Source organism: Triturus cristatus, chromosome 5_2 (assembly GCF_964204655.1).
Source record: "Triturus cristatus chromosome 5_2, aTriCri1.1, whole genome shotgun sequence".
In the NCBI taxonomy this organism is placed as follows: domain Eukaryota; kingdom Metazoa; phylum Chordata; class Amphibia; order Caudata; family Salamandridae; genus Triturus; species Triturus cristatus.
In genome coordinates this window covers 404,859,629-405,003,807 of record NC_140588.1, presented here as the reverse complement: position 1 = coordinate 405,003,807, position 144,179 = coordinate 404,859,629, and positions in this window count along the sequence as shown.

Here is a 144,179-nt window from a genome sequence, read left to right as displayed (position 1 = left end):
TTGTCCAGGAGCAATACAAATTGTAGGGGTTTCAGCACAGATATTTATACCCTAAAAGTCTTTGTTCTCAGAAGCTACAAGTCACTGAACCCAGCCAGAACCAGTTCTGCCCAGCCCTGGAGCACTTTGTTTACCAGGCTGCATCCTTCCTTTCAGAAAGAGGGGCTTTGCCATCAGACGCACAGTGGGAGGTGGAGCCAGTATTCACCTTGCCAGGCACAGCCCTATTCAGGTCCAGGGGCTACCCCTCCCCATTCTCCAATGCAGATCTCTCTATTCAACCCAGGTCTGAGTCTTCCTGCCCTGTCCCTCTAAAACCAGACAGCCAATACACATAACAGCAGAGCACACTGGAAGGCTTAGGCAAGAAAATACCTACTTTCTAAAAGTGGTATTTTCAAACACAGAATATAAAAATAAACTTCACTAAAAGATGTATTTTAATATTCTGAGCTCAGGCATACTAAATTTGTTTTTCTACCATGTTCTGTGGGTCAGTTAGGACTATAGAATGTAATAGCCAAACCTCCCATTCTGACCTATGGAGAACAGATAGCCTTACAGTAGTGAAAAACGAAATTGGGTGTAATTCACTACCAGTACATGCTACACACATCAGAGCATGTCCTACCTTACACATACAATGCACCCTACCATAGGGGTGGCTTACATGATGCCAAGGAAAGGTTCAGGGGCTGGGAAGTGGGTGCACTTCACAGCCAAGATGGCAGTTCTAGACTGCACGCAGACACTGCAGTGGCAGGTCTGAGACACACTTTACAAGCTGCTTCTGTGGGTGGCGCAAACCAGCGCTGCAGGCCCACCAGCAGCATTTGGTTTACCAGCCCTGGGCACACACAGGCCACGCTACTAGGAACTAACAGGCAAACCAAATAAGCCAATCATGGATATACCAATTCACATGTCATCTTTACACAGGGAGCATTCGCGCTGTGGCACTGAATGGCAGTGGCACAGCGCCCAGAGCATCTATCACCCGCAAAAACAGTGGAGACAACAGCGAAAAATGGAAGGGAGACCCACGCCAATGGTGCCAGGTCTAACAAAGTGTAACAGTGTAACAGTGAAAGTAGTGGAAATAAGCTGGACTGCACTTGAGCACCTTTGGGGAGAAGGAGGGGGGAGGAGCAGGAGTGAGTGCCTTAGACGCCATCCATTTTGTCTAAAATTGAATTTTGCTTGAGAATGTGGCATAACTAAAGCACATTAGCAAACATGTTTCTACAACTCATATGAAATGTGTTTCAATTGCAATTATGTCAATTCATTATATATAATATGTATAAAATATATCACCCAGTGGCAGTCGCCACTGGGTGGTTATAGTTAGGACTGTGTTTCCATAAGAAATGCATTTTTTTGTGTTGATAATAACTTTGGCCCCGTTTGACAAATATCCACAGAACTTTCCACAAATGTGCTACTTTCTGACTAGTTTGCACATGAAAAGTTTCGGGTTGATCCATAAAGCAGGGGTCAAAGAAAATAGGGGGTCCCAAAATGCATTTTTCCCATTAATTTTTCCATAGGAACTTTAGACAATACTACAGTTCAAACTGCTGAACAGATTTACACCAAATTTGACAGAAACCTAGATATTGGTCCAGAAAGAGTGCTTTTTGTGTTTTGGTGTAAATCTGTTCATTACTTTTGGAGAAATTAAGGTTAGAATTGTTTTTATATCAGAAGCCACGGAGGATCCTCAGAGCAGACAGATGTCAAAGTGAGATCTGATTGGCTGCCACCACTTCAACCAGGAAGTGATGTAAGCCATCTGAGAACAAGGGACTTGGTCCTAGTCCTATAAAAATAAACACCAAAAAAAGACATAAGGAGACAGGGTAATGATACCTGCCTGGGATAAAAACATTTTTTTCTTTTTTTAATTTGACGCGAATTCGCTGAAAATCTGCGGCCACCTAAAACATTTCTAAACCCCCTGTGGTGGGCAGGGCCCAGGGAGATGATTTTTATTTTTTGGGGGAGGGGGCGCACGCAGTAAAATAGGCAGGTGAAAAATGGGCAATAAAATGAGCGATTACAATGGGAATTGGGTGGCACTGATTTGCCCACGGAAACGCCACATTTCTCAAGTAACACCTCATAATTTTGGAACCTCAGATTTATCAATTCCTTTAGTATTAGTAATGCTGGGTACAGGTATATCCCAGTGTACATCTCCTACTCTTAGAATGAAAGCAGGAAATATTTCACTGCGCAATGTAAATTTGCCCCTTTATTGAATTTAATATGCATTTTGAGATTTTTTCATATGTTCCTGGTAGTTGATAATTTCCATCAGAAAGTTGGAATATCCTAATCAATAGCATAAAGCTTATCCCATGTGATTGTAATTTGTTGATGTAGGCTGGATCCATAAATTAAAAATGTTAATGTATAAAATGTTTAAATATAAATGTAAATTGACAGAGCTCTCTCTCTGGAACCCATACATAAATGCCAACATTTTAAGCTTGTAATGTTGGAGGTTTTAAAAAAGAAATCGGAGCAATGTAGTTTCCCCATTGACTTCTTTGGAGGCAGAGGCAATTTTAGGCGAAGATAGCTAAAATGAAGTAATTTTTTGCTTAAAAACTCAGGAATGTCCCGCCCGAATCGTATTATTTGGCTTGTTTGCCCATTTAGACCGAGAACTTGAAAGACGATACTAGGGGCCTCATGTAGGTAGCCAAATACCGGTCGGTAACGGCCGATTTTCGGTAATTATACCGTTACCGACCGGTATTTTGGCTATTGTTATGTAGGGGGACGAATTTTGGTTTCGGAATTTACCGAATCGGTAAAATTACCGAATCGGAAATAATACCGAATCGGTAATGTTACCGAATCGGTAACTTTTCCGAATCGGTAATTTTACCGATTCGGTAAATTCCGAAACCAAAATCGAGATGTAGGGGGAGTGTGTGTGTGTGTTTAAGAGTCGGTATTTACCACCAACTTATAGTTGGTGGTAAATAATTAATGTATGTGTTAATGCATTTTTACGCGCGTAGCAGTGTGCAATGTGGCATACATACATGCCCTTAGGGCATGTATGTGTGCCACATGTGCACACATGGCCGAATCAGGGGTGCAACAGGGTGTCACTGTGACACCCTGCCACCCTTGTATGTGTTCCCCCCATTACCGAATCGGTATTTACCGATTCGGTAATGAGGCATACCTTCCCATCAATGGGAAGGTATGCCTCATTACCGAATCGGTAAATACCGATTCGGTAATTACCGAATAGCAACGAATCGGTAAAAAATACCGACTCATTACCTACATACGAGTTACCACTTCTAAAATACCGATTCGGTATCGTTCGGTATTTTAGAAGTGGTAACTGGTATGCTACCTACATGAGGCCCTAGGTCTTGATTCTCTTGTGCTCAAATGCTCAGCAAGTGAAAGAAGCCCTGGGAGAAAAAAAATTACAGAAAAACTCAGGGCATGTGAAGTATATGCGATTGTAAATGCAGCAGGCGTGCAAGACTGGTTTCCTGCCCTCGCATGCAAACATTTTCTAACCACAAGAAGATAAGACGATATTTAAGGAGATTTGGGAGACGTGCAAAAAATGAACACCGATCCTACTGCGGATTCCATTTTTTTCTCCCACTAATTGAAACACTCCGTGCTTTAGCGCTTATCACAACTCACACCTGCAGCGTCGCCGAAAGCCGTGTTCACACCCCACCCCTGCTCCACCACTTCCTGTTTTAAAAGGGCCTGAGCGGGAAATGAGCGAGGCAATGGAACATGCCACCGCGTCTGTGCGGTAAAATTCGAGATGAAAGGATGTTTGCAGCATGTCGCTCTTTTCTTTATGTCCTTTGCTTCACCCACGTTTCGCCTGCTTCGCCCGAGGAACACTTTTCTGGGCCTGTGAGCCCCCTGCTTTTCATCGTTTGTTTCTGCAGTATGATTGTCACTCGGTGCTTTGCTTCTCAAGCCACCGCTTTGCAAGGCGCCACATCACATTGTCCAAATTGAAGCAAAACGTTTCAGTGAGTAAGCCTGGGAGTTTTTATTTGCAGTTTCCTGACTACTGAAGTGTTTCTTTCGTTAATCTTTCTTTTTCTAAAATGCACCAATAATTTCAATCTTCACACCCTGTGATATATATGCATATCCGTATTTACTTTTCAATCCATTCAGTCTATTTACCAGAGAGGGGGAAGGAGACAGCTGAATGAACGCAGGGAGGCGTGTATTCCATTTAGACTGCGATTAGAATGGCGCAGTTATTATAAGTGAGATGAAACAAGGGATGGCTGCTGATTTGAATGCGATCCCAAAGAAATGTGAATTATCGCCCAGCAAAACAAAACCTTGCGGCTTTAAACTGGGGCCGCCGTTGCAGATAGATTAGTGCTTGCTTTTATGAAGGCACTGCGGATTAAAATGTAAAACAATGTTTTTATTTATTCGTGAGCCTTCTACCACAAGAGCATCATACCATTTTGAGTGAAATTCATGCTGAGTGCATGAATTATCTTTGTGGCAAGGACTTTAATTATATCGCACCGAGGGGTAGACATTACCACCAGTGGTAGGTCTCGCTACAAACAGTTTTAGCTGTCTAGGAGATCTAATGTTGCCAATACTTTAAAACAATCACTGGCAAAACCAACACAACTAGCTTGCACTGATTGAAGTACTACCCAGGACAGCTGATTTCAGATCAACGCATCTGGACAAATGCAGGTCCGAGTCTCTAGTAAAAGGTCCCTGCCAGGACTGGAGGAACTGCTTCTTCTGCTGAGAAATCTGTGCTAGCTGCGTGTGCAGTAAGGAATTCGTTTGCCACATCAAGCATCATGTAAAGTCAGTTGTACACTGTAACCATCAGTTAAATACCATGGTCCTGTATTGATCATGGAAGCTTCCATCGTACCATTACTACTCCAATTGCATTTTGTTGCTGGAAACTCAAAAAGTATTCCTACACACCTCTGTTCCTTCTCAATCTTTGTCTGGTGTCTGTCGTTGCTTCCCCTTTTTTTGCTTTCTCCAATGCCTTCCTCAAACCCTGGGCTCTCACTTTATCTCTCCTGCTTTCCTTTGCTAACTGACTTTTTTTTGTTGCTTTAGATCGCTGTCCTTGCTCCACTAACAGCCCCTCTACTGCACCACTGGTCATTGCTCCGAGGAGTGCACACTCACTTGTTTTCACTTTCGCCCATCTTCACTCCACTTGGGTAATTTCCATCGATCCAAGTGGATCCCTCTCATTTCCCACCTCCTCCCTTGGTCATCACTCATGGTGTCTTCCTTTTCTTTCACTTTCTCCGTTCTATTCCGTACTTTTCTCACTCTAGTACCCTGTTGGTTCTTCTGCCACTCTTCCCCGCATCTTTCCTACCCAGTGCTTAATTTGAGCAGGTGGTTGCCAGTGCAGGGTGCTGGCACTTATTTTTGGGGACTGGCACTTATTTCCCGCATCAGATTTTTACCAAGTGCAAGAGAGAGAAAAACAGAAAGATCAGAAAGACGGTTGTAGAAAAAGAGGTCAAAACCTTCACAAATAGAGAACATAGGAACCTGCAAGAATGAAAAAAAAGGGAGACAAAGTGTTTGTTGTGAACTAAAGACTATCAGCCTTGGGATTCGGTGTGCCAACATTTAATTGCACAGGTTGTCGGCTTCTGAGCAGAGCTTCAGGCACCAGCACTCTTTCTTACACAAATTAAGCACTGCTCCTACCTGCCTCATCCCACAGTCATCCTTTCACTTTTACTTACTCTCTACTGATCCCCTTATTTCTTGACAAATTCGTAAGTCATTGGTAACAAAGTTGACAATAACTGCACAAGCTATTCCATTGACCTTTTATCTGTTAAGATAAAAGGTCACGTTAGTCAAATACATTACAGTAATTCACGTTACATTTACTACACCTGTCTTAATCCGAATCCTCCTCTCCCTTGTCACCATTCGGTTCCTGGGTTAACGAGAAAAAGGACAAAGAGGTTAGTGGAACCTCCAGGGTCTCCCCTAGGTAGGGGCAGGGGGACCACTTTGGGTCCGCAGGTGTCGTCGTCATCTTCGTTGCCTGAGCCTTCCAGGCCACCCCTCCTGTGGAAGGGTACCCCTTTGGGTGCTCAGGTTTCATCATCACTGTCCTCGTCTGATCCGTTCAGTAAAGCATAGCCCCGCAGGAGGCAGTGGACCATTTTCGGCAGGCAAATGTCAATGTCTCCTTCCTCCCTCCTACCAGGCTGTTTCTGGAAAACAGAAGAACATTTTAAAGCAGCACAGGAGCCTCCAGCAGTCCTTGAGCTCCCCAAGTGCATTTGTCCCTAGGAACAGACTGTACATCACTGAGTCTGCAGTGATGCATGATGTTAGTATCCAGGCCCTAAGCTCCATGCCTAGGGCCTTCAGCAGTTCCTGCACATATGTGCACTCCCAGGAGAGTTGAAAGGTTATCTCGACGGTGGTGCACTCCCTCGTGTAAGACTTGGTTCTGTTGAGTCCTCTTGCATGCATGAAGGCTTTCACAGGCAGTCCTGCTTGGATGGCCATAGTATTAAAAATAATGGGGCGACCCGGTGTCCCTCAGAACCTGGGTATCAAAGTTAAGTAAAACAGTTGGTTCTGTCGGGATGTTTACAATTGCTTAGGATACTGTTTTTTAGTGCAGAAAGCAAACACCTATTTATAATGCACATAACAATAGTTCATGAAAGAAAAGGAAAACACACACCAAAATAAGATTCAATAGTATATTCAAAATAAGTATCAAATACTAATGGCTGTCACAAATACAAATACAATTGCAACAAAAACAAGTGACTGTGATGTAAGAGTAACATGTAGTGATTAGTGATATAGACAGTACACTATATACATGACGAATACACTTGAGATAGAAAGGGGGGGGACTTTTTTAAGTTCTTGTCCTGTCTATTTTTGCACATGTGCTGCAAGATCCATTGATGAATTAAATCGTGATCATGAGGACTGTGTGGACATATAGAGCATGTCGACGTTTTGACCCTGTAAGCAGCGCAAAAATCAAGTGCATCAGAGCGGGTCTTCCTCAGGACTATGGAAGGATGGGTGGACAGCCAAAGCCCAAAAGCCTCAGTGGATGGGATCAGAATGGGGTGGTTCGACTGCACCGATGAGTAATACTTATAGGAAAATCAGGAATTGCAAAGAGGTCTCCACCAGCCGGTTTGAGTCTCATCTATAGCTTCACTCGACTTCCACCAGCCGGTTGGAGTCTTGTGAAATGCGCTAAATAATCCATTCGTGTCAGGTTGCTTAATGTGAAGAAGGTGCATCCGTCCGGCAGCTACTCAGACCAGTTCCAGGCAATGTCCTGGCGCTGGTAGGTCAGGCGCTTGGAGGCGACGTTCTCCCACACATGATCAGCTTTGGCAGTGGGAAGGGTGCGGATCGGTTTGCTGAAGTCCATCGCACGTATCTGGCGTTGGACAATCTTTGGAGTCCACATGGCTTGGGCGGCAGCCTCCTGACCAAACTCCTTTACAAACTTTTCCACTTCCTTGTAGAACAATGGGGTGTCCCAGTTGTAGGTTACGGTGCTCATCCATTCTGCCCATCCAAGGTGCCTCCACTTGGCAACATGAAGAAGCATGCCATCAGAAAGCCGCCATGGCTCTCATCTTCGGTTCTCATCATGATCCTCACAAACTGGCAGACAAAGATTCCCCTCAGGATGGTGGCGATGTCTGGCACTCCCTTGTCGTGTCTTGAACATCACCTTCCTCCTCACTCTGTCCAACTTGGAGCTCTAGATGAAGTATAAGATCATTCTTGTGATGGATGGTCTTGGCCGTTCCAGGCTGCACTGGCCACTCTTGAGTGACATACTTGAGCACTGACAGGGTCTCGTTCGGCAGGACCAAAGACATCCCTTCAGTCGTCAGCTTACGGAGGCTTCAGAGTTCCAGCTTGTGCTTTGTCTTTGCCAGTCTCTCTTCCCATGTATTTTTCGCCAAACCAGACTCCAAGGATCTTCAGGAAATCCTGCTTGATGGGGGATGGCAGTGGGTCTCGGGTGTGGGTCCAGTGGCCGAAGAGCAGGGTTTCTGGCTTGGCGCTGTTGATCTTCGCTCCTGACACCTATCCAAACTCGATACAAGTTCCTTTCAGCTCTTTTACCGACTGTCCGTCTGCTCAGAAACCAAGACATCATCCATGTGGAGGGAGCACTTGACTTTTCCCTTTCCCTTGCTTCCGGACACTGTCACTCGTCTGATGTTCTTGTTCTGTCTGATGAGTACAGCGAGGAGCTCTATCACGCAGATGAACAGAAGAGGGGAGAGCGGACAGCCCTGCCTGACACCTGACAGGATGGAGAAGGGGGTCGGTTTTCCATCTATTAACCAACGCCGTGCTAGAGATAGCTCATGTGGTCACCAGATCGCAGAAGAAGTCTCCAAGTCCTCTGAGTGTCCGATCCATAAACTCATGGGAAATGTAGTTGAACTCCTTTTCCTGATCTAGGCTGATCAAGGCCATCGGAACCTTGTGGCCTTGACGTACTTGATCATGTCCTGTACCAGGGCCAGACAGTCTGCGATTTGCAGACCCGATATCCCACAAACTGGTCAGGGTGAACTATCTTCGTTATCACTTTCTTTAGGCAGTTGGCCATTATCTTCGCTAGGATTTTGTAGTCCACATTGAAGAACAAGATGGGCCTCCAGTTCTTGAGGTCTTCTCTCTCTCCCTTCTGCTTATACAAAAGCATTACCATGCCTTCACGCAAGGATTTGTGGCACACTGCCCTTTCCCACCATTTCCCCTAGAGGTCCAGCAAGTCCGGTCCGATCGAGTTCCACAGTTTGACATAAAGTTCCACTGGGAGACCATCATTTCCAGGCGTCTTACCCCTCTTGGAGGTCGTAGCAGCCAAGTGCAGCTCTTCCAGGGTGAAGAGTTTGTTCAGGCCCGCTCTCTCTTCCGGACCCACTGTTTTTGAGATGCCCTCCAGTAAACTGTCTGCCTGGGATCTCTTTGACTACTGCAGTGAGTAAAGGTTCCCATAAAAGTCAGTTATGACTCTCATGAAGTGCCCTTTCTCATTTTAGAGGTTGTCCTCCGAATCCCGAAGCTCTACCAGTGGTGTGTGGGCCGAGTGACATTTCTAGAAGAAGAACGAGTTGTATTTCTCATCCTTCTTAAGGTTTTCCGTTCTGGTCCGGAAGATGATTTTCTTTGATTCTTTCCTAAAGTGACCTGTGAGCCCTTTTTGAGTTTCCTCTAGTTCGTCATCCATGTCCCATCCCCTGAGTTGCTGCAGCTTGCCCTGCAGCCTCCTGAATGCACCCTTATTTTCCCGTACAACAGCTCTGCTTGGTTCCTGGAAGAAGCTCTGGAACCTGTCCTTCACTCATTCCCACCACTCGCTAGCTAAGTGAAATTTGTCCCTAATTTTCTCCACTCTACATACGCGACTCAGAGGTTTGCCACTAACTCCTCATTTTCCAGCAACGACCAGTTCAGTTTCCACAATCCTGGGTCAACAGAGACCTTCCCTGTAAGTTCCCCCTCCAAACAGACTGCTCTGTGGTCAGAGAAGGGGATGGTGACCATGGAGCTTTGCCCAGGTTTTACAGTTGGGGAGGTGAATAGGAAGCCGATCCGTGAATGCAGAGATCCGTCCGGTCTACTCTAGGAGAAATACCTGGCGTTCGGCCCCATCCTTCTGATGACATTCTGCAGGGACGCCTCACCTATCATCTCCACCAACAGCCTGGATGTCATCCATCCCCACAGAGTCTGACCCAGTTTGCCCATCCATCTCTACTGTGCAATTGAAATTTCCACCTATCAGGATGGTCCTGGAGGTCACTAGTTGAATCCTGAGCACACTGAACATCTCAAGCCGCTCATTTTTCTCTAGGGGGCATAGATGTTGATGAGCCTAACAGGTTCACCGGCCTACAAGACTTCCATGTCCAGCACTCTACCGTTGACCTGATCAGTGATCTTGTCGTGGTGAAATGCCTCCCCTTGATCAGAATGGCGACTCCAGACGATTTGCAGTTGTTTCCTCCAGACCAAAACGATGGCCCCTGCGTCCAGTGCCATTCAAGCTGGCTGTACAACTAGGCACACGGAATCCCGTATTCTTGCAGAAAGCAGCTATCTCGGTTCTGGGCAGCCAGGAAGCTCAATATACCAACCCACCGGACCTGACTCTTCACACTCCTGACGTTTAGGGTGAACAATGATACAGCCATTGTCTCAGCTCCTACTGCCAGTGTCTGGTTTTACAACCGCTATGAGGGGAGGGCTACCGTACAGCTGGGTGTGGAACTGCCTGCAGGCCTCCTGTAGCTGCTTCTGAGATCTCGATGGAGTTCACTGCTGCGATGTCAGGGACGTCTACCCACTCAATGGGTTCCTTGTCCTCTTCCTCATCTGCTCCAGTTTCCAGCACTTCATTGACCTTCCGATGAAGCCTCTTCAGGTCCTCCAGGACAGCTTCCATGGGGCCTCTATGGTGACATACCCGTTCTTTGTTTTTTCCTCATGGGCCTTGTTTATCTTCTTCCTTGTGTAGCAGTCTTCCTTCTTCGCCTCGTCCTCTTCCTGTAGACCGGGAGGAGGGTCTGGTCGCCCTTCTGCTCCTCCTTGCTGGTCCTGGGGTCGGCTCCGGTGTCAGTTGGTGTCTGTGAGGCTCCTCCAGACCTGGTGTGCCTCCTCCTCTCTTCTATCTCCTCCCTCTCCTTCTTGCAATTGGCACGCAGCATCTGAGATCTCATCTGGCTCAATTTTGCTGGCAGTTATGCATCACTGCTGCAGCTTTCTCCTTTTTTCCTTTCTTCCCTTTCTTCTTCTGGGATCACTGACAGAATATCGACGACCACAATATCGAGGTCCCAAATATCGACACCTAAATATCGAAGTCAAGAATATCGACATCCTATCTACATCATGGTAAGTACAGAAATGTCTGACAAAATATGTAGTCATAAAAAATATAATTGTTAAAAATATCGTTTTTTTAAAAAGTGTAAAAAATAATATAAAATAAAGTAAATAATGCATATAATTTAAAAAAGATAGTTATAATTATTATAAAATGTTTAAAATTAGAAATAATAAATATAATGTTAATAAAAATTAAACATACCTATATAAAATGTAATATATATTTACTTAGTAATATTAATACAAATTATTATTTTACACTATAAAATGATAGAAACATATTTAAAATTATACATACATATACATATCCATATACCAGTAAAATGATAATAACAATAATATATATATATATATATATATAATAAACTAAAATATAAAAATATTTTTATTCTTTTACAATTACATTTTACACTACATTAACAGCAATAGTAAGGAAAATAATGGATAGTGTAGGGGATAACATTACTATTGCCACACCAGAGAGTGCAACAGTAGGGAAAGTGTTGGACAGCGGAGAGGTAAAAATTACTATTCCCACTCCAGCGAGTGCAACAGTAGGGAAAGGTTTGGATAGTGGAGGGGAATAATCTACTATTCCCACTCCAGCAAGTACAACAGTAGAGAAAGTTTATCATAGCGGAGGGGAATAATTTACTATTCACACTCCAGCAAATACAACCGTAGGGAAAGTGTTGGATATCGAGGAGTTGGCCTAACGGCTAAGGCGGTCGACCTCGAATCTGGGGAACTGGGTTCGAGTCTCGGCAATGACGCTGAACATTCTGTGATTCTGGGCAAATCACTTAATCTCCCTGTGCCTTACAAAAATGAATGTGTCCTCATGTAATGCAACTGGTGCTATGTAAAGCGCTCTGATACCCGATTTGGGTCAAGTTTGCGCTATAGAAAACTCTGAAAAATGAAAATAAAAACATAGCGGAGGGGTAACAATTACTATTCCCACTCCACAAAGTACAACAGTAGGGAAAGTGTTGGATATCGGAGGGGAATAATTTACTATTCCCACTCCAGTGAGTGCAACAGTAGGGAAAGTGTTGGATAGCGTAGGGGTAAAAATTACTATTCCCACTCCAGCGAGTGCAACAGTAGGGAAAGTGTTGGTTAGCGTAGGGGGATAATTTACTGTTCCCACTCCACTGAGTGCAACAGAAGGGAAAGCATAGGGGTAACATTTGCTATTACAACTCCAGCGAGTGCAACAGTAGAGAAAGTGTTTGCTAGCGGAGGGGTAACAATTACTATTCCCACTCCAACGAGTGCAACAGTAGGGAAAGTGTTGAATAGCGGAGGGAAATAATTTACTATTCCCACTCCAGTGAGTGCAACAGTAGGGAAAGGGTTGGATAGCAGAGGGGTAACAATTACTAGTCCCACTCCAGCAAGTGCAACAGTAGGGAAAGTGTTGGGTAGCAGACAGGAATAATTTACTATTCATACTCCAGGGAGAACAACAGTAGAGAAAGTGTTGGATAGCGGAGGGGTAACAATTACTATTCCAACTCCAGCCTTATATGCTGGTGTCCCAAGCTAATTACTAAATAAACTGCAAGTGGTGCAGAACGCGGCTGCCAGGCTTCTCTTCAACATCCCTGCCAGGCGTAGTGTTAAACAACACCCACGCGCCTTACACTGGCTGCCTGTGGCAGAGAGGGTCAGATTCAAGATCAATGGGGCTGATTACTATGGCGGGCGGACAAAGTCCGCCCGCCATCGCAGCTGCAAAAGGGACTGCCCGCCATAGGTGCGGCGGTCCTGCCATATGAATTGTGATGCACCCGCCACACTGGCGGGCGCAGCCCGTATATTTTACATTGCAGCGGGCGGTGCTGCAAGCATCACCCGCCGCACTGTAAAATATACATGTCGTGCTCTTACATGCACAACGTGACAGGCACCACGTGGTGCCTGCCACATTGTACATGCAAATGCAGGGGGGTACCATAGGTACCCCCATGTGCACCCCCTAACACTCAACACCCTGGGGGCCTGCAACGGGCCCCCAACAGCAGGAACCGCCAGCCTTTCCATGGCGGCAATGCAACCATGGAAAGGCTGCTCTCAGACTGCATCGTAATATGGATGGCGGTGTCTTCCAGACACCGCCTCCATATGAAACACGTCTTTCCGTCCGCCGCGGACCCCCCTGTCATCATAATATGGTGAGGTGGCTTTGCTGTCTGGATGGCGGGCGGATCGCCCCCGCCGTGCCGGTGGCCCACCATCGTAATCGGCCCCTTAGTTATCGTCCACTGTGCTCTGTATGCCACAGGGCCAGGTTATCTTCAGAAACGGTTTTCCTTCTTCACCCCCAAGATACCTGTGTTCCTCCACTCAACTCCTGGCTCAATTTCCGCATTTCTGCTTGCAAAGGACGGGCGGCAGCTCTCTGGCTGTGAAGGCCACTTTGGCCTGGAACGATCTGCCCCTCACGCTTTGATGCACTCAGGACCCGAGTCTTTTCAAAAAGAAGCTGAAAACTCAGTTATTTCCCTAAACGTGGCTCCTCTACAGTCTCTCAAGGTTCGCACCGGGACACTCTTGTAGTATCTGTGCACGTTAGAAATGAAAATAACATAACATAACATAATATAACATAACATAAACCCACAACCCTCTACGGAAATAAAATGCAAAATTAATAACTTCTAAAAATGTAATACATATATTGAAAAATACAAACAATACTTAATACAAATATAGAACACATACATTCAAAATACATACTAAAATACATAACACTTATATAAACATCGATATTATTACCAACGATATTTTTACAAATTATATCACTGTCTTCGATATTCAAAAAAACAATATTTCTGTTGATATTCTGGTCCACGATATTCTTGTTGTCGATATTCTTGTACCTCGATATTTACAACTCAATATTCTTGTACTTCGAAATAAAAAACTCAATATTTTGTCTATTCACCCTTCTTCTGGTGTTGTCCTGCCTTCACTAGCACTCCTGTGCAATTGGTCCTTTTTCCTCAGCCTTGTTTGATGATGCCTGGGTCTGCCCTGTTTGGGTTTCCGTGGGTGGTGGTGGTCCTTGGGGCGCTCCACTCCCTTCGACTTCCTCTGGGCAGGGTGTCTCTACTGTGACTTGTTACTTTGGTGGGCCTGGTGGGCCTGTTGGTCCTGGGGGCATGTCTCGGCTTGCCTCTGGTTCCTTCACAGTCTTCTCTGGGCTGGTAGGTGCTGGTACGGCCTTCGGGCTTGGTCTTGTTGGTGGAGCCTTCTTTCCTGGTGGTGGCTTCTTCTCCACCTCCTCTCTTGAAGCCCACAGGAGGGTATCCACCCTAGCTGTGGCTGCTAGGTCCAGCTGAGGTCTGGTGGTCCTTGGGGCTTGACCTCCCGCTGCTGCTGTTGCGGCCGCATGTGCCTGTGGTCTGTCTGACTTGGGACATTGGTAGTAGGAATGTCACATTCTTCCACAGAAGTTGCACATTTTCTCATCGGTGCATCCGCTCACCTTGTGTCCAGTTCTCTTGCAGATCCTGCAGAACTTCTCCGGACAGTCCTTTCCCTTGTGTCCCACCGCATTTCCTCAAGGTGAAGGGCTGTCCTGGGTACCTGATCGTGCCCTCATCTGCTCCAAGGTAGAAGCTTGCTAGTGGATGCCTCAGTCTGTCCCTTCCTGCTGGGTCTTTGTGGAGTTTGATGGTTGCTTGCCAGGTTGTGTTCCAGATTCCTCTCTTGTACTGGATTTTGGTGGGTCTTTCTGTGATGGTGCCGTATCTCTGGAGGTTAGTGGGTAAAGATGCCTACAAGGGATTTCTTTCTCTACTCAGTCTGATATCTGTAAGCAAACATTGTTGGTAAGCTCTAACCAGTAGATTACATCGGGTTAGTTCAGAAGTTAAATTGACTTATTTCAACTTGAATAAATCCGCCAAAGATTCACACGGGTGTAAACCTTTTGGAACATAAATTTATAATAAAGAACTTCTTAGAGGGTACACAAGACTGTTACATATATAATCAGACATCAACACATAGTGACTGAGATTTACAAATCATTTGTTGTTATAATTATCTCATGGTCACTGATGTGGACACCTATTTCAAACAATATATACAAAAGGAAATTGTGACTGATTAAACAGAAAACAAATCCTTTAGTGAAACAATTCACAAAGAAAATAGGTGTAATTGTCAACGTTTCGGTCTAGGTAGTGAAGCCATCTGTTAGACCATCTTCAGGATGGTAGATTCATATGTTGAATGAACCTTAGAAAACTACATAGTTGACTTGAAAATTGTAAATGTTATCAAATTTGTTAAAATTGAGTGCTCGATGTCAAAGAAATAGCTAATGAATAGTTAGCGGTAGGATCACATTTTGTATGTCTTTGTTGTGTAACTAGCATGGTGATTCTGAACGCCATGACCTAAGGCATTCTGAATGACATGGGGTAAAGTATTGGAATGTATGGGTGGCATATTTATGACACTTGAAAAAACTACTTTTATTCTACTTCTTGACTTCGTGAAATTACTTGAACCACGTTACTACAATGGTGATGAGTGATGGTTCATGTGTCTGCCCACTGTCAAGATCATCAGGAAAACCAGGAGTCCTGTCTTGTGAGGAATTTATATACCATTGATGAAATATTTGGAATGACTAGGAAATTGTAGTTCTCAAATGTACCTGGCACATTCTGTGCATATTTGAAACCCATATGAGCACACTTCCTTAATGTAAGCAGCGGGTTTTTTTTCTAAGCACAGCGTATCAGTGATGACACACTTCTCTCTGTTTTGAAGCACATTGCTCTGCTCTGTGATCTTTGATGTGCACACACATTTACAATTAACTGTCGGCAGTGCGTGCAGCGTCAGTGGCACACACACTTCTGATTAATTGAAAGTTGCCAGGTGTTACTCAAGGTGACATGCACACCCTGTTTACATTTCTGACTTTCTTGGCCACACATCTGCCTTCTCTCCAACACTAGCATCAGCATCAGAATCAGCATCAAGCTCAGCAGTTGTTGAATTTTGTGCAAACGCCTTATGAGGTCAGTGATGCACACACTGTAAGATTGGTTTATTTACATAATCATTTAAAAAAACTTTTTCTCCTCATTATATTTTACTATTTTTATTGCATATAATCCATTGTTGTTTACATGTTGTCATGGCTAATCCACAAATGTTAAATCAGCCCTTCATATTCTTTCAAGTGCCTGGAAAACCCCAATTGATGTGGAAAAAGCAGTTTAAAGCCTTTGAAAACTATGTTGTTGCTATTGATGGCAAAGGATTTCCACTTGAAAGAAGTATTTTAGGTGCTGCAGCAATGTAAATCTTTGAAAATGTACAACCTATTCCGGCTCCTGGGGGTGAAAGAGTGCCTTGGAATGTGTTTTTACAGGCAGTTGCAAGATTTGAGAAACAATTTGTTTATGAGCCTAATGTCATGATAGAGAGACATGGTTTCCTTAAAAGGAAACATTTTGTAGGGGAGTCAGTGGAGGAGAATGTAGTGAATTAAGGGTGCTTGAAGCAAATTGTGAATTTGGCCCTAATATAGATTCTTGCGTTAGAGATCAGTTTGTATTTAACTATGAATCTAAGAAAATTCAAGAGAAACATTTGGCATGTTGCAATCCTAAGATTTCTGAAGTTCTTCATATTGCTTAAAAGCATCGAAAGGTCTATTTTATCTTCAAGAGTGCTTACGGTGGAAGAGGTAAATGTGAGTTCTGCAGTATGTGCACTTCAGATCAAGAGGAAGATTACCACAGCTGATAGTACCAAGTCGTGCACTATCTGCTACAGATGTGACGCAAGATAGCATCTTGGTATTTTTCCAGGCTGCCCAGCAATTAAAAAGAAATGTAATAAATGCAACAAGGTTGGACATTTTCAGGGCGTATGTAGAAGTGTGAGAATAGGAAAAGGGGTACGCATGACTGCAGTGGACGATACTGGTGATGCTGTACAGAACATGATTTTAGTAGTACACAATGAACAGTATGATGTCAATGTAAATGCCATTGAACCACGTTTTAAAGCACCATTGGCTGAAGTTCATATTGGCGAGGGACCTTTAGATGTCATGGCTGATTCGGGTACTCCTATCACTGTATTGTCGGGAGAAAGTTTAAAAAATAAGTGGAGCAATGTAGAGTTGATGAAGTCAGATGTGAATCCCAAAGCATTTGGCAATTTTGAAATTGAAGACAATCTTGAATTTCAAAGATGTGAGATTTTAACAAAAATATATGTCGCAGTCAATGGGAAGGACATTGATGGGTGGTATGATCTAGGGAGATTGGGGATGATGTTATGCCCAGGTACGGATTGTCCAATAGCACTAAGGGACATTTGTTTAAAACATATTGGCGTAAAGTGTGCCAATGTTGAAGAAATACTTGCCAAGTATGGGGATGGTTTTGTAAATAAGGCTGGATAAGTTAAATGGTTTACTCATTGTATTAAGCTCATAATGGGGGCTGTTCCAGTGCAGCACAAAGTATGCATGGTGCCATTGGAAGTGCATGCTCAACTCAAGCAACACCTGAACAATTTATGTGCTGAGGGCATCATTGAACCCACTGATAGTTCAGAATGGATTTCGGCTAATGTGATAGCTATAAAGAAAAATGGGGATTTACGCTTATGTGTTGACTTGAAATCAGTTAATAAAAATATTGTGCAAGACAGTCACCTGCTGCCTAGAATTCAAGAGTTGCTTGCAGCAGTTAATGGGGCTAAATACTTTTTTATGATTGATATCACCAAATAACTTTGGAGGAAGAATCCAAGGATCTTACAACATTTGCAACTCCCTTGGGAGTTTTCAGATTTTTAAGGTTGTCGTTTGGCTTGGCCACAGCTACCACTGTGATACCAAAGATTAATTGACACATTGTTTCAGGATGCGAGAGGGGTACAAGCATTCCAGGACAATATCCATATTTTTGCGGAAACTAATAAAGAACATAATAGGTTGTTGGACTGTGTGCTTGGAGCTTTAAAAGGTAGAGACATGACTCTGAGTAAGGACAAGTGTAGGCTCTTAGTCAAGGACATTGATTAATTAGGACACAAGTTTACCAGTAAAGGCATTTTTCCAAAGGCAGATTTATTTTGTGCTATTAGTAATTCATTAGACCATGCGGCAAAGATTATTTGAGATCCTTTTTAGGACTAGGGGAGTACTATGCAAAGTTTGTACAGGGGTACGCCATTTTTGTGGAACTGTTAAGAGCACTTTTAAAAAAAGGTGTACCATTTCTATGGACAATCGAACACAATGAAGCTTTTGGAAAAGTCATAAGGTTAATTGCTCAAGCTCCAGCTCTTTCTACCTTTGATCCCAATGGAGAGTTTTATGTCATAGTTGATGCCAGTTCTATTGGCGTGGGAGCGGTGTTTGGTCAGGTGGTTAATTGCAAGAAGAGAGTAGTTTATTTTATCTCTAGAGCATTGAGAGGTGCAGAGATACAGTATAGTACTATTGAGAAAGAAGTGAAGGCCTGTGAATGGGCTGTATAGAAACTCAAGAACTTTATATGGGGTTATCCGTTAGTATTGGTCACAGACCATAAATATCGAGATTGGTTAAGATTAATTGCAAAATTACAGGAGTTCAACTTTGAGATACGGCATATCCCAGGTGGAAAAACATTCCTGCAGTCTGTTTGTCAATATTGCCCCAAGAAGCGGAAGTGGATGAACCTATTTTGGATCAACATGAATGTCTGGTTGCTGTGGTGGATGTGTTGGACAAATGTGAGGGCATTATTATTTCAGAATCTGAGTGGGAAAGAATGTTGGAGGAAGGTGAGCAGTTGAAGAGAGTAAAGCAGTATGTGAGGACAGGTTGGGTCCAGGATTACAAAGTCTTGCTCAGGTTTCTAATGAATTAAGTCTGGAGAATAACATATTGTTAAGACATTATGTATTTGTACCACCTGTGGGGATTAGACGTAAGCTGATAATGGAAATCCCGGTGTTCCTGGAACCAGGAAAGTGCTAAAATAGCATTATTGGTGGGCAGGCATTGATGTAGTAATAGAGAAGTTCATTGATGCTTGTCAGGATTGTGTGAATTCTGACAAACATTGCAAAGTGTCATATGAGCCTGTAACACTTCTCAGCATTCCACAGAATCCATGGGAAAAGGTTTCTATTGATTTTTCAGTCCTGTTCAACCTGTTGGGTCAAGAAAGAGGTTTTTAATTGTACTTATTGATCATTTTTCATAATGGATTTACCTTTCCTTTGTTACCAAATTGAAGGATTGCCCAAAATTTTAATGACAGATGATGTAGTGCAATTTATTTGATACAAAATGGTGCAATCCCTTGGAAAACGTGGTATTAGGGCAGAACGGCCACCTCTATATGGCCCTAAAGCCAATGGTCAAGTGGAAAGGGCAAACACATTTTTAAGTGAAGGTATACAGGCAGCAGTGGCTAATAATGAGGATATTGCTGCATTTTTTCACGAAAAGCTGTGGAGCTACCATAATGCCCCTCATTCAGCCACTGGTGTTCCTCCTTATCATCTTATGAGGGGAAGGGAAGGGCATGCCTTTTTGACTCCCAGTGGTTACAAGGGTGCTAGTGCCAGAAATGACTTTGGTGTAGTCATATAAAAAGTCAGAGAAAGATTAAGTGATGTGCAAATTCAAAGTAAGGTGTATCATGACAAGGTTCACCGTGTGGAACCCAAACTTGTTCAGAGGGTGATTGGGTATATATTACTAAACCGGATGTGGGTCGTAAAGGTATTTCAAAGTTTTCTCATCCTGTGAGAGTGGAAAAGGTATCTGGTAGCACAGTATGTTGCATAACAAAGGGTGGTGGAATAATAGTCCTGTGGTTGTTCTGAAACCAGAACAAGGATTTTTCTATAGAGAAACAATAGACAGTACGGATAGTACACATTTATGAGTGATGGTTCTCAGCAAAACATGTTTGGAGTTAATGAATGATATCTTGGTGACTTCAGAAATGGAGTCCTGGGAAGGGTTGAACAAATGTGTGGAGCTAAATAGTAGTTCCATTCACAAATCAGCCACCTTGGAGGTAGGCATTCCCGGAAGCTTCTGGATCATCAAACAAAAAGGGTTGTAAAGTTGCTAAGAAATTTGAGGATTACATTTCAAAGTAAAAAATAGTGGTAGTGTACATGTACTGCTTGACTTTTTTTTATCCTGAGAAAATTCAAGTGTGTGCTTTATGTTTTTATTGCACATCTTTTTTGGGTTCAGTTTTAACAGTACATATAAATATGCACATATATATAAAAAAGAGACATGATGTGTAACTAGCATGGTACGTTCAGAATGCCATGAGCTAAGGTATTCTGAATGACATGGGTTAAAGGGTTGGAATGTACAGGCAGAAGGTTCGGAGAGGAGCGTTTAGTGAGCAATGGTGTTTCTCTGCTCTCCACCATTATGACACTTGAATAAAAATGTTTTATTCTACTTCTTGACTTTGTGAAATCACTTGAACCACGTTGCTACAGTCTTTCTTTAGTAGTGATTTGTCCGACTTGCCTTTGAGTGCAATTTCTAAACAAGTTACAGCTGCTTGTTTTCAATCAATTACTATATGACCCATGATCAAATCTGTAGTATTGTCACTTCATGTGAATTAATGGAATGACAAAATGGGGTGGTACATTTTTCATCATTTCTGACTGGCCCGAGTAGATTCAAAACATTTTGACCTTTATGAATTCGACCAAAATGTTCTGCTTTCACTTGACTACACGAGGCATGGTGAAATTATAATATCCTAAATTCCACAGATCCATTTCCGGCACCAGGATTTCCCATGGGTAGGACATCTTGTAACAGGAAATTGTGGAAAGAAGCTGTACCCTCCCGTAATCACCAGAGAGATATGTCGAGTATGGTGACAAAAGGGGATAGAGCAAGAGGCAGGCTGATACAGGATGTGGGTGGTGAGACAGCCCAACTGGCAAAATACCAGATCTGATGAGGTGTGTGGCACAGGAGAACTAGTCCAATGGTCAAGCAATAAAGCAATGCATACAGTAGATAGTTGTCAAGTGGCACTCGTCAGCACATTACTCAGACTGGTCCCTCACAGCACAGAGCACCATATTCCACTGCCACAAGGTGCCCAACACTGCCTCTCTTTCTTTAAAAAATCTTCAAGATCTTCATGTATTTTGCAAAGCTTCTAAAGTTTATATACTATTTTTATGGTTGGAAATCAACATTGTCCCACATTCCTATTATCATATGTACATGATAGCTCTTTTGTTATGTTTTAATTCTTAATTAAGAACAAAACCATGTTGCAGACGTACAATACGGAATAGAATACACATTGCAATGGATAGTGAAGGGAAGGGGTGGGGTAGGAATAAGATTGCATGATGCAAGTAGTGTTGATAACAATGTGAATTGTATATCTACCGTCATCAGGTGTTAGTGGTCCAACATCCCCAGTGGGGAAGAGAACATAGTCATCTGTCAACGAGGGTAGAAAGGGTGCCCTGAATATCAAGTTGGGGGAGCGAGGGGGTAAGAAGAGATGGTGGAAGCAAAGAGCGAGGTGTGTCCCATGTCACCAGCCTGTAGTGCCCCACAGTGCACTAGGGAGATGACACCCATGTCTACACGTATGAAAAAAATGGGGCGGGAGGCGGCAGAGGCCCGTGTCATGAGAAGGGGTTGAAGCATGTCTGAGGGAGAGAGCAGAGGCAGGAGAGGAAGAGGGTGGCACAGGTGTGGTAAAGAGAGAGAGAGAGAGATAAGTGATTTAGAGATAGTGGCGGAGGCTAGGAGACATGGGGGGCTGTGAGAAGGGAGGAAGGGGGAGAAGGGAGGAAAGAGGTGTGGAGTGGGTAAGGGGTGACATAATGAGAATGTGCAGCTAAGAACTCCCAGCAGGTCTTCGAGAGGGATCTTTGTGGTCTATAGGCATACAGACACTGTCGTTTAGGGTTTTAGGGGTGCGTAGATGACGCATTTAGGGATCATACCGCAGGAAAGGAGCTCACATCTGCTTGAACACCTCTGATTGGTCTTGCAGGTTGTAGATTACTCAGTTGTGCATCGCTGTCTATATCATCGCCACTGTCCAGTCTTCCTTTGATGGTGGCGTGGGAGACTGCCATTGGCGAAGGATCCAGATTTTGGCTGTTGCCAGCACTGCGTGGGGAAGACGACACCACGGTCAGGAGAGTTCTGACAGGTTCCCTACATCGTGGATGAGAATCGGGGTGAGTGAGTGGGAGTCGCAGTGGCATGGATGCCCCCAGTGTAGCCCCGATGGCCGTCCAAAAGGGTTGGATTGAGGGGCATTCGCTGAGGGTGTGGGTAAGATCACAGCTGGTGGCCAGACATCTCCAACAATTCCCATGAGGTGGCAGCCCCACTCTGTTCCGTATTGCTGGGGTCCAGTGCCATTCGTGCATCACCTTGAAGAGACTGAACATCTAAATGTACCTCCACGAGCGCCCTTATCCAGGGCTTCCAGGATGTCAGCCCAATAGTCCTCCTTGAGTGCTATCTGTAGGCGGGTCTGCCATTTGACGCAGAGACTATTAAGGAGGGGCTGTGAGAAAAGGTGGCACGTACGTGTGCTGTAGAGTCCCGACATCACTCTCTTATGGCTGCCTCAGGTAGTGAGGTAGGACACCACAGGCGACTTCTGTAGAGACCCGGGACCTGGTCCCAGGCAGCATCTCAAACAGTATTTCAGCTGCAGATGACACCAGCCTGTTGAAGCTGGAGGCCGAATTCTTCCCTCCTGCGCCCAAATGATTTGAGTTCACTGTTATCCAGAACCCGGTCCAGGCTGTGTATTCCTGCCTCTTTCCACTGGTCCCATTGGAGGGTCCTGCTATTGATGTGTAGTCCGTCATTTCCTCATAGTGGCGCCTTGTCATGCATGTAGGGGGTCCACACCGAAGAGGTGGTGCGTTTGTTGCCAGACCCTTTGTGTGGTTTGCAGCACGGGGGGTTGGGGTGAGACTGGAGGGGGTATCTTCTGTATAGAGTGCAGAGGCCCGGACTACTAGATGGTAATAGTCGTTCTATTTGGATCCATTGTGGCGGGTTCGTTGTGTCAGGAGCAGGTAGACAAGTTGCGAGAGGTGTAGGTCCAAAGCATAGTGTTCCACTGAAAGGAGGCCCAGGCCCCTGCAGGTGCACTATGCCATGAGTTTTGCAGCCGTCAGTTGGTATCACGAGGAGCCCCATATAAAGGGAGTCTATAGGGCGCAAAGCGGCCAGAGGCACTGTGAAAGGTAGCATGCCTAATGTATATGTGAAACACGGCAGCTTAACCATCCTCCTACTGCCTGTACTCTGCTCCACATGGAGAGCTTCAAATGGGACCATTTCTCAAAATCCAGCTACATTTGTGCCATGAGAGGGTCGAAGTTGTCTGAGCTCATCGTATCCAGCCCCAGTTGACCAGGATCCCCAAGTATTTGAGATGTGAGGCCTTCCAACGGAAGGGGTAGTCAAGAATAGCCACTTTCGTGGTACAGGTCGAGAGCATGAGGACTCACTCTTGTCCTAGTTTACTCGGTGACCGGACAGTGCCTCAAAGCCATTGGTAACCTCTAGCAGGGCTGTCAGGGAATGACGTAGGTCCGTGAAGGTGAGTAGGAAGTCATCTGCGTATAGGTAGATCTTGGACATCCCGCTCATAAGAGGTAGTCCTGTAATGTGAGGCGATTGGTGTATGGTGGCTGCCAGGGGTTCCATTGCCAAGAGGAACAGGAGGGGTGAGAGCGGGTACCCCTGGTGCATGCCTCTCAGATCTGGAAGGTGTCCAATAAGAATTCCCCACAGTTGACTTGGGCCGTTGAGAAGTCAAACATCGGTGGACCATGCCAATTAATTAGTCTCCCAGGCCAAACCTTTTCAGGGTTGTGAAGAGGTATCCTCACTCGATGCAATCAAATGCCTTTCCGGCATCAAGGGATAGGGCCAAGGTGTATTCGGGCAAATCTTTGGCCACCCAGAGGTTGTGGGCGAGGGTATGCAAATGGTTCCTGGAAGAGCATCCTGGGAGAAATCCCACCTGCATGTGGTGTATCAGAGAGTGGATGACTTTGCTGAGGCATGCAGCTAGAATGCTGGCGAGGATTTTAATATCTCCATTTAGTAGGGATATGGGCCTGTAGCTGCAACTCAGAAGACGATACCTCCAATGCTTGAGAAGAACCGATATCACAGCTTTGTTGGAGAGGAGCCCAAGAACCCCATCTGTTGTGCCTCATGAAAGGCAGCATGCAGGAATTGACGATCTCCTTGCCGGGCCATTTATAAAACTCAGTGGGAAATCCATCCTTCCCAGTTTCTGTGTGATAGGGCAATTTGGAGATTGCCTGCGCAATCTCGGTTTTGCTGATCTCCGCATTCAGTAGTTCCCTACCCTTGGCCAACAGCCGGGGAAGGCAAATGCCCTCCAGGAAGGGCTCCACCTATTACGCACTAGCCTTCGTTTCTGGGGTATACAATGCCTGATAGAATGATGCAAGCTCGTTAACAATGTCCTGCGGGCAGGTGAGGACCTCTCCACTCTCCGGTCATTTGGCTGGGATGGACATAGCTGCCTCCCGTTAGCCCAGTTGGGCAGTCAGTAGCTGCCTCGGCCTTACCCCATGTTCATTGTGACGTCCCTTCAATCGGTGCAACACGTATTCTGCTTTAGAAGTTTATAGGCTGTTGAGGGCCATAGAAGCCTGTTCTAAATGAGAGCGGGGAAAAGTGTGGGTCGGGCAGAATAGAGGCAGGTTAGGGATGCAATCTGCCCCTCCAGTTCTGTCTGGCAGAGAGCAGTCTGCTTGTTTGACAAGTCAACATCCCTCATAATCTGGCATGGTATCGTTGCTTTTGCAGTCGCCCAAAGTACCATATTGGAGACCACCGAGCCTTTGTTTTCCGTCATGTACGTGGGACCTGTGTTTTCAGTTGGGACTTCCTCTGAGGGTGCAGTACCGCTGTACATTCAGGTGCCAGAATTTGTGGCCTGGAGAGACCAGGCCCATGTCAAGGGACAGTAGGGCTGGGGAGTGGTTGCACAATGCATTGTCCAGTATTTGGGACTCCTGAACAAGGAACACCGCCCTCTGGGAGAAAAGGAAGTAGTCCAGTCAGGGTCCCGTGCCATGGACCGGTGAAAGGAAGGAGTATTTCATGTCTGTCGGGTGTTTGTTGTAACGCTTGTCGGGTGACCTAGTCGCCTGTGGTCCCCCAGACCATGGTCCAAGGCCACATCCCCTAACCGGGCCCGGTGGGTGATAAGGGCAGTGATCCCTCAGACATAGCTCGTTAGGAGCACCCCTCCGGCGGCCCCACCCAGCGACTCCCTTTCGCAGTCAATGGGGAGGGTTGCTCCACTGCGTGCTCCACAGACTCAGGAGTCTGACCTCCAGGGTCAGGGTCTGCAGGTGAGTAGGCCTAGGATGAGGAGGCTCAAGTTGAGATGGGCGTAATGCTATCTGGGCCGTTTGAGGTAAGGTTCCTTGGAGGTCTATTTCCCGAAGCCTTATACAGAGAGGCAGTAATCAAGTGCCCCACTGGGTCCCCCTTCATGGTGCACACAGGATGGTCCATGTGTAGTGGGCAGCGAAAGTGGAGTCACTTCTGCCCACCCTCTTGTGCCAGATGGGGATTCACTGCTCCATGCCCTGTGTCAATCAATAAGCCTCTGAAGGTGGAGGCCTGGTGTCCTGCGAGAGAGAAGAGCGGGCAGGTGCCATAGAGCAGGTGCAGGCCGGTCATGGGCAGGGGCGGGCCAGCCCTCGCTGCAGACTGCAGCCCAGGAGGAATTCTGGTTTCAGGTGGGACCCCTCAGACCAGCGCAGGGTCATTGGAGTGCATCTGTACAGTGGGGCCTTGTTGTAGTCAATGAGCCCTCAAGTACGTTGGGGCCCTCCGCGCAGAAGCACCGATCTGATTAAGTCCGAGGCAGGGGCACAATGGCAGGTGTTGGGAGGATCTGAGGAGTGCGGGCGGGTGCCTCCGATATTCAGTCTAACAGCTGGAGGCTATTGCATATTTTGATGCTATTGGGACTGCCATCCTTCTTATAAGGAAAACACTCTGCGGCCTGTTTTTTTTCTTTTTTTCCCCCTTGCTGCTCCCGCAAATTTGGGTGGATACTGCCACTACGACTGCTTCCAATTGGCCCTTGTTATGATTGGGAAGCATTTAAAAATCGCTAATGTGATGGCTCACATCAACTCTAATTAGGGCCTTAAATCTAAATCTCGAACAGCTAATAGGAAGATAGCTTCAGCCGCAGCAAGAGCTGAGTGGTCCCAAAAATCCTGCTGAGGGTCAGCCCAAATATCAAGCCCCCTGAGTTCAGAAGAGGATGTGGTGGAGCATGGAGTAGGGGTTAAAGCTGGTGGCATAGTTTTGGAAATTACTCAGCAGGGAAGGTTGGCAGAAGAAGCAGGCTTTGAGTGGCAACCCCCGGCTCAAATCAGTTTAGCTGGTAAAGTGAATATTTCTAATGAAGACACCTAGACAACAGAAAATGTAGAGGTGAGGCCGAATCAAGAGGTCTGAAAAGGAAGGTCCTTCTCGCCCGTTCCAAGGAAAGTCTAAGGAATATACATTATTTATGAAATATAAAATATCCTCTTCATCAGCACAAGTTCAATAACAAGGGCCTGCCATTAATTACCAAGCAAGTTTGTCACAAAGCTATCAATCTCTTACTCTGCTTCAGAATGTATTGGAGGAAGAAAAAGGGGCTCATCGACCCCTAGAACATCAGAAGGAGGTTTGAATGGACTTTCATTCTCTAGCTTCCATCTTGGGTAAACTCCCATCGGCGGGACGGCAAGACCAGGCTCGGAAAATATCAGACCTACCCTCAGAAAATCAGTCGCTAGAAGAAGGGCGCGTCATCCAATAGGATATTAAAACCATGTTAAATCTTAGCTTGGAAGAGATACACAAGCGTTAAGCTATGCAAGCAAGCGAAATAGCATCACTGCATCATCACCTGTCGAAAATCGAAGAGGCAGTCAGCAGTTTTCCGGCAAGAATGCAAGAGGCCGAATCTCGGATATCCCAGCTTGAAGATCAGATGAACACGATGCAGCATCAGGCCACTCTGGACAAAAAACAGAAAATCTTACTCGAAAGTAAGCTGGAAGAGCTCGAAATTCACTCATGATGGTACAACTTGCGGCTGGTCGGGGTTCCAAAAGGATGTGAAGAATCACAAGTACATCAATGGGTTGAGACATTTATTAAGAATAATGTTTTGCCTGAGTTTTCAGGAGATCTTACAATCAAAAGAGCACATAGGGTCCCAGCCCAGCCGTATCCGAACTCAAAGGTGCCTCGAACAATCTTAGTGAACCTCGCAGATTTTCAGGTCAAAGAACAGATACTTACCAGTGCCATCCAAAAGCGACAATTTTCAACTTGCGAAACACCTAGTTGCCACATTTTTTCTGACATGTCAGCAGCAGCTGCATGTCGTTGCAAAGAATTTGTCAAACTCCTGTGTTTGTTCAAGGCACGGGGTGTTCAGGCGGCTGTAGCTCAGCAATCCAAACTACGTGTATTGGTGCAAGGGAAGTTTCATATGTTCGCAAATCTTGACGAGGCTCTGGAGCTGTTACAGAAAATTACTACTGAAAAGTAGATAAGGAAAGATTATCGAGGATGGCTTTTTCTTAATTTATTTATTAATTGGCTTTTTGATTTGACGGGGTGAGGGGGAAGGGACAGTTCCCTCAGGGTGCAACACCATGGCACCCAGTGTAGGTGTTAACCAGGGGAGGGAGGCAAGGCGTAAGGTGGGCAATTCCCCAATTGCCAGGGGTTGGGAGGGACACTGGGGTTGGTGAGGGTCAGGGATGGTGAGGGGGAGCATGGGGGGTGTAGGGTATGCTTAGGAGCAATAATGGAAAAAGAGCAGAATTATAGAGGAAAAAGCAACCATGAGTTGAGAAGAAATCAAAGTAAATGAAAATAAATAATTAATATTTTTTTTTTGTCATGGAGAAGCTTCAATTTCAAAATGTTGTTTACTGTTTATACCCTTGAGTTGGGATGGCTCTTAAAGCAAGGATGATTTCAGTCAACGTAAATAGAGTGTCCAATAAGCAAAAATATGGTGGAATGATTAGATGGTTAACTTCTCTTTCTCCTCAAATGTTATATCTTCAGGAAACTCATCTAAAAACAAACACACCAAAACGTTTTATCCCCAAATATTATTCTAAGGCGTATTTTGCCTCTGCTGGGTTGGCAATAAGGGGGCTATTTATTTATTTTGGGAACGGGATTGATTGAGAGATACCTCATGTTTTGAGAGACCCCCAAGAGTGGTGGATCTGGGTTATTGCTGGGGTGAATGGGACATTCTTTAATTTTGTAAACTACTGCACCCCAACAGAAGATGATCCTAAAGGTATCATGAAGATTAATGAGTTGGTGAGGGGCAGCGGGTCCTATAATTTTAGGGGGTGATTTTAAATGTATTCAAAATTTGTAAAGGGATACTTCTAATAAAACAAAAAAATAATTGAAGCCTAAGACTAAAAAAGAATTGGATTTTATAAAATAGGATTATCAATTAATAGATCAATGGTATAGGGCCCATCAAGAATCTTCACAAATTACTTTCTACTCTCATCGATTTCAGTCAGCTTCTCGTATTGATTTCCTTCTTATTTCTCGCTATATTGATTGTTTAAACTCAGAAATCGGGGCTGACTCATTTTCAGATCATTCATTGGTTAGAATTGAAATCGTAATAGAGGCAAGAAGGAGTGAGAAGTCCAGGTGGCAGATGGATCGTCTCTTCCTCTTGAATCCCCAATAGGTGGAGAACACAAAAAAATTGATTAAAACATTCTTTCAGGAGAATAACGGTAAAGCAGCACTTTTCTTTGGTCTGGGGGGCCTTAAAGGCCTCATTGCGGGGGCAGATGTTTGGCTTTTTCGGCCTCGCACTCTAAAACTCGGGGGCGTGCATAGCTGAATTACAACAGGCAGTTGATACTGCTTTAATGTAGAGAAATAGTGGTTTGGGACAGCGCTCTGTAGCTGAGGATCAATTAATTAATGCCAATCAGGAGTTAAGAGAATTGTTTATTCTGGAAAAGATAAATAGTTCATGGGAGTTCCAACAGCGTGTATACGAAGAGAGTCAGATGGTGGTGAAACTGCTCACTTGGTCAACCAGAGCTATCCAGGAGGCTGCAGTAATAACAGAATTGGAGAAACCAGAGACAGGGGACTTGGTTACCGATAAGGAAAAGATTGCAAAAATCTTTTTGGACCACTATCATAAGCTATATGCTACAAAATATACGGTTTCAAACGAGGCGATAAGTCAATATTTTGAAGGCATCAAGCTTATGCAGCTAACAAATAATCAGACAGAGGAAATAAGTGCGGAAATCACAATTGCAAAATCAAACGTGTCCTGGTTTCAATGCCCGGGGAGAAAGCCTCAGGCAATGATGGCCTTCCAACTGAGTTTTATAAAGTATTTTCAGAAGAACTAGTACCTTTTTTGGTTGAGCTTTTTAATTTTGTGAAAGCGGGAGGTGAGGTTCCATTTATTTTTAAAGAATCTACAATAGTCAGCTTTGTTAAAAAGGGCAAGAGTCCCAAAGATGTTAACTCATACAGGTATGAATAGCTTGTTGAACGTTGATTATAAACTATTGATGAAAATTTGGGCGAATCAATTTCCTCCAGTTACACAGAAGGTGATCCAAATGTATCAGACGGGATTTGTGACTGGAAGATGTATGTCATCAAACACTGGGTTTTTAGCTCAAGCACTTGGAATTTATATCAAGGGGCCGAGGCTCAGGTCTTTATAAATTCCCGTTTAGCAGGGAAGGTGGATATAAATCGAGGAACTCGTCAGGGCTGTCCCCTATCCCCTGTGTTGTTCACCTTTTTTATTGAACCACTCGCTGCTAGGATTAGGGTTAATCAGGAGATAAGAGCACCATTATAGAGTATCCCCAAATTTTCAGACAATATTTTTCTCTATCTTAGAGCTGAAGAGCATATTATAAAAATCATTTTGACAGAGTTTGTGCAGTTTGAATCTATTGGGGGATATCAAATTAATCATAATAAAACTGAAATCTTGCTACTCAATCCAGGTTGACAAATTCTTCAGAGCAATCTGCAACGGCAAGCCTGTTCCCCAGAGCCAATTGGATACCTGGGGATATATGTTACAAATCTCAATGAGAAACTTTTTAAATTGAATTACGGGGCAATGGTTGTTAAGATTAGAAACTTATTAGATAGATGGACACTTCTTCGGCTTACGTTAATTGGACGTGTTGCTCCTATTAAAATGTCTATTTTACCATTATTCATTTTTTTTACAAATGTCCGGATAAGAATTAATATGTCAATTTTAAAGAATTGGAAGCAGTTTTTCGCCAATTTATTTGGAGTAAGAAGGCATCAAGGGCTAAATTGCCACTTTTTGAATATAATGGATCGTTTGTTAGATGGCAAGGCATCGCTGGGTTGTTTTTTTTTAGATAAAATGGCGCAGGAAGCAGAATCTCAGATTCCGGCTTTTATCAAGACCTCCAAGGTCCCAAAGAAAACTAGATATAAGACGCTACTGGAGTATGAGGTCAGATTAAGGTTACTTTATTCTAGAAAGACTCAGACAGCTGGATATGAGTATTTTATTTTTAAGCTTGCAGAATGTAGAAGTTTGGGCCTCCATATTAAGGCCATTTTATTTCATAGTAGGGGGAGGTATTTAAATTGGCAGGAGATACAGGCTAGGTGTGGAGCGCTATGCTAGCCCTTTTTTTGGGTATTTTCAGATTATGCTGAAAAAATATTCAATCAATCAATCAATCACTGCATTTGTAAAGCGCGCTACATACCCGAGAGGGTCTCAAGGGGCTGGGGAGGGGGGGGGGTGCTACTGGTCGAAGAGCCAGGTCATGAGGAGTCTTCTGAAGGCCAGCAGGTCCTGGGTCTGTCGTAGGATGGTGGGGAGAGTGTTCCAGGTCTTGGCGGCGAGGTAGGAGAAGGATCTGCCGCCGGCGGTGGTTTTTCGGATGCGAGGGACTGTGGCGAGGGCGAGGATGGCTGGGCGGAAGCTTCGGGTGGGGGTGTGGAAGCTGAGTCGGTTGTTGAGGTAGGTGGGTCCGGTGTTGTGCAGTGCTTTGTGTGCGTGGATCAGGAGCTTGAAGGTGATCCTTTTGTTGATGGGGAGCCAGTGCAGGCCTCTCAGGTGGAGTGTGATGTGGCTGCGGTGGGGGACGTCGAGGATGAGTCGGGCCGAGGCGTTCTGGATGCGTTGGACCTTGTTTGTAGTTCCTGAGTAGAGGGCGTTCCCGTAGTTGAGTCTGTTGGTGATGAGGGCCTGGGTAACGTTTTTTCTCGTGTCGAGGGGGATCCATTTGAAGATCCTGCATAGCATACGGAGGGTGTTGAAGCAGGACGCGGAGACGGCGTTGACTTGCCTGGTCATGGAGAGAGTGGAGTCGAGGATGACCCCCAGGTTGCGTGCATGGTCCGTGGGCTCCGGGGCTGTGCCTAGTGACGTGGGCCACCAAGAGTCGTCCCAGGCTGATGGGGTGGGTCCGAGAATGAGGACCTCTGTCTTGTCTGAGTTCAGCTTCAGTCTGCTGTCCTTCATCCAGTCGGCTACGGCCTTCATCCCTCTGTGGAGGTTAGATTTGGCGGTGTGGGGATCTTCGATGAGGGATATGATCAGCTGGGTGTCGTCGGTGTAGGAGATGATGTTGAGGTTGTGTTGTCGTGCGACGTGGGCGAGGGGGGCCATGTAGATATTGAACAGCGTCCGCTGAGGGAGGATCCCTGTGGGACGCCGCAGATGATCTCGGTGGTTTTGGAGCGGAAGGGTGGGAGGCGGATGCTCTGGGTTCTGCCGGAGAGGAAGGATGTGGTCCAGGCCAGGGCCTTCTCTTGGATACCGGCGTCATGGAGGTGTGCTGATAGGATGCGGTGGCAGACCGTGTCAAAGGCTGTTGATAGGTCCAGGAGGACTAGGGCGGCTGTTTCTCCTTTGTCCATCAGGGTCCAGATGTCGTCATTGGCGGCGATGAGGGTGGTCTCAGTGCTATGGTTGCTGCGAAAACCGGATTGGGAAGGGTCCAGGATGTTGTTAACTTCGAGGTAGTGGGTCAGCTGTTTGTTGACAATCTTCTCGGTCACTTTTGCCGGGAAAGGGAGCAGGGAGATGGGCCGGAAGTTCTTGAGGTCCTTGGGGTCCGCCTTGGGCTTCTTCAGAAGGGCGTTGATCTCGGCATGCTTCCAGCTTTCTGGGAAGGTTGCTGTCGCGAAGGAACAGTTGATTGTTTTTCATAGGTGGGGCGCGATGGTTGCGCTGGCTTTGTTGAAGACGTGATGAGGGCAGGGGTCCGATGGGGATCCGGAGTGGATGGAGTTCATGGTTTTGATGGTGTCTTCATCGCTGACGCTGGACCAGATGGTCAGGCGACTGGTGTGAGTGGTAGTCGCAGGGGTGGTGGACTCGGTGGTGGGTGCGGGGGGGTCGGAGTTGAAGCTGTCGTGGATGTCGGTGATCTTGCGGTGGAAGAAGGTGGCCAGGGAGTCGCACAGGTCTTGTGATGGCTGGATGTCGTTGGTGTTGGAGCTGGGGTTGGAGAGTTCTTTCACGATGCTGAAGAGCTCTTTGGTGTTGTGTGCGTTGTTATCTAGGCGGTCCGTGAAGGCGGTCTTCTTGGCGGTCCTGATGAGTTGGTGGTGTCTGCGGGTGGCGCTCTTGAGGGCTGTGTGGTAGTCTGGTGTTCGGTCGTGGAGCCATTTCTTCTCCAGCTTCTGACAGGTGTGCTTGGAGATCCGGAGGTCCTCGGTGAACCAGGCGGCTTTCTTGTTGGTGTGGTTGGTTGTAGAGGTCTTGAGAGGGGCGAGGGTGTTGGTGCAGTCGTTGATCCACTGTGTGAGGTTGGTCGCGGCAGTGTCTGGGTCGGTGGGGATGGTCCCCATCTAGTTTCTCCTCAGTACCCGTGCTGGCTGCCCTCTTTAGAACTAAGCTAAGGGGGTTGGACATGGGTACAAACTTTGAAGGAGCTAAAGGGAATGCTATATAGAAACAAGCTTTCTAGATAGAATTACCGAAGAAGCACAATGCACCTTTTCAGAGACTGAGTTGAAAGGGATTTCGTAGCATGGCAATAAGGCATAACGAGCTGCAAATTTTAAAAGAATATAATTTTAATCATGCTGGATAGCTTACTATACTCCAAGAGCATTACATAAAAGGCATTCACCTGAAGTTACTCGTACATTCCTTATTCCTAATTAGCAAACATGACAGTTAAAATTGATGGCAAAACAGCCACCACCAGGGAAAAATACAGTAGAACTTTCACCACCACTGTTGTGTAGAATGTAAATTTGCCGCACTGGAGGGCTATCACCCCATATACATATGTAATCTGGAACCAATTTTTCAGATTTTATTTGAAAGCAAGTGTGCTGGAGGGTTTTTAAATAGTATACCGCATGAGAAGTGCAGGTAATCTCTATAGTTAAGATTAAGACCCAAATATAGGTAATCCCATGCTTGTCCCTGTTAATGTGTTTGCCTCTATTTGATCAACTTGATTCAAACTTGGGGTAAAAGTGATCAAAGTTCATCCCTGATTGTGCCACATTTGGTGCAGATTGATCAAATTGTTAAAAATGTATATGAGGTTCCTAAAATCTGTCACCATTTCCCACAGCGCAAGATTTCCAATTGGAAACTTTGGGCTCGATTCACAATGGGACTTAAGACTTGTAAAGTTACGAGTGTGGAGTCTCTGCACTCATGGCAGAATTTGTGCACTGAGCACTGCAGTGGGGAGATTCCGCCCAAGTGTGGAGATTCTGCTCTGAGTGCAGAGTCTATGCACTCCTAACTTTTTGAGTTGTAAGTCTCCTTGTGAATCAGGCCCAACATGTGTGAATATCTCAGAATACAATTAATGAATGCCCTTTCATCATTCTGTGCTTTGTCTTAGTGAATTTCCTTTCAGATGTTTTTGAGATACTGGGCAAAATATGGGTCCCTAATGCACATACTTCAATATAGTATATATTCCATAACATTTGCTTCAGAGGGTGATAAATGGGGACTCAAGCACAACAAATGAATAGAAAAATAGTACCTCATAGGAGGAGCACATGCAGTAGGCTCTCAATATCCCTTCCTCCCCATGTCCACACACATAGCATAGGTAGAAAGAAAAGAAAACTAGCAAATGCATGATGCACTACTAGTGGGTCTTGGTCTCCTCATGTGTGTATGTCTCTCTCCCCCTTTCATTACTGATTTTATAAATGTTGGTGCCATCCTTGCACCACATGTTCTGTAGACAGGCAGCCAGAGGTCCTGCTATACTGCAGCTTTCAGAATTACCCTACCCTGAGAAATGTTGAAATACCATCAGTCAGCACACCCTAGCTGCTGAAAGACCAAAAGCATGCCCGGAGCCCACCGCCAAGTCACTCAGAAGGCCCAGAGAGGCACACAGAGGAAAATGGATTTCCCTGCGAGAGCAGCTTAGAGTCTGCTGTGATAGGGGAGTGCTGTACGCAGATTGCCAGGTAAAACCAAACCACCTCAGCAACCCAGAACCCGTTGACCACGTGCTCGCATCACATCCTCCCATATTCTCAACTCTAATGTGCTTCCTGTTAGAGCAGGCCAACATCAGATGACTGCCCCATACATACTTTGATTCTAGTAGATCAGAAAGGGCTGTATATTCATCTGCACATTCACAAAGATAAGTTGCCGTACCGAGATATCAATCTTGATGGAATTCACACAATCTGGGTGGAAATCTCTTTGCAAAAGTAGCTTCTTTAGTCCCCCACCTCCTCAAATGAGGGGGGGACTCTTGCAACTGGATTGGTACTACTTGTTACTAGCAAATGTACACTTATATTTCTACTATGCCTAATTGGGGAGATCTCTGCTATTGGGGCTAACATCACCACCACTGGGACGGACATCTCCAAATGTAAAACAACTGGGAAGTAGTCAATACCTAAACTAAATCACATGCACCTGACACTTTCATACAACAAACATATACATACAGTACACACCTTAAGCTCTTTCCTCTTTCCCTTTAACTGCCTCACTACCAGAACCACACACTCAATAATGTAACAAACTACACTCAAGAGGAAGGGAAACTTTTGCTGAGAAGGAGACAGGCATTAAAGTTAATATTGTGGTAAATCCTTGCAGGCATCTACATGGTCTGCCTCCATAAAACCTCAGTGGAATGCAGAAGGTATCCATGCTGCAGGAAGTTACAGACTCAGTTATTTCATTGGGCAAGAGGAGGCATTCGCTGTTGGAGATATTAAAAAGACATTGTAGGATGAGAGATAAAGAAAACTCTCCAGTATTTAGTTGGCAAAGGTTATTTCTGCAGATGGATCTGGATCTCCTCTCTGTCTCACCCTCCTCCAGAAGTCTGTCCTTTCCAACATGGACCTTGACCTGCTATATGGCCTTCATCTTCCTAAGAACCCCATCACCAAGCCAGAAAAGAAATCTACAACACTCTATCCTAACTAGTTTTGATTTAACCACACAGGGCCTGATGAAAAAAGGTAAAGTTAGACTTTTGGTATAAGTTTAGACCAAAAGTCTAACTTTACTACTTTTCAGTATTCTCAAAGGTAAGTTATGAGTAGTATCTTTACGACTTTACGAGGGCGGTGATCTCGTCCGGGTGTGGAGATTCCGCCTGAGTGTGAAGATTCCATCCAGAGTGTGGAGATTCTGCCCCGAGTGTGGAAACTCTGAAGTCATAGACATAATACTCTTAACTTACCTTTGAAAATACCAAAAGTATTACGTTTAGACTGTCTAAACTCAGACCAAAAATGAACTTTAGATTTGTGAATCTAGCCCACAGTTTGCTACTTTGCCCTACCCCTCCTCTACAGAAATAGACACATATTACACACACATCCCTTACTAAAAACCCAATCATAAGAAATTTAACTGTTTGTGAAAATCTCCACACATTCCTTCCTTTTTTTATATAGTCCCAGTTAGTAGTGCTTTGGTTTCTACAGCCGGGGCAGGAGTAGTTCTTCCATGGCAAGCCAACCCACAGGGCGTGTGTGAAAATGAGTTCATGCCATACACACACAGGTATTACAGTATACATCAGCATGAAAATATGTTTTACATTTTATTTTATTATTAGTTGTAACATAGCAAAGCAGATTCTCTCATGGATTTTATTAATCTTTGGCTATTTATTCAACTGTAACTTAGACTGACAAGTAATGAAACTAATATACTTCAATTATTTTCCTTACTCTACTTTCACAACCATGGGCCCAATTATGATGGCGGTCGAAGTTGCCTATAACCCACATCATTGTGGATTCGGGACCGACCGCCCTCCAGTCGGCGGTCCCAACCGGATATTTATGATGCGACCGCACATGGTATGGTCACATACTCCAATTTCCCTACGGGAGCTTGTGCTGCAGCCGAAAACTGACCATAGCACAAGCTCCCATGGAGAAATGGAAGTTTGTGCAAATCCATGCAGGGATTTACAGGGGAGCACCATAGGTGCCCCTTAGCCCCCAGCCGCGCCTGAGGCCGCAGGGAGAAGGGGGCCCTACTAGGGCCCCAAAGTCACTTTCCAACATGCTTTAAATGTCGGAATGCCTGACATGTAAAGCCTGTCAGAAACTGACATTGTAAGCCAGATGGCGGAATCGCCGTTCTATATGGATTGCATGCTGGTTCCAACTAGCCGACTGGCTCCTTGAGCCTGTCAGAATCCAGCCAGAATGACCAGCTGGTTTCACTTTTGACCATCTGCATTGGAATTAGTCAGTCGTAAGTAAAACCGTAGATGTCAGTCGGGAAGCCTCCGACTGACATCGAAATAGGCCCCTATGTGTTGTCCTCTTACCGGCCATCTTACATCATATCTACTCTTGCTTTAAGCGCTGTATCAACACATTGACATGGACTCGCAACAGACAGCAGACCGAGAAGAGAGACTGGTAAGTAGCACAGAAAAATGAGCAGCCCCTCTGGTCCAATGCTGGATGGATCTGAAACACTCAAACAAAGATATTAAATGGGCTATTATTGAAAAAATTGTTCCTCAGAAAGGGAAGGACACTGTTGCTAATCGAAGGAAGTGTGATGTGTTCTGGATTTCTCCTCTCAAAACCCATATAAAGTGTTTAAATTAACAAACCCCCTGGGTAAAGGAATTATGATTATTTACTATCCGCCGGAATTCTTTGGTCTTTGATTCCCACTTCTGACAGTTTGTTTTGTAGTTTTTTTCCTGCTGGTATTTAAATTTTTGGGCTATCTCTATCATATTTGCTTTTCCAATTTCAAGATGCTTCCCATTGGAGTCCACTTGTCTCTATGGGCTGACTCGGATCTGCTGGGACTTTTTCCTTTCACACAATATCGGAATATATGTTTTCTTATCCCCTCGTTATGCTGCGGACCCCCATTTTTTGTGAATCTGGTACCTCCTTTGGCCAATTTCTGTTTTACTTTGTTTACCTGCCCAAGAGGGCCGCCAGCTTAGTCCATATCTTTTTTACTGAGTAAATGCGTATCCCCAGTGTCTCCTTCCCCTTCCGGTTCTCAGGGTTATCTGCCTTTTGTATCCGGTTCTGAGTTACCCAGCCTGGAATACCCCTACCACTGCAGCAACCATAATGCGGAAAGATGGTGTTCCGCGTTTTTGGATCGCAAGAAACCTCCCTCTGGTAAGGTTGTTTGCGCTATGGTGCTGCTTTAGTTTTTCTGTCCCATCTAAGACCGTTATGATAGCGTGCTTTCCCTTCCGGTTGCCTGTATTCTATCCTTGGGTTTGATTAATTTATTCTTATGCATCTTACCGCAGGCTTCAGACTCGTAGGCGGAGTGTCCCTACTCGACCACTTATTTGCCTGTTATCATCTCCGGCAGTCCCAGCGGATTAAACTGTGGAAGGGTTTATCTCTGGGTCTCTGACGGTGCTCCATTCAGTATCTGATTGGTTCCACCAGCACCCCCGTTAAGTCTCATCTCTTCCAGCCTGAGTAGCAGGGTGGATGAGTGCTTGTGATGAAAGGTATAGTTTGTTTAACGTGGGCGGGGTCCATTCTTGCCATTTTTTCATTTCAGCTCGCTGTCCCGTCTGAGTGTTGTTATTTCTGGGCATAGTTGTTTCCTTTCAAGCCGTTGAGAATTGAAAATCTCCTTTACCCCCATATTAATCACCCAAGGCCATTACGAGGAGTTGATGCTGGACTGCATTTTTCTTCCAAAGAGCTTATCCCATACCCATGATGGGACTTATCTAAACTCTTTTGAAGTCTGTACCCCGAGGCGGTTTTTTGGATACCTATTGAGCCGCTTTTGCTGTGCTATTGCGCCAGTGTCGCCTCTCCATTTCTCCCACCTGAGATATTTTCTGGTTCCTACTGATGCTATATGCCTTTGATATCATAGTCATAATTTGTGCCATCTTCCTTATTAAGTTAATTCCATCTTTTATTAGGTCTTCTGCATCTGCGGCCTTGGTAGATGCATTCACATGGCCATGCCTTTATTTGGTTTCTTGCCCAGATAGTGCCAATGTCCAGGTATCAGTTCCCTTATGCAAAATAAAATTCTGCCTGTTAATCCACATTTAGGGGTTATATAAGGTATCCTTGTTTCGGACACTTGGATCATTTACCTATCTGTCTGTCACTCTTAATAGATAACTAACTTGCCTTTTCATGGCACTCTCTGGGGTCTCTTCAAAAGTGATCTTTTCTCCTTGCTTTTTTTCCCGTTCCGGTGACCAACCTTTCTAATAGCTATCACATAGGGTTATAAGGTGAACCCAGATCCTATTGTTCTTTGCACTATGCATGGCGCTGTCCCCCTTCCCTTATCCTTTCTGAGGATTGCGCTCGTACCTCTGGAGCATGAGTATGCATCTCTTAAATACGGTATTTTATCCCTTAAACCAATATGTTTATGGACACATTGTGTTGTTTTCAGACACCTCCATGGATGTATAGCCCCCCTTTTCTGCTGCCTAATACTACAATCCTTGAAGCACCCTGAAGAAGGTGTGACCATATCCTATGGTCCTTCACCGAAACACGTTCCAACCCATTTCAATGAACAAGACTTGATAACAAACATGTTTTAATTTTTTTTATTAAAGCCCAAAAGAAAGAATAACAATAGCCCTTGACATTAACATAGTGATGCACAGGAACTATTGTGGGGAAATATTATGTTGTCATTTTGTGTACTTATGGTAATTTATTAGTTTTCTTTATTTAGTTATTTGGTTTGACCTGACTTGTATAGTTGCCGGAGTGCGAGTGTGATTGTAAGAGCTCAGTTTGAATTAATGTATGGAGCTGTGGGGCAGATCACTTGCAACACCAATGAAGTATGTTTTTGACTCATAGATGCACTTGTCACTTTTTTCTATGTACAAATGTAATTGATTGTTTATGTTCATTGATGCACATTGAATATGTATATTTGTTTCTATAACAAATATGTAAAATAAATTGATCGTATATGTTTTGATAGTATGGAATTATACATCCTTCATCTGATTATTCTTAATGTAAGCATCCTTAACTGCACACTCTCCTTAGCTCCCTGCGGATGAGGAGTTAGATTTCCTTACTAGATTGTTGAGATATTCCGCCACACTAAAGAAATGGTTTTCAGGCAGGTGGATTTGCTTTTTTGATAATGAAGTCTACCGTCTGCACCTGTGCATTTGGTATATCACTGTCTCTCTATAAATGTGTTAGAATATATATTTCTCATATTAATGTAATACTATGCGACCAACGAGGTCTTCATGTTATACTAACAGGTCAAATGGACAAGCCACATGCTTATGCGATCAGGTCAACAAATGTATCCATACTTTTTATAACTCCATATGGAAGGATATGTCTATCTTTATTATTTATTTATAAAGTTTTATATAGCGCGAACAAGATCCAGAGGGATATCAGAGCGCTTTACAATATGATGGGAGGAAGGACATAAATGCAATATCCACATCAAGTAGGAGAGAGAAAAAAACAAAACAGGAATGGTCGCAGATTACAGAACAATTGCACCCAGAAGGGTAAGACAATAAACAGGTGTAAACGGGCAACGAGGGGGGGTCACAGTATGCAGTTAAGAAGAGCCATATCAAATGGAGGTGCAATGGTAGTAGGAACAATGTCAGCGGGCACGTGAGCCTATCCCTCTTAGAGTAATAATTTGTTCATTAGGAATCTTTTGGCTTCCAATTTGAACGCCGTTGTTGAAGAGCTTCTGCGTACTTCCGGTGGAAGAGAGTTCCATATCTTTGGGGCAGCACCGGAGAAGGCTTGGTGACAACACCTGTTTTTGTTAAGGATGAATGGTTTCAAGAGGAAGGTAGAGGCGCTTCTTGAGGCTCTTACACCACAGGATAGTTAAAGTTTTTGCGCAAGGTACGTGGGAGTATGGAAGTGAAGGGCTTTGTGCGTCAGAACAGCAATCTTTAAGTGAATTCATGCTTCGTAGGGCAGCCATTTGAAAGATTTTAGCACTGGGGATATATGTTCGTTTTGTTTGGTGTCTGTAACCAGTCTAACCGCAGTGTTCAGTGATGCCCTTAGTGGAGCCAGGGCGTATTTGGGAAGGCCACAGAGGGTAGCACTTCCGTAGTCTGGCCTCGGCAAGACAAGCGCTTGGACCACCTGTTTGAAATCATTTAGTGGAAGGAAAGGTTTGATATTTCTGAGTGACCTCATCAAGTGGTTTGCTCCCTTACATACATTGCTGATATGGTTTTTCATATTTAGGCGCTTGTTCATGGTGATTCCGAGAGACTTGGCTGAGTCTATGATGAGAGGAGTGCAGTTGAAAGCAGTGAGGTGACTCAGCCAGAGGTCTAGCTTGGGGATGTGGTTTGGAGGGGAGATGAGCAGGAATTCTGTTTGGGAAGTGTTGAGCAGGAGATGGTTCTCCATTAACCAGTTTTGAGTAGACGTTAGGGTAGTGTTGAGTGAGATGATGTTTTCCGGGGATGAGATTTTCAGATATAGTTGCGTTTCGTCCGCATAAGTGTGGAAGAGAATGTGCATGGAGTTTAGTAAGTTAGCAAGAGGTTCCAAGAAAAGGTTGAAAAAGATAGGAGCTAGAGTGGACCCTTGGGGGAGGCCGTTGAGTACAAGAGAGGGCTGGGAGAGAGAGTGGTTTGCCCTGACTCTTTGTGATCTGTGATGTAGGTAGGACGAGAACCATTGTAGCCCCTGATTGGAAAAACCCATTCTGTTTTGCAGGATGGATAGGAGGTTGTCATGATTAACCGTGTCGAATGTGGAGGAAAGGTCAAGGAGGATCAGGAGGCAGGATTCGTTTTGGTCAAGCATTTTTAAAATGTCATCCATAACGTGAGTGAGAGCCGATTCGGTGCTGTGTCCCTTCCTAAAGCCGGATTGATGCTGGCCTAGGAGTTGGTAATTCTCTATGTGAGCACAAAGTTGGGATTGTACACATTTTTTTAGTAGTTTCGCTAGGGTGTCTCCTGATACACATTAAGATATCCACCCATGTCCTCATTGTACATAAACATAGAATGTGTTAACCTTTGCTACTTTATCTAACCCTCTGACATGTCATTGCAGTTTTAGCACCATAATGCCATCGTAATTTCAATTATCAATGTGCATGAGAGGAGAGGAGACTTTGTTTTTGTTCTTATTTCTATCCAACCCATCACCATACGTTCATAATGTTGTTTTTCAGATGTCTCATTACTCTGTATATGCCTCTTTTGCCAACTACATTGAGACAACAATCCTTGTTGTCTTCAGTGCACCCAACAGCACACATGACAAGGCAATTTAGTGTTGCAACAAAATATCAGAGAAAGAATATATTGTGTGGTCAAAATACAGTGTCAAGAATATGGAGGGCAAACATATTGTGATGGTAAGTTTCTATAGGTAAGCAAAGCTTTACTATATATAACTCCACAAATATGTACCTTGACGATATACATATCTTCAAGGTACATAGATGTGGAGTTAAGACTTATGAATCTATACTTACCTGTTTGCACTCCCTTTCTCGATATTTTGGTCTACAATATTTTTGTACGATATTCTGTTCACACAATATTTGCGCTTCTGATATTCTGTCAGTAATCTGGCAATTCAGTCCTCTGTCATTGGTTGGTCATGCAAGTGTATGCCAAATTTTCTTACACTACTTTATGTTATTATTCCCAGTCCCTCTGCATTATTTAGCATTTCTTTCCAATGTCTGCAGTTTGACATTGTAATACATTGTAAAGGTGTACGATCCTTGTCTCGTACATCTTTTTGCTTTTTATTTGTGTCAGCTATCACTGTTCTTCTCTGTTCCATACTTTTATATTACTTTTCCCTGCAGCTGTTGTATCAGGCAAGATATTAACACCACTGTTTTCAAAGACACTGGTTAAGCAGCTGATGCTTCAAATACATTTTCAGTCACAGTATTAGGTGAGGTGCTATTGCATACAAGTATTAATTTCATATATGGATTAATCATTACCTTTATATGTTTGATTACACTAGCATGTACCCAAGTTAAGTGTGAATCCGTTCAGAAATCTGTTGTGAAACAAATCTGGTGAAATGTTTTGCACAAACATTATGATATGACTTATAAAATGTTTCATCTTCCTTTTGCAGTTCTTGGGGATACTGAGCCTGCCAGTGATGTTGCACCATCCACAATTAGAGGATGGCGAGCAATCTCAAGAGAAAATTCTAATCTCCTTCAAGCGGCAATCTTGGCAGCCACCAATGCAGAAGAAGAAGAGAAGGAGGAAAACACTGATCCCTGTATGTAGGACTCCCCCACACAAAGCCCTTAACTTAAGGGTACATGCTCTTTTATGCACATGATACTCTGATCTTCTCCTGATCATTTGAGGGAGAGGATACCATAGATGTGGTGGAGCTCTCCCTCAATCTCCCATATACCAAACCTTTACACGATGCACAATCTGTTGTCCACGTCAGAAGGCCTTGCATGAACAATGACAGAAGAGTAGGGTTGGCATGGCTAAATATTTTCCTCTGGGATGCTCAGTTTTTCAGACTGCAGTCTTCCCTGTCGGGGATATTCTTGACATGGGTGAGGCCCTGGGTGAGATTGCAGAAAACCTTAAAGAAATCCTGCAGATGTTTGACAATATCCGCCCCTAAAAAACATTGAGAAATGATACCAAGAAATGACAAAAAATCCTTGTGAACATCTTTTTTTGAGGGAGGAGAGTGAAAGAAACATGTCTTGACCGTGCAGCTTGTAAAGGCAATTGAAAATAAGTGCCATTGTCAATATGCAGGGTCAAAGAATGCACAAGGCTCTCCTGAGGCACCACAACAAACTATCAATCCTACCCCACCCACAAACATTGATATCATGCCCGGCTCTAACCACAATCCCACCAGATCCACCCTTGCTCCTCCTCCACAACCTCAATCACAGCCACAAGCTTCTATGCAACTGGAGGTGCATAGTCAGAAATAGAGATGCCCTCTCTCCCTGTGATATGTGGATAACCTCTCTCCCCACCCCACCGCCTCAGGGGACGTTAAAAACTCTCATAATACCTCACTCTCTGAGCTTTGTATTTTGTAATAATTTTGTAAGCATCAGTCATGAATAATTTTTCCAACACACTGTGAACACCTCTGCAAGTAAAGCACAATAGCAGCTAACGTACACATGTGTGTGCTCATTCTGTCACTTAAAGTGATAGTCTAAATTATATTTATAAAGCTCTTCTATAGCAACATCTATATACCTTGCCATGTCATACAATTTCATATAGCTATATGCAGACCCACTTACTCAAAAAAGAAAATCTACCGATCTTAATATACATTTTCATAAAATATATTTGTAAAACAATTTAATGAAAAGTGTGACTCTTGGGGACAACTCTTGGTAATGATTAAAAAGAATGAAAATATCTTTCTATAAGTGGGAAAATTGACTTTGAAGGAGGGGAGATTAGCATTAAAACACATTGAGGATGTAGGGAACTAAGTCTATTTACAAAAGGAAAATGAAGTAAAACTTTAATGAAACTATAAGCTCAACCTAAACAGTCTTAATACATACCAAAACAAGCATTGGCATGGCCAATAGGTCTCGCCTATGGGACCTTATAAGCCTTGTAGCCGCACACACATGCGATCAAAAATTATATGAGAGGTAGTGTCAAAGTGACGTAAGTGCTAGGGGGAGGTCCTTAAAGGCAATTTAAATGTTACGAAACACACAAAGATCATGACGTGCCGGAGGCCAGAATTTATGACAGATCTCCTGGGTAAAAGGCTTTCCGAACATATATTGCTAAATCGTTCCTGGATGGAGTCACTTCCAAGAAGGCAAATCCTTTAACGTACAGTGCAAAATGGGAGGCAGATATACAGTCCGACTTAAAGCGTATACATTGAAGTTCAAATTTGAAAGCTTCCTAGCTCCGCAGGCAGCGTCTCCTTTAAATTAGATTTATATTCAGAAGATGCACAGTTAATACATGACAGATTCATTTTCAAACGTGACGGAAGTCCCTAAACACTAAATGATGGATTGGCGCAATAATACGCACCCGACAGTTCAGGACCGGAGCACCTCACTGAATAAAGATCAAACATAAAAAAAGGGAACTAAAAGAACTGTGTTCCTTGACAAAAAAAAATAAAGCAGTGTCTAAAGAAGCGACTGCTGCTCCACAGACAGTCCCTATTATAGACGGCCCGGGAGGAAAGTTCAAGTTGTAGTCATGGAGATGGGCGCTGTTTTTTCAGGTTCCTGCTGCTGTGTTTTTCTTCCCAATCCATCATGTTTTAACAGGTAGTATTCAGTAGTTTGCACAGGAAAAGCACTATTGGGAAACCCCTCACAGGCAGCGCCGGCCCCGCGCTGGACTGTATGACATGGCGCCGGCTTTGGGTTCTTGCACTGTTTTTTCTACGGTTCCGTCTGCGGTTGAAAGGGAGCAGGCATGTGGGGGTGACTCCTGAATACAGAACGGTTTCAATAAGGTTTGGGGAATAATTTTGCAGGTAAAAATGCCCAAGGTGTAAAGATAGTTATGGGGGGGATTGCACATGAATGTTTTTTGTTACGACTGCATCTTAGTGCAATAAACGTAATCCAGATTCGGTTGGTAAAGTGCCTAGCGCCTACAATTCTCATGCTCAGGCGCATGTAAGCGGTTCATATTATTAATAGCCAGTCAGCTCAGAATGGAGAGCCTTTGTTTGTGGCACTGTTTTTTGCCTTCACTCCATGCTGGCCTTTCTTAACAAGCCCGCGAGTGGTGCAAAAAGGCACAACTGGTGAACAGGGAGGAGTAGGTGAAAGGCACAATACGGGAGGGGAGGCAGGCAAGAATAAGCCCACGAGTGGTGCACGCGAGAGCGAGCACCAGGCGATCTGTTTTCAATTATCGCGCCCGCGTCTGGGAATGATGATTTAAAAAAGATGGTGCCCGTGCGCGTAACCGCAAGCCTTAGGCCGTGGGCGGTTACATTGGCTGGGAAAGGCGGGACATGCGCCCTTTACCCAATTGTGTGCTGTCTTTGTTTAAAGACGCACGCAAACGCCAATTAAAATAATGCTGAAAAATCCACACACGCACAAGCTTGTGAAAAGTGGAGTTCAGCTGCAAGAGGCCGTATCCTTAGGGCAGCGCATGCGTGCTGTGCTAAGGCTAGACCTAAATAGCCCAAAACAACGTCAATTGTGTAAAAAAAAGTCAATTGCCAAATTAATTTTAAACTTCATTCTCTCAATCCAGATGGAATGTCTGAGTTTGTTTGCTGATTTGGGTCAGAAGTTCCTGTCCATCCTCTTATTCCGAGTTCACAAAAACAATAAACTTCTCCTTTTATCTCCAGCTGGATGGCCTACTACACCCTGGAGGAAGAAAATAAAATGCACCCTGCTCTTGACAATTGTTTTTTCCGCTGTAAGCAACAGTGTGAAGGAGGCTGGCTACATATCTTTTATTCTCGTCCTGGATTAAGTGCCTTCTGGTCTAAGCTAGCATCCATGTTAAATTTGATTTTCGGGGAACCAATTGAGATCGATCCAGCTTTGCTACTTTTTTGCTTTTTTACATAACGGGCAATCTCGGAATGTATCTAAATCAGGGCAGAGGTTCTTGGCAATAGTTTTTACTGTTGCTTGCTCTTTTGCAAATGTAGCAAACCTCTAGTTATCAAGAATGGTTTAGTAAAATGATCAGCACAAGCCAAATATATCGTTTTACATCGTGGATTTTACTCCACGATGCAAACACAACGCGGTCGTTACAACAACCGCGTTGTCACAACGCACTACCTTCACAATGCAAGTCGTTACAACGACTTGCGCTAGATGGCGCGCTGGACTTAGGAATAGTATGATTTACTATTCCAACTCCAGTGTGTGCAACACTAGGGAAAGTGTTGGAATAGTAAATCATAAATCCTGAGGACATGATTATAAACTTTATTTTATGGCCAAATACCCTGTAATAACCCTTTTCTGTTTGCAACCTGATTAAGAACGTCTTTCGAGACAGCACAATTGTCAATTAACTGAATGTACGGCAGCACTTTGTATTTTTCTTTATCCAGTTAGTTAAACATAAAGATGTATACTTAATCTATGTACTAGGATCCGTCCACTCTGCACCGTAAGAATGATTAGATATTTTTTTACTTTATAATGATGTATTTATAGTTGTTGTTGTTTTAAAGTGTTATGCGCTAGTATTTATTGATTTTTAGAAATATTAGAAATCAAATGAAATATCTGATCTAATTTTCTTCACGTTATTAGGATGTTCCTCTTATGTATAGTTGGAATTCTACTTTTTATTGAAAATGACATGTTTTTTTTTCTTCTTATGAACTTACATGCAAATTGCTAGATAATCTTAAAAATGCATTTGGGGCTCTATTGCACGTTTAAGCTGCTATATGTTTATATAATGAGAAAATTACCTCTGATCTGTGCCATCTATGTACATTTATTCTGGATCTGCTCAATACAAATATTTATTAAAAATAACAATACATTTCTCCTTGAATTCAGCCATGTGACTGGCCTGAACATGATGTAGCATCTCATGAGAAACACATTTTAGTGGGGTAGTGAAGGAACCAAGTTGTATGGACGAACCGGGAGATGTTACAGTAGAATGTGGGAAGGGTTGTGTTGGGCAGATGAGACATACTACCTATAATCAAGTAGGTCAGGAGGGAGCCTGCTTCCTTATTATTTTGTGGGGGCATCTCTAGATTGTTCCTAAGGTCCTGCAATGATTCTTGAAGAGTTTACTTGAAGGTTTTTGTGCTGATTAGTTGAGGGTTAATGCACAGAGACATTATTGGTCTTTGACAATCACAACACAGTACTAAGGACCTGAGGTACATAGTAATTGTGTGGCAGAAAAGTTTGTGATTTGGAAATTGCAGGGTTTACAACCAAAAAATGTTTCATTTTATTGTTCTTAACCCATTTTGTAATTTGGCAACAGGTTAGCAAATTGTAAAAGGGGTTTAGAAAAGCATAACATAACATATTGTTATTTGAAAGGGACATATTTTGAGCGTTCCTTCAAAATAGCAATTCATTATAGTATGTATCAATGTTTTGCAAACAAAATCTGGTTGCAAAACATCGAATAGTTACTGACTGATGTTAAAAAAACTGAAAAATGGAAGGAGTTGCAATGTAAAAGAAAGTTTGCTTGTGAGTACACAGTAGTTCAGAGGGCCACTGTGAATTGAACGCTCAAACAAAATTTAAAAAGTACCAACTTTTTTTTAAAATGCAGCTCCATTTCCTCCTAGAAAAATGAGCTGCATTTAAAAAGACTACTTTATTTAAAAAGCTATCACAGACATGACTGTCTGATGGTCCCAGGAGCCCACTATCCCTGTGGTGGCATCCATCTACCACTTTTTTGCTGAATTAAATATTATACATGAGGCCCTTCCTCTCCTATCAAGAACTCCTAATCATGAACCAAGCTTAGATATATAACAACTGATCCTGGGTGATGATCCCAGGTGAAAATTAAGCATGTCACTTCAGTGTCTTTAAAAAGGAATTCCTTCCAAAGGGGATGTCGACAGTGCGGGAAGAATTCATCAGGGATATCTGGTCTATCATAATCTGGTTGTTCTGATGGAGGACCCCTTCACAGAGGACTCACACCGGAAAGGGAGATCTCTGCCCTGGATACGAAGGTCCTATATATACTAAAAAAAAAGAAATGTTACTGGGGAAGTTATAGTTAGGAAATTTAAATAAATAAATAAAACCTAGAAATTCACTAAAATAAATAAAGGTTACAGGGACGTTATAGTTAGACTCTTATTTCACTCATCCAAAACCAGAGAAATTCAGCAGTTATAGTTAGCTCAGCTTTATTTACTAGTTTCTTACTCAGTGTTTTGCATGAGTGCGGCGATGCCGGAAGTCGCAATGACGTCACTACCCGCGATGAACGCATGTTTTTGGTGGTTGTTAGACCTGGCATCTTTGGCGTGGTTACCCCTGACTTTTTTGCCTCTACCTCCTGTATTTTTGATGCTATGCTGGATTTCATTTTTGCTGGTTTAGATGCTTTGGGCACTTTGCCACTGCTGATCAGTGTCAAAGTGCAAGTGCTCCCTTGGTAAATTGTTATATTGATTGGTTATCCATGATTGGTATATTTGTTTCACCTGTTAGCCCCTAGAAAAGTGCACTGCGTGTGCCAGGGCTGGTGATTCAAATGCTACTAGTGGGCTGCAGCACTGATTGTGCCACCCACAGGAGTAGCGCTAAAATAATGTCTTAGACCTGCTTGCAGTGCCTATGTGCAGTCCAGGACTGCCATGTCGACCTGGCCAGTGCACCCACTGACCAGGCCTTATCCTTCCCTTTCTGTACATGTCAGGCATCCCTATGGTGGCCCTAGGTACCCCCCTGGGCTGGGTGCAGTGTATCTGAAAGGTAGGGCATGTACTGAGGTGTGTAACATGCCCTGGTAGTGAATTACAGCCATTTTCGTTTTTCACTTCTGAGAGGCTATCTTGCCCATAGGATAGAATGGGGAAGGCTGTTTACATGCCTATCTTCCCATAAGGGCAAGATAGAAAATCCAAGTTTGGTATCTTTGTGTTCAGAATTTAATAATACATCTTTTTAGCAAGATGGTTTTTAAATTCACTGTGTGAGAATAGCACTTTTTAGAAAGTAGCTATTCTCCTGTTTAACCTTCCTGTGTGCCTGTGTGCTGGTTGGCTGACTGGTGTCATGTGATGGGCTAGGTGGCTCCAGGAGCCTGGATGAGTCAGCAGCACGGTGAATAGGGAGATCTGCTTTAGATGGGTGGGAGGAGTAGTCCCTGGGTTTGAATAGGGCTGCCCCTGCCAACACAATGCTGGCTCCACCCACTGCTGGCCGGGCTGAGGACTCTGCCTCTGCTGGCACAAAGAAGGCTCCACCTCCTGCTGAGCGTCTAACGACCCTGCCCCTCACTCTGAAAGGAACCAGGTGCTCCAGAGCAGAGCACACCCAGGAACCGGTTTGAGCAGGGGAATCCCCCCACTGGAACAAAGAGAGACAAAGACTTGGAGGGGTATAAGAAGAGGACCCCAGACACCTAAACTTTAGATCACTTTGGAACTAAGAAGAAACCTCTGCCAAGGAGAAAGCTGAAAAGAACTGAAGAGGAGAAGACTGCCTGCTTGCTGTTTTGCTTTGCTGCCAAGGAGAGGGGAAGGACTTTGCTGTGTCCCCTTCTTTTAATTCTGATCTCCAAGGGCCTGAGAAGAGCTGGGTCCCTGTTAAGAAGTCCCAGGAACAAAAGGACTTCACCACCAGCTCCCCTGGAACTCTGCTGAAGGAGTTCTGACCTGCCTTGGAGTGCTTGCCCAGTCTTGGGGCCTCAGGAGGTCGTTTTGCTGTGTTTTGGGAGCTGGGAAGCAGAAGCGTAACTGGTACCCAACGCATCATCCGATTGCGTGTCGCAAGAACGAGAGTGCGAGGAGAATTTCATCGCGGCGTCATCGCAGCACCTGGAGTCCCCGCATCGCCGAGTGCGTCAAGCATCGTCCCGGTGCGAGAAGATTCCTGACGCTGCGAGGGTCGTCGCAGAACCAGTTTGCGGGACGCACCACTGCCGGTGCGTGAAAGTATCCAGTCGCTGCGTGCGTCGACGCAGAGTCCCGTTCCGTGGCGCATCGAGAGTTGCGGCGCCGGAAGTCAACGCTGCGCCGCGCATCGTGCCACATCGAAGAGTGTCGCAACGAACCTGTGCGTGAAGCTTCCCCCTAAGAAACCTACGCAATGAAAGCCAAAGTCATCGCATCCTCCACCTACAGATCGGAGCCGGCGCATCTACCTCTGCTGCGTGAAGCAGGGCTGCTGCAAAGCCTCCCCAGGATCTCAGGAGTATCGCATCGCCTTTGCCATCATCCTTGTGATAGCTTTTGGGAACCTTATCGCAACTACAGGTACTGTTGGGCACGAGAGTGTCGCATCTTGTGCATTGAGAGTCACATTGTGCAAGACACTGACTTTTACATCCTGGAGTATTTTCTGCAAACCCTTGAACTATCTTTAAAGTAACCTTTTGAATTATATGTTGGTTTTTCTGTAGTATTTAGTCTTGTGAAGTTTTTAGTAAAGATTCCTTATTTTTCTAAAACTGGTGTGGAGTAAATCTGTGGTGTTTTCACTGTGTTACTGTGAGTGTTGGTACAAATACTTTACACATTGCCTTTGATAACCTAGACTGCTCAGGCCAAGCTACCTAGAGGGTGAGCAGGGGTTATCTTAACAGTGTATCCCCCTTTCCCTGACTAGAAGCAAGGGTCCCTACTTGGACAGTGGTACCTACCCTGCCAACTAGAGACCCCCAGATCTAACATTGGTGGTCAGCGGTGAGGATTGAACTTGTATTTGTACTTGACCCACAGTAATTGGTGTACATCACTAGTTTAAGTGCAGACCAATACGCAACCACATACTGTATTTTTGATTCTATTTTTGAGTAACTCTTCAAGAGCATCATGTCTCAGGTGGCAACAAGTGAGAGGGCAGAATTGGAGTTTTCCATTGCGGATTTGTATTCATACAGAGTTGAGGAGCTCAAGCAATTCTGCAAGGACCTTGGTTGCCCTGTGAAAAGCGGATCTAGAAAAGATGTGCTACAAAGAGTCTTGAAGGCCTGGTGGGAGGCCCAAGAGGAAGGTGATGCAAATGAAGAGGATGGTTTTGTTCCCCAAGATCTGCCTGTGGGCAGACCAGTCTCAAGGGCTGGCAGCTCCCATTCCATTAGGGGGCTCACTCCAGAGGAGTTGGAGGAGAATCAAAGGGTGAGAAACCATGAAATGGAAATGATGGAAATGAAAATGAAGCAATTGGAAGTAGAGAAGGACAAGGCGGCGGAGGAGAGCAAGAATGCCCGTGCCTTGGAAGAGAAGAAATTGCTTCTGGCTCATGAAGTGAGCATGAGAGAACTGGACATCAAGGCCAAGCAGGTGGAGTCCGGTTCAAATGGTGGCAGCGCACAGCCAGTGCAAGGGGGTAAATTATATATCCCCAAGGATTTAGTACAGAATTACAATAGGAGTGAAGATATCTATGCCTGGTTTACCTCGTATGAAATAGCGTTGAGAATGAATGGTGTGCCTGAACAGCATTGGGGGGCGGGCCTGTGGAAACATTTTGAGGCTTCTGGGAGGAGTGCTCTAGAGCCCTTAGAATTAGCAGGTACCATGACCTATCCCAATATGAAGGAGGCCCTATGTCTCAGGTATGGACTTACTCCAGAACAGTATAGACTGCAGTTTAGGAACTCCAGGAAGAAAGAGTCTGAGACTTGGATGGAGTGTGTGAATCTGTACTCGCGGGCACTGGAAGGTTGGATGAAGGGCAGCAAGGTAACTGATTATAAGGGGTTGTTACATTTAATTAGTTGGGAGCACTTGAGTAGTCTATGTGTTCCAGAGCTGCGCCAGCATCTTTTAGACAGCAAGCTGACGGACCCCATTGAGCTTGCTAAGGAGGCGGACCGCTGGACCAGTACCAGGGTCCACAGAGGAATTGTGGGTACCATTGACAAAGGTGGGCAGGGTCCCCAGCAGAAGAGTGGGGGGGACAAGGGTAACCAAAAGGAGTTCTCACAAGGGCCCCAAAACAGTTCCCAGGGTAACCAGTCCCAGCCCCCCAAGTCAAAACCCAAACCAACCTGGCCCCCTAAGGGCAGGTCGGATAACAAGGGTCCCATTAAGTGTTATCACTGTCAGGAATTGGGTCACAAATCTCCTGTGTGCCCCAAGAAATTCCAGGCACCCTCTGGTGCTCCAACACTGGGTATAGCTAGTGTAGCTTTTGGTGGGGATTTAATTTCTAGCGATTTTGAGGGATTAGCAGTTATGTCCCTTGTCTCTTTAGGAGACACAGAGATGGTCCAGGAAACCCCTGTCCCTGATAACACTAAGAAGTACAGGCAGTGGGTGACCATCAATGGGAAGAGGGTGGAGGCTCTCAGGGACACTGGAGCCAGTGTGACCACGGTCAGGTGTCAGTGGGTCCCTGAGGAGCTGATCATTCCCGATGTACTTCACCCTGTAGTGTCAGCTGACAACTCTGTGCGCCTTTGCAAGGTAGCACATGTTCCCTTTGAGTGGGGGGGGGTCTCAGGTCCTCTCAGTGTTGTTGTGAGTCCATCCATGCCAGTAGACTGTCTGCTAGGTAATGACCTGGAGAGTTCCCCATGGAAGGAGGTGGAACGCCAGGCTCATTTGGAGATGTTGGGTTTGCCTGAGTGGGTCTGTGTGACCACCCGGTCCATGGCAGCCAGACAGGGTTGTGAAGCAGACCTGGAGCCTGAAACAGTGGCCCAGGTCCCTGCCAGAAAGAGGAAGGGCAAGGGGCGTGGTGCGTCCACCCCCGCTGTTCCCACGGTCCAGGAAGGAGCAGAACCTGCGGGGGATGCCCTGGAGCCTACAGGGGAACAGGTAGCTGAGCTGGGAGACATACCTGAGCTGACCCATTGGCAGCAAGAGGGTGGTCCCTCCAGAGAGGAGTTCTGCCGAGCGCAGAGGGCATGCCCTACTCTTGAAGGTCTGCGGCACCAGGCTGCAGACCAGGCAGCAGGTGCTGATCCGAAGAACTTCTTTCTCTACTGGGAGAATGACTTGTTGTACAGTGAGCCTAGGTTTGCTGAGCCCAGTGGATCACGTACCCTGGTGGTACCCGCAGGGTTCAGAGACTTCCTACTGGGTCTGGCTCACGACGTGCCTCTTGCAGGACATCTCGGGCAGGACAAGACCCGACAAAGGCTTGCCACCCACTATTACTGGCCCGGGATGAAGACGGACGTTGCTTCCTTTTGTAAATCATGCCAGACTTTCCAGGCAAGTGGCAAGGCTGGAGGAAAATGCAAAGGCCCTCTCCAGCCTTTTCCGGTAGTGAGCACCCCTTTCGAGCGGGTGGGGATAGATATTGTGGGGCCACTGGACCCCAGGACAGCCTTAGGCAACAGGTTCATCCTGGTCCTGGTGGATCATGCCACCGGGTACTCGGAGGCTATCCCTCTCAGGACAACCACAGCCCCGGTGGTGGGCCGTGCGTTGATGGGGATCTTTTCCCGTGTGGGTTTCCCCAAAGAGGTGGTATCTGACCGGGGTACCAACTTCATCTCCAGGTATATGAAGTCTCTGTGGGAGGAGTGTGGGGTAACTTATAAGTTCACCACTCCTTACCACCCTCAAGGAAATGGGTTGGTTGAAAGGTTCAACCGGACCCTGATTGGCATGATCATGGGGCTGACAGAGCCCATGAGACGGAAGTGGGACGTCTTTTTGCCATGCCTATTATTTGCCTACAGGGAGGTACCACAAAAGTCTCTAGGGTTCAGTCCCTTTGAGCTTTTGTATGGGCACCCTGTTAGAGGACCTCTCAGTCTGGTGAAGGAGGGTTGGGAGAAATCCCCGGGGAAAACCCCCCAGGATGTGTTCAGCTATGTGCTGGCCATCCGCAACCAGACACAGCGCTTCCGGGCCCTCGCTCAGGCGAACCTGGAAGCCAGCCAGGATGAGATGAAGAGGTGGTATGACCAGCATACCACTCTGGTGGAATTTCAACCTGGGCAGATGGTGTGGGTGATGGCGCCAGTGGAGCCTTGCGCGCTCCAAGACAAGTGGACTGGGCCATATGAGGTGGTGGAGCGCAAGAGTGAAGTGACCTACCTGGTCAATTTGCGGTCTCCCAGGAACCCCATGAGGGTCCTACATGTGAACCGCCTCAAACCCCATTTTGAGAGGTCTGAAATAACAATGCTACTTGCTACAGATGCAGGGATGGAGGAGGATAGCGATCCTCTTCCTGACCTCCTGGAAGCTAAGGAGTAAGATGGGTCAGTGGATGGAGTGGTCCTCTCGCCCACCCTGACCCCAGAACAGCAGAGGGACTGTCGCCAGGTGCTGGGTCAGTTTGCATCTCTGTTCTCCCTGACTCCCGGTATCACCAACTGGTGTGTCCATGATGTGGACATGGGAGATAGCATGCCTGTGAAACAGAAGTTTTACCGGGTGGCTGACAAGGTCAGGGCCAGCATCAAGAAGGAGGTTTCTAAGATGTTGGAGCTAGGGGTGATTGAGCCCTCCAGCAGCCCCTGGGCTAGCCCAGTGGTACTTGTACCGAAAGCTGCTGCGCCAGGTGCCACTCCAGAACTTAGGTTTTGTGTGGACTACCGTGGGCTCAATGCGGTCACGAAGACTGACGCACACCCCATCCCTAGAGCTGATGAGCTCGTGGATCGGTTGGGAGCTGCCAACTACCTCAGTACGTTTGATTTAACTTCTGGGTACTGGCAGATTGCCTTAACTGATGGGGAAAAGGAGAGGTCTGCGTTTTCAACGCCAGAGGGGCACTTCCAGTTCCGTGTCATGCCCTTTGGGTTGAAGAACGCCCCTGCCACATTCCAGAGACTGGTCAACCAGGTATTGTCTGGGCTGGAGCAATTCAGCGCCGCATATCTGGACGACATTGCTGTGTTCAGCTCCACTTGGGAAGAACACTTGCAACACCTCTGCGCAGTGTTGAAGGCTCTGCACAGTGCAGGCCTCACTATCAAGGCCAGTAAGTGCCAGATAGGGCAGGGTTCGGTGGTGTATTTGGGACACCAAGTAGGAAGCGGCCAGGTGGCGCCCCTACAAGCCAAGATAGATACCATCCGGGCCTGGGAACCCCCCAAGACCCAGACAGCGGTGAGAGCCTTCTTAGGACTCACCGGGTACTATCGCCGTTTTGTCAAGGGGTATGGCACCATTGTTGCTCCCTTGACAGAACTAACTTCCAAGAAGTTACCGAAGAAAGTGATTTGGACCAGTGCCTGCCAAGAAGCTTTTGATGCCCTGAAGGAGGCCATGTGTACAGCACCTGTACTCAAGGCGCCTGACTTCTCCAAGGAATTCATAGTGCAGACAGACGCTTCTGAGCATGGAGTGGGAGCGGTGCTCTCACAACTAAATGATGAGGACTTGGACCAACCTGTAGCTTTCATTAGTAGGAGGCTACTTCCCAGGGAACAGAGGTGGAGTGCGATTGAAAGGGAAGATTTTGCTGTGGTCTGGGCGCTGAAGAAGCTGAGACCCTACTTGTTTGGGACTCACTTCCGGGTTCAGACGGGCCACAGGCCCCTCAGATGGTTGATGTAGATGAGGGGTGAGAATCCTAAGCTGTTGGGGTGGTCCATTTCCCTACAGGGGATGGACTTTACGGTGGAACACCGCCCCAGTACAGAACACGCCAACGCTGATGGTCTGTCCAGGTTTTTCCGCCTTAGCGATGAGAACTCCCAAGAGGGTGGGTAGTTCTCCCCACTTTCAGCTGGAGGGGACACGTGTTAGACCTGGCATCTTTGGCGTGGTTACCCCTGACTTTTTTGCCTCTACCTCCTGTATTTTTGATGCTATGCTGGATTTCGTTTTTGCTGGTTTAGATGCTTTGGGCACTTTGCCACTGCTGATCAGTGTCAAAGTGCAAGTGCTCCCTTGGTAAATTGTTATATTGATTGGTTATCCATGATTGGTATATTTGTTTCACCTGTTAGCCCCTAGTCAAGTGCACTGCGTGTGCCAGGGCTGGTGATTCAAATGCTACTAGTGGGCTGCAGCACTGATTGTGCCACCCACAGGAGTAGCGCTAAAATAATGTCTTAGGCCTGCTTGCAGTACCTATGTGCAGTCCAGGACTGCCATGTCGACCTGGCCAGTGCACCCACTGACCAGGCCTTATCCTTCCCTTTCTGTACATGTCAGGTATCCCTATGGTGGCCCTAGGTACCCCCTGGGCTGGGTGCAGTGTATCTGAAAGGTAGGGCATGTACTGAGGTGGAGTGCGATTGAAAGGGAAGCTTTTGCTGTGGTCTGGGCGCTGAAGAAGCTGAGACCCTACTTGTTTGGGACTCACTTCCGGGTTCAGACGGGCCACAGGCCCCTCAGATGGTTGATGCAGATGAGGGGTGAGAATCCTAAGCTGTTGAGGTGGTCCATTTCCCTACAGGGGATGGACTTTACGGTGGAACACCGCCCCGGTGCAGAACACGCCAACGCTGATGGTCTGTCCAGGTTTTTCCGCCTTAGCGATGAGAACTCCCAAGAGGTGGGTAGTTCTCCCCACTTTCAGCTGGAGGGGACACTTGTTAGACCTGGCATATTTGGCGTGGTTACCCCTGACTTTTTTGCCTCTACCTCCTGTATTTTTGATGCTATGCTGGATTTCGTTTTTGCTGGTTTAGATGCTTTGGGCACTTTGCCACTGCCGATCAGTGTCAAAGTGCAAGTGCTCCCTTGGTAAATTGTTATATTGATTGGTTATCCATGATTGGTATATTTGTTTCACCTGTTAGCCCCTAGTCAAGTGCACTGCGTGTGCCAGGGCTGGTGATTCAAATGCTACTAGTGGGCTGCAGCACTGATTGTGCCACCCACAGGAGTAGCGCTAAAATAATGTCTTAGGCCTGCTTGCAGTACCTATGTGCAGTCCAGGACTGCCATGTCGACCTGGCCAGTGCACCCACTGACCAGGCCTTATCCTTCCCTTTCTGTACATGTCAGGTATCCCTATGGTGGCCCTAGGTACCCCCCTGGGCTGGGTGCAGTGTATCTGAAAGGTAGGGCATGTACTGAGGTGGAGTGCGATTGAAAGGGAAGCTTTTGCTGTGGTCTGGGCGCTGAAGAAGCTGAGACCCTACTTGTTTGGGACTCAATTCCGGGTTCAGACGGGCCACAGGCCCCTCAGATGGTTGATGCAGATGAGGGGTGAGAATCCTAAGCTGTTGAGGTGGTCCATTTCCCTACAGGGGATGGACTTTACGGTGGAACACCGCCCCGGTACAGAACACGCCAACGCCGATGGTCTGTCCAGGTTTTTCCGCCTTAGCGATGAGAACTCCCAAGAGGTGGGTAGTTCTCCCCACTTTCAGCTGGAGGGGACACGTGTTAGACCTGGCATCTTTGGCGTGGTTACCCCTGACTTTTTTGCCTCTACCTCCTGTATTTTTGATGCTATGCTGGATTTCGTTTTTGCTGGTTTAGATGCTTTGGGCACTTTGCCACTGCTGATCAGTGTCAAAGTGCAAGTGCTCCCTTGGTAAATTGTTATATTGATTGGTTATCCATGATTGGTATATTTGTTTCACCTGTTAGCCCCTAGTAAAGCGCACTGCGTGTGCCAGGGCTGGTGATTCAAATGCTACTAGTGGGCTGCAGCACTGATTGTGCCACCCACAGGAGTAGCGCTAAAATAATGTCTTAGGCCTGCTTGCAGTGCCTATGTGCAGTCCAGGACTGCCATGTCGACCTGGCCGGTGCACCCACTGACCAGGCCTTATCCTTCCCTTTCTGTACATGTCAGGTATCGCTATGGTGGCCCTAGGTACCCCCCTGGGCTGGGTGCAGTGTATCTGAAAGGTAGGGCATGTACTGAGGTGTGTAACATGCCCTGCTGGTGAATTACAGCCATTTTCGTTTTTCACTGCTGAGAGGCTATCTTGCCCATAGGATAGAATGGGGAAGGCTGTTTACATGCCTATCTTCCCATAAGGGCAAGATGGAAAATCCAAGTTTGGTATCTTTGTGTTCAGAATTTAATTATACATCTTTTTAGCAAGATGGTTTTTAAATTCACTGTGTGAGAATAGCACTTTTTAGAAAGTAGCTATTCTCCTGTTTAACCTTCCTGTGTGCCTGTGTGCTGGTTGGCTGACTTGTGTCATGTGATGGGCTAGGTGGCTCCAGGAGCCTGGATGAGTCAGCAGCAGAGTGAATAGGGAGATCTGCTTTAGATGGGTGGGAGGAGTAGTCCCTGGGTTTGAATAGGACTGCCCCTGCCAACACAATGCTGGCTCCACCCCCTGCTGGCCAGACTGAGGACTCTGCCTCTGCTGGCACAAAGAAGGCTCCACCTCCTGCTGAGCGTCTAACGACCCTGCCCCTCACTCTGAAAGGAACCAGGTGCTCCAGAGTAGAGCACACCCAGGAAGCGGTTTGAGCAGGGGAATCCCCCCACTGGAACAAAGAGAGACAAAGACTTGGAGGGGTATAAGAAGAGGACCCCAGACACCTAAACTTTAGATCACTTTGGAACTAAGAAGAAACCTCTGCCAAGGAGAAAGCTGAAAAGAACTGAAGAGGAGAATACTGCCATACTTGCTGTTTTGCTTTGCTGCCAAGGAGAGGGGAAGGACTTTGCTGTGTCCCCTTCTTTTAATTCTGATCTCCAAGGGCCTGAGAAGAGCTGGCTCCCTGTTAAGAAGTCCCAGGAACAAAAGGACTTCACCACCAGCTCCCCTGGAACTCTGCTGAAAGAGTTCTGACCTGCCTTGGAGTGCTTGCCCAGTCTTGGGGCCTCAGGAGGTCGTTTTGCTGTGTTTTGGGAGCTGGGAAGCAGAAGCGTGAAAAAGAGTAACTGGTACCCAACGCATCATCCGATTGCGTGTCGCAAGAACGAGAGTGCGAGGAGAATTTCATCGCGGCGTCATCGCAGCACCCGGAGTCCCCGCATCGCCGAGTGCGTTGAGCATCGTCCCGGTGCGAGAAGATTCCTGACGCTGCTAGGGTCGTCGCAGAACCAGTTTGCAGGCCGCACCACTGCCGGTGCGTGAAAGTATCCAGTCGCTGCGTGCGTCGACGCAGAGTCCCGTTCCGTGGCGCATCGAGAGTTGCGGCGCCGGAAGTCAACGCTGCGCCGCGCATCGTGCCACATCGAAGAGTGTCGCATCTAACCTGTGCGTGAAGCTTCCCCCATTAAACCTACGCAACGAAAGCCAAAGTCATCGCATCCTCCCCCTACAGATCGGAGCCGGCGCATCCACCTCTGCTGCGTGAAGCAGGGCTGCTGCAAAGCCTCCCCAGGATCTCAGGAGTATCGCATCGCCTTTGCCATCTTCCTTGTGATAGCTTTTGGGAACCTTATCGCAACTACAGGTACTGTTGGGCACGAGAGTGTCGCATCTTGTGCACTGAGAGTCGCATTGTGCAAGACACTGACTTTTACATCCTGGAGTACTTTCTGCAAACCCTTGAACTATCTTTAAAGTAACCTTTTGAATTATATGTTGGTTTTTCTGTAGTATTTGGTCTTGTGAAGTTTTTAGTAAAGATTCCTTATTTTTCTAAAACTGGTGTGGAGTAAATCTGTGGTGTTTTCACTGTGTTACTGTGAGTGTTGGTACAAATACTTTACACATTGCCTTTGATAGCCTAGACTGCTCAGGCCAAGCTACCTAGAGGGTGAGCAGGGGTTATCTTAACGTGTATCCCCCTTTCCCTGACTAGAAGCAAGGGTCCCTACTTGGACAGTGGTACCTACCCTGCCAACTAGAGACCCCCAGATCTAACAGTGGTGTATAACACATATTACTTTGTATGATGCACATTTGGGTTTTAATATGAGTTGATTAACATTTATGTTTGAGTACTTATTTTCAAATAAAATATTATTCGGTTCTATTTCAGGTCTTCACGAGGATGCCGATCATGGCGAAGATCATGTGACGAGGAAATAAAGGAATATGATTGGATGAAACTCCTTTCACCTATACGGCTATGAAGAACACACCCATTTATCTATCTTGAACATTCTTTAAGAGGAGTTCATTGTGAGCAGCTCACTAGCATTTGTTGGAGTGGCTTTTTTGGCATATTCTTGCAAAAATGGCAACTTAGCCAAAAGAGGGAGATCAGGTGGAAGAGCAGGTGGACCAGAAAGTCCAAGAGGTGGATTCTGGTGACTCTGAAGATGAGGGACCTCCCCAGGATTTCTTCAGGATTCCTTTTGCAGAATCGAAAACAGTTGCCAAATTATGTTACAAGACATTGTCAAGGGGTACAAGTAAAAAATACTCTTGGGGGATTACATGTATGCTTTACCATCTAAAAGCATACCATGGCAATCCTCTAAAAGCAGCAAGAAGGCAACAAGAGGCTGAAGGACCCTCAACTTCAATAGCGGTTGCAACAACACCGGGGCAGGGAGTCCCTTCAGAAGTCCAATCTCAACTTCAAGATCTGGTTCCAGAGTTTCACCGGATGGCATCATACTGCATGGATTGTGGAGTTCTAGTGCGTGCAGGAGAGCAGTCCATAACAGCTCATCTCTTCAAAAAATCATAAATGTTTTATTTTTTATTTTTGGCCCTTCATAGTTTTTCTACATTTTTGAGTGTGTGTTGAACCTTTTGCACTCACAGTTGCCATTTTTGTTTCCAGCAAAACACAAACAAAAAAATTTGAACTTTAAAAACCTCCAAACCCCCCATCTTTTCAGGTAAAAAAAGATAAGCTGAATGAATCAGTGTATGAACATGTGTATGGAGATTGAATGGGTGCATGAGTAGTGTATTCATGATTGAATGAGTGTAGGTGTGGTGCATGGTTGAATGAATTGGTGCATAATTGTGCATGGATGATTGAATGAGTGCATAAGTGGGGCGTGAATGATTAAATGAGTGCATGAGTGGTTGGATGAGTGCATGTGTAGTGCCTGGGTGATTGGATGAGTGCATCGGTAGTATATACATGAATAGATAAGTGCATGTGTAGTGCCTGGGTGATTGAATGAGTACATGGGTAGTGCATGTCTAATTCAATGAGTGCATGTGTTGTGCCTGGGTGATTTAATGAGTGCATGAATAGTGCCTAATTGATTTGATGAATGTATGGGTAGTGCCTGGGTGATTGTATGAGTGCATGGGTACTGCGTGCATGATTGTATGGGTGCAAGTGCAGTCCCTGGATCATTGGACGACTCTAAGTTTAGGGCCTGGGTGAATGGATGAGTCCAAATGTATTGTCTGGATGAATGGATGAGTGCAAGTAGAGTGTCTGGTGAATGAATTAGAGCAAGTGCAGTGCCTGGGTGATGACATGACTTCATGGGTAGTGCCTGAGTGAATGGATGGCTCCAGGGCTACCACCTGTGTGACTGGATGAGTGCCTGAGTAGTGTCTGGGAGATTGGATGGGTGCACGTGTAGTGCCTTGGTAAATGGATGAGTGCAAATGTAGTACCTGGGTAATTGGATGAGTGCAAGTGCAATGCCTGGCTGATTGCATAACTGCATGGGTAGTGTCTGAGTGAATGAATGAGTGCATGCGTAGTGCCTAGGTGATTGTGCGACCACAAGTGCAGTGCTTTGATGATTGCATGAGTGCAAGTGCAAAGCCTGGGGGAATGGATGAGTGCAAGAGCAGTGCCTGGGTGAATTAATGAGTGCAAGTGCAGTGCCTGGGTGATTGTATATCTGCATGGGCTATGCCTGACTGATTGTATGAGTGCAAGTACACTACCTGTATGACTGCATGCGTGCGAGTGCAGTGCAGTGCCTGTATGATTGGATGAGTCCAAGTGCTGTGACTGAATGAATGATTAAGTACCGCTGCAGCACCTGGATCATTGGATGAGTACAGGTACAGTGCCTTGATCATTGGATGAGTGCAAATGCAGTGCCTGGGAGAATAATAAATAAGTAAAGGTGTAGTGCCTGGGTGAATGGATGAGTGCAAGTGCAGTGTCTGAGTGATTGCATGACTGCAGCAGCAATGCCTGACTGATTATATGGGTGCAAGTGCACTGCCTGGATGATTGAATGAGTGCAAGTGCAGGACCTCGGTGAATGATTAACTGTAGGTGTAGTGCCTGGGTGAATGGATGAATACAAGTATAGTGCTGGGAGATTAGATGAGTGAAAGTGCAATGCCTGGGTGAATGGATAAGTGCAAGTACAGTGCCTGAATGATTGCATGACTGCCTGGGTAATGCCTGAGAAAATGGATGACTCCATGGACTGGATTACTGCCTGAGTAGTGCCTGGTGAATATATGAAAGCAAGTGCAGTGCCTGGATAAGAGCATCAGTGCAAGGGCTCTGCCTGGATGGTTGGATAAGTGCAACTGCACTGCCAGGGTCCTTGAATGAGTGCAAATGCAATGCCTGGGTGAATGGATGAGTGCAAGTGCACTGCCTGGGTGGATGGATGAGTGCACGTCCAGTACCTGGGTAATTGCTTGACTGCATGGGTAGTACCTGAGTAAATAGATGACTTCATGGCTACCAACCGGATGACTGCCTGAGTAGTGCTTGGTGAATGAATGAGTGCAAGCCCAGCGGCTGGGTGATTCATGACTGCATGGGTAGTGCCTGAGTGAATGGATGAGTCCATGAGTAGTGCCTGGATACTTGTATGAGTGCAAGTGCAGTGCCTGGATGATTGAATGGTGCAAATGCTGTGCCTGGGTGAATGGGTAACTGCAAGTGTAGTGCCAGGGTGCATGGATGCATGCAAGTGCAGTGCCTGGGTGAATGAATGAGTTCAAGTGCACTGCCTGGGTGATTGCATGACTACATGTGTAATAACTGTGTGAATATATCACTCCATGGGTTTCACCCGGGTGATTGGATGACTGCAAGTATAGTGCTTGGGTGAATCTATGAGTGCAAGTGCAGTGCCTGAATAAATGAAAGACTGCAAGTGTAGTGCCTAAGTGATTCTATAACTGCATTAGTAGTACCTGAGTTAAGGCATGACTCCATGGGTACCACCTGGGTGATTGGGTGAGTGCCTGAGTAGTGGCTGGGAGATTGAATGAATGAAAGTGAAGAACCTGATTGATTGGATGACTGCCTAGGTAGTGGCTGAGTGATTGAATGAGCAGAACTGTAGTGCCTGGGAGATTGGATGATTATATGAGTAGTGACTTGACGAAACCATCACTAGATTAGTGATTTGACACATGTAATATATCCTGTTCTCAATCCACTGTGAAAAAATATAAACGGAGAAAAATGTATTAGGATCTCATTTTGAACATTAGGCAGCCAAAACAACTCACAATATTTTTTTACTCCAAAACTTGAATTTAACATTGTCAAATGTTTTCCTGTGTTTTACTGTTTTCAGCTTTCATACTTCTTCACTTTCAACAGTGGCCTCTAAGAAGCATCATCATCAAATAGTGAGGGAATTTGTTTTAATCGATTGTAAAAAAAAAGAAATGTGCACAGTAGATCATTACAAATATGTCATAGTGTGCATTCCACTCACAACAAGTTTGTTAATATTGGTTTGCTGACAGGTTACTACCTTAATGAAAGCGACGATATGTTTAAACTGTTTCTGATAATTTTATATCTGGCACAAAATATCCAACAATTATGAAGCAGTCTTCATTGTTCAATATGCTTTTGTAAACATCATCCATGTTAGGCCAAATGATGTCTAAAATGTCTTGGTCCATGTACGAAAAAAATAACACACAGTACCATGTACAAGTTGCTGTAGCAGAAACAAAAGGGGGCTTAGATGCAACTCAAGTCTATTGGTATTATAGTACCTCCATTTAGTTTTTATCTGTAGTAACAAAATGTAGTCCTCCAATGTTTTTTTTAATTCCTTTCCCACAATTAAAAAGAGTCTTATGTTTCTAACAGCTTGCGGTAGACAAAACCCCTAATAAGCCCTAATAATGTCTCAGAAACATTCTTTTAGCTACTGTTTTTTACTAGAATTTGTAAAATGAGGCAAATGGTACAAGTCCATTTAACACTACATTTGCATAACAGTTCACTTCAGATTTATTATCAAAGTGATAGCCTTCCATTTTCTCATTGTACTGTAGCTTTCTTTTCTTAGGTCCTAGTTGTTTTCCTTTTTGTTCATTCTTCTTTTCAGCTCTGATAGATGCTTTGATATTTTCCGCTTTGGACACATTATCGGTTTTTCAAACACAGGATACTGGCCTAAATGAGGAACATATTGGCCTCTTAACCGATTACACTCCCTTACACAGTTCACATCAGCACTTACTTTTTTTCTCATCAAAATCAATCAGAAATTAACCAGACAATGTTATTGCGACAAATCTACATTTGGCGGGGCATATTATCAAGGACGGCGTTATCTTCTATTGGAGTTCTCCAGGGCATATTATAAAGCCCATTATCGCCGCTTTAGCGGCAGTTTTCTGCCGCTAAACCGGCGATAATTTTAACCCCGTCCTTGATAATATGCCCCCAGATTCCTTCTTTGAATGCACTACTACCAATATTAACAAGAGCTGTATCTACACTTAAACCTTCTGATTTGTGGGTAGTTACTGCAGACGCTAAAGACACTGGGAACTGCTTTCACTGTGCATACAAGTCTTTCACGAGTAGGAAACGTACAAATCTTCTACAAATCTGCTTAACTTCAACAACATCATCAAATTTTATGGCTAAGTATTCCACGTCATGTCTGTTTGAATAATTAATACATTTCATACCTTTACCAATAGCGCAATTCACTAGTTCTTTTTCAACATTTAAATTACAGAGTAAGTTTACACGACAATATTTACAGATACCTAAGTGTTTGTCTAATCCTGCAGTTTTTGACACAAAAGTTTCTAAACTATCCAATTTTGATTACAGTTTTTCTCCTAGTAGCACTGAAACTCATTGATGTGCCGTTTTGTCATTTGTTCTAATTTTGATGATCTCTTCTTTTTCCAGTTGCAATAACTGTCCATTGAATTTACTACTCTCCTCGAAGACTATTAAGGGGCCGATTCCGATCCAGGCCGGAAATCATACTGACCGACACGGACCGGGACAGAATTCCAACCGACGCGTACACGCACTGTACGACCTGCGAAGTACGATGCGTTTCATACAAGATACAAATGACCCACACGGAGTATATTCAGTCTGACGGAAATGTAGGGAAAATATTGACTCGCTCGTAAATGGACCCAGAACCCTTACGACCGACACGGACCGGGATTAGTTACGACCGACCCGAACACGCGCCGTACGACCTGCGAATTACGATGCAATGCATGTTATATGAAACCGTCTCACACGGAGCTCAAGACGTAAAACAGAAACGTACGGAACATAGGGAATAGCAACGAAAAGTGTCCGTCACGCGTACGCGAACGCTGCAACATAGCACATTGTGAGTGAGACTGACTTGTATCACCCTGCAATTGACTCTGTAAGCATCCGTTCAGGTCAACTGAACGTCTCCGTCATGCTCAAAATAAATCAACAAAAATAGACAGAAAAAGGCCAAACAAGCATTGCCCAAAGAAATAAAAATACAAACTAAGACACACCCACAACCCCACCTATTTAAAGGAGCAAAATCCATACTATGATCCTTTGCAAATTCCATAGAGCTGCCAGAAGGAAACACAACACACTGCACTGACAGACACACTCACAACTCACACAACACACAACCTTTACACCATTAGCACCTCACTAAAACCACTCTCACAAACACCCAGCTGAACTCACATCCACTTGCCCTCACTTCCACCCTAAAACATACATCAATCTCAACCATCACCCATCACCATGCCCCCAAAGAAGAATCCAAAGTTCACAGATAGTGAGTTGGAAGTGATGGTCGGTGACATTCTCAGAGTAGAGCCACAGTTATTTGGCACATTGGTCCAACAGACCCCCCTGTCCCAGAAAACAAAGATGTGGGAGAGGATTGTGAACAAGGTGAAGGCACAAGCAGCTTGCCTGCGCACAATGGACGACATCAGGAACAGGTGGTACGACATACGCAGGAGGGTCAAGAAGCTCATCGGCAAATACCATGTCCTGAGCCAGCGTACTGGTGGTGGCGCTCCTGCCAAACCTGTGCATTTCACTTCCTGGGAGGTGAAGGTGTGGGCCATCCTCCCACCCATGGGCATCCATGGATTATCCGGAATACCAGAGCCTGGTGAGTAAACAAGCAACTAATCTAAATTGAGAGGCCATAGCAATCCACACCCACAGACATTTCAGGGGGTGAGTGAAACCATTCACTGTTATCAAGCCACATCAACCCAAACATAAATATCCTGTGATGTGTATGCCAGTTAGATAAACACAATACCTGCAATCTCTCAGTAACATGTAACTATGTCAATACATGTACAAATGTACTGACAAATACAGCAAGGATATGGCACTAAACACCCAGAAACACAGTCAGCCATCTTGCTAGCACAGTTACAGTCACTCCCAGGGATGCAGAGTCCCAGGAAGGAAGGCTAGGTTTGCTGGGAAGGTGGGTGTAGCCAAAATCATGATGGGAGTCGTAGTCACTGTCAACAGTCCTCCTCCCAAATGGCCCAGGAATACCCCCATGCACCATGCTCACCTCACAGGGAGTAGAAAAGTCCTGCCAAGATGGCTGACACTGGCCTCTGGTGTGGGGAGCACAAGGCCCTGCTGGGAGTAGTGCTCAAACAAACACCAGGCACCACTGTCTGACACCTTGAATGTGAAGTTTGACTCACTGTCATATAAGCATGGTTCATGATGGCCTATCTGGGCTGTGGGGGAGGAGGAGTGCTAGCTCTGACCACATCTACCAGCAATCCCTATCACACACACACCCCTCCCACCAACACCAAACACCACACCTGGGACTAAGCCCAACCTGAGACTCAAGGTAAATCTACTTCAAAGATGCCTAACACTGGGCCCTGGGGTGAGGAGCACTAATCCATGGTGGGATCTGTGTTCAAATTCAGACCGCAACTAACAACATACCTGCAATGTAACAGGAAAGCTCACCATTCACAAATGGCGCGAAACTTAGCATAAACTCACAGCAGGGCAATGTGATGCAAACAGCAGTCACATGCTGCTGCCATCTTGTTTGCACACATTCACTACCAGGAAATCTAAGTCACAGAAAGGAAGTTTGGGTATGCTGGGAAGGTGGGTTTAGCCGAAAGCATGATGGGAGTCGTAGTCACAGCCAACAGTCCTCAGTCCACTTGGCCCAGGAATACCACCATGCACCATGCTCACCTCACAGGAAGTGGAAAAGAACTTCCAAGATGGCTGACACTGGCCTCTGCTGTGGGGAGCACAAGGCCCTATTGGGACTTGGGCTCCAACAAACAACAGGACAACACTGTCAGACAACTTGAACATGAACCTTGACTCACTGTCGTGGAAGCATGGTTCATTAGGCTTATCTGGTCCAGGGGGGAGGAGGAGTGCTACCTCAGACTACATCTACCAGCAGGCCCTGTCACACACACCCCACCCACCAACATCAAACAACACACCTGTGTCAGGCACGGGAGTGCACTTGTATCGCAATAAACACGTAAGTCAATTAATCAATACATGAGCTGTCCATGCACACAGCTCTATGTGCACATAAAAACGCATCAGGTTTTCATGACAATGTTCTAAACCAACATTGGCATCTGCCTGTGACAATTGAGGACAATGCAATGCACATACACTCATCATGAAGCACAGTAGCAAATTTACTGTGTGTGATACGTTGATGTGTGCTGAAGCACAACATACATTGTGTGTCTCTTCCACCCACTGGGGCAGCTGGGGAAACTGCAGGTACAGAAGAAGAAAAATCCCAGTCCCAGACTCTGGCTGATCCTGAGCTTCCCGGTGTGGATGCCTCTCAGTCCTTTTCGGATAGCGACGAGCGACCTGGCCCCTTCGGTGTGGATCAGCGTGCAGCACCAGCAGATGTAACAACAGCACTCCCTGCCACCACTCCTGTTACATCTGCGAACACCCAGATGACCCCTACCAGCACGGACAGACCAAGTCAACATAACACCGAGGGAACAGCAACACAGGGCACCCTGGATGTGGTGGACAATACCACAAGTGCCAACACAGAAGGAGTGCCATTGTCATCTGTGCCTGGTCATGCTCATGTGGGTAGGGGTGATGGGAGTGGGGGCAGGCTGAGGCCACGGCCTGAACATGGTGCTGCACCGCAAGCTGATCCACAGTTGGGACACATCATACAAGCCTATCAGGAAAGCAACGGAGACTTTGGCCAGGTAGTGGGGCTCCTCAGGTACATTAAACAACAGCAGGCTGAACATCATACCAGATTGGACTACCACATGGCCAGAGTGGAGACACACATGTCCCGCATGGAGTCCAAAATGGACAAATTTGCTGAACTCACGGCGGTTCATAGGGACATACTCACATGCCTTCGCCAGATTGCAACCAACATGTCCACACCTCCCTGTGTGCCCACTACATCTGTTGCCACAACATCTGCAACTGCCACAGGGAGGGATGAGGACTCTGGTGGAGAGTCCACCGAACCGGCCCAGCCTGCACCTGAGGGTCCCCCTAAAAAGAAGAAGAGGGGTCGTCCAAAGAAGGACAAGTGAGAGCCAGCTGGCCATGCACTTCCCCCAGGAAGTGAACACCTGCTCCTGATATCCTCCATTGTGTGCAAACCGTTCACCTTGTTGACTGTCACTGAACTCTCCCACATGTGATGGAGGGTCTATGTGTGAACAATGAATCAAATGACTGTGGACTTCACTCAGTAAATTTCATCTACCAACACTACCGCTCCTCTGTGAATTTTGTATTCCTATTGCACTGTACAGCACTTTCTATTACATATACTATTCTCACACATGTATGTAAATAAATTCATAATCACACAAGACTTGACTCTGTTGTAAATTTAAATGGGTTTTCACATAGAGATGACGACATGCTAAAGAAAGACTGTGCATGCAAACTACTGCAGCAATGTAAACACAGTCATGTGAGTCATGTTGATGTGAAACATATGAGAGATACACACTACTAGGTCAACACAGCACTAATTTACTATGCCCATCATACTCATTGCCCCCAACATTGTGAACTGAAAATACACAGAAATGCACATACACAACACTCATGCAGAGGCAGTGCTAATCAAGCCACAGGTAAAGTATGCTAAAGAATGTCAAATGTGTGGATACAGAGGAAGCACATCACAAAGTGGTGCACACCTCCATTACACATGCACAACAAGTGAACTAAACAACAGATGCAAGGTATCCTCGCATGACAGTGAGCCCAAAGTAACCAAGAGGATCAGAAATGCCAGTACTGGGGTGTGTGGGATGATGCTACTGGCTTCCATGAAAGCTTGCACTCTGTAACTGGATTGTGTGTTTTGGAGGTCCCATGTCACCAGACAACAGCCAAAGGACACTGTGAAGGACAGACATACAACAGTATTGAAATTACTAAATGACTGTATACATCTACAATACACATTACATACACAATTCCCAAGAGTTGTGAAAACAACCTATGAATCTTGTCAACACTGTTTGGGAGAACATACTAACTCAAAGGACACATCAATGCAACGACCATGTCAATTAGCATGCAGCCACACGTATGCACCCACATTGCACTACAAAAACACATATCAGGCACAGCAAAAACGTAGACAACTCATCACCGTATACTCACAATTATGAGAAAAAGTTGTTGATGAGCTGAGTCCGGACATCCCCCTCACCCTCATCGTCACTCGCTACATGACTCAGGCCTGGATCCTCCCCTGCTGGCGGTTGATGGTCGTCATCATCTTCGATGAGAGGCAGCTCCTCCCTCACTGCCATGTTGTGCAGCATGCAACACACAATAAATATCTTGCACACCTTTTCAGGTGCATATTGGTAGGCCCCTCCTGTCCGGTCCAGGCAGCGGAATCTGCTTTTCAGGAGTCCAAATGTCCACTCTATCACTCGCCTGGTCCGCCCATGTGCTTCATTGAAACATAGCTGCGCTGGTGTGACTGGGTTTCTAAGAGGTGTCAGCAACCACGGCATGTTGGGGTATCCGGAGTCACCTACATACAAACAAACAAACATGTCATGGGTCATGAAAGAGCGTTAAATTCCAAGATACTAAAAACACACAAGGTAAACAGAGATTACACACCAACAAGCCAGGCACGATGGTTCTGCAGCTGTGACATCATCTGTGGGGTCCTGCTATTCCTCATGATGTAGGCGTCATGTGTGGAACCATGGAGATGGGCACAGACATGTGATATTGTCATGTCCTGAAGACATACCACCAGGGCATTAATGGAGTGGAAATGTTTTCTGTTTCTGTATGTCTGCTCATGTGCTTGTGGTGGTACCAAAGCAACATGTGTACTATCAATTGAGCCTATAACATTTGGCATCCTTCCCAGTGCAGAGAAGTCACCCTTTATGCCAGGCATTTGTTGTGGGTTTGGAAATTTGATGTATCTGTTCATATGACACAACATTGCCTTCAAAACATCACGTAACAAACGGCTGAACATGGTCTGTGACATCCCACCAGCACCAGCCACAGTGTATTGGAAGGTTCCCGTGGCAAAGCAATGTAGGGTTGCCATCACCTTCACCTTGGGGGTGAGCGCAGTAGGATATGCCCGTCCAGGTTGTAAATGTGGGGCCAACTGCTCTGCCAAATCCTCAATCAGTGGTCTTGTGAAGCGGTAACATTGGATGCAGTCACTTTCCGCCATGGTTGCAAGGTCTGGGAAGGGTCTGTGGACATTTGCCCTCCTGCAGTATATAGGTAATCAAAGAAAGATTGTCAGTTCCCCTACATATGTGGCAATGACCATGCTAAATAGCACATGCTACATCATATCAAGACACAATTGAGTCAGCTGTGTGTGATTCAGCATGGACACATATGCCAGCTATGTGCCCCTCACCTAACATATCAGCTCCACATGGTGAGACAACAAGTGCTATGCTATGCTGTTGACAATCTATAGGTTCTGTCACAGTACATCTGAACAAATGTCACATACAAAACACACACCTCAGTGACTAGTGAGGATAGATGTGTTGGCAAAATTACAGGTGTTTGTAAGTTACACACACAGGGATCATGTATTGCCACATGGACACAGTCATTATGTAACGTCTGAAGTACACGTAACAACACAAACATTAAACACACATGATGTGCTAACAGGCTTGTTTGCAGGGCATACATGGATGTCTGTGACACACAAACACAACAGCAACTCACATGCCCAAATCATATGGATGTTGGAAAGGATTCACATCCACAAAATACAATTAGGTACATGTGCGTAGCACTATAGGCAAATAGCCATGATGTACCCCACAGTGGTAGCCCAGGAACACCCTGTAACACAGTACATTTCATGTGCAATATTGGGTGTATGTAACATGTAATTAGACAATGTACCCCTTTAACTGTGCCCAGGCCATGGGTGTTGATCAGCAAAGTTCTCACTCACAGTAGTGAGGTGCATCACACACAATGCTTTTTGTCACCATGTAACAAGGCACATCATGGTAGTGTGTGCCACAATGAGCCACATCAAATATGACATGTGTAGACATGTACCCACACATTTGATGAAGCCTGAAATGTGATTACGTGTACTGTGTGACAGGCTGTCAGTGTGTTTTAGAGCACCTGAGTCCCTGCCAAAATATCTTGTTTGGCATCCTTTGGCCATTGAATGTAATGGTGACTGACGCGGGTAAAAATTCAAAAGACACGTCGGACACTTTAGAACCAAGACGTACGCGCGTATTGGCCATTGAATGTAATGGTGACTGACGCGGGTGACCATCTAAAAGCCGCGTCGGACACATTCGAATCAAGACGTAAGCATGCATTGGCCACTGAATGTAATGGTGACTGACGCGGGTGAACATTCAAAAGACGCTTCGGACACTTTCGAACCAAGATGTACGCACGCATTGGCCATTGAATGTAATAGAGACTGACGCGATGAACATTCAAAAGACGCGGCGGACACTTTCGAACCAAAACGTACGCACGCATTGGCCATTGAATGTAATGGTGACTGACGCGGGTGAAAATTCCAAAGACGCGTCGGATACATTCAAACCAAGACATACGCGCGCATTGACCATTGAATGTAATGGTGACTGACGCGGGTGAAAATTCAAAATACGCGTGTGACACATTTGAACCAAGACATATGCACGCATTGGCCATTGAATGTAATGGTGACTGACGTAGGTGAACATTTAAAAGACGCGTCGGACGCTTTCGAAACAAGACGTACGCACCGTGTGCAGACAGATTCCGTTGGCTCACTGCAACAATGTTCCAAAGTCAATGTTGTCATGATAAGGAAAATTTGAAGGATGCGGAAGGCGTGTCTGATGCGTTCAATGTCATGGATTGGGTAATTTCGGATAATGCGAACGACTCTGACCTATCTCTTTGACCGCATCGAACTGATTCTGCCTCAGCAGCACAGATATAAGGCTGTCTGTTCCCCAGAGACTTCACTTGCCTGCACTACATGCTACAGGATTGGATCTCACAACACCACTGCTGATTTCTCTGCATCCTTTGTGTTCTGCATGGCACGTACTGTGGAGAGAGCACCATCATTCACAGAGGAGGTGAACCAGGCACTGCTGGACAGCCTCCTTCCACAGTACTGCAAGCTGTATGGGAATCCAGGGAAGCAGGTGAGTGTAGAGTCCACTGCCTTTTCAATTGTACATGTTGTCTGACTGGCACTACTAGCATTGTGATCACAAAGGGCAAGCATGCCCACTGAGTAAGTTTAAGTCTCAGAGTGTGTAGATGCATGTACTGCAATGGGTGACAACTTGTCACGTAACACCCATGGAGGACTATTGACATGGACTGGCCATTGGCCTTTTGTCATTCCGGACTTGGAATTATTTTCTTTTTTTACCTGCTGAATAAAGTTTATTTTTGGTATTTACTTGAATTGCATTTCAAGTACATAATATTACTGATGAGTGTACTGAAGTTGCTGTTGTGATATTGTTTGTTAACAACAATAGATATGGTGTTGTGATGGACTGCAAGTGGGCCATGGTATATGTGTCCTATTACAGTATGTCTCCAAATCATCATTGGCTGTGAATTCAGGTTGTCATGATCCCAATACTTTTGCACAGGGAGTGTAAGATCCTTTGCAGCACTTCACATCTTTGGTTTACACTGTTTCTGACTAGTTCTGTCTCCCCTGAACATGCATTTTAACGCATGGATGATGAAAAAATCATCTGTGTCATCAGTGAAACTTGCTATACATGTGTTTTGGGTATGTGCAGATGACTTAAGGGACACTCAGATACGCAGGCTGATGTGACCAGAGCTTTCAGTGTGTTGTAATTGTTGGCTCAATGTCGAGGTTTTGTTTGGACATGACACAGCTCTGCAAGGTGAACATTTGAAACAGCTGTCCTTTACATGGGTGGAGTCACCTCATTGCATTGTGTTATTCCGTGACATTGCCTGAGCACATGGTGTGTGTTTTGTGTGCCTGAATCTGTGTGCTCCTATTCCTTTTTCTACCCAGCCTGTGTTCCCTTCAGATGTCCCTGTTTGTGATGCTTGCTGTGTTGTCCTGTGTTTTTTCTACATCTTTGCCCTTGTGTTTCTGGGATGTGGGTGCTGTGAAACTACTAGTCATGGGGTTTCATCCCTGGATCTGGTTGATGTAAGGGCCTGCACTGTGGCCAAAGGCGCATATGACATCAGACTGATTCCCCAAGTCACATTTGTGTTTCCAACATAAGCTTGTTTACAGGATGTGGTATGTTTCTGTGAGTTTGTCACTTGTATGTGTGTGTGACTGTTTCCACTCATCAGTTCCTAGCCTTCAATGTTGGATGATGTCAACATGTGTTGTATGTGGTTCTCCTAGGGTTTTCATCATTCTGGGACTGTGACAGCCATCCCAATGTGTCTGATACATTTCACGTCATGGACATGTATCTCATACTAGGCAGTGTGACAGACATTGAGAAGGTTTGGTGAGTGGTCATGTGTAATGTGTTTGTACACATTAGATCCCACCACCGGGAGTGTCATGGGTGCATGTGCTATGATGACAGTCGATGTTGGAAAAGCTGATGCACAATGGTGCGGTTCATGGTGTGTGGTATTGAGACAGGCCAAATGTGGGTTGAGTGATGGCTAGGCCACTCCCTACATTGTGGTCACACATTACAGGCCATGCCCAGATAATTGTGTTTGTGTATGGGTGATGGTAGTTGATCTGTTGATACACATGACACAGTGGGTACAGGTGAATATGCTCCACAATATGGGCAACATTCAAAATTGAGCCTCACATAGGGGTCATCATAGAGGTTACTGTTACCACAAAGTAGTGTCCTTGAGTGTACTGCTGGAATGGCTCTGGTTCTTGGTGTGTTGGTGACTGTCCCGCCCAGCTTGTTGCACATGTGTCTGTTGTGAACACGGTCATCTGACAATTCCATGTTGTCCACAAGGAGGTACCCAATTAATGAGATACTTCTGTATTGTACAAAAACCGCATATGTCTCATTGTTGTTCAGCCCCCCATCATGTGTGTGTTTGCTGTAGTGTGGGGACACTTTAGACGCACACACACACATGTTGTGTATGTTCTGCAGTGTGTGGCTGGCTGGTTGTGTTAGTGCGTCTGCACACATGTATTGACATGAGTTTTGTGGCGCATTGAGTGGATGTTGGTAAGAGTTTTTATATCTACTGGTTTGGGGACTCCTATATCGTCTGTCTGCTCATTCATCATGTTTACTGTTTCCCATTGATGCCACAGTATGGTATGTCATCACCTAATTGCTGCTGTCTCCGTGTGATTCCTCTGTATGTGTGTGATTCCTCTGTATGTGTGTCTGTTAGTGAACATATGTTTTTAGGCATCATGATGGTCACTTCTTACATTGTCCTATTGTACATTTGGGGCATTGTCAGCCCCATGGTTGATGCTTGTCTGCACATAGCTGAGGGTATTTTTGTAGGCACAACAACGTTTTCCTCAACATATCTATGTTTGTGTGTCACACAACCTCTACTTACTCACTACATTGCTTGGAGCCAGGAATCATACCCGATTTGGAATCCCTTCACTCACCTTTTGATCACTCTAGTGAGGGGGTGAACCCCATTTGCACAAAAATCCTGATATTGGGGGGTTGAACCCCACACCCACCTTTTGGTCACAGCAGTGAGGGGGGGGTTAACCCTATTTCCACATTGATCCTGACATGGGGGGTTGAACCCCACACTCACATTTTGGTCACAGCAGTGAGGGGGTGTTCCTTAGTTCCACGTTCTTCATGACAATGTTGGGGGTTTGAACCACGCAATTACCTTTTGGTCACAAGTGTGATGTCAGTTGAAGTACGTTTTCCCTTTCAGTGTCACTGTGGCTGGCATTTTACACACAATTTACAATCTGCCCATGATAGTGGTGGGTGAGTATTCGGCCATCCACCCCCTTATGGCCTGGACAACGCTGGCAGTGATATCCATCCACCCCCTATGGGTTGAGTAATGCTGGCAGTGCTAGCCATCCACCCCCTATGGGTTAAGTAATGCTGGCAGTGATAGCCATCCACCCCTATGGGTTAAGTTATGCTGGCAGTGATAGCCATCAACCCCTCTATAGGTTGAGGCTGCTGGCAGTGATAGCCACCCACCCTTCTATAGGTTGAGACTGCTGGCAGTGATAGCCATCCACCCCTCTATAGGTTGAGACTGCTGGCAGTGATAGACATCCACCCCTCTATAGGTTGAGACTCCTGGCAGTGATAGCCATCCACCCCCTATGGGTTAAGTAATGCTGGTAGTGATAGCCATCTACCCCCTATAGGCTGGACAATGCTGGCAGTGCTAACCATCCACCCCTCTATAGGTTGAGACTGCTGGCAGTGCTAGCCATCCACCCATCTATAGGTTGAGACTGCTGGCAGTGATAGCCATCCACCCCTTGTGGAAATTTAGCTTGCAAACTGAACATTATCTGCGCCATCTTGTCTCTCCCCAGCGCAACACACAGGAAAGCGCATGGCAGCCATTTTAGGCACCCTGGTCTCTCCCTGCTCATTGCCGATCGCCAGCGCGTCACCCTGGCGCTGCAAGCATCCCCCGCACGCCGGCCACCCCCGCTCTCTCATACACGGGCCATAAACCCTCTCCTTCTGTGCGACCCTGCCATGGAACCGCATCCCACGCCTGACCGACATCCCATACATGGTCATGCATCTCTTTGACAACCCCCTTCCTCTGCGCCCCATTGTCCGAACCGATCCCAGGCCATCACCTAGCCCTGCGGTTGCAGTTTATTGCCCCTACTGTAAGGGAAACACCCCACATCAAAGGGATTACAGTAGATCAAGGCCCCCACCCCCTGAGACCCGACCGGTCACACACCCCCCCGGGAATTGGCGGAATATCCTGCTGTGCGATAGCCATCTCCTACTGCGGGTGGGGTGAGAACTTCTACTGTAGCTATGCGTGGGATCGGATCTGAGCCAGGGATTCTGAGGATGTTCTTTCATGCATCAAAGTGATCTCAAGAATGTGCCATGTATGATAACCCTGCAATAAAGTCATAAACGTGTGTATAAGAGGCCAGGTCTCAGAGATGCAGTTAGAGCACCTCGTGACGATACCTTGCTGTCTGATCTGATGTGTTCTGCTCCGACGGAATAAAACTTTGTTTCCTGCCTTCCAGTCTCCGGCGCCTGCCTCTTTCATTGGTAAATTATCGAATGGTATGAGAGGCGATTACCGCCGGGCAATACTTGAAGGGTTATCGACTGAAACTGCCGCTACCATTTAACAATTGACGTCCCAAGCGTGGGGCCCATCAGCGACACGTGGATCCAGTGGGAGAGGTCCCGACGACAGAGTGAACGACTGCAACGATCGGGAGAGCTCCTGCCCGATAGACCCTCATCTGGCAGCCGATCATCCGAACTTCACTGATTCCGAGCAGACCTCTCTCGAGCGATTTACGGTCCTGACTGGGAACCATCAGGAGTGCCGCGGCAATAACGGAGAATAGAGGACGATCAGGCGCAGGAGGCGGGAGACGAGAAACTGTCCACGCGGTCCGGGTAAGGTCGTGAAACACGACAAATTGCGAAACGATTGATTGATTGATTGATGGAAAAATACTAGTATTGCTTATTGATTGTTCTCTTTGAGATATTCGCTGTCTACAAACGGGGAGGAGTAGAAATACTCTCTCTCTCTCCCTTTGCAGATAGTGAAGGGTAGGTAACGCAGACTTTTGTCCCCGTTGTAACCCGTCGTGCCTATCTTTATCTCCCCACTGATTGATTGTCCGAACATTGATTGTTTTGAAGGATAGTGCTCTTTGAGATATTCTCTATTTGCAAATAACGTAGAATAGAAATATTCTGTCTAGTCTTTGCAAATAGTGAAGGGTAGGTAACGCAGACTTTTGTCCCCATTGTAACCCGTCGTGCCTATCTTTATCTCCCCATTGATTGATTGATTGTCCGAACACTAGTTGTTCGATATTGGTTCTTTGGAGGTATTCTCTGCTTACAAATAACGAGGAATAGAGATATTCTGTCTAGTCTTTGCAAGCAGTGAAAAGATAGGTAGTGCTGACTTTTGTCCCCGTTGTAACCCGTCATGCCTATCTTCTCCCCACTGATTGGTAGTTGGTTCTGCCCGGACCGCTTATTAGAGGTGAACCATCCGGCTCCACTGGAGGGCACCCCTAATAAGGACATGTTCACTAAATATGGACTAGTCGCCGTGGCTTATAGCAAGCTATGGCATAAATATACCAAGAAGGGCCCCGAGAGTCAGTGGCCACTGATGGGATCCTTCGACGACAATAAGATAGAAATGCTAGAAATAGCTCTGCGTAGCAATAAGACGACGCCTACTATGCTTGACAGTATCGGCATGTGGCGCAAAGAAGCAACACAACGGAAAAAGAGGGAAGAAGTAAAAGCAGAAAAGGAATTACGAAAGGCAGCTCACCTTGCCGCTAGAAAGTTAGAAGAAGAAATAAAGGAGAGAAGGGAAACTAAACTAAGACAGGAGCCCGAAACATCAGGGGATTTTAATCTACATCTCGAATCTAAATCAGATGCACAAACTATTAACTTCACTCAAACCCTTGATATGTTCAATTTTAGGCAACTTGTTACTTCACCTACTCACTCCCTGGGTCACACCCTTGATGGAGTTTGTACTAACTCTTCCTCACTATTCATATCGCCCCCTTCGCCACAGATCTGGTCGGATCACTCCCTAATCCCATTCTACATTACGAGTACAAATCCGTCAGCCCGCAGTAAAGCCAATTCCTTCCCTAACAACCACATCAACTGGAAAAAGGTCCAAGATAACCTCATCCTTAAACCCCCAATACAAACTCAAGCCCCCATTCTATCTGGTAACATCGACACCGACGCCGACCTCTTCCACAACTGGATCACACAGGAACTGACTTCCAGAATCCCACCTTTACGCCCCCGCACCTCCCGGTGTAAAACCAAAACAAATGCCCCTTGGTTTACACCTGAGCTAGCCAATGCTCATTTGTTATGCAAAAAGGCAGAACGTAAATGGCGAAAGACATACGAGGTGATAAATCGTCTTTCATATATCGCTACAAGGAAAAACTATCTCTCTGAAATCAAAACGGCCAAAAAAAACTACTACGTAAACGCCATCAAAAACTCCTGCCAAAAACAAAATGCACTATTCGCGATAGTAAAATCATTTACGCAGCCCAAGGCACTTTTGCCTGAAATTCCCCCTTCTCAGAAGTTCTGCGACCAAATCTCCGACTACTTTGAGGACAAAATTGCCTCTATTCAAATCAACTTTCCCCCCCCAGCTACTCCACCAGTACCCCTTCCACCGGACCCTCAAGGCAACCCTTTTAGCAGCTTCTCCCAGGTTACATTAGACCAAACTAGAGAAGCCATTCTGGCTTGCAAATCCGGCTCCCCGTCTGATCCTTGTCCCCCCAAAATACTTCACCAACTAATTGACGTGGTCAACCCGACCATTAACAACCTAATCAATACATCGTTCAGCACAGGCCTAGTACCCAGCCGTTGGAAAAAGGGAATAGTCAAACCCCTGATGAAAAAGGCAAACAAACCCCCGACAGACCTTACCAACCTTCGCCCGATATCGCTGCTTCCGGCCTTGGGAAAAATATCGGAACAACTAGTTCATAGCGAGCTAAAACGCTACCTGGACCATAACAATATTCTTCACCCCCAACAATCGGGCTTTCGGCCTAAACATTCGACCGAAACCGCGCTAATTGAACTATCAGATACCATAAAAACCTTACAAGATCAGAGGAAAAACTCCATTCTCATTCTTCTTGACCTAACGGCAGCGTTTGACACTGTCTCCCACCCCATCCTTATCAGTAGACTCATGGACATCGGCATCTCCGATTCCGCTCTATCTTGGATACAATCCTTCCTCTCTGACCGATCTCAAATTGTCGCTCTGGGCCCCTTCCACTCCAAAGAAAAGCCAGTATTCTCTGGTGTCCCGCAGGGGTCCATCTTGAGCCCCCTCCTCTTTAATATCTACCTTATCCCCCTTCTAACCCTTATTGAATCATTCGGCATACCTGTCACCTCGTATGCCGATGATACACAACTCATTGTGCCGCTAGAGGCTAATTCTACTGAAGCAGAACTCAACCTTAAACACTGCTTGACCGAAGTCTTCCGATGGATGGACAACAACCACCTAAAATGCAACTCAAGTAAAACGGAGATCCTTCCAATCGGAAAAAACATCTCCTTCTGCCCTGCACTCTGGTGGCCAGACAATTCAGTTGCCCCCCCCTCTGACAGTGTCATCAGCCAGGAATCTTGGCGTAATCTTCGACTCCGATCTCTCTTTTGATCAGCATGCCAGAACTGTCGCAGGCACATGCATCGGATTGATCAAATCCCTCAGAAAGTTCTTCGACTTTCTCCCTCTCGATGCCAGAAAAACGGTGACAGTGGCTCTCATAATCTCACGCCTGGATTATTGTAATGGCCTGCTCGCAGGGGCAAAAAAGAGCACAATTTTGAAACTACAGAGCGTACTACATACAGCCGCGCGTTTAGTCCTTGGACTACCCCGTAGATCTTCCATCACCGCAGCGCTTCGATCCCTTCACTGGCTACCTCTTCACAAAAGAATTCTCTTTAAAATTTTGATCATAGCCTTCCGGGCCTACAATAAAACAGGCCCTAAATACCTTAACAGACGTTTTCCCCACTACACCCCTAGTCGACACCTTCGCTCGACCCATGACAATCTCATCCTTCCTTCCAAATACAATTTGATAACTAAAGGTGGGAAAACCCTCAGTTTCCTTGCCACCAAAGCCTGGAACAAACTGCCCAAAACACTCAGACAACTCACCCAGGAAAAACCTTTTAGAAAACTTCTTAAAACCTGGATTTTCTCTCTCCCAGACAATTATTCCAAAGCAGCTATCTAATCCTCCTGGACTGGTTCTCATAGGATCTTTAGCGCCAAGATGCTCCCTTCGGAGCGAACGCTGCGCTCTATAAATACCCCACAAATATCAAATATCAAATATCAGGCCAGTACCCTGTTAGGACCCCCTCTATGCTCTACCCTGAGTTGTCATCTAAGCAACGAACGAATGACAAATACTATTAGGTCCCCCGATCATTTACATGCCCCCTCCATACGCACCCTCCCAATCGGTAGTGCAACACCCACAGCCCCCAAGCACGAGCGAAAGCAGTACAGGGGCCTCGGTCCTCACGGCCTTCGCACCGGCCGAGCCTCTTGTACTGAACACAACGTCGACAATAACGTTGGATGACCCTGAGATGAGAAAGAAAGATTCCACCAGAATGAATCGACTAACAAAGGATGAACGAGCAGGAATCGACAAGATAGTAGGGACACTGGTAGAGCGAAAGGAAAGTGAGGAGTATATAACAGACGTGTATAACTCGTATGCCGACAACCGCAGACGACACTTTGTCGTACGACTTTGTTATCACGCCCTGAATACATATGAGGATAGGTACCACGATAAAGGTCCCGAAGGCTTAGCGGCCCTATATAGGAAGGTAGACATTGGGGAAGAAGGAGAGGGCGATGTGACGAACCTCTTCACTCGTACACTCGAGGTCTATCGACACCTTAAAGAACACAGACCGATAACCAAAGCAGAAACTCCCATAGCGACTAAGCCCCAGGCAGGAAGGACTGATACCATGATGCCCATCAAAGAGGCCGCCCCCTACTGGGTCCCCCCACGAGGTCAGGGAACACATGACGACATCAACCACCAAGATGCGAAGGGAAGGGTTGTATATAATTGGGTCTACCAGCCATGGGACCGACAAGATATTTTGACCTTTAGAAAAACTCTACCCGACTTAAGAAAAAAACCCGACTGCCTTCTACACCGAACTAGGTACAGCCTCAACAATAATGACTTTAGCAGATATCGACTTGTTCTTCGGGTTATGTCTGCCGGCTGATGTGTGGAAGCAAATCCGGAAAGTTGACCACGCTGAGCCGTTCGGATATACCTGGGTACAACTCGATACCATAGATAAACAGCGAGAACCGGGACAGAAACCCCCGAAAGCCATATTGGAGCTCCCAGACAAGATTGTACAGAATTTGAAGACTCTAATCCCAGAAAGAAAGGTAGACTGGTCGATAGTGACGGCTTGTCGCCAGAAACCCCAGGAGGATGTGTCTGAATACTTCTCTCGATTCGAGACTGTGTTTTCCGATTATAGTGGCCAGGACATGACCACCGCAACCGGACATCACCTCTTTGTCCAGAATTATGTGAAGGGTCTGTCACAAGAAGTCTCCCAGAAGCTACAGACCAGTGAGAGTAGTTGGGCAGCCTCCAAACCCGCAGCAATCCTCCAGATGGCCCAATACTACGAAAACCAAAAGAATGAGAACGATAGGGCGTCAGAGAGGAAGAAAAAGGAACTGAAGGAGAGGGTAATGATAGCACAGTTGCAAGGGGTGACCATAGGAAGGGAACCCCCAAAAGGGAATTACCAACCAACCGCCCCTAGAAAGCTACCCCCTAGAGACCATACACCTGCACCCTACAACGGACGGAGAGACTTAGATGGGAACCAATGTGCGTTCTGTAGAGGGTTCGGACACTGGAAATCCCAGTGCCCGGTCCTTCTGGAATTGAACAAAAATAGGGACCCCAGAGACACAGCATATGACCCTAGAAATAGAGGACAGGGACGAGGGTACACGAACGACGCCATCAACGACAGGCCAGGCAGACCAAACACCTTTGATCGCCCCCGACAAAACCAGTGTCAGCAGTCCGACTATGAAAGCACCCATGACTTCGCATAGGACCGCCAGGGGCAAGGGAGGGATCCAGTCGAACTCCGTGTTGACCAGCAAGGTCCTTACGTCACTGCTAAGGTCTTGGGCACAAAGTCTCCATTCCTGGTAGATACTGGGGCGACACGTAGTGCGTTATCTAAACGACTGATTCCTAGGGCACCCTTGTCTGGCTCACACGTAACCTCAATAGGCTTCGATGGAACGCCCTCCACTAACCCCTTATCAGCACCAATCTCCTTTAACTTAGAAGATAACGCCACTGACACAACCTTTCTGCTCTCCTCCAACACCCCCGATGCTATTATAGGACTTGATTTGCTAAAACATTTCCGAGCTACCATAATATGCTCCCCAGACGGAGTTCGAGTCATCCTGCACGATAACCCAGATCTGTCCAGACCTTGCCACACACGACGTATGCTCTCTATAACTGATGCTGACCTGTCCCTACTCGACACGTTACCCTCACATCTATGGGCTAAAACCGACTCAGATGTAGGGCGCATGGTGATCGACCCAGTACACATAACCGTCCGACCAGATGCAGTACTACCAAAGCTTCCACAGTATCGAATATCGCCCGAAGGTGAGAAGGCTTTGGTGGAAATCATCCAGTCCCTAGTCAATGCAGGAGTAGTAGAAGAAGTAGTCAGTAATGTTTGCAACAGCCCTATCCTACCCATTGTAAAGAAGCAAGGCGAGGGAGATGAGAAAGCATACCGCTTCATTGTCGACTTACGAGAAGTCAACAAAGTAGTCATACCTCAGTACCCCGTGGTCTCAGACATTACCACCATCCTCACCCTAATTCCGTCCACTGCCACCACCTTTACTGTTATTGATCTCAAGAACGCATTCTTCTCCATCCCCATCCACCCAGACAGCCGCTACCTGTTCGGCTTCACTTTGAAAGCTCGGTCGTACAGATTCTGTAGGGCACCCCAAGGCTACACTGAGAGTCCCAGCATTTATAGCCAAGCCCTCAAGAGACAACTAGATGCAGTCCAATTGCCCGATGGAGTGGTGTTAATACAGTACGTCGATGACATCCTTTTGGCGGCCGACACCACCCCACTTGCTGTCACGGCCACCCTTTACCTCCTCCACTTCCTCGCGGAGAACGGTCACAAGGTCTCCAGGAAGAAGTTACAGTTCTGCCAACCCCAAGTGACATACCTAGGCCACCTCCTATCCAAGGATGGGAGGAAACTTACCCCTGACCGAATTCAGACCATCCTAGAAACCCCTGCTCCCAAAACTCAGAAGCAAGTGCGGTCTCTAGTAGGCCTCACCTCCTTTTGTCGACAATGGTTGCCAAACTTCAGTCTTATTGTAAAACCTCTGCTTTCCCTGCTGGCTAAAGATGTCCCCTACTAGTAACAAGATTAGGGAGTGTAGAGGGATGGCCCTTCATGGGCTTCAGAGATGGATGCGTCCTCCACTTCAAATTATTTACTTAACAAAAAGATCCATCTCTTACGGGGAGAAAAGAAGGAAATTCAAACCTGGGTTATATGGGTGTAAATGTCCCACAATGGTTGGACATACACAAAGGTGTTTAAATACCCCTCACACACCAAGAATGACCAGTGGTGTCATGCTTCATCATAGGGGTCTTCCCGCCCCGCTGCGGGACGGGGCGTGCTACGACCTACGAATACGTGGGAGCACTGATAATAAAGTGCTATGTGTAGTGCAGTGGGAGGGTCTGGGATAGGTGTGAATGTGAGTTAAAAAGGACCTGGCCCCTAGGACAAAAAATTTTAATAAGTCGGAGGGGGCTGGTACTAGTAAAAGGGTGGTGCGGAGACTTCCTACTCAATGTGTGGTGTTCTCCTAGTATGTTGTCGACATGTTTCGATGCTAGGCATCTTCTTCAGGACAGGGTTAAGATCCCTCCTATGTGCGCATATTGGTACTCATGATAAGTTTATCAATGTAAGAGAAAACATGCGTGAGTATACAGTACCTAATGGTATTCGTATTTAATTCTGTAAGAAAAATAAAGCAAATTACTCGTTCAGATTCCCAGGAATTGTGAACATCGTACCTGTAAACAAAAGAAGTGTGCCACGAAGGTGACAAAAAACGTGATAGTTTTAGCCATAACTCTAAATGGTTGCAGAAGAAGGTGCAGTGACCTGTAAGTAAGTAGAGACATACAAGACACTACAAACAAAAAACAGAAAACATACACTCTAAAATAATGGACGTTACTCTTATCAGGATAAGGAACCAACGGTATATTGAAAACATACTTAAGTGTATGTGAGGTATTGCCTCATGGACCTTAGGGTTGATGGAAAAACAATAAGGAGCCTCAATGCTGAAAAAGATAAAAAAAGGAGAGATGCCTGTTATCTACTGACTACTCCTAGAGAAACGCCGTTATCGGTGTCCTCCAGCGGCTAAGCCGTACTCACGTATCCTTTAGCAGCCAATCGCTACATGTGCATCCATCCCGATGTCCGGTCGTACTGTGGGGAAATCCCTACTGTGCTCAGTATAAATACAGCTGGCTTCTATCAATTTGCGGGGAAACTAGTTGCACCTGGTGAGTTTCAGAAGACTTCCGGTTTAAAGGGTGCCGGTAGACTAGACCGGATCGAGTAAAAGATCTATGTCAACCGGAAGTGAGGACCCAATACGGGTATTTTAAGTGGTACGATCACATGCGCCCACTGGTAAATGTAAAAAACAAATAATAAATCAAAAAATGAGGATAGAGGTCTCCCAAGTGTATTGCCTCAAAGCCTGTTTGACGGATCGAAGAGGTACGTGCTTGACTTAGTGAGAGCGAGAAGCGTCTCTCGTATGTCGAGAGGTGTGATGACTGAATTGGCTCTCGTGTGTCGAGAGGTAGCTGAATCACAACGGGGAGAGAAAGAGCCAATGCTGAGAGGAGGTGGGACTTATCCGAGGGCGGGGGTAAAAGGGTGTCAAAATATGAGGATTGACACATGGATTAGTAATCCATCCTAGCCCTTCCTGTCATTTAACAAAGACAGAAGAAGTTCTTCTGACGGTAGAAAGGATGCTTTGGTGGTTTGTTGTAAATACAAGTACAAGCATCCAAATAGTGCCAGGAAAAGAGTGTCATAATTGATCTCGTTGGTCATAAATGACAATGAAAGGGGTGAGACAAGTCACAATGACAGCTGTGACCATGGTATGTCATCGTTCAGACCAAACACGTGAGTGCCCAGACGGAACACCCAACGTTGTTCCTTCTCGAAGAGTCCATGCTCATTCTGTAGTTGCTCTATGACCGTCCATCTGAGATCATCGACCCCATGATTCTCAGTCAGGAAATGCGTCGCCATCTTAGTCGTGCTTTTCTTGCAGCGAATGTTACTCTTATGTTCGCCCATTCGCACCTTTACTGGTCTGGTGGTCATACCCACATATTCCATTTTACAGGGGCAAGTAATAAGATACACAACGTTTTTGCTGTTGCAATTGGTAAATTTTCGCTGTTCCCAGACTGTGCCGTTGGCAAAAGTGATACTGGTACTTTTCTTAGTGAGTGTGCAAGTGCTGCACATCCCGCAAGGATGGTGCCCTTTGACTGGTGGTAGAATAACACTCACGATCTGTTGGGCAGGTGGTTTCCGTGGTCTGGTGTGAACCAGAATGTCCTTTAAATTTCTACCCCTTTTGTGAGAGAACATGGGTTTCGGTAGATTGAGGCCTCCACAATTCAGAATTTTCCAATTCTTATTTATGATCTTGGAAACCTGGTTTGAATGTGTATTATAGGTTGTGACACAGATAGGCCTGGTTTCCTCTTCCTTTGGTGGTCGATTTTCTAAAAGAGAATCCCTATTGTTGTTCCTTGCTCTCTTGAAACCCTTTTTGACAACTGCCTCTGGGTAGTGTCGATCCAATAATTTCTTCTGCAGGTCTTTTGCCTGGGCCTTGATGTCCCCTTCCCCCTCCCCTGGACACCCGAATGCCAATCCTCCTTCAAAGAATTACGAGATGCCCTCTGCTCGGCCCCAGTCCTAGGAACCCCAGACTACACTAAACCTTTCTCCCTCTACGCCCACGAAAGGGAGGGATGTGCGTTGTCTGTCCTAACCCAGTCCATAGGCCCTAAACAACGCCCTTGTGCCTACTTCTCTGCCACACTTGACCCTGTAGCCAGAGCTTTGCCCGCCTGCCTTCGAGCAGTAGCCGCCGCTGCTGTCTCTATCCGGCAAAGTGAGGGGATCGTGCTCTCGAACCCCCTCACTGTATTGGTACCCCTTGGCTGTTGACACCCTCCTGAACCAGACCAAGACTCAACAACTGACTAGCGCACGACTGACTGGTTACGAACTGACTCTGCTTGCACCCCACATCACATTGAAACGATGCACCACTCTGAATCCAGCTACTCTACTACCTCTCCCTGACACTGACCCCAATGCGTCCCCTATACATGACTGCGTGACCCTCACCGACGAACAGACCAAGAGTAGGGTTGACCTCCGAGATACTGCCTTCCCGGACCCTGACGGAGAACTGTGGGTGGATGGCTCCCTTCCTATGGTCACCCCTTGCAACTGTGCTATCATTACCCTCTCCTTCAGTTCCTTTTTCTTCCTCTCTGACGCCCTATCGTTCTCATTCTTTTGGTTTTCGTAGTATTGGGCCATCTGGAGGATTGCTGCGGGTTTGGAGGCTGCCCAACTACTCTCACTGGTCTGTAGCTTCTGGGAGACTTCTTGTCACAGACCCTTCACATAATTCTGGACAAAGAGGTGATGTCCGGTTGCGGTGGTCATGTCCTGGCCACTATAATCGGAAAACACAGTCTCGAATCGAGAGAAGTATTCAGACACATCCTCCTGGGGTTTCTGGCGACAAGCCGTCACTATCGACCAGTCTACCTTTATTTCTGGGATTAGAGTCTTCAACTTCTGTACAATCTTGTCTGGGAGCTCCAATATGGCTTTCGGGGGTTTCTGTCCCGGTTCTCGCTGTTTATCTATGGTATCGAGTTGTACCCAGGTATATCCGAACGGCTCAGCGTGGTCAACTTTACGGATTTGCTTCCACACATCAGCCGGCAGACATAACCCGAAGAACAAGTCGATATCTGCTAAAGTCATTATTGTTGAACCTAAGGCTGTACCTAGTTCGGTGTAGAAGGCAGTCGGGTTTTTTTCTTAAGTCGGGTAGAGTTTTTCTAAAGGTCAAAATATCTTGTCGGTCCCATGGCTGGTAGACCCAATTATATACAACCATGATCACAGCCCACATCACACAGCGATCCGCACAGGCGGCGGAACTAATTGCTCTCACACGAGCATGCATCCTGGCAGCAGGGACAACCGCAAACATTTACACAGACAGTCAGTACGCCTTCGGGGTAGTTCACCACTTTGGGCTCTTATGGAAAGAGAGGGGATTCTTGACTTCCCATGGCACACCCATCCTGCATGGAGATCTAGTCTCTGCCCTGACCGAAGCAGTCCTCCTCCCCACACGGCTGGCTGTGATCAAATGCCAGGCACACAAGAAGGTGACAGACATTATAGGACAGGGAAATGCACTAGCTGACATTACTGCCCGAACCACAGCCGAGAATAGGTCCACGACCCCCTATGTACGTGACCAGGTCACAAACTGAGAAGTGGAAGGATGCTAGGGAAACGATTAGGGATATCCAACTAGCCAGCACACCACACGAATTAACTGAATGGGCCCGGGTGGGATTGAAGGACGATGACGGTTGCTGGCGAACTAAAGACTCGAACAAATGGTTGCTACCTGACTCATACTTGATCCCCATGCTGACCATGGCACACTCCCCCGCACACATAGGGTCTGCCCCCATGATCGAACTCTTCTCCAAAGTCTGGCACAACGACAAAATCCCAGACTCAGCCAAACGTCTGGTCCAACAATGCCTGGTATGCCTCCAACACAACCCTGGGAAAGGAACTGCTGTACCCCGGGGAGGGTTTGGGGTTCCCAATCACCCCTTTGAAGTCCTACAAATGGACTACGTCCAGTTAGAAAGGTGCCAAGGTTTGAAGTACGTACTTGTCGTTGTGTGTGCCTTCAGCAAGTGGGTGGAAGCCTACCCAACCCACGACAACACCGCTATGACTACCGCAAAAGTACTAATGAAAGAATTCTTCCCCCGATACGGCCTTTGTCGAATTTTGTGGAGCGACAACGGCCCCCACTTTGTAGCCGAGGTTATCCAACTCATCTTAAAGGGGCTGGGTGTAAAACAGAAGTTCCATGCGGTCTTCCATCCCCAATCTGCAGGCTTGGTTGAGCGACATAATGCCACATTGAAGCTTAAGATAGCAAAAATAGTTGCCACCACAGGACTAAAATGGCCAGACTCTCCCGCTAGCATTACTATCAATGCGTTCCACCCACACCAAGCACCACTTAACCCCCTACGAGGTCGTCTTCGGGCGGCCCATGAACCTTTGGACTGCACCGAAGCCAACATCCATCCACGACGTCCCGGACGTTCTCATGTCTGACTATTTGTATAACCTAACTAAAACGTTGTCTGTTATCCATCAGCAGGTGCTGCAAGCCATTCCCGATGTTTCCAGGGGCCCCGGACACGACATCCAACCCGGTGACTTTGTCTTAGTGCGTAACTTCCAGCGCACCAAGAGTCTGGAGCCCCGGTGGACGGGCCCCCTGCAAGTCCTGATCACCACCCGAACAGCTCTTCGAGTGGAGGGGAAGCGCAATTGGCTGCATGCACACCACTGCAAGAAGGTATCATCGACCCTGACGACCACGGACAACATCACCGCCCAAGAAGAACTTCTGGACAAAGACCGACCATCCCTGAGCCGCTGCCCAGATACAGAGACACTTGAATTAATGAAATATCCCGATTCCACTGTGCCATCCAAGGAAGGGTATAACCTACGACGAAAGGAGGGAACTTCGGCTAAGCAGACCACAAACTAAGTGGAAATCTCAGAGCGGTAGCCTAGTCACCACAAAGGCCACCAGGAGAGAAACTAAACAAAGTCTGTGGTTCTGCCCGCTACCGAGTCCCTTGAAGGTGATGGAAGCGCCCGACATGAAGATGATGGAAGCAACCGGACGTCCGAAGATCCACTACAAAAACCCAAAGACTGACAGAATGCACAGCTCAAAGACTATTGCACTTTTCATTACCCTTCTCTTTTGCCTTCTCCTCATGATCACCTTCTGGATCATGGAGGAGAGCACATCCGCTCATAAGACATTGCTGACCACCGTTCAACCTATCACCATGAAAGAACACCATCTGATCTCACTTTCACCCCAACTCCGAGAAAGGCGTAAGGAGTTCTGGAATAACTCTTTTGTGCAGTTGCTCCACCAGCACAATCTTGCCGCCAACGCCACTAATTGCTGGATTTGTGGATTGCTACCAGATGCCACTGGACACTCTATCCCTTTCATCCCTTCACCTTTTTCTGTCCATGGTTCCTGCCTCGCCTGGCTAATCCTCCTGCAGGAAAGCTACAAGGACAATGCCACTTCCGGCAAAACTGTGTCACACTTCTACCATGGGTTCTGGCTGAACAAAATTGGAAAAACTTCTGCCCCCTTCTGCCCTCTGAGATCAAACACTTCCTTTCACATGGACATCCCTGCCAAAGAACGAGTTGAAATGCAAGTGTTCAACAACCCAGCCAGACCCACCTTCTCTTACCTCCGGAAACGAACGGCCGCCACCCTAACAGTGGCCCTATCCGTCATCAACATCACTGGATTTGTGTGCCTCGAAGGCCTGGGGGCACAGCTGGTGGGCCACAGCTCCTGCCTCATCACCCGAACATTGGACTCAGTTGATCCACCCTCCTTTGTTGCCTCCCCGAATATGTACTTCGTCTGTGGTACTAAGGCCTACACCTGGCTTCCGAAAGGTTGGGGAGGCACCTGCTACATCGCTTTTGTCCTTCCTCTGACATATGTGGCTCCAGCAAACCATCACCGACAGAAACGTGCCAAAGACCTTGTACAAGCCGACTCCACCGGAGCACATTTCCTGGATGCAGTAAAGGGACTTGTTCCACTCTGGGGTCCAATGGCAAACAGCCGTGCCATCCGCCACTTAACTCAGGCAGTCGAGACGGCGATGAACATTACGGCTGGCATCCTCGCCAACAACACCGCCGAGCTTCAGGCCGTCCGCCTGGTGGCTCTTCAGAACCGCCTCGTTCTAGCTGTGGTTCTGGCTGATTGTGGAGGAGCATGCCGCATCATTGGGTCCAGCTGTTGTACCTACGTACCGGATAACTAACCCTCAGTCTACAAAGCAATTGAACACCTCCACAGACTTTCCGCAGAGGTTCATCAGGAGCAAGAAGGATGGTCACTTGGGAGTTGGTTTTGGGACACTATTAAAAGTTGAAGATGGAGGCTGTTTTCATTTATCCTAATACCGATTGTGATACTATGTGGATGTTGCTTGGGGATTCAGTGTCTGCCACCTTTATGTTCGCTTTTTATGAAATGCATCTGCCCTAAGACTTTGAACTTTGAAGCGGAACGAATGAAAGCTCTGTATGAGGTGGAAGTTCGTAGTATTATAGGGATAGATCCGAACTAAACAAGCTGGCGAGATATGTTAAAAGGGAGGACTGTGGAAATTTAGCTTGCAAACTGAACATTATCTGCGCCATCTTGTCTCTCCCCAGCGCAACACACAGGAAAGCGCATGGCAGCCATTTTAGGCACCCTGGTCTCTCCCTGCTCATTGCCGATCGCCAGCGCGTCCCCCTGGCGCTGCAAGCATCCCCCGCGCGCCGGCCACCCCCGCTCTCTCATACACGGGCCATAAACCCTCTCCTTCTGCGCGACCCTGCCATTGAACCGCATCCCACGCCTGACCGACATCCCATACATGGTCATGCATCTCTTTGATAACCCCCTTCCTCTGCGCCCCATTGTCCGAACCGATCCCAGGCCATCACCTAGCCCTGCGTATGCAGTTTATTGCCCCTACTGTAAGGGAAACACCCCACATCAAAGGGATTACAGTAGATCAAGGCCCCCACCCCCTGAGACCCGACCGGTCACACACACCCCCGGGAATTGGCGGAATATCCTGCTGTGCGATAGCCATCTCCTACTGCGGGTGGGGTGAGAACTTCTACTGTAGCTATGCGTGGGATCGGATCTGAGCCAGGGATTCTGAGGATGTTCTTTCATGCATCAAAGTGATCTCAAGAATGTGCCATGTATGATAACCCTGCAATAAAGTCATAAACGTGTGTATAAGAGGCCAGGTCTCAGAGATGCAGTTAGAGCACCTCGTGACGATACCTTGCTGTCTGATCTGATGTGTTCTGCTCCGACGGAATAAAACTTTGTTTCCTGCCTTCCAGTCTCCGGCGCCTGCCTCTTTCATTGGTAAATTATCGAATGGTATGAGAGGCGATTACCGCCGGGCAATACTTGAAGGGTTATCGACTGAAACTGCCGCTACCATTTAACACCATTATGTGTTAAATAATGCTGGCAGTGCTAGCCATTCACCCCTTTATAGGTTGAGACTGCTGGCAGTGATAGCCATCCACCCCCTATGGGTTAAGTAATGCTGGCAGTGCTAGCCATCCGCCCCTCTATAGGTTGAGACTGCTGGCAGTGATAGCCATCCACCCCTCTTTGGGCTGGACAATGCTGCTAGTGCTAGCCATCCACCCCTCTATAGGTAGAGACTGCTGGCAGTGATAGCCATCCACCGCCTATGGGTTAAGTAATGCTGGCAGTGCTAGCTATCCACCCCTCTATAGGTTGAGACTGCTGGCAGTGATAGCCACCCACCCCTATGGGTTAAGTAATGTTGGCAGTGCTAGCCATCCACCCCTCTATAGGTTGAGACTGCTGGAAGTGATAACCATCCACCCCCTATGGGTTAAGTAATGCTGGCAGTGCTAGCCATCCAACCCTCTATAGGTTGAGACTGCTGGCAGTGCTAGCCATTCACCCCTCTATAGGTTGAGACTGCTGACAGTGATACCCATCCACCCCCTATGGGTTAAGTAATGCTGGCAGTGCTAGCCATCCACCCCTCTATAGGTTGAGACTGCTGGCAGTGATAGCCATCCACCCCCTATGGGTTAAGTAATGCTGGCAGTGATAGCCATCCACCCCCTCTATAGGTTGTGACTGCTGATAGTTATAGCAATCCACCCCCTATGGGTGTCGAACTTACCGTCTGCGGAGTACGCGTCGATTCCTGTTGTTGATCCGGTCATAGACGTACAGGCATGACATGAGCGATCGGATACATGGTTGGTTCGTCTCGTAGGTGTTGCTCGTAGGTTCGTGTTGTGGGCATAGAGCGTTGGTTCGTCTCGTTGCCGTGGATCGTGTTGTGGCGCGAATCAGAGCAGAGAGACTGCTGTTCCGGATGCTATGATGTTTTGTAAGTGGCGACCTGTTCGGCGCATAGGAAGTACACATCATACTTGACCGGCTGGAAACTGCTGTGACAAAACTTCCGGACGACTCCATTTCAGTGTTTCTGGATCCGGCTCGTATGGAAAATGTTGCTGGTTTCGGAGCGTACTTGTCGCTCGGGATTTGGACACATTTGCGCATCGTACTTCCTCGTCCGGACGGACCAGCTACCGGAACGAGTCCGTCGGAAGGTAATGCTATGGACAGCTCTGGGAGGGCTGTTGAAGCAAGATCAGAATCGACCCCTAAGTTCTTTCCTCCAAAAAGCATGCCATAGTCAGTTTTTAATATTTGCTGCATTCTTAAATGTATAAAAGCTAGCATTAGGTTAGACACCACGCTGACTTCATTAATAATTAGTAGCTTAAATTTCTTTAATACTCTTGCCACTTCATGGCAAACATAACCAGATAATTTGTTGCATTCTAATTTGTTGTCATGTTTAACATGCAGCATTAACAATCAATGAAGGGTAATTTCTTTAATATTATGTGCAGCCTGAGCCTGTTGGTGCAGTAACTACACACAACAAATTTGAATCTGCTGTCTTCTGTAGATAACTTGTCAGGACTTTAATCACAAAATCTTTTCCGGTTCCAGCTTGACTACTTATGTACAATAGAACTGGTTTATATGTAGAACATGCACACTCTTTTTTCTCATGCAGAAATCCATGTTCCACTTTACCTTTTGCATATTAAAAAATGTCTTTCTGGTCTGTATTCAATTGCTGTATTAGTTTTTCTAGATCCACAGTTTCATGTCTTATTTACCCAGTGCATTCTCCATCTCATTCATGGCTATTGCAGCTTAATTTTGAATGATTGGCTGTCCAAGAAGATCTTGACTTCCAGGTGCTGAACTTTGACTGTTCTGAGAACTCTTTCTTGCTATCTCAGCAGCAATTGCTTCTTCTTATTCAATCTCATCCCTCAACATTTGAAGATACTCTGCAAACACAGAGCACTCAATGCTGTCTTTCACAGCGTTGAATGAGACTTTATAACAGTCACATTCTCCAAGTAGCTCACTTCAGTTTGCCATGGCTTAAAGAACTGTACTAGGGCTAAAGAGAAAAACTCTCTTTTGTCTGGAGTTTGGCAACTTAGGTTTTGAAGGTTGATTACATTTCCTTTGTTATGTCTGACCAAACATCCGTTACATCCAACTACAGCACATTTTCCTTCTATGTTTTCACTGACATTAATTCTGAATGTATAATGTTGAAGTATTTCAGAGAGGCACATCCTTTCTAGATGAGGGCTTCTTCTTAGATAGTATGTATCCAGCACTTTATACTTCTGTACTGTGTGGCTTAAATTCTGCAAGATATTGGATTTCAGGAAAAGATGTCAGTACTCTGTTACAAGTATCAGCAATCCCTAAACTCACCCATAGTACTCCTCTGGATTGAGAAAACAAACTATCTAGGCTTAACAGGTCTATGCATTCATAACAGCCTATCTCTCTGTGAGAAAGCATTTTCAAAATAAAACTGCACAACTTCTTTGTAAGACCCTTTTTTTGCAAAAATCTCCTTCATCTCAGTTTTCTCTGACTTTGTTATATAAGACGTAACGTACCGAGCAACAGCAATTGAGTTGTCTGCAACAATCTGTACATCCATGTTTGCATTCCACATCTTCAGAATCACAGGGCTGCAGTCGGTAATGTACTTGGAGCCCTCTGTTCTTAGGTTGTATGTGTTTTCGGTGACTTCTTTGTAAGTGTATGTCTGAGTGCAGACTAGAAACTGTTGACTCTTCCTTGTGAGATGAAAGGTTGTGGGAATCCAAAATTACATCTTGTATACCTTTTACATTTTGCTCTGTATTTTTGCTGACAGTATTTCCTGCATCTATGATTTTGGAATCATAGAACCTGTTGTCTTAATATTTTGTCACAAGTCTCCTTTGGGATAGAGCAAGTTACATACTGCTCAATAAAAAAACAACACAGACTCTTGTCTATTCCAAATTTGGGGCACATTTTACCTACAACAGCATGTGAATATGGGGAGCACCTCTGGGTTGGTACTCTATGCCCCCCAAAAAATCAGTCACTTCACCAAGAGGAGGTTTTGTTTTGTTCAAGATGAAAGCCATCATTGATTGAAATCTGTGATTAAAATATCTGCAAACATTTGCAGGGTCTAGTGAACACAGTTCTCCTGGTGTCTTCTGATGAATGTCTTTTATATTTGAATATGCCACCTGCAAGAATTCTAGATGTTCATCCCATGCATACTCAGTACAACTGACCTTCAGGAACCATGTAGGTGCTCCAAGGTTCCTCAATATGTACTTGAATTCTTCACAATGCCAATACTAATATTCATTAGTCCCACGTTGAAATACCATTAGGTTTATTAAGTTGTATTCCAAGTGGTCATATTTTTCTTGAACTTTCTCGATGAAAGTCTCTTGCTGATATATATTCTGCAAATTAGCTCCTGTTGTTAAAATGTGATTCACAGCATATGAAAGGCCAGACAAGTTACTCTCAATAGTAGGTGAAATATATACAGAATACACTGACAAAATTTAGGGTCTTCTGAATAAAGTCAAACAGATCTATTCTCAACTGCAGGTATTTGCAGAGACCTGTCGCCATACTTGCCACCTACTCCAGTAGGAAAAAGATGTGGGAAACACAGAGCTTCTAAACTTTTCTCTCACACACCTAATGGAGCTCCTTTTGCCTATCTCATTTGAAACGGATCAATGGCATCACCAATAACCTCTTAAGAATGCAAAGGGCGGATACTATAATGCTCATAAATTTCTTCTATTCTGAATTGATACACCTTCTCAACATGACCTGCTGATGTTTGATCCTCCATATGTGTGGTATCTTGCAGGCTTACTACATTTCTATAGTAAACATTATATTGTACCAGATATAAAGTTGTTTCTTTAACTTTGGTAACATCTACTAACTCCTGCCATATCTTTTTGTTCTAAAAACTCAGACTCAACATCCTTCTCGCCTACCCCATTTTGCGTTTCTTCATCTACATTGTGGCACTCTTTAGTAGATAAGACTTGGAATCTATTTGTGCTTGTCAAGTCAGAAACTTCCACATTTATTATTTCACCACCTAAATTCTGGGTGCAGTCATCTTCCATTCTCACCCCTTTGTTAACCAGGTCCTTCAAACCCCCCTGGATCTGCTTTTCTTCCATTTTTAAAACCAAAGTTTTAGGCACTACCTTGAAAAAGGTTCTGAGTGAGGGGGTAATCTGTAGCTTTTGCCCTTGAGTCGCTACCTCCTTCCTTGCCCTCTTACCTCTTTCACCGCCTCTTTCCTCCTTTGATTGTTTTCCTAGCTGTACAATTTTTGTGGGTCTTACTATCTTGTTTTTTTGTAGACTCTGGGATCAAAATAGCCATTAACTGCCCCTCAGCTGTCTTGATTCTTAGTGAATACTTACTGACTACTTCTAGTCTTCCAGGCTTTTTACCCTTCTCAGTTTGCAGTACAGTGCATGGCACTCCCTCCACCAGGCTGGTGGCTTCTATGTCAGGAGCCCCCCCTCCTCCGGGGCTTACCCATGCAGAATGCATGCTGATTCCTCTTCTTTTGTTTTTTTCTCGCTCCTCAGAAGCCTCTCTCCCTTCAATGGATTCTTTCCAGCTGCAGACGCTGGGTGAGCAGTTTCTGTCCCTCGCTCCCCATAAGGGAATTTGTGCCACGGCTTCACGGCCTCTACGGAGGCCCCGCACGGCTTCAGCCCAGGGTGAGTCGACGCCTGCAAAGTCCACGCCCGCCGCCCTGCAATGTTTCCAATGGGGCCCCCTGTCCCCCTACTGAAGGCTGACTGACCAAAACACTCAAGTAGGTTTTAGTACGCATCTAAAACTGTAACTACTTAACCCCCGGCATACATCAAGTTTAGTTAGTCCGCGATGCGGTGGCTCCCTCAACCGACGCTAACCTCCCGCCATGTTCTCCATCCTATGGCTTATTTTTGTAATTTTTTGTAATTGTATTTTTGGGATTGTCATTTCACTGACCAGGATTTCAGATACAAAATTGTGTTATTTTCTTTTTTTATGTTATTGGGTGGGCAATGCTATTTGTTTATTTTATTTTATGGGTGCATTACAAGTTTGGTGGTGCAGGAGCAGGGCGGTTCACCACCGCCGCATCCCGTACCACCAAATCCAAACACTGACTGCCCACCAGATTACGATAAAAATCGTTGACTGGTGGACGAGTATTGTGATGGTCTCGCGGTAGTGCAGTAAAAAGGCTTAATGAGCCTTTAATACTGCCCTGCCGTGGGACCGGCACAGCGTGCTGCAGCATGACATGGACTATAATGTGCTGGAATTGGGGGCGAGCTTGCACACAGGGAGGCACAACATGTGCCCTCCTGCATGCTCCTACCTGCATAGGGCAAGAGGGCCCAGTAGGCCCCCTTTGTTTCCCTACCACCAGCTCTTACATGGTGGTGCTGACCGCCCTATAAGGCTGGTGGATAGGAAACTCAAAATATGTATCATGGTGCCGCTGCAGCACTGCCAGCATACTTTGAGCCCCTGCCATGGTTCACTGATGGTGTGGTGGTCAAATGGTGGTCCAACTGCCAAACGTTTAATCCGCTGAACCACCACTGCAGCACCTATCCGCAAATCTGGCGTTCCATGGACCGCCAGACTCGTAATAAGGCCCTAAGTTTGCTTATTTATTCTCTATATATTTAGTTTTCCATGGCGTTAACATATTTTTATAGGTGGTAAAAAAGTGTTATTTATTATAAAAATATGTTTTTTTGCCTAGTATATTTATTTATTTTTAATAATTTTAATACATTTTAACTATCACTCAGAGTTTTTGTCTTCTGAATTATATATTTACTCCAATTGGGATTTTAAATTTGCTTTCATAATATTTAGAAATGATTATTATTAAAGTACATGGACCCAGTTCACAAAGGTAAGCTTAGACCTGAATTCTAAGTTAACCTTCGTGAATCGGACCCTTAGACTTCAGGGGCCATACTATGCAGAGGGGGCACTTTCCCTGTTTGTGCCACGGCGCACCTTAAAACAGGTGTGGCAGGTACAAACATGAAAAGTGTGCCCTATTACATTGAATGTGCTGCCCATGGGCAGCCACAAAGACATGTTTGCATGGGGGCAGTGCATTCAAGTGAAAAACGGGATGACTTTGAAGCAGCCGCTTTGTGTTTCACTGTGCAGGCGTCATCCTGCCTGCACTTTTAAGATGGGAGAGAGTTCTTCTTGCAGGTGGGTGCAGTGCAGTAGCAGCTCGTGGAGGGAGTTCCGCAGGGCGGTGAGTCAGGGTGGGGGAGGGGCAGGGTGGGGGGTAGTAAACTCTGGCTCCCCTTGTTTACTGACAACCAGCAGTTTCATGGAATAAGAACCTCCATGAGACCGCTGGCAGTCAGGAAACTCGTAATATGCATGGCGGTGCCGTAGTGGCACCTTCGGCATATTGTGAGCCCTTGACTGCCACATCACCACCAGGAAACTGCAGTGGTCCAATGTCGGTCCAACCACCTAAATTGTATTAAGGCAGTCAGCCGGACCGCCACTACCGCACCACCATGAGTTGGCATGTCCACGGACTGCCAAACTCATAATCAGGCCCTTAGTCTATCGGTTGGAACTGATACGTTATGTATCCAGCGCTCGGTTAGTCACTACATCCACGCTAACACATTTAATTAGGCATCTCTTACTTATTTACAAGAGCCAACAAAACCCAAAGACAGGAGGAAAAAATGGCGGAACGGTGATGGGTAATCATATTGACTATTGTTACATAATATATATTCACATCCATCTAAAGAAGGCATATAAATGAAGGCTGATTATGGGATTATATGCACTCAAAAGAATGTGTATAATTCTCTATCACTATTTAGTCCCTTGTTCACAGTTTTCAGCCTTACTATCCAAAAAGTCTCCCTGGGTCTCAATAGTTGCTCCAAATTACCACCACATTGAATCAGCGTATTCAATACCCAGAACTTTAATCGAAATTGTGGTTGAAGAGGTGGCATGTTGTAATAATCTTCACAATACCAAGACACGTTGTATTTGAAGAAGTAGGTAATGTCTGAAGATCAGTATTGGATGGTGCTGCCATGAAGAGTGCAAGTAGCCAACTCTACTCCTCCAACAACTATGCCTGACTGTCTCCTTTCCAGAGCAACATTCTTAGAATAGTGGTTAGCGTAATCACCTCATGGCAGGTAAAATACAATACAAATGAACATACAGCATATTACATATTTCTTTCCTGCCAATGTGTCGCAATAGGGTATTTTCTCTCATTGTTTTTAATCGCTCTAGGGTGTTCTCTCCATCTTTATTTAAGTTATCTTATTGTGGATCCGACATACTTTAGACCACAAATACAGATAATTACGTAAATACAAGTCTTTGAATTACAGTTTATGAATGATTTGACTTTAAATTCTCAATCCTTTACACTATCCGAGATATCTTTTGTTGCACACATTTATAACATCCATTGGGTAGGTTGGGAAGTCATTGTGCACTTTTAACATGGCTCAGTTTTGATTCATATTATTTCATTTTGTCACACAGACTCAGAATTGATTTCAAAGTAGGCACTTTAAAGTATTTTATCAACAAATTCCTAGTTAAATATCTCTTTACCTGAGGGATTACCAAACAACCTATGTATTATTATTTGATGTACCATGTATGCTTCCTGACACAATGATGCACCGTTTATTGTTCAATATAAAATGCTAATAAAAAGTTAAAAATATAATAATATATCTCTTTAAATCATCATCCAACATGAGCGCTGTCCAATGTTTGGCCAGACATTTGAAAATAAAACTGTTATCAAGACTATACTTAGTAATGAACCTTATTTTTTCGGTGTCTTTGTTGTGAGATTTCGTTCTCTTTTTTAAAAGCTCTGACCATTGGGCTGTTCTAGCTCATTCTGTTACTTTTGGTGCCACCTGCAATTTTATTTTTCTTTCCAAAAATGTATTAGTCATAAGAATTTCCTCTTCAACATATTCTGATTCCTCACTACAGTTTATGTTTGCTTTTAGAAACTCTCAATAGGTAATATTATCCTATTGTTTAAGGAAGTGGGTAGCTTGGGCATGTAGTACAGTGTTAACTGAGGTTGGTTATCTAAACGTCCATGTTTGTAAAATATTTCTCTCAGCATATAACTCCATGTTCCAAAACATTATTTGGTTCTGATGTTTGTGGTTCTGATAACATTCCAGAATTAAGGTCACATTGAAGTCATTCTGATTTAAATATTCAATATAATCACAATCTCGTCTGTTTACCTCCCCCAGTATATAACCTTTTTTTAGAAAATACTGATGGTTTCTCCGGGCATGCTCCCTCTCCTACAGCTGCATATTCTATGCTCATATTGTACGTATGGAGGGCTGGTAATAAGAGGGGAGAAACGCTGTGTTAGAGTGACAACTATAATGAGTTTTTCTTAAATATTTATGTTACAGTTACCACTGAAGAAGAAAGTAATTCTCAAAATGCATGTGGTTTTTATAAAGAAGACTGAAAGATGTAATGTGACACCAAAATTGTAACATCAAGGAATTATGATTTATGGATTGTCACAGTTGGAAACAGCATATTCCTAATAAAATTGTTGAACTGTGAATGTCCTCCTATTCTGCTTATTTGAACTGGTACAAATTGGCACAATATTGTTGAAAGAATTGTTTAAGCAAGGATGATTTGGATAGTATCTGGTATAAAAAAGGCCCCTCCTTTATAGGCTGTTCACCTCGGACTGTTGTACCAAGTGGGTCACAGTTGAACCTGAGTCATATTTATTTTAATATTTTCACAGTGCATGTGGACATTTTATCGTAGGTTCTGGATGTTGTCTTTAGTTTGTTTCAGTTGTAGATGTTTGCTTGCAAGTCTATTTTTTGTTGTATTAGGTATCGTTTTCTTTTGTTGCAGTCTGTTGGGAGGAAACACGTCAGTTGTGTTGATTTATGTTTTAATGTAAATTTAGTTCGGATTTTGCTTGTTTTATTATTTTTTGAATATGTTAACACATTACTTTCAGTTTAATTTTAGTTTTGTGCTTTGGGTACCATACTTATTTTTGAGGTGGTGTTCTTTGTATTTCGATAGGCCAAGACAGGCAGGTGGCAGCGGCAAACTTACACTGCACACGCACAAAGTGGTAATCATTCAGCTGTGGTGCTTGACCATCCAAGGTCCAGCCAACTAATGATTAAGCCTGGGCAAAGCACTACGCTACGCTCGAGTAGTTTGCGAAGTTTGCGCTACTTCACACTACGCGAATTGCACATAGCATAGTGCAAACACGCGTAGCATAGTGCAGCGGTCATTTTTTGCTTGCTGATCGCGACCATGGAAAATAAACCACCCGGCGAGCTTCTCAACACGGGGAGATCAGGTTTCTCATTGCGAGTGGTCGCGTATGCTCGCGACCGCTCGCGATGAGAAACTACCAGTCCGCTTTGAGAAAGCTGCAGCTCGAGTAGAAATCTACTCGAGCGGCAGAAAATGACCGCTTGCACTGTGCAAGATGCAGTTTGCACTGATTGCATAGTGCAGACAAGCATCCGGCACTATGCAATCAGTGTGAACAGCATTTTGCACAGTGCACTACGCAGTTCACATAGCTATGCATAGCTCGCGTAGTGCACAGTGCTCTTCGCGTAGCTACGCATAGCGCTTCTTCACAAACTACGCCCAGGGTTACTAATGACCCCAATGTACAGTGAAAAAAGCACAAAAAGGAGGAAGCACACTCTATATTGAAATGTAAAAGATAGAAATTCAGGGGCCGATTCACAGAACTAACTTAAGACAAAATCCTAAACTTACTACTTTTGGTATTCACAGAAGTTAGGATTTTGTCTTAAGACAAACTTAAGACAGACTTAAGACAGACTTAAGACAAACTTAAGACAGACTTAAGACAGACTTAAGACAGGCTTAAGACAAACTTAAGACAAAATCCTAACTTAAGTCTGTCTTAAGTCTGTCTTAAGGTTGTCTTAAGCCTGTCTTAAGTCTGTCTTAAGTCTGTCTTAAGTTTGTCTTAAGTCTGCCTTAAGTCTGTCTTAAGTCTGTCCTAAGTCTGTTTTAAGACAAACTTAAGACAAAATCCTAACTTCTGTGAATACCAAAAGTAGTAAGTTTAGGATTTTGTCTTAAGTTAGTTCTGTGAATCGGGCCCTCAGTATCAATATCATCACATAGTCATCATGTTGCTCTTAGGGGATCAAAAAACACACTCTAATCTTCATTTCTTGTGTATATAGGAACACATTATTGAGGAGATAAATCATTCTTAAAATCGTGGTCAACCCAGCCACTGCATTTCGTTCCCTTCTCGGAAATTCATGGCTAAATTGGTAAAAATAGTTGTAAGCATCTTCACAAATTCTAAATAACATCTTCATGTATTTGCATGGATTCCTGTAAAAGTCTTCACAACCTTTTATGTGGTGCATAACTGCAAAATGGTCTGACTCTCATGTGACACCTTGAGATAGTGCTAAATTTTAGTCAATAGATCCTTGCATTGTGAGACTTGTAGTTTCCCTCCACCATTATAAGTATAGATTTAAAAAAACAGAATGCGGAATGCTGCAGGCCAAAAAACAGTACTGGCTAAAGGTGGCACACATGCTAATCTACAAGTCAATTTATTTCCCTTGGTATACATCAACATGTGTACACATTCACTGCCTCTTGCAGTACACTATCTTGTACCCTGTCCAAACTTCACCCAGAGAACATCATCCAGAGATCCCCTGTGAGTGATTCCCCAATATTCCCTTAGATGCACCACCAGTGCCCTGATACACGTTGCATTAGGCTTCCCTGCTGCACATCACCTTTAGCTCCACTGATGCATATTTCTCTACCAAGTATTGCACATAGTTATATGTGATTGTTGGTCTGTCTGCTTAGGTGCCAGTACATTTGTTTCTCAATGTGTATAGGTGCTAGTAAGTTTGTTGATCATTTTGCATGGTTTCCTGTTTGTTTCTTGACCTGAATGCATGAGTGTCCGTATGTTTATTGGTGGATGTGTGCATAGATACCTTTCTTTTTGTTGAGCTTTGTGGATATGGGTGTCTATATGTGAGTGGTTAAGTCTGTATTGGTTGTGGGCACTTCTATACTTGCTTTTTGTGTGCCTGTGTGTGCATTCACTTTCAAAAGCCAAACCGATTGGCTTTATAAAATCTTGTTTTATGTTTATTGCCAGGTTTGCGAATCCCAGTCATAGCAATTTACATTTAGTTTATATGATTAATGAAATCACTCATTCACATGGTGGGATGTAAAAAGTCAAGAAAGGGTCAGACATATGCACATCTGCAAAACTGCTCCATCGCGTCAAAACGGCAATATAGTTTTAGGGGCTTATTTACAAGCCCCTTGCGCTGCCGGTGAGTCACTTTTAACATGGGAAAAAGTTACGTCCCAAAGGCACAAAGGGCTTGTAAATAAGCCCCTTACTCTTTAAAATCTATCTAGGTCTATCAGCTGATGTGACAAGTCACAGATGTAACCATGAGGCACCGAGGGCCCTAAAAACCAGGGGCCTCGTTTACAACTAAATGATGCAGCTCGGCGCCACAAGCCATTTTCCTGCGCCGAGCTGCATCATTTGAAAAGCATAGGGGTGCATTATATTCACAACAATATGACGCATCTCTGTGCTTTCCCCTGCGCTGGCACACTATTGGCTGCCATGCGCCAACGCAGGCACCCTTGAGTCATGTTGCAGCGTTGTGCTGCGTCATTCTTTTGTCATTAAGGCCCCTGGTATTTCTTATTCTACATGATAAGGATATTCATTTTAACTGTTTAATGGCCATGTGGTAACTTTTAACTTCGTGTGGTCAATGTCAGTTAGAGATGCTGCAAGGTAAGAATTCTAAATATACTGATGTAAAGCATTTACTATGACCTGCAGCAGCGAGTAGTGGCTTGTGCAAAGAGATGCAAGATGCAAGTTTCTTCGTTTACAACACGCCCCGAATAGATAAGGAACCATGGTTTGGTTGCTAGTGGTTTAACTGGAATTATCATGGTTTACCAAACCTGCTATAAATAGTTGCTTTGGTGGCATTTGTATTGTTCAGCTGGTGGGCGGTTATTTCCCAGTGGAAAATGTTGTGGTGTTCTGAAACAGTGGCTGGTGTTTCCTCTGGGGATGTCAAGGTTTGGTTTTCAAACCCAATCCTGAATTCACTGCATGTGGCTTGGAAGATAAGATTTCGAAAAATTGGAGTTCCAAAGCAAATGCAGCAATTACTCGAAATAACTGCACCTCTTTCCATTCACCCAAAATATTAATGCAATTGCAGTTTGATACTGAGCTTTCTGCCACTGGAACTCAGCCGTTTCAAGAGAAAATGTAAAACTATTAACATGCTACTTTTTAAACATTAGACATAGATGTACTAATTGTCGGGCGGTGCAGCAGAGCTCAAAAATTGCTTAGCGTCTTATTGCTGTTTGCGCTCGCTCATGCAAATATTTTAATCGCAATGGAACAGGTTACGATTAGAAATATCACGCAAAATTCCATTTGCCAATTGTTTGCGCCAGGTCATGCTATTTTAATAGCGCTGGTTGTGTGTGGGGTCAAAAGGGTGTTCTCAGTGTCCCTTCTCTGTTATACACCATTTGCATTTATTATAACAAGAAAATGCAGCAGCGCAGCGCCACAAGCCATGTGGCTGTGCCACGCTGGGGCACTTTCAAAACACAGGGATGTATCATATTTACAACAATATGATGCATCTTTGTACATTTCCCTGTGCTGGCGCACAATCGGCTGCCATTCAGCACGCAAGCACCCTTGCGCTATGGTGCAAGGGTGCCTGCGTTGCAGGGAGATTGTTTCTGTGCAGGAAGGGGTACCTTCCTGCACAAAAACAATAACAACAAAAAATAAAAAAGAGGTGTTTTTCTCTTCCTAAGTGTGCTGCAGAATGCAGCACCGCTAGAAAGAGTAAAAACAATGAGAAATGTAAACATTTCTCCTCGTGGCACCTCGCTACACCACCGCTGGGGTGGCACAGCATTCTGACGCATTTCCAGGTTTACGATTTCTCATAAATCTGGAAATGCATCAGACTACATGGGTGTTGCATGGGAACACCCACAGCAACACCCATGTCACACCTCTTACAAGCAAAGTGTTGCATGAGAAGGGGAGATATTCATAAGCACACATAAAGCCACGCAGTATGGCTTTACGTGCCCTTGCAAACATCGGGCAGCAGATTGCGCCACCGGTGCATCACGTAATGCAAAAAATTGGCAGTGCAAGAGTTTTGTAAATAACCCCAAGGATTTTTTGGCCCTGTAATCTCTGCAATTTTACCAACAAAATAACTTTCAAGCAAAAAAATGTATCTCAGGTTTTTGGGACATTTGCAAACCAGTGGCCTTGGTATATATTTTCGTCAGAACCACTTGATAGCAATATAGGACCATGTTGCAAGGTTGCCCTTTACATCGCCTTTCTAAATATATCACAGAGGTAACACTTGTGCCTGCATAGTTAAAGTTGCCCCCTTCCTTCAACAATCTGCAACAAATTTCCCCCAAAAATGGTATACAATCATTTGGATTTAGTCAAACTTGTCACAAAAAGGTAAAGAAAGAGAGGAGAAGGCTATAAGATGCGAAGGTCCCAAAAGTACATTTTCCTATGCAAACCTCCATGAGGAACTTTCTTGCAAACAAAAGCGAGATGGTTCAAGTACCCCAAATTTGGCAGACATTGAGGGCCTTATTCATGCGAGGCTTGCATCGCCGAGCGTCACTTTTTTTGACACTCCATCGGCCCAAACCTCTCAATCATATCTATGAGGCAATTTAAAGCCGACTTGGCGTGGCTTTGCGTGGTCTCTTAGATATGGAGTAAGACAAAGCAGCGCAAGTCGCTATCTTGCCTTGCTGTGTGTCAAGGACGCGTTCCATGCGTGTGGCAGTGGGTTTATCCACACAGCACTCATGGATATTGACGCTGCCCCAGAGTTACTTAATCACGTAAACATGGGACAGCGCCAACACCTTATACCGCCCCAGAGCAGGTGTAATAAGAAGAAATATTTTTTTTCTCCTCATTCTTTCCTACTTCCATGTGTGCAGCATTCTGCAGCACACATAAAAAGAAGAGGAGGCTTTCGGTACGGGTGAGGGATGACGGCAGACACTTCCCACATGCATCACCGTTAGTGCGCTCACCCTGGGCACGCCAAGGAAGCGAAGGTTCGAGGATGCAGTCTCGAAGCTGCGACTGGCGTCTCTGGTGTTACTGACTGGACTTACTGCTAGCGGGAAGATTGATTCAAGTCGAGCAAGACACAGAGCAGGGTAGTCGAGGAAGCCGGAAAAAATTAGATGGGCTTCGATGCAGCTCTGAGTGGTGAGGCAGAAACGGTGTTGTAGGAAACACGCGTAGTCTGGCTGTACACGGTTATTTATCAGTTTGAGGGTGGATCTTTTTGTTTTGTATACAATGGCTAGAGGAGGACGTATCCACCTCCATTGCTCTTTTGAGCTCTACCTCTTCACTCCCCTTTTGGTTTTTTGATTAAAGGGTATGCCACAGTGTGTGCACTTTTAAGCATAAACCCTCAAGTGTCAATTTTGTCCCTTTTAATCAGTCTACCCACATACAGAAGCTGGGCCAGAAGGGCACCTTAGAGAGACCACCTGCTAATTCACACACATTAGGGAATGCACAGCAAAGGATTGATCTAAAAGTGCAACAGCTGCTAGAGGCTGGTAGCCTAGAGGGGCCCAATGTCCAGGCTTAAAATGAAAACAAAAAGGGCCAGGAGATCGAAAATTGTGAAGATATCTTAGCATCCCAAATGCCCAGCCCCCCTCCACTCTGGAAAGTACAGAAGTGTGGCAAACAATAGTATGCTGGGGGTTCTCCAAAAATCTTCTGCTGCCGAGCCTTTCGTAAATGCTACTTGCTGAAAACAATACCCTCTTTTCTCCAAATCTCATATACGTCCAGCAGCCATGCACGTAGGTAGCCTGCCACACACTTTAATACTATCTCAGCCAGCCTCATCCTTGGTCCATCAATGTGCCCTGAATGCAGAAACTGTACTCGCAGTGGATGGACTTTCTTCGTTAGCTGGGGTGGAGGTGTTTGGGCTTATTCTCTCCGAGATAAAAGAGATGCAGATGACACAATCTCAAGAAATTGCATCACTTCTCGTGAGACTGACATAAATTGAGGAAACAATGGGCAACTTCTGGAGCGTGTGACAGAGGCTGAGGAGCGAGTTTCCAGCACAGAGGACAAAGTATTGTTCTTTGAACAGGAAGTCACACGAATTCAGCAAAGTAAAGATGCTCTGGAATCAAAACTGCACGATATGGAACACTATAAAAGACGCTCGAACCTACGCATAGGAGGGGTTACAGAAACCATTGAATGACCTTAAGATACGAGACTGGTTGGAATCCTTGTTGACGAAAGCAATCCCAGAGTTAACAGGGGATTTAATTATCACAAGAGCTCACAGGCTACCATTCCAGCGCTATATCAACACAAAATACCCTGGTACAATTTTAGTCAATTTTGCTCGTTTTCGTGTGAGAGAGATCATATTGACTAAAACCATTGAAAAAAAGACCCTCGCAACACAAGAAGTCCAACGATTTAAAATCTTTTCAGACATGACTGCACTAGCAGCAAGAGGCGAAGGGAATTTGTTCGGATGGTTGATACTTTAAAGAAAAGGGGGCACAAGCAACCATCATTCAACAATCTAAACTTAAAGTTCTTGCCAATGGCAAATTTCACCTAATAGATGATTTAGGGAAAGCACAAGGATTGTTAAAGCAGCTGTCTAGTTCATTTTAAGAGTGATAGTTGCCTTACGTAAAGCAATGATTATGGGCCTTTATATAGAATAGTCATCCACTTTAAGGGTGTTTTGTTATGTTAATCTGGGGCTGGGGACTGGAGGTCCTCGGGTCTCTTCGGTAAAGATGAGCGCATGTTCATAGGTGTAAGGTTCTGGCACCTAGGGTACTGAGAGGGGCTAGGGAGGAGATGTGGGTCTTCCTCTCACAGTGTGCAAGGAGGGCGATTGGGGGGAAGAGTGGCAAGGGATGGGTTGCTGCACAGGTTGCTAGCAAGGGAGAACAAGCATTGGCATAGGCAATAGGTCGCGCCTTTGGGACCTTATAAGTGTTTAGCCATGCAACACTTGATGTTGTTGCACCAAGGATATTGTGCTGGATAACTAAACACTTATAAGGTCCCAAAGGCGAGACCTATTGGCTATGTCAAGGTTTTTGTCGTGTTCCTTTCTATCAATTATGCACAAAAAGAATAAAAGCCCCAGTGTCGGGCAGATGAAACATCAAAGTGAAAGTCAACGTCTTGAAAGGCCACACCCACCTGAGAAGAATTTAAGTTAAATGAGCATCCATAGACTAGTTTGGATTAATTGTATCCACGTTTCCTTTAAAAACCAGCCTCAATCCCCTCTTTTTTACAAGGAAGGTGTAGAAATGCAGCATTTCTTTCCTACGAAAACTCTGTTTATTGCTCTTAACAAACATTCTTCTTGTCATGCAGGCGTGATTGCTTGCCGCTGTCAATCCAGCTCAAAATAGACTGCCATCTCCCATTTTAGAAGTGGTAATCGGGTTTTTTCGAGATAATGAAATACACATATCTGTAGTATTTTGGAAGGCACGTAGAGGCTTGCCTCTCTTTACAGAAACATGATTTGAATGTGTATCCGTTGTTCAGTCCTTTTAACAAAAGTCTGATATTAAAGTTAACGTCTTATAATCCATGTTCCATAAAATAGTACCTTTGCTGTTAATCAGTCAAAATTAATGGATATGGTGGCTGTAATTTTACACATCCAGAATAACTCGTGTTGTAGGGATAGTCTTCCTGTGACTGCCCATCATGTAATCTTGGTTTGCTTCGTTCCCATATTTGTTATTTAAATTAACAGATCTGATGTTTGAGTTCTAACCAATGTCATACTAAGCTGGTAATTAAATTAGCTTTATAAATGGGCAATTTATTCTCACCAATGTGCGTCTTTATTTTCCTTAGGGTTTGTCCTATGTATACCATTCCACATGGGCATTTAATTACGTCTACAATACTCTATAAATCACAGATATTATATTTAGATAGAATCATAGGTAGATGTGGAAAGTAAAGGCAAGTGTCTAACTTTAAATTCTGATAATGCCTCAGACAGCAGTGGTGTTCTTTTACGCATTTACAGCTAGTCTTATATTTGGAAAATTATTTTTTCAAGATTGAAACTATTAAGAGTCACAGTTAACCTTTCAAAGTTAACTGCTGCGTTTGCCTCAAATATTGTACATTTTTGCAGACCCTGAACTGTGTCAAGAGGTCTTTTTCTCTAGCATGTTGTCTTATTAGCGTCCTGTTATTGCATATGGAGAAGCAGCTTGCTAATTGTGCTTAATAATTCTTGTGTCTTGTAGACATTGACTGCTGGAGTCTATTAATGAAACATATTTTCTCTCAATTTTGCTCCTAGTAGTTCAGAAAGTGACCATTACATAACATTTACTTATTTTGTTTTTCGATTACCACAGTGATAACCTTTTAATTGCACTTACGAGTTCATGAACCTAACTTTACCGAAGATGCCTCACATATTTGTATAAATATTTCTTTAAAGGATTGTGAAATGCTGTAATACGTTTGAGATCGCTGTTAGTGTCAGTACACTGCATACAAAGGTGTTCTCACGTGTGTGCCTCGCAGAGGAGGAGGTGAAGGGAAGTACTGAGGGAAAGTCGTAGTCAACATGATCACAGTCAACACTATTGTAATCAGATCCAATACGTGTCTTTTGTAAATCTCTAACTCGGTTGATACTGACACAGTAGTTAAGTATGAGGGCTCTTTCCGGGCTGACATGTATTTAACATACGCCCAAAGTTGATTTATATATATATTTTTGTTTTGTGGGTTACTGCTCGCTAGTGAGCTGAAGTACCCAATGGGATGCAAACCCTGTGAGCTGGTCAGAGGTCCCGTCTTGCTTTCCCATTTACATCTTCCAGCCCCTCAAGGACAAAGAAAGGGATGTTGACATCCCAGCAACAGTGACAATTGCAGTCCTGTGATTCGCTACACCTGTGGCAGCCATGTCCCCACATGTTTTAGTTATTGGGTCCATATTTTGTACGGTCAGAGCCCTGTTTTCGGCCGGGCTGCGACACATTGAATGGCACAGCACCAACCTCTTTCTCAGTCACCTGGGAGCCCAAGGACTGAATGGTCGTCGTCTGAGCTGTAAGAAGTGTGAGAAGCTTGGCCTCCTGTGCAGGACTGCTCCTTATAGCGTTTTGAGTGGGTGAAGTTACATTATTGCATTGGCCAGGAGATGCTATACGCTTATTTATGCTCAGTATGTATAAAGTTTAATTAATAAGCAAAAGCCTAACTTCATGGCTTTTGAGGCGCTTGTGTTGTGGCTCTGAAAAATATACATAGAACTTCCACTAGACTTGCAGGCCTGTTATCTTTTTGGTCTAGTGACACTGGTAACACAACACAGAATCCCAAAAGTGAGAGGGTGCTCTACTAGGATTGTAGCCATAATGAACGGTGCATTGCTGCTTCCGGAAGTAGTGTGGGTGCCTTCTTGAAACATGCGGATACTGTGCCTTGAAAGACAGAGCTGCGTTACTTACACTACGGAGCCGCGAATACACTTGGCCACGAGGGCAAATGAGATTTCAGACTCCATAGCCATTTTATCCTTGTCCTCATCACCGACGCTGGCAGTGACCTTTTTCTAGTTTCAAGATGTCTCCCACAGCTAGCCTGATGCTGTCCCCTTCTTATTCTGAGGTTGAGACGGTTCCATTAATGGCGCTGGCTTTCGGTTCAGATACTGTTCCATTCTCCAAGTGTAGTTTTAGTATGGCTGTGGGCTTGGGTCTTTCCTCTACCATGTTGACAGGGCTACAGACGCATGGAACCTTGTTTCTCTCAGTAGAAGTGTGGGAATGCTAGATGGTAGGACTTCTGCCATTATCAGCGAATTTTTAGGGTATCCTGGTTAAGAACAGCTTGTACAGAGCAGACAAGTCGCACCTTCTTCTACTGTTCAGAAAGGAGGGTGGTGGATTTTCCTGAGAACTGTGAACCAGGGGACAAAAAACGTAGCTGGGCCACTTTTTAGAGATCTATGATAAAACCTTAAATCCAAACTCTGAACACCTAGGTTCATTTTTGGACTGTTCATTGGGATAACCGTGTTTTATGCTCATGCAGCCACTTCCTGGTTTGTGATGCCAGTCATGCACCTGGCTTCGCTGTGGAAGCCTCTGGTGCGTGCTCCAGAGACCTCTGAGGTCATGTCCTTCTCACTAAATCCAAGTAATTTCTGTAGGAGGGCATTTCTAAAGAACATGGATAATTGAGGGATCTCCTGCAAGGCTTCTGCAGTGGTACGCTCCGTGTCGGCTGTCAACCATTGCCTTACACATTGCTAACTGAGCGGTATGGCTGTTACATGTTACCTTCGGTGACCACTAATGGAGTATCCCAAATATGTGTTGCCTCCCAACTGCCTAATGATATACCCGAGCTGGTCAGTGCTGAACTGATGACATGAATGGTAAATTAAGTGAAACAAGAATCCAGGATTTAACTCACTGTCTCGACTGCCTTCGTATTAGCTTCCTTCAATCGCTCCGGGTGGGTGGAGGGGGGGAGATTAAATATTTTTTGTAAAGCTGTAGTGTGACAGGGCTGCATTCTCATCTGAGTGGGATCCTATTCTGTGGCTGGGTCATGGATGAGCCGTCCCCTTTTCACTGTCGTCATCCTTTGGCTGGGCACACCTGGACCCTTCCCTTCTCTTTCTTGCGACGAAAGGATGATTTTGACGGCGTCAGTCTGATGCCGTTTTGCTGTTGGCCGAAAGAACCAGGCGACCACACAGGGAGTACTGTGCCATTTCGCAAGATTAGCAAGAGATGAAATGAAGAGACCACTTTTTATAAGGATGGCCATGGAAGGAGACGTCCTCTACCTTGGGTTGCTGTCCATATGCTAAACCTGTTCGCTCCTCTTCAGGGTTAGAAAGTGCTAGCTATATACATGCAATTTAAACTAGCAGTTCTACAATGAACAGATTACCTCCTTTGATTGTTTTAGTTGGTATGCTAATGCTAAAAACAATAAACTGCTGTTTCCACTAGGTGTCGCTCTCCCTCCATGAAAAGCATCCAACAACCTAGTGGTTTGGCAGGCATTTTCCCCTCAAATCTGGGCGAAAACTGTATGTCCCAAAAGATGTTAGGTAAGATATATGAAGCTTTTTGCGATCCCAAGCACTCCGATTTGGAGCTTGCGACCAAAGCCATGTTAGGTGTTAGCAAAGTTTTACCGACGCTTAAAATGGGATTGCGACTGGTTAACGGTTCGGGATTTGGAAGGGGTTTGTTTTAGGCTTCACTTCCAAATACCAAATCTTTTCCAGATGCATCAGTGGTTTCAATTGTATTTCCGCTCGCAAACCGAAAAGTTACCAACTCCCAAACTGAAGTGCTAACTAACTCTTTTATAAAAGGAGCGTGGTGAAAGCGACCACGCTAATTCAAAACCTCGCTTGTGAGAGAGAGGGGGAGGAAGCGGTGAGCCCGCGAGTGTTGCGTGCGCGCTCTTGGGAGAGCAGTCTGCTCATTTTCAAGCACTGCACTCGTGCTTGTGGCACGCCGCTGCGTGCTCCCTCAAGGTGGATGCCGCCACAAGCACGAGTGTGTGCTTGAAAATGAGCAGAGCGAAGGCTGCTATGCAGCGCATGCATGCGCGCTGCGTAGGCGAGACCTAAAAAGGATGCGTTAATGCCATTTCCCATGCAGTGGCCTTTGCATAACCGTGCCACAAACATGAGTTCTTCTGAGATGTACCCCAAGGCAGAGATGGGATTAAAGTGAGGCTTCCAGTTTGTGTCTGAGGAGGTGTGTGCACCATAAATGATGACTCCACAGAATGGAGCTCGGCGAAGGAGCTGGGGCGCCACTGAAGATTGCACCCAGACCTGGTTTTCATTTGTTTGGGACTAGTAGCCAAGGAGGGAGCGTCCAGCCTGGGTGTTTACCCTGGAGGTGGGGGTAATGTGGGGGCACTGTTGGAGGGTGATAGTGAGCGAATCATTGAAGGCTCACAACAAAGATGGTTGTATCCTGATGCACTGTAAGATCACCATTTACTATACTTTAAAAGCTAATACAAGTGAATATATAATGACAAATGTGTTGTGGAATGTACCATTTTTGCCCAAATTTTCTTTGTGGAAGATTCCACCCGAACTCCCCCTTGTAGTGGTCTGGTTCACTCGCTGCACTCGCTCTGTACAGTACTGGGCTGGTCTGACAAAACTTGCCAGTGCTGCTTAGGGTTCCCGGTATGGCTCTGCTTGTAGCACCCACAACAAATTGCCCTAAGATGCTCTACACTGCCCACAACTAAACCTTCCAAGGTACCCGCACGGGAGTGGACTCTGCTCTGGTAGACTTCTATTCCCTTTCTCGTTCTGTTGGTGTGTGCAAAGGGTGTGATGAGTTGCTTGACGGTGAGTATTCTGGCTTCAAGCCATTACAACCCTCTGTAACAATCTCTACACTACTGAATCACATTTCTTGTTCCTTGCATGGAATTATTGACACTTTGCAAACACACTTCCCACTTTGTCTTGGACTGGGTTAATGTGTTGTTGTAGATCTGGTGGCAAGAGCCTATTCGTGAAAGTACTTTAGGTACCCGAGTGCTGTGCAGTTGAGAGTTTTGAGTGCTAAGGTTATGATCGGATATAGTTATTGTATATCGGTGCCATGGAAGAGGTTCGGTTTCTAAGCTCTTCTGTTGTAATGGGATTATTTTCCATGTTCTGTGCCACCCCGAGGCCTCTGGAAGAAGTCAGTGAGCGGTGGTGAGCAGCAGATATACAGGGAAAACATGTTCCAAAGTGAAAAGGGATGGGAGGCCGCCTGTGCCTGGGCTGTTTCTGGTATGGGGTGGACCGGAGCAAGTCCAGCCCAGCGCTATCTGCAGGTCACTATAGACAGCTGCCTTTCTGGCACCACCACAAGTGGACTCCACACTGCAAGAAATGACCACCAAAAGGTCCTTGATGACAGGGAAAGTGAGCACCCAAATGGCAAATCATAACTTTGACTTGAGCTCTGAAAATGTGGCATCAAAGGAATTCTCCAGCAACAATACTGCACTTGCAGGAGAGACAAGTCCAGCATTATCTTTGTGATATGTCCATCTGCCATGAAGGCTATTGACTGGTCAGTCTCAAATGGGCTACGTGGACATCACCACGCTCCTGAGATCCCAGACTTTGTCTCAGATCGAGCACTAGCCAACCAGGATCCGTGCACCCCCACAACAGCATGAAGTGAGCCCACAGATGCAAACTAATTCTCCACCATAGCATGTAGAGAGGTTTACATATATTAGTTTGGCCTTAACATGCTCCGGACTAGACTAAAGACCAAAGTTATATGGGCCGAAACATTATCCAGTGCCCCTCTCCTGGAGTCGCTAGTGGGGACAGAGGAGCAGACAAACTTATTAGTAGCCTTGTGTAGTCTACACAAGATAAACCACGTCAATCCATCTAAAGTCATGAGAAGTGGGGCTGGCCTTCTTGTCCACAGGTTGAACTTGAAAGTTAAGTTGACTCACAGCTAGAAACCGATGACCCATGTGGTGTGATATACTGGGACCCATTCACAAAACACTCAGATACATTCCTGAGTGGCCTCACCCTCAGACAACCAGACAACCATACACCTGGGTGGCATTGTCCCCCACAGAAAGACTGGCTTGTGTCCCTCACATGCGCCCAATTAACTAGCCTGAGCATCCTGTCCAGGGTCTGACGTGGATGGGCACTGTAGATCTCCAGTCCCAAGGAACACACTGGACAGAAACATCTGCAAAAACCAGACAGACGAGAGCCTCGTTTTCACTTCCATGGTCCACCCACTGACATGACGGGGTGCAGGGATACTTCCCTAGCACGCTTCACTCAGTGCAAAAAGACAAGCATTCAACCTTCTATGAGGACAACTGACTAGCAACTTCCGACTGTTGACAGCTTTTAGGCAGCAACAAACTGATAAACAAAAGCAATTTCCCTGTAATGGCAAACATGGAGGTCAGCGGGGACAGGCGACCATGCACGATCCACTGGCGTGTCCCCAGTGACCCGAATAATTGTGGTTCAGTTTTTGTACAAACTGCTCCTTGCATCAGAGGCCACAAGGGCGCTTTGCTTTACCTCATATATGTATAAAAGACGCTATTAACTTATTTTTTAAGGCAGCATCGCAAACAATGGCGCCAATTACTTGAGCGTCTCTGGCAGCTAATGTGTGACATGGATGAAAATGCCATTCGGTCTGGCCTGAAGCTGCCTTGTCACTGATGGACTCATTTTTGCTCTTATGTTTGCAACAATTTCATTGCTATTCTGAAAGTGAATGGAACCTGAAGTGTTACTAAAAGATATACATCCAGCGTAATGTAAGCATGTAACTAATAGATATACATCTAGTGTAATGTACTAATGGTGCTTGTTACAAAAGTAACTCAAGAACCATCACCTCATGGAAAACATATTTCAATGCCCAAAACTCACTACTCTGGGCCTGATTCTGATGCGGTTAGGAAGACCTCCTAACGGCATTTGCTCAGTTCAAATCAGATCGGGAACGTGTCTTTCTAACCGAGGACCTGATTACGATGCCGTTAGGAAAGCATTCCCACCTAAGGCCCGATTACGATGTGGTTAGGAACATAGGCTCTCATTGAAGTCAATGGGAGTCCAACCAAATTGTATCTGGAAGCATCCGGATGCATCGTACTCAATTGGTTGGACACTCCCGATCTGATTTGGTTGGAAACCATTCTCAAACCCATTTGGTCGGGAAGCTTTCCAAACCGCATCAGAAGCGGGCCCTCAATAGTAAGAAGTTACAAAGTGAATGATGGCTGGAGACAGACAGGTACAAGTAAACACATGTATTGTAGTAGCAGACAAGCAGCAGGTGTACGTATGTACGTACACACACACACACACACATGCACGTACACACACACACACACACTTGGATGTTACTTGCTCACTCCACTCACAAGGCAGCTGAACCACGTCACAAATGAGACACTACGCACCCAGAGATGGAACCTTATGACTTCAATGGGAGTTCAATAATAGGACACACCGTCAGAAGAAAAGAAAGATAACGGTGATCATCAAACGACCACAAGTCATAAGTACAGAACAAAACAAGCACAAGCGCGCTCGCACGCTTCGTGCGGCAGCAGGGGGAGGGGAGAGAGGAGGGGGCCTGTGCGATTCCCTTGAGGGAGCGAGCAACAAGGCGCGATAATTGATAACATGTGGCGCCAGCTGCTCTCTCCCGCAAGTGAATCGCCAGACGTGCACGCGTTGCCATTGGAAGCAATGCAACGCGTGCACGTTTTTGCCGGGAAAGCTGTGCCCATTGCTAAAGGTCTCTTTCCTATGTAGCACATGCGCGCTGCGTAGCCGAGACCTAAAAATGAGAGAGTACATCCTTACGTTTTCACAGTCAGGATATGCTTGAAAAGTATGGAAGTCAATATCATTGTAGGAAAGGTTTATCAAAATCAAGGTTTATTTGCAGTATCAAATGCATTAAGATGGTTTATATATAATATCTGTCAAATAATGCTTATTATGTGTTTATGTATTATGCACTTTACTTTGCACGGGCTCTTTAAGAAATCAGTGTAAAAGGAAGGGCTCGGGAAATGAGGGAAGAGGAAGCTTGCTGCAGAGATGTTCGATAGTTTCAAATTGGATCCTTGCCACTTTCTTGAAACATGGATTTAGCCGGTTTGCCCTTTATTCAAAAGGTACTTTTGCACTTAATAATAAGCAGGTGGCTCTGTGACAAGCGGAATGAGATACGAATATATGATATTTATAACATTCATGAAATAATGCTTATTATATGTTTCTAGATTATGCACTTACTTTGCATAGGCACTTTTAAGGAATTACTATATGCTAAGAAATGTATTTTACAGTTGTATTTGAAAGAATGATTCAGGTAAATGAAGAATGCGATGTTACTTATAGAGATGTTAAATGGTTTTATATTTGATTTTAGAATATTATATAATTAGGCCTTAATCTGTTTCGGTATATTTAAGATGCACTAATGCACTTTATATTTCATAGAAGTAGACACTTTATTATATATGCATGCTGCACTTTATTCGAATGAAATAGATGCGAAGACAATTTAGGTGGGATTATGTGGGCAGCTGCGATATGCATCATGCGTACTCACTATTGATAGCTTCGACTGATTCATTATTCACATACCATTCATCCAGTGAGAGGCTCGTTTGTAGGAGACTCTATGCACTAGATTAAGTCCTAAACAATCGTATGCAATTTATTACTGCTTAATATTCCCTGATATTGCGTTAATTCAGTAGATGCATTAAATGAATAAAAAGGAACCCATATGCAGTATGTTCAGACAGCAAGCAGGCTGTCAATATTTATCATCAGCAAATGCAGCTCATAGAGGGATACCAACCTTTGTTACAATATTTTTTCCTTTTCCAGTCACTTTTTTTCAGACTGATAAACAGGGCAGATGGGGCCTAATTAGTAAATTGATCAATAAACAAAGATTTACAGTAGCCACATTGTATGCACCAGTTGAAGATAATCCCACATCATTATCAGATCTTTACTATGCACTATTGTACATTCATGGTATCATGATTTTGGGCAGTGATTTTAACCTTCTTCAAATCTGGAACTGGATGATTCATCTTCTGCCTGGCACCAACAGAATAAGCCATGAATGGCAAAGGTATTGATTGAATGCATGCAAGGATTAGATCTGCTAGACGTATGGCAGGCAGAATTTCATAATAAGAGAGAATATTCATGTTTTTCAGCAAAATATGAAACTGGGGCTCGATTAGAGTATTTTCTCACTTCCCTCAATTTAAAATGTATTCGGTGCACGCATATCCAAAATGGCTTTTCCAACCATGCTTTGGTAAAGTTGGAAATATCATGGCTGGGAGTATGCAAATTAAGCCTGGGCAAAGCACTACACTACGTTCGCGTAATTTGCGAAGTTTGCGCTACTTCGCACTACGCGAATTGCACGTAGCACAGTGCAAACATGCGTAGCATAGCGTTGCGTGGTGCAGCGGTCATTTTTTGCTTGCTCGCGGTCCTCAACATCAAGTTGGCGACCGCGAGCAAGCAAAATGACATCCCAGCGAGACTTTTTCCTTGTTCACGATCAGCAACATCAAGTTGCCGATTGTGAGCATGGAAAATAAACATCCCGGTGAGATTCTCAACGCGAGGAGGTCAGGTTTCTCATTGCGAGTGGTCGCGTATGCTCGCGACCGCTCGCGATACGAAACTACCAGTCCGCGTTGAGAAAGCTGCCGCTCGAGTAAAAATCTACTCGAGCGGCAGAAAACTACAGCTCGCACTGTGCAAGATGACGTTTTCAATGATTGCACAGTGCCGGATGCTTGTCCGCACTGTGCAATCATTGAAAGCGGCCTCTTGCACAGTGCGAACAGGGTACTACGCAGTTCGCGAAGTGCTACGCATATCTCGCGTAGTGCGAAGTGCACTTTGCGTAACTTCGCGTAATGCTACTTCGCGAACTACGCCCAGTGTTAATGCAAATACCTTTGAGATGGTTTTTAAATAAGGACCATCTCAAAGATGAAGACTGGTGCACGGATATCCAGAATGAGATAAGGTGGTTTATTCAAATAAACAGAAACACAGCAAGGGTACAAAGTGGGTGGGAGGCTTTTAAAGCAACCATCCGTGGCTATATAACCTTTAAAGATATAGTAATAAGATGCTCTCAAAATTCACAAAGGATACAGTTAGAACTAGAGGTCAATCTGGCAATCAAACAATATATATGGAATACAAATACTAAAATAAACTGTCGCTTATGCATGCACAAAAAACAATGCAAGAGTATTAATATGCTAAAGGGTACTTGGCTAATTCTGCATGCCTCCAAAAAGTATATGAGAGTGAATTCTCTGGGAAATTCCTAGCTTGGCAAATAAGAGAACGACGAGCACAAAATAGGATTATATCCCTTGTAAATGGTGATACAAAACTCGTATTGCAAGTGAAACACAAATACAAGTTAGCTTTTTTAATCATTATAAAACAATCTACTCTGTTAGACAGGAGGTGGATATTTCAAAACTTAAGGGTTTTCTTAGTAAACTTCCAGTTCTAAAATTGCAGACAAGTCATGTAGAGGTTCTGTTGGGGCAGATAGTACATTAAAAGAAATAGAAGAAGTAATTCAATCATTGGCTAATGGAAAAACATGCAGAGAAGATGAACTGCCAGCTGAATTATATAAAAAAAATGCCTTAGTATTAAACACTGAATTGGTGACGCTAGCTATTCATATTCAGAAAGGGGGCTGGATGCCGCCTTCTTTCCGCATGGTAGTTGTGGTCAGGTTTTTTAAAGAAAAATAAAACAAGGAGGAAGTCCTCTTATAGACCTATCAGCCTTTTAAATACTGATTATAAAATTATAACAAAGCTGTTAGCAAATAGAATGAGCAGAAGTATAGGGTCAATTATACATTTAGACCACCTAGGATTCGTACCAGGAAGGCATCTACATTTTAATACCAATTTCTTTGTCGAAGCCTTAGATTATTTTAGCTCAAATAAAACCCCAGCTCAGGTTATGCTGCTAGATGCCAAGAAGACTTTTGACATAGCCTGCTGACAAAGCCTTTTTATCATCCTTGCCGAATTTGGTTTCCCTGCTGAATTTCAATATGATATTCGATTCTTATGAAGGGGCCTGTGTGCACATAATTATCAACTCAAACAATATTGGTGTTTGTAAAGTTAACAGAGGTACAAGATGAGGCTGTCCTTTGTCACCATTACTTTTTGCTCTTTTATAGAGCCGCTAGCAATTACTGTTTTCATTTAAATAATAATTTAATATCTCCGCTTCAAGGGATGACAAACATAAAGCAATATGCCAACGACATAGCCTTGTTTCTTAAACCTGAGGTAGAGGTTCAAAAAAAGATATTTGAAATTTTCCATGAATATCAACTACTTGGAGGATATAAAATAAATGAATTAAAACCAGAGATTTTGCTTTGTAATAATGCACTCAACACTTTAGTTAGCAAACATTAGTCTTCAGTTAAAACTAAGCTGAAGAGGTGTCTTGGAATATATGTCTAGGAAAATGTTAATGACCTATGTGCTTTGAGTTATGTCCCTTTACTTAATAAGATAAAAGGACTGTTTTTAAAATGGAATGAGCTACCCTTGTTAATAATGGCACGGGTTGTGCTGATCCGTATGCTGATTTTACCTTTATTTTTTGTTTTTTATTCTCTGACATTCCTAATGCAATTCAAGTTGACAGTTTTTTAAGGTAGTGCAAAGTATGATCTTGGCTTTTTTATGGGCAAATAAAAAGTCTAGATGAGCTCTAGATACACTTTACAGACCAGTACAAGAAACAGACCTGGCCCTTCCTGATCTGAAAGTATATTATTTTGAGAACTTTGCACACACCACATATAGATAGTCTAAGCCTTTAAACACAAATAGATATGATATTTTTTAAATATAATTTTTAAAGAATATGATATTATTGATGTTATGCGTTTAATGAAAACTCCCAAGAAAGTTAGATATAGGACTCTACAGTGGCATATTACACATAGGCAGCACTTCTTTTGCCATTTTGATAGGCCCTTAATTAATTGAGTGACTTCCATATCAGATGTATATATTGGGGAAGAAACGATGGTAGATACGATTACTGCTTCTAGGTGGGCGAGTAATGAATGCGGAAAGATTTGGGTTTTCTGGGTGGAGATTGGAATAACTTGAGTGGAATCGAGTCTAGCATTAAGTATTGTAAAGAGATGATGCAATGGTCCTTTATTAGAATTAGGCATTTTCTACGAGACTTAAATCCCACGCACATAAGTGCAACTATAGAACTAGTTGAGGATCTGATACAATGTAAGACATGTAAGTCAATCAGTAGCTGGGCTTCTTCCTTACACAATCAAAGGGTAGTTAAATTTTATGATAAGGTGCAGGAAAAATGCAGTCCAAAGAAAATCTCCAGGTATCCTCCTTAGCTTGGTATAGAATCAATGAGTTTAATTTTCCATGTTAAAAGGATTACATTTGTGACACATACAATTTTATACTAAATGGCTTCTATATAGGACCCCGCTCTCCTCCATAAAATTAACCAAAAGATCTCCACAAATTGTTTAGGTGTGATATGGAGCGGGGGATTTGACTCACATTAAAAGAGGCTGCCCAAGGTTGCACAAGTTTAACAATGAGATTAATCAGTTCTGCATTCATACACTGAAATTGCAATCATCATTCGATGTTCGGACAGCAGTTTTGGGGTATTCACTCAAACTAAATACTGATTCGCTCTAGAAAAAATAATTTTATATTTATTTTTAATAGCCAGATATTTAATTCTCCAAAAGTGGCGATCTGAAGAAATTCCACATTTTCAACATCTATGGTTTAAACTAAATAGGATTAAGGAGTCTGAAAAGAGATATGCATTAAGATCTGTGTCATATAGGAAATTTCTAAAAATATGGGAAATATTTGGCCAGGTTTTTTTCTGACTTAGGACCAGGGTTCTGTATAGTTGCTTAAATGAATTGAATGCTTTTATGTATTTGTTTGTTTTTAAAAATCATATTCTGAAGACACCTTTCAATGTTAGAAAGTATTGTAATGATGTAATTATGTTTGATTCAGCTTTTTATGTATGTATGGATTTTGTAATTGATGAACTCTCCCAATAAAAAAATAAAAGACAATTTTAAAAAACACATAGAAAGAAGAAAAAGCCTCTTGGGATTATTTTTGTCCAGCAAGGCGCTTCTTCCTGCACAAAAACAAGCCTGCTTGGAACGTGGCACCCTTGCCCCATGGTGCAAAGGTGCCTATGTTGGTGCTACTTAGGTAATTGTGTGCCAGCGCAAGGAGAAAGTATAGAAATGCATTGTATTTCACAAATACAGTACATTCCTGCCCTTTCACATTGGTGTAGGACATCGCAGCAAGACGACTTGCGGCACTGCCCTATGCCATTTCCTCATAAATTAAGCCCAGAGTGCTTAAGCAGGTGCATTTTTCAGCTATGGTGTATTTAAAAAAAACAACATATTTTAATTGAGTTTTTCCATCCATATTATACATAGTACACTACGTGTGTCATCATATAGCCCGCAATATTAAGAATATCGCCATCAACACAATAATCTTCCGCCAACTAAGTGTTGGCCATATAAATGCAAATATACATAGTTCGCAGCTGTTGTATTGCCCATATCATAGGAATGGAAATTAGTAAGAAAGGTAATATAAATTACAGATCTATTGCATGTGCGCTCAATCCAAAAACGTAACAATAAAGAAAGCTCAAGATTATCTATCTTTTGATGACATTTCTAAACCAAGATAATAAAACAATTATTAACAACTACCCCCCTCCCCTGGTCCATTGGTCCATTAATTTATACAATGAAGTTTTGAAGAAGTGTAGTCCTTAAGTCAAAACAGACAGTACCAAACAGGTTCTATCATATATGTATTTATAGGGATGCCTTTCCATTTATTTATAAACCTAGATAGACCCCTGTACAGTCAACAAATTATGACATTATAATTAAGGGTGGGCGGAGATTTGCCCTTCCGCTTTCCGCGATAATAGGCGGAGAAACAGGGGAAATCTCCGCACACTCGGGGGCATAATGGAAGTTGTCCGCCCGCCTCCCGCCCACCTTAAATACATTAAAATAACAATTGTTAAGAGTAACCTTACCTTATCAGTGGTGTCCCCGGGCTCTGATCCTTCTGCAGCGCGTCTTCTTCTGGGAACTGCGCATGCTCGGGAGCCCACGCATGCGCATTCCTCATCAGGAATGCGCATGCGCAGGCTTCCGCACATGCGCAGTTCCCAGAAGAAGACGCGCTGCAGAAGGTTCAGAGCCCGGGGATGCCGCCGATAAGGTAAGGTTACTCTTAACAATTGTTATTCTAATGTATTTAAGGCGGGCGGGAGGGAGGCGGGATGTGCGTAAGGGAACTATGCAGAGAGTGCGGAGATTGGTTTCATCTCCGTGCCTCACCGCATAGGTCCCTTACGCACATTACGCCCACCCTTAATTATAATGTTATGCAAACATAGTCGGGGGAGTCAGTGGAAGTGTAGGAGAAGTGGGTGGGATAGGCCCATTGTGTGACGTCGGGGAGTTAACGACTCCATGGCTTTAAGGATTCTAACAGTTGGTCCCATTCTAATGAAATAGGGATTTTACGCAGGACCAGGAATTCTTCTTGTCTAATAATTGCACTCTCCGCAGTGCCCCATCTGATCATCTCTGTCTGCCAGGTAAGTGGTTTCGGAGGTGAAGTGGATTTCCACCTCATTGTGATGGAACATTTGGCTATAAGTACAGCCATTTCTGCAAATCTATATTGGACCTTCTGTTTCTTAGGGCATTTATGCAGGCCCAATAAGCAACTTACTGGTTTGGACCACCCAGTCGTGCCGGTGACCTTCTGCACAGTGTAACCGATTGTTTGCCAGAATACTCATAGGCGCGGGCATCCCCATAGCATATGGAGGAGGTCTGCATCCTGTTCTTGACATCTGGGGCAAGAAAGCTGCGCATTGGGGTATATACTGTTAAGGCAGTGTGGCGTGAGATATGCTCGATGTAGAATCATGTACGATATATATTTGAATTTGGCATTGCGGTAAACTTTCTTGGAAAATTCTAAAATCAGTGCCCATTCCCTATCAGTAAATTCCCTCTCCGTCTCCAGTTCCCACCTAGCTTGGAGTGGGGTTAACGATGTATCCGAGTGTGCTCGAATCCCCCTATATAACCAACAAGTAAGATGACGCCCCCCTCCCATTAGGTGTATGGCCTGGACTAACTCGTGTGTGGGGGGTTCGATCCTATCAGGGTTCCAGTGGAGCTTAATGTAATGGGTGACTGTGACATGAAGGAGAAATAGCACTGGGAGAACCCCCTGGGCACGAAGAAAGTTTTTATGATCTCTATGAACAAAGCCCCAATCGTTAACACCCCCTCCTGCGTCCATAAGGATATCATTTTTTGAGAGATTAAGCCGTTTGTGGTAGGAATTCTGTGTAAGGGGATGTTAGGAGAGTATGGGGTTACCCTTCTAGTATATTGTAGTGTCATCTTCCAATACAGTAACGCTGTTTTAAGCAAGGGGGGAACAGTCGGTGGGATCCTAACCGTTGGTACGAGAAGATGATATTGAATACCCTAATTGAGGAGCTGAGGTGTGTAACCGATTTCCTGGGTCTGCCGGCCTGTGAGCCAATAAGATAACAATTGTAGTTGACTGGCCATGCAATAAGCCCAAAAGTCTGGAACACCCAGACCGCCCTCCCCAGGGCGCAACTGTAATTTTGCAAGGCCCACTCTTCTGCGTCCTTTACCCCATATGAGATCCGATAAATGGGTGTTAAGTATAGTAAAGATTTTGGTCGGGATCACAACAGGTAAATTAATAAAAATATATAAGAGGCGGGAAGCATCACCATTTTGGAGATGGCCATTCTGCCTATCACAGATAATGGTAACGAAATCCAAAAGGAGACCTGCATGCGAAGCGAGCTTATAGTCTCAGTCAGTTGCCATCAATGATATCTTGAGGAGTAGCTATGGTGTATTTTATTTCAACCATATGGGAGAATAAACAAAAAAGTAAACTGCCCAGCATGCATGCGTGAGTTACAGATATATAAGCCATGTTGAATTTTCCTACTGATTGTAAACAGAAGAAAATAACTAAGAAGAAAAAAAGTCATACGTCTGGTTGAAAAAAATAGATCACTCTTCTGGTTCCTCAATCCTGTCACCAACACATTTGATTGCAAACATGAAAACGTTCACAATTTTAGGAATAAGGTAAACGAGTCTCTGTTTCCCATGAGAATAAACTAAATGTAATGTGTTGTGTGTTGTCTTTGTAGTAGAGAAAGGCTGCATACCCCATAAAACAATGCAAATGATCACTAACATCAATGTTAGAATCCTTGACTCCGGGAACTCCTGCCTTCTAGTCCTCCTGGACTTTTCTGCTGCATTCAACACTGTCAACCACCTGGACCTCCTTCACACTTTTGAACACTTGGGCTGTGAAGGCACAGTCCTCAATTGGTTCTCCTCTTACTTAACCAACTGCTCCCCAAATTGTGAAAAATGGGCAGCTCGTTCTCGGGACCAGTCAATGTTCATCAAGGGGTTCCTCAAGTCTCGATCCTCTCCCCTCTCCCCAACCCCCTTTAACCTTTACATAGAACCACTAAGTGTGATTCTCATACATGCTGTGATTCTCTTCCACCTCTACGCTGACGACACTCAAATAAACATGAAAATCTTTTCCCCTGAAGGCCTTGCCTTCCTTTCAATCACACTCCAAAATATTCAAAACTGGATGTCTAACCACCATCTAAAACTCAACCCAACTGAAACAGAATTTCTTTTTATCTAACCTCTGAAAGCAAAAAACCCAGTACAGAAATAGATGGCCAACTTTCCCACTTATGATGGGTGCCTGGCCATTGTCCAGAGTGCTAGATCCCTTGGTATCACCCTGCACAATCGGCTAAACCTCCACAGCCACATCAAAGTCATGTCCAAAAGGACATTACTCCAACTCAGGCAGCTGTGGGTCGTCAGAAAATGTATCCCGGAACAAGATCTCAAAACAGTGGTGCTGTCTCTCGTCCTCTCCAGACTAAATTACGGAATTGCCATTCTCTCAGGCATTCGCGAAGTTCATTTAGGCCCACTGAGAGCAACACTACCTGCAACAGGGCGCTTTGTGTTGGGTCTCAAGAAATGTGACCATATTTACCCTGCCCTGCTAACCCTCCAAAGACTTCACATTGAAGACTGAGCCAAATTCAAAACTGACTGCAATACCCATAGAGCACTGCACTCCTCTTCACCATCCTATCTATGCGAGAAACTGAAAGATTTGGGAGCAAATAGGGGCTCCAGAAATGCCCAATTCCTGCTACTGGAACCCCCCACCTTCAGTTGAGAAGGGTACATGAGCCAGTCATTCTCTGGTAGTGCCACACAAACCTGGAACTCCTTACCTCCCTCCCTTTGCCTAACAACCTACATAGCCACCTTAAAAAAGCCCCTCCTATTTGACAGACACCTGGGTTAACCGCCCTCGACCATACTATATCCAGGTGATGATCTACCTTCACTCTGTGTCCCGCCATCTTAATTGATGCCTGAACTGTGTATGTCCCTTGTCAATTATTGTAACTGTAACTTGTTGTATCCTTGTATCATGTTACTGTGGAAAAGTGCTCTGATGCCTTCGGGCCATGTCTGCGCTATATTAAATTGAAAACATAAATAAAATGTAAGATTTGAAAAAACATGCAACCTGTTGTGTTTATGGCAAGGGGATCAGGAGGTTGTTATGGGAATGTGCTATGCTCAGAATTTCATTAGGCAGGAGCACTGGCATGTGGGAATGGAGGGTGGCGGAGGGGAACGGGAGTGACGGTTGAAGAGGAAAGATGTGTAGCTGATGCCAGGGCATGATGCTTAGAATAAGGAGTATATAATCTTCACTGCATGTGAATTCATACTTAACAAAGTGGCGATGAGCAGCTCAAACCCTATGGACTCATGTGATTCGTCAATCAGCCATTTCAAGGAACCTTGGAACTATATTAACCATATTACCTTCCAACAATTGCCCACATGGAACACATTTATTTAGATAATTTTCTATTTTCACTTAAAAATTCTTCTGTGGAATTTAAATAAAGAAATGAAGGTTTAGACTTATGGAACAGTATCAATCTGTCAAACCAATCCCCAAAAATACTTTTATGGCTGAACCACACTGTTATGACACTCAGTTCTGCCGAACAGAGTTCTTTATTTTTTTGTTATTTTCATAAACATTAGATACAGTATCTACAAATATGTACTTCGGTGCATGTTGAAATAGTGGTAAGTGTTAGCCCCAGATGAAGTAACCATAACCACACATCTAGAGAAGGTGACAATAATTTATTTACAAAATTTGCAAAAAATGTATAAAAGGTTATTGGCATATACAAGGACATCCAATAATTATTCAGACAATAAAGAAAAAGTGACCAAAGTGCTTTAAGGAGCTTTCACCTAAGGACTGTCCTTTCAATGGTGTCGATGACGTTTCAACCCTATTCCGAACGCGAGGGTCTCATCAGAACGGTGATAGTCTGGGGGCCACGGATAATGGGCAAACAGATATTTCTTATTTTCTCCTGGAGAAATTCAGTTTCTCCGAGGTAGTTAGTTTCAAGGGGAACTTCTTATTCAGGAAGATCGATGGAACTTGTCTTCCTCCCAATAGTAGGGGTGTTGATATGAAGGGGGTATCAGTTCTCGATCTTCATGTATACTGGCGGATGATAGTCTCCTTTCAGAAGGGCCTTAGTAAATTCAGTGGTGTCATCAATATTATAAATTATTTCATGGAGAGCTAAAACATGCACCCATCAGTCATGCATCAATCACTCTGGGTTGAAGGGCGGCGTTCTCCCAATCGTAGAATGGGAGCTTGGGGGGCAGCCGAGCACAGCGAGGTCTGCCCCCCGGGCAGATTGGGAGGGGAAGGGGGGGGGAGTGGCCGTAGCGACCATTTTGTGAGTTTTGGGCTACGTTTGGGTATAGCCCAAATGTAGCCCAATTTCGGTAAAAGTAGCCCAAGGGCTATATAGGCCAGTTACGCGCCTCCCCAGCCACCATTTTAGGTTTCGGTGACCTGGTGGCTGGGAGTGCGGGCAGTAGGCAAAAAAAATTCTCTCACGGGTGGCAACATGCCGGGGAAGCGCGCGTCGCCAGGCAGAAGGTGAGACGGTAACTCGCTTCCTTTTCTGCAGACTGGTTTCACTCTAGGTGACAGTTTCGCCGAAACGTGTGAAAAGTAAAATCCGCCACGGGAGAAATTTTGACTAGGGAACACATTCGCCGCGCGTTTCTTCAAGTGGTTCCACTTCGTGTGATTCCAATGCTTTCCTGGGGTCATGTGGACAGATCTACAGTGAGAATTCGCAGAACAGCTGGTACAGTGGCAGCTCACAGGGTGCATGAGTGCTTTTGGGGGTGTGGAGACAGCGGGAGCTAGTGACGGCGGGGCTTCGTCGGGGAGGGGGGCGGGGGTGAGCTCCGGGTGCCACCCCGCGACAAGCTACATCTTGGGACGGCCACCCCGGAGGCAGGGGAGCGGCGGCAGAGTGGGGCGGGAACGGGTAGGAAGTCTTGGCGGGGCCGCGCGGCTTCCGCGGGAGCGGCCCTAGACGCGCCGCGTGGGGCTGTATCGGGCGGGGGGGCGGATACGAGGGGGGCGGGCAGCACACGCCATGCCTACGGCGGCGGTCTCACGGGGCAGCGCGGGGCGGAGGAGCACTGCCCCGGCTCGTGACAGGCTGGGGGGAAGGTTCGGAGGGCAGAGGGCAGTCGGGGCCGGACGCAGAGGGGGGGACGGCGAGGAGAGACACGTGGCAGGTTTCTATGGTGGAGCGCGCGGCAGTCGGGGGCCATTCGCTTAGCAGGGGCACGGGCCCCGGTGTGGAGCGGAGTTAGAGCGGATGGGGGAGGCGCACGGGGGAGGGTGGGGGGGCAAGGCGTGTGGGGGTTTTTGACCGGGAGCCGGCGGGCACGGGGTTTCCGGCCAGCGGCGGTGGGGGGTCAGGTGGACGGCGGGAATGCGGGGAGTGCAGCAGGGGGGGGACTCCCCGGTGCTGAGGAAGTCGAGACTGGGATGGCCTGGGCAATTTGGAGTTCTGGGCTGAGGGGTTGGGGGGGCGAACGGGATAGAGGGTGTAGGGGACTGGACGGGAGACGGGGGTGCAGGGTGGGGTGGGGTGGGAACGGTGTGGCGAAGGAGGGGTGGAAGTCCGGGGGTGGGGCGGGGGGGACGATGGGGGGGGCGGGATCGAGCAGACAGGGGTGGGGGGGGTCAGGTAGGTGCGATTCGAGCGACGGGGGGGACGGGGACGGAGACGATAGAGAGGTGGGGGGAGTCGGGAAGGTGGTAGGCCCAGCACACCAGACCATTCCATTTCTTTTCAGGCGGTGGACCGACAGTTTGACCGTCGCGGGGTGCCGGACTTGGTAGGGCTGGGAGCGGCTCGATGGCACCAAGGAGAAGGGAGGGTGGAGCCTTGGGCGGCGTATCCTGTACCGGCGAGGGATCCTGGCGCGGCTGGCATAAGTAGGCCCGGTACGGGCTCGCCAGCCCCAACACCCACGGGGTCGCAGCGCCCCGGGGAGCATCGACAGAGGAGCACCGCAGCGGAGAATGTTTGTTTACCACTCAAGCAGTTGGCGCCACCAGCGGGGAGCGCTGGGGGTGCGTGGCAGGAGGAATTGGATTATGAGAGGGGAGCATGGAAGACGGGGAGTTGCGTGAGGTGGACAAGGGGGACAGGGGGCCGAGTAATGTTGTGGCTAGTTCTTGCAGGTGTCACGACGCCAGGCGCGGCCCACGGGTCGGACATCGAGGTGGGAAACAGCTCGGCCCCCAGGACAGGACGCCAGGAGGAGCGGCAGACAGAGACACTGGCGCCAGGTAATAAACATTTGCTCGGGCGCCCAGTGATGGTTTCCATTTGGGTGGGGGGGGATGTGGAGGAGGAAGGAGGGGTCGGGGGGAGGTTGCGCAGGGGAGCGTACGTTATGGAGGTGGCAGTGGGCCCGGAAGGCGCAGGAAAGGGGGACGTATGTAAGACCACTGAGAGTGTGACGGCCAAGAAAGAGGCAGCTGACGCAAGGAGAAGGGCAGTAGGTAGAGCATGAGACTCTTAATCTCAGGGACGTGGGTTCGGGTCCCACAGTGGGCCCCAACAAAAAAAAAAAAAAAAAACAACAACAAAGGAGGCTCAAGTGGAAAGGAAGGAATGGAAGATCACACAGTTACCGTATAGGGGGGTAACGAAGCCCTTGGGGGCATTTGATGTTGGCAACGAAGTGAGGTTTTGGAAAGAGGAACATGTGGAAATGGTCAGAATCCTGCATGGGAGGGTCAGGGCAAAGGAGGGCTCCAAGGAGGAGGCATTTGAGTTGGCAAGGAGGCTTAAGGTGCCTTTGACGATAGGGAACTGGACAGCAGGTTTTCTCATTTATGCCAGTGGGTGGGGAGTTTCCGGCAGTATGATGAGGAATTCCGGGCGCGCATGGCGTGGGATACGGAAGAGAAGCGGGGAGAGCATACAATGGGGCTCGCGGGGTAGGAGAAGACTATTTTTACGGCCAGCGGGCTACCGCTCGTTTATTAGCCCTCTCGAGGGGGGGTCCGCCCGAGGGGGGGGCTCAGGGTCAGTCACACGGCGGTCAACAGGGGCAGCCCGGAGCCTTTAAGGCTGGGGGCCAGTGGCAGGCACAGCAGGTGGGAGAGGGGCTAAGGGGCCTGGGCCACAGGGCTCTTAGTCCGGTCAAGGTGGAGAAGTTGTGGGGGGTATCCGGACAGGGTAGTGGCGGAGTGACTACGGTTGGGGTTTCTGGATGGGTTTTAGGTTGGGGTAGGAGGGTACAAGGGTGCGGAGATGGGCAGTTACGGTGCAATCGGCGCGGGAGCGCCCACAGGTGGTAAAAGCGAAACTGGATACAGAGGTACGGGAGGGCCGCATGGCGGACCCCCTTTTCAGGAAGGGGCTGTTGCATAAGTTGATGGGGTCACCCATTGGAGTGGTGCCGGGGAAAAAAAAAAACAAAAAAAAACGAGCAGGGGCAGTTTTGGTGGATACAGCAATGGTCCTGGCCCAAAGGTGGGTAGGTCAAGGACTGTATTGAGGAAACTGCGGCCACTGTGTCTTACTCCTCTGTTGACGTGGCTATGTCACTGGGTGACCGCGGGCGCAACAGCGCAGATGGCAAAGTGCGACATGCAGTCAGCTTTCCGGCTGCTGCCAGTTCATCCAGATGACTTGGATCTGTGGGGCATACAATTCGGCGGTCACTGGTATGTGGACAAAGCATTGCCGATGGGCGGCGCCATGTCTTGCGCACTTTTTGAAGGTTCAGCACGTTCCTACAAAGGTTTGGTTACGGAATGGACGGGTCACCAAGCCGTGATGCGGGACCTCAGACTCCGCGGACTGCCAGAAGGCGCTGGACAGTTTCCATGAGATCATTAGGGTGATGGGTGTGCCATGGGCACAGGCAAAAACACAAAGGCCCAGTATGGTACTGGCTTTTCTAGGCATGGAGCTGGGTTCCGTTTGGTGGAGGCATGCCTTCTGGTGGAAAAAAAAAAAAAAAAAAAAGCGAAACATGTTAGAGCTGCAAGCAAGCGTGTTGACGTGACAGACGGTGACGATTAGGGACATACAAGGGTCGCTGGGACATCTCAATTTTGCCAGTAGGGTGGGAAGAGTAGGGCGGACGTTCTGTAGGCGACTGGGGAGAGCGGTGGAGGGGCAGAGGCCCCCACACCATCCTGTTCGGCTGTCAGCGGGGGGAGGGTAGCCTTGAGAATGTGGCAGTTTTTACGGCACCAGTTAACGGGGTGCTTTTGATGAGGGACGCAGACATGGTGTGGAATGTGCAGATTTTCTCAGATGCAGAAGGGAGCAGGGGATTTGGGTTGTACTGGCAGGGAAGGTGGCGCACAGAACCCTGACCCGCAGAACGGTTGGAGGGAGGCAGGAGCATGGCTTTCTTGGTTGTTTTTCCCTGGGTGGTGGCTGTCACGCTGTGGGGGGCTCTGTTAGCTCACAAGAAGGTCACGTTCAGGAGTGACAAAATGGCAGTGGTGCAGGGGATCAACAGGCAAGTCGGCACGGAACAAGCAGGTGCTCGAGTTGTTGAGGGTTTTGGGCGGGGGCGTTTGAGGCATGATATGACGTTTCACGCAGTGCGTGGGCCAGGTGTGTACGATGACATTGCGGATGCCTTGTCTAGTTCACAACAGGGGAGATTCCAGGGGCTCGCCTAGGACGCGGCCGGGACTCTAGCCGGAATGATGAAACAACTATGGGAATTGGGCAACACCGGATGCTACAATTGGTTTTCAGCGCCTTAGCCCTGTCTACGAGGTCGGCATACCAGGCGGCGTGGGAGGAGTTTGTCCATTCAGAGGCGAAGCGGGTTTCCGGGGTGGCAAGAAAAGAGGCGGTTTGCAGTTCATATTGGGCTTGGCGGAAAAGGGTCTGGCCGAGGTGACGATTGGGGGCAAGTTGGCGGGGGTCGCTTTCGTCTGGAACTGGTTGTGGGGAGGTCTCTTTTGGGGCGGAGGTGTTTAGTAGTTGGCTCAGGAAGGGGGCAACCGGACCACAAAGCTGGGGGTAAGGGGTAGCTGGGATGAGGGTGCGTTCGCCGCCGGTTTGCCCTTTGCGGTGGGTTTTTGCGTTGGAAATCTTGTTCGGGGGTTTGGGGGGACTTGGTCTGTTCACATAGGCAGGGGCGGGGCGTTAAGGCTTCGTACTGTGGGCGGTGCGGCATAAAGCGATGAGGAGACGGGGTATCAAGGAGAAGGGTTTTGGCACGCATTCCTTCCACATTGGGGCGGCATCAGGGGCACAGGCGAGGGGTTGGGAGAGTAGGGACATCAGGAAGTTGGGCAGGTGGTCATCTAATTGTTCTCAGCGGGATGGGTGCAGCAAAAAAAAAAAAAAAAATGTTTAGTTGGTGTTTTCCTGGTTTTCATTCTTGTTTTCTTTTCAGGTTCGGTTATGGGACCCCTCGCCAGGGAGATGTCCATCGGGATCGTGGGGTATTCTTTTGTGAGATGGGCGCGGGTCCAGGCCCGGGAGAGTTATTTTGGGGACAGCTTGGGGCTCAAGAAAGATTTATTAGCTGTGGCATGGAGGGATAAGGGCGTTTTGAGCGGGTCGGAATTGGTGCCAGTGGGGAACGTTTTTTACGGGCGGTAAGGTGCCCGGTTGTGTTGGTATTACAGCTGGGGGAGACTGACAGGGCAGGGAGACAGGTTTGGCACTGAGGCGGGTTATGGGAAAGGACCTGGTGTGGATCAGGGGGAGATGGGTGGTGTTTTCCGTTGTCGGGTCGGAATTTGTCCCCTGGAGGTGTTGCAAGGGGGCGGTAAACCCTGGGGCAGTGGATAAAGTGAGGAGGAAGTTAACCACTGAGATGGTGCGGTTTTGTAGTCATGTGGGGATAGGACGATTGGCTCATAGGGACATCTGTTGCGATGCGCATGTGCTGTTCTGGGATGATGGGGTACACTTGTCGCGTAAGGGGATTGCCCCTGTACCGTTTGGAGTTTTCGGGAGGTTTTAGCACAGTTGCTAGGGGTCTACATACGTTACGTTTCACATGCGGTCCCGTGGGGATTGGGGGGGGCAGAAAAAGGGGAGGAAGAGGCGTATCCGCCCACACTCCCCCCCCTTGTTTCTGGGTGGCGGGGTGGTTGACAGTTGGCCGGGATTGGCTAGAGTTTGTTGTTATAAGTTTGGTAGTTTGGGTCCAGGAACAGGGAAGGGTAACCAGTTTGGATAAGTTTAGATTAGAGGTTGGATAGTTACAGTTGCACAGAAGGCAGGTAGGGGTTACGGTCAGGGGAGTTTGGGAGTGGGAAAGGCTACATGGTGTAGGATTGGGTTAATTGTTGGTTATGGAATGTTATGTTGTATTTTGGGGGATGGGGGAACTGATGTTGGGATCGTAGGGGTGGGGGAAGGAACAAGAGGTCAGGAAATGATTGTATAGCGAGGTGTTAGTTTTGTAAGGCAGTGGCCAAGGAGTTAAAATTGTGATATGCACCTGTTTCAATAAAGCGGCCTTTTTCACACACAATAAAGTGGTCTGGTGTCGGCTTCCCCCCCTCTCCCCCTTAATTCCCAATGGGAGCTTGGGGGTAGCCGAGCACAGCGCAGATTGGGAGGGGGAGGGGGGGGGGATTGGCCGTAGCGGCCATTTTGTGAGTTTTGGGCTACGTTTGGGTATAGCCCAAATGTAGCCCAATTTCGGTAAAAGTAGCCCAAGGGCTATATAGGCCAGTTACGCGCCTCCCCAGCCACCATTTTAGGTTTTGGTGACCTGGTGGCTGGGAGTGCGGGCAGTAGGCAAAACATTTTCCCCTCCCGCCCACCCTAATGTTTAGGGGTGAGGGGCGTAGTTTTAGGGGGGCTGTATGGCGTTTTTGGAAGTTTGGTGGGCAGCATTTGTTGGAACAGGTACATAGGGGCAGTTTGATGTATTGTCGCTTGGAACAGGTGCAGGCGGGGTGGTTGACAGTTGGCCGGGATTGGCTAGAGTTTGTTGTTATAAGTTTGGTAGTTTGGGTCCAGGAACAGGGAAGGGTAACCAGTTTGGATAAGTTTAGATTAGAGGTTGGATAGTTACAGTTGCACAGAAGGCAGGTAGGGGTTACGGTCAGGGGAGTTTGGGAGTGGGAAAGGCTACATGGTGTAGGATTGGGTTAATTGTTGGTTATGGAATGTTATGTTGTATTTTGGGGATGGGGGAACTGATGTTGGGATCGTAGGGGTGGGGGAAGGAACAAGAGGTCAGGAAATGATTGTATAGCGAGGTGTTAGTTTTGTAAGGCAGTGGCCAAGGAGTTAAAATTGTGATATGCACCTGTTTCAATAAAGCGGCCTTTTTCACACACAATAAAGTGGTCTGGTGTCGGCTTCCCCCCCTCTCCCCCTTAATTCCCAATGGGAGCTTGGGGGGCAGCCGAGCACAGCGAGGTCTGCCCCCTGGGCAGATTGGGAGGGGGAGGGGGGGGAGTGGCCGTAGCGGCCATTTTGTGAGTTTTGGGCTACGTTTGGGTATAGCCCAAATGTAGCCCAATTTCGGTAAAAGTAGCCCATGGGCTATATAGGCCAGTTACGCGCCTTCCCAGCCACCATTTTAGGTTTTGGTGACCTGGTGGCTGGGAGTGCGGGCAGTACGCAAAACATTTTCCCCTCCCGCCCACCCTAATGTTTAGGGGTGCGGGGGCGTAGTTTTAGGGGGGCTGTATGGCGTTTTTGGAAGTTTGGTGGGCAGCATTTGTTGGAACAGGTACATAGGGGCAGTTTGATGTATTGTCGCTTGGAACAGGTGCAGGCGGGGTGGTTGACAGTTGGCCGGGATTGGCTAGAGTTTGTTGTTATAAGTTTGGTAGTTTGGGTCTAGGAACAGGGAAGGGTAACCAGTTTGGATAAGTTTAGATTAGAGGTTGGATAGTTACAGTTGCACAGAAGGCAGGTAGGGGTTACGGTCAGGGGAGTTTAAGAGTGGGAAAGGCTACATGGTGTAGGATTGGGTTAATTGTTGGTTATGGAATGTTATGTTGTATTTTGGGGGATGGGGGAACTGATGTTGGGATCGTAGGGGTGGGGGAAGGAACAAGAGGTCAGGAAATGATTGTATAGCGAGGTGTTAGTTTTGGAAGGCAGTGGCCAAGGAGTTAAAATTGTGATATGCACCTGTTTCAATAAAGCGGCCTTTTTCACACACAATAAAGTGGTCTGGTGTCGGCTTGCCCCCCCCTCCCCCTTAATTCCCAATCGTCTCAGTGCCGCTCTGCACAATTGATGGAAGGTAATGCTTCCATCCAGTTCACATGGGTATATGGGTTACTCTCGTTTTGCCAAAAAGTGTGCCATTGCGCAGATACTGTTTGTGGGCATCAGCATACATTGACTATGTACTGTAAGCATTTTGGGCATTTTTATTGCTGGCAGTGTGCTTGTGAGGAATCTTTAATTAAGTGTTGTTACCGTTAATTGCACGCTCCTCGTAAACCCTGGCATGCACGCAGTGTTGTGATGTACATTCTTGGCAATTCCTAGGCCCTGAAAGAGAAGAGGAACTTACGTACAGGATCGCGCGGGAGGATGGTCATTTTGAATTGGGCATTACCATTTCATTCACTGTGATATGCACACTATGCTGGTATGTTTGTCAGTGAATCTACGAAAGGAAAAAGGACTATGTGTTTGGTGTCATGTACTTCAAGTATTGAAAGTGGGTTGGCGGGTTCCTGAGAACAGGTACACATATAATTTTCAACCGTTTTGCTCATGGTTCATTTGGTGACACACACACACCAGTGACTTTTGCATACTAAGGGATCAATTACGAGACTGGCGGTCCATGGGGGTGTGGCAGCAGCGGTCTCCTGATCGCGCTATTATGATTAGGGTGGTCGGACTGCTATTGCTCTGCTGCAGCCGCCAGGGAACCTCCATTCCCTGGCAGTGTTGCGGTGGTCAGGAGGCATCAATATGCTTGGCTGGACTGCCACAGACCCGACAATCATATTACGAGTTTCTGGCAGTTCCTCCTTCATGAAAACTTTGGTGGAGAGAAAACAAAGGGGGTCCTGTCTTGTGCCTCTGTGCCCTGGATGGCATACAGGAGAGCAGAACATGTGCACCCCTGTGTGCATGCACCCCAGTTCCTGCATGGCATGGACTTATTAGTCCATACCCTGCAGAACCTGTTTTTGGCATTCCCATTGTGGTGCCCATTTTTAGAGGCGGTTCGGCAGTTGGGCGGACCTTGCGCTGCGCCACCAAAGTCGTAATCAGGACCTAACTGAAACCTAACTGCTTAGTCTCGTATTTTATGACCACATACAATTTAGTGGGCTAAGTCATAGTTACTATATAGCATATGAAGGTGGATTTTACATTGATGACTTCTGTATTAAGTTAGGATACCATGGCTAATATGAACCTATCTTCGCCTCAGTCATTTATTATAAAAGAAGGGGATTTTACCTTGAAATGAGAGGAGTGGAAAGAGTATTTTGTGAATTACATTTCCACATCTGATAATGAAGGTCTTTCACTCGAGAGGAAAAAAGGCCTTTTATTACATTGCCTTGGTCCAGGAGGTTTGAAAATATGCAATCATATGAAGGAAAAAACCCGTTCGGGAGATGAAGTGAATGTCTTCGTGCATGGACTTGCAAATCTTGAAGTATGTTTTACACCTATGGTGTGAAAGGCAATTGATCGCTATTTTTTTTTAATAGAAAGCTAAGGTGTCTCCACACAAGGTTATGTAAACTTAGCCTTTGAATTACTCATAAACCACATTAAAACGTAATATATATACACTGTGCCACCTGGCACTAGGTACTACTTTGCAGGGGATTATATACATTACAAGGCCAATCGGGCCACTGTCATCACCATTAGAACATGCAAGTAATATAACAACCAGTAACTACTGGTAAACACTGTACCTGGCATAAACACATTAGGCATAAACCATATCAGGCATGCATCTTAAATTACCAGTAACACTGCTAAGGTGCACACATCACCTCAGCCTATTTACTCAAAATGGCGTGACTGCACTTACAATGTCTGTGAATGGCACAGATACTGTAGGGGCATATTGCCTATGCAGCTATGCCCTCATCTGAGGTATGTTACACACTGCCTTGGGGCTGTATGGCCTGCTGCCACAGGCAGTGTTGGTGGGCATGGCCCACAGGGATGTGTGCCATGTTGAATCTTCAGTTTGGACTGCACCAAAACACACAGCATGCAATAGTGTGTGGGTGTTAAGGTGGGGGGTCTCTGAGGGTGGCATAATACATGCTGCAGCCCTCAGAGGTCCTTCTCTGGTCCCAAGGCCCCTGGTACCAAGAGTACCTCTTTCAAAAAGGACTTCAATATGGCCAGAGGTGTGCCAATTGAGGAAACAAAGGCACAGTGTTGGGAAAGAACACTGGTGCTGGGGCCTGGTTAGCAGGGTCCCAGCACACACTCGGTCATGTTGCCATCAGGTATCTGGCAAAAAGTAAGGGGGGGTTACTGCAACAAACCAATTTCCTACACTCCACCTGGACTTTGAACTAGTGGCCCGTGTCATATTCTTTCTCCACTGTGCATCATCTAGGAAACATTTTGAATATCAAATCTCATTTGGAGCCCAAATAACAAACTTTTGAATACTTGTTTTTCATGACGAGGGATCTGAGAAAAATTATCCCTTTGCTTCCTAAGTCATCTAGAAAAACCTTAGTTCACTCTCATTACCAGCAAGCCAGATCACTACAACTCTCTTCATTGGATTTTATGGTCCTCTTTTCTTTGGGTTACAATTGATACAAAACTCAGCTGTTTGCTTTATTTTAGTTCTTAATAAAAGCGCAGAAATTTCCATCCATCTTAACGCTCTTCATTGGCTACCTGTATGCAAACATTGGCTACTTAATTCTCACTATTTTTGCCATAGACTCATGCATGGCTCCCGGCTCAGAAGCTATTTGACTTCTCTCTTCCCCACTTCTGTACCTGCTAGACCTCAGTCATTCTAGCATCGTACACTTAAATATACACTGTTCATACACGCCAATTCGCAACGATGTGCACAGGTGGACGAGCTTTCTCTGTTTTGACTGCTCAGCCCAGAAAGAATCTTCCACTTGCCATTTATGCAGAACCCAATTTCTTACTCTTCTGTAAGCAGCTAAAGACCCAGTTACATGTTCTATTACAGTGTACCTCTCTACTTCCTAGCACCCTCCTAACGGCAGAACATTCTTTGGGTATTTGAATGCAGTGCAAATTTCAAAATCAAAATAAGCGAAATATTTATAAGACAAGAATGCATTGAGCACAATAAATGAGCCTTGTATTATCCCAAGGCAAACAGAATGGCTGAAAGGCTAAACAGAACATTAAAGGAGACAATACAACTTGGGAGAAGTTGTGGGAATAAATGGCAAGCTCAGTAGTTAAGTAAAGTGGAAGCTTATAGGGTAATCCCACATGCCACAAAATGGGGAACTCCATTAAGGTCTTTGGAACGAGGAAAAAATAACTCTATGTAAGCCCTGACTGGGTAAATGAACTTAAGGAAATTGAAGACAGGTCTAAGGAGTGTTAATGGAAGAAGCAGGAAAGAAGAAAGTAAGGGCAATAAGACCTTATTGGACCAGTGGAAAGCAGTGAAGGTCTCCAAGATAGTTTCGGATTATATAATAATGATGAGAGTTTCTGTTAGTCACTAGAGAAAGTATTCACGACCTCTGAAAGTAATTCGGTTGTTCTCCAATACTGTTAAAACTGATAATTCATGGATTTGGAACTAAAACCGAGACATCAAATTCAAGCAAACCAGCGATAGAGACAAGGAGTGGGTAGAAGGAAAAGATGAAAGAGGAGTAGTGAAACTACCACAAGAAACAGGGAGAGAAGAAATAATATGGCCCTTATTGCCAGCGGAACAGTGAAAGGCGTGATATATACGGCACTCAACAAAATATGAGTCCGCCGATTTGGAATTTATCGGGTATGATAAATACCAGTCAAGTACAACTTTTGAGAGCATACCGTGCCGATTTCAGTCCTTACCGTGCCAAAATCTGCTTCTTCCGGTAAATATCAGGCATTTTTCCACAGATAAATATGGTCAGGTTTGCCCTGTGTCACAACCCATAATTGTGAGAAGTGCAGTAGCACGAGTTACCTCACACACTGGAATTAATCGGAGGGCGGTGGGCGCACACTGCCTCACACTCCAGCACTCTGTTTGCCCCAATGCATCATAATAAATGCAATGGATGATAACACTTTCTTCGGTGTCAGGCTTTAGTTTTTCATCCTTGTTGGTGCAGCCAGTGCTGTGTATCTCCAGACACGTGTTTCAGGATAATTTTCCTTCTTCAGTAGGGAGCAACACTTTTTTTAGGGGTGCTGGAGATGCTGCCCAAAGTCTTCTCAGGTCTCAGTACCACTCGCTGGGCGCAGGTGCATCAACCATAGCTCGTCAGCTCGTTAGTTCAAGGAAGCCTTTTCAAATAGGAGGGGGGTGGGCACACACTGCCTCACACCCCAGCACTCAGTTTGCCCCGATGCATCATAATAAATGCAGTGCATGATAACACTTTCTTCGGTGTCAGGCTTTAGTTTTTCACCCCTGGAATCAATCGGACCGCTTGTAATGAGGGCCCTAATGTGTAGTATGCCAAGCCAGAGTTCTATACAATTCTTCAATGTTTTAAAATGCTACGTGAGTTTTCATTCATGTATATTGTTTGGTGTGTAGGTATGTATAGTTTATATTCAACAATAACATTGTGTATATATGAAGGGATCTGTGTGACATCTCACTGCACCTGAGAAGGTGAGCAGGGGTGTATGGCATGGCTCGCTGGTAAGGGGGGATCGCACACTGTGGGGCCATGGGCTGCATTAAAAAAACATAAAAATAAAACTTACCTTGCCGCCGCTGGGTGCCGCGTCTTCTCTCCTGCTCTCCTGTGTTCGACTCCAGGTCAGAACACGAAGCAGGAAGCCGGGCCCCCCATCTCTAAGCCAATCACAACGCTCCAATGGAGCGTTGTGATTTGTCTGAGCGCCATGACACGGCGCTCTGCCAGGGGCTGGAGGGGTAGGCATGTTCTCCACACAGGTTGTAATGCAGCCTGCATGGAGAACAGGGGAGTGCGCATGACTGTTTTGGGCAGCCCGAGAGGGCTGACCAAACAGTCATTATGCACAGCACAGGAGTGTTCTCCCACTCCTCCCTCCCTGCAGCCCCACCCATCCCACTCTTGCACGCTGCCACAACAGGAGGAAAAAATGAAATGATAATAACATTACGTTATTATCATTTTAGTTTTTCCTTTCTTTAGCTGCTACCTGGAAGTGGGATGATGCTCCTCCGCCTTAGCTGCGTATTTTTCTTGCAAAGGAGGCCCAAAAAGTGCAGGTATATTCTGGAATGGCGAAAAACACAAGGTATTGGTCATGGTAATCAAAAGGATTTATGTTATTCCCCTTGTAGGGGGAAATAACTCATAAACCCCATATTCGGTATGGGGATACCAGCCACAATAGGCAATTCCGTCCCCCAGTACCTCTGCGCAAAAAATACGGGTAACCCATAAAAAGAGCCTTAGGGGTTTATTTACAAGCCCCCTCCGCCACCGGTGCATCTCTTTTAATATGGGAAAAGGTGACGTAATGGCGACGCAAAGTGCTTGTGCATAAGACCCATAGTATTTTAAAGACCTATACGGAAATTATTAATAGATACATTTTCTGCATAAGTGGCATGATTAAAAATAACACTCATAGTCTTGAATATAAGAGGGATGTTTTAACCATGACTTTTGGTTGCTGTGACTGCAACGTAAAATGTAAATAAAGCATGGCTGCTCTCTGCTTCTGACAGGCGCAGCGCGTTAACAGATCAATGTGGTAATCACTACATGAACGCGCACCTCTAATGAGGAGAGAGAACTTGATTAGCCATATAATCACTTGTTTAGCAGTTACTTACCGTGTTGAATAATCTTTTCAGATGTAGGGGTAATGAAATGAATCTGTTAAATAACACCTTTAATTGCAACATATTTTCAATATCTGCCTCTCTCCTTAATGTCGTTCCAATTGTAATTGCGTACATGAGTGTTTTTGACAAGTCGCGGGCACACATAGCCTGGGGAAATGCATGGGCTGCGGTAGGACCACATTAGGGGGATTTAACATGGTGTAGGCAGCACTGGGGTTTTGTTTTGTTTTTCCTCTGATGAGGTTCAAAGCTCACTGCTCCCATAATGATTATTTGAAATGAAACTAATATTGGTAATTATATTTCAGATAGATAGACTTGTACAAGAGGGAGTCTAGCGCTAATTAGGGTTTAGTGGACTTGAGGCCACCAGCTGAGTTGCCTCATCAAATTGATAGGAAGTATATGGAGGAAATGTAGACGGTCGATTCTACTCCGTGCATAGGGGCATATTTACAAGCCCCTATCGCCACTGTGGCGATATGGGCTTTGCATTATTTACAAGGCAACATTAACCCACTTAACGTGGCTTAGAGTCAAGCCGCTCAGCGTGGCTTAACCCTGCCTTGTAAATAAGGCAACCTTTCATGCTATACTTAGCGTGAAAGGGGCGAGCAATGGATGTTGTAGTGGGCGTTCCACCTCAACACCCTTTGATGTTGACGCTGCCCCCTATTGTCAAGGGTGGCGTAAATATGGGGCAGCGCCAAAATTAAGACCAGGTTGTCAGACCAGGGAAAACCTGGTCTTACCCTGGTGAAACGAGGAGAAATGCTTTATTTCTCCCTGCTTTTGCTGTTTCTATGTGTAAAGCATTGTGCAGCACACATGGAAACAGCAAAACGCCATTGATTGTTTATGTGCAGGAAGGTGTCCCTTCCTACACATAACAAATCTTTTTAAAAAATGACGCGCTGCAACTTCTATGTGGGCTGCATTCTGCAGCTCACATAGAAGTTACAAAACACCATTTCAGATTGTTTGTGTGCAGGAAGGGACTGCACAAAAACAATCTTCCCCTTCAGGCCTGAGTTGGTGGTAGGCTGCTAAATTTAGCGCCGCTGCAGGGAGAAATGCAGGGCTGCACCGTATTCTTGTAAATACGCCGATGCAGCCCTGCGTTTCAGAAGTGGCGGAGCACGGCGTTAAGCCAACAAGACTAATGCTGCGCTCCGTCACTTCTTTTGTAAATATACCCCATAAAGTTCTGACCAGAAAATGTAGGAGGCTCAGTTTCCAGGAACATCCAAGTCAGGCCCTAAGTAACAATACGTTCAAGTCAGTGGCTCAGAGGGGCACCTATGTTCTGAGAGCCAGCCAGAATTCTTTGTTACCCAAAACTCCCAGGTCATAGACACCGCCCGTCCTCCTGAGCACAATTTCATTTTGGACGTGGCCCTCCACCCCCTCTTCAACGACCAAAGGTATACTCGTGGAGAAGCCAGTTAAAGGGAGAGGAAAGTTGTCATAGAGAAGCCAAAAGTAACTTAAAAATAGCCTGTGGTTTCCTGTCAGCCTTCTGCACCCTGCTAATACACTTCCCCCCAGGAAAACCTAACCCCCCCCCTCTCGCCCGCCTGCACCAATAACCTTCTTATTCGTCTCTCACCTGTGAGATAAACTTCTCTGGGGGTTGTTTACTTACCCGCTGCCTGCCGGGCTCCTGATGGCTCTGTGGTGGTAGCCAAACATATAAAGAGTTCCCTACCCTTTAGTACGGAAATGTAAGCGCAAGTTCTTTCACCACCATAACCAGACCACTTTTGACAAAAAATGTGAATGCTGACAAATCCATCATGATATGGTGGCATGACAGACTTGTCAGCCATCTTTTTTGTTTTTCTGAAACAAACCTGCAAAATGGGAATTCGCTTTAGAGAAACGAAGACGGAATGGCCCCTATGCACAAGGAGGTTTCTGCCTGCCTGTTGGGGACATTTTGCAAAAAATATATATATTCGACGGCCTGTCTGCTATTACAGTGCTTTAAAGTCGAAGGCCGTCAGTTAGATGCACCATGGGCACGTTGGTTCTGACGGTGGACAAGGGCTGAGGTACCATTGTCAGAAACCAAGCAGTCATCCGCCTTTAATTGAGGCCGAAGGAATTTAAGTTTAGTAGAACGAGGAATCAACTGGTTGTTTTGTTGGCAGATTCCCTGCTACCGCCACACGTGACCTACCCTCACCTTTTTCAGGTTACCCTTTGACTTCCTTTTTTAAATGTAACAATCATCTACCTCGTTTACTCTCACACCCCTATCATCTCCCCTCTGCCAAGTCAACAAAGAACGACCGCACCCTTGGCCCCTCCACACCTTCCTTAACTCTGGTAGGGGCATATTATCAAGCCAGGCGATAATGGGCTTGATAATATGCTCTATGGAATTCCAATTGAAGCCCATGTTAGATGTCCTTCACATCTAACATGGGCTTCAATATGAATTCCATAGAGCATATTATCAAGCCCATTATTGCCGTTTTAGCGGCAGTTTTCTGCCGCTAAAGCGGCGATAAATTTATCGCCTGGCTTGATAATATGCCCCTTAATCACTCCTTTCCAAAAAGCTGTGCAATGAATTGCGGTGGATATTGCTATGAGTTCTCCATTGAGATGTTGCATTTCTTGGGGCGAGAAGGAGCCGGCCTCCCCCCGCTTTTCCCCACTCATTCCATAGAGTAGCAGGCAGGCCTGCCCTACACAAAATGAACCGAACCCTCAGAATGGTGTGCTTTGGGGC